At 44.7% G+C, this 144,179-nt stretch overlaps 3 protein-coding genes across 4 annotated transcripts; all 3 read left to right on the top strand.

The window, feature by feature from the left end:
* The first annotated feature begins 26,500 nt into the window (after positions 1 to 26,500).
* LOC121575976 (cysteinyl leukotriene receptor 2-like) lies at positions 26,501 to 33,905 on the top strand. Its single transcript, XM_041889277.1, has 3 exons — positions 26,501 to 26,510; positions 32,719 to 32,938; positions 33,101 to 33,905. The coding sequence occupies exons 1-3, from the start codon at positions 26,501 to 26,503 to the stop codon at positions 33,903 to 33,905; spliced, it is 1,035 nt and encodes a 344-aa protein (XP_041745211.1).
* A 21,997-nt stretch (positions 33,906 to 55,902) lies between these two features.
* Positions 55,903 to 127,441, top strand: cita (citron rho-interacting serine/threonine kinase a). 2 transcript variants are annotated; one of them, XM_041887928.2, is made up of 48 exons: positions 55,903 to 56,019; positions 56,201 to 56,313; positions 73,517 to 73,658; positions 75,343 to 75,518; positions 75,808 to 75,906; positions 77,650 to 77,792; positions 78,068 to 78,161; positions 78,450 to 78,656; positions 79,043 to 79,196; positions 80,901 to 81,084; positions 88,314 to 88,419; positions 88,990 to 89,133; positions 89,491 to 89,610; positions 91,858 to 92,028; positions 92,111 to 92,164; positions 92,405 to 92,458; positions 92,784 to 92,924; positions 93,211 to 93,336; positions 93,845 to 93,940; positions 94,192 to 94,308; positions 95,866 to 95,975; positions 98,765 to 98,939; positions 99,397 to 99,594; positions 99,699 to 99,752; positions 99,876 to 100,073; positions 103,681 to 103,874; positions 104,182 to 104,317; positions 107,631 to 107,735; positions 107,987 to 108,127; positions 108,396 to 108,503; positions 108,722 to 108,920; positions 109,381 to 109,545; positions 109,649 to 109,672; positions 113,643 to 113,780; positions 114,127 to 114,307; positions 114,517 to 114,608; positions 114,826 to 114,930; positions 117,041 to 117,210; positions 118,327 to 118,407; positions 118,564 to 118,699; positions 119,177 to 119,316; positions 119,490 to 119,691; positions 119,884 to 120,012; positions 121,797 to 121,877; positions 122,022 to 122,100; positions 122,196 to 122,366; positions 124,619 to 125,009; positions 125,848 to 127,441. In XM_041887928.2, the coding sequence occupies exons 2-48, from the start codon at positions 56,221 to 56,223 to the stop codon at positions 125,869 to 125,871; spliced, it is 6,348 nt and encodes a 2,115-aa protein (XP_041743862.1). In that variant the 5' UTR covers positions 55,903 to 56,019; positions 56,201 to 56,220; the 3' UTR covers positions 125,872 to 127,441. The 2 variants fall into 2 exon arrangements, with proteins under 2 accessions (XP_041743862.1, XP_041743863.1); XM_041887929.2 differs by lacking the exon at positions 109,649 to 109,672.
* Positions 127,442 to 132,743: 5,302 nt separating this feature from the next.
* On the top strand, positions 132,744 to 136,038 carry LOC121575888 (myosin regulatory light chain 2, ventricular/cardiac muscle isoform). The gene is made up of 7 exons (XM_041889175.2): positions 132,744 to 132,839; positions 133,357 to 133,446; positions 134,556 to 134,631; positions 134,757 to 134,861; positions 135,080 to 135,158; positions 135,255 to 135,303; positions 135,537 to 136,038. The coding sequence occupies exons 1-7, from the start codon at positions 132,837 to 132,839 to the stop codon at positions 135,639 to 135,641; spliced, it is 507 nt and encodes a 168-aa protein (XP_041745109.1). The 5' UTR covers positions 132,744 to 132,836; the 3' UTR covers positions 135,642 to 136,038.
* Positions 136,039 to 144,179: the final 8,141 nt, after the last annotated feature.

Here is a 144,179-nt window from a genome sequence, read left to right as displayed (position 1 = left end):
GACCAGGACGACTGATCCGTGTAAAGGAAAGAATGAATGGGGCCATGTATCGTGAGATTTTGAGTGAAACCCTCCTTCCATCAGCAAGGGCGTTGAAGATGAAACGTGGCTGGGTCTTTCAGCATGACAATGATCCCAAACACACCGCCCGGGCAACGAAGGAGTGGCTTCGTAAGAAGCATTTCAAGGTCCTGGAGTGGCCTAGCCAGTCTCCAGATCTCAACCCCATAGAAAATCTTTGGAGGGAGTTGAAAGTCTGTGTTGCCCAGCGACAGCCCCAAAACATCACTGCTCTAGAGGAGATCTGCATGGAGGAATGGGCCAAAATACCAGCAACAGTGTGTGAAAACCTTGTGAAGACTTACAGAAAACGTTTGACCTGTGTCATTGCCAACAAAGGGTATATAACAAAGTATTGAGAAACTTTTGTTATTGACCAAATACTTATTTTCCACCATCATATGCCAATAAATTCATTAAAAATCCTACAATGTGATTTTCTGGATTTTTTTTCCTCATTTTGTCTGTCATAGTTGACGTGTACCTATGATGAAAATTACAGGCCTCTCTCATCTTTTTAAGTGGGAGAACTTGCACAATTGGTGGCTGACTAAATACTTTTTTTCCCCACTGTATTTGATACACTGCCGATTTTGCAGGTTTTCTTACTTACAAAGCATGTAGAGGTCTGTAATTTTTATCATAGGTACACTTCAACTGTGAGAGACAGAATCTAAAACAAAGATAGATGGGTGGTGTTGAATGGAGTTGAAGGATGGGACTAATAACAACAATATAACTAATAATGTAAGCATACTGTGTCCATAATAAGTATATAGGTTATAGGTTGAGAGCTTTTGTGAAAGAGCACAGTTAGAAAGATATGGCATATAGAAGCAAACCGGATGGACATCATGAAAATGATCGGAGAGGTTGAGGGTAGAGGAAGTTCAGGAGTAAAAACAAACAAAATAGAATTATTGTAAAATTGACTGTGTCCATAAAATGTATATAGTATGTATAAGCTGGAAGTAGAGGCCTAAGCATTGTTGTTCACTAGTTTACTCCAATTAGGGAAGGGGTGGTGGGGTTGGAAAGTAATAAAGGGAAATATATTTTAAAAAAGGAAATGTATATGTATGTGTGTATATATATACACACACATACACAGTGGGGAGAACAAGTATTTGATACACTGCCGATTTTGCAGGTTTTCCTACTTACAAAGCATGTAGAGGTCTGTAATTTTTATCATAGGTACACTTCAACTGTGAGAGACAGAATCTAAAACAAAAATCCAGAAAATCACATTGTATGATTTTTAAGTAATTAATTTGCATTTTATTGCATGACATAAGTATTTGATACATCAGAAAAGCAGAACTTAATATTTGGTACAGAAACCTTTGTTTGCAATTACAGAGATCATGCGTTTCCTGTAGGTCTTGACCAGGTTTGCACACACTGCAGCAGGGATTTTGGCCCACTCCTCCATACAGATCTTCTCCAGATCCTTCAGGTTTCGGGGCTGTTGCTGGGCAATACGGACTTTCAGCTCCCTCCAAAGATTTTCTATTGGGTTCAAGTCTGGAGACTGGCTAGGCCACTCCAGGACCTTGAGATGCTTCTTTAGACGGAATCTAAAACAAAAATCCAGAAAATCACATTGTATGATTTTTAAGTAATTAATTTGTATTTTATTGCATGACATAAGTATTTGATCACCTACCAACCAGTAAGAATTCCGGCTCTCACAGACCTGTTAGTTTTTCTTTAAGAAGCCCTCCTGTTCTCCACTAATTACCTGTATTAACTGCACCTGTTTGAACTCGTTACCTGTATAAAAGACACCTGTCCACACACTCAATCAAACAGACTCCAACCTCTCCACAATGGCCAAGACCAGAGAGCTGTGTAAGGACATCAGGGATAAAATTGTAGACCTGCACAAGGCTGGGATGGGCTACAGGACAATAGGCAAGCAGCTTGGTGAGAAGGCAACAACTGTTGGCGCAATTATTAGAAAATGGAAGAAGTACAAGATGACGGTCAATCACCCGAACTACACGGCAGGACCTGGTCAATGACCTGAAGAGAGCTGGGACCACAGTCTCAAAGAAAACCATTAGTTTTTAAAATCCTGCAGCGCACGCAAGGTCACCCTGCTCAAGCCAGCGCATGTCCAGGCCCGTCTGAAGTTTGCCAATGACCATCTGGATGATCCAGAGGAGAAATGGGAGAAGGTCATGTGGTCTAATGAGACAAAAATAGAGCTTTTTGGTCTAAACTCCACTCGCCGTGTTTGGAGGAAGAAGAAGGATGAGTACAACCCCAAGAACACCATCCCAACCGTGAAGCATGGAGGTGGAAACATCATTCTTTGGGGATGCTTTTCTGCAAAGGGGACAGGACGACTGCACCGTATTGAGGGGAGGATGGATGGGGCCATGTATCACGAGATCTTGGCCAACAACCTCCTTCCCTCAGTAAGAGCATTGAAGATGGGTCGTTGCTGGGTCTTCCAGCATGACAACGACCTGAAACACACAGCCAGGGCAACTAAGGAGTGGCTCCGTAAGAAGCATCTCAAGGTCCTGGAGAGGCCTAGCCAGTCTCCAGACCTGAACCCAATAGAAAATCTTTGGAGGGAGCTGAAAGTCTGTATTGCCCAGCGACAGCCCCGAAACCTGAAGGATCTGGAGAAGGTCTGTATGGAGGAGTGGGCCAAAATCCCTGCTGCAGTGTGTGCAAACCTGGTCAAGACCTACAGGAAACGTATGATATCTGTAATTGCAAACAAAGGTTTCTGTACCAAATATTAAGTTCTGCTTTTCTGATGTATCAAATACTTATGTCATGCAATAAAATTCAAATTAATTACTTAAAATCATACAATGTGATTTTCTGGATTTCTGTTTTAGATTCTGTCTCTCACAGTTGAAGTGTACCTATGATAAAAATTACAGACCTCTACATGCTTTGTAAGTAGGAAAACCTGCAAAATCGGCAGTGTATCAAATACTTGTTCTCCCCACTGTACCCTGCGACTGCGCTATCGACCTTCTCCCGGGAACTACACCGCCTCAGGCTTTATTCCCTGTCGGTTTCGGAGACCAAGACCATGGAGAGGTACATTGAGGACTCTCTTGCTGCAGGGAGTATTTGTCCATCTGCCTCCCCCGCCGGCGCCAGGTTCTTATTTGTGGAGAAGAAGGACAAAACCCTACGCCTGTGTATGGACTTCCGAGGCCTTAATGACATCTCAGTTAAAAACCGTTACTCTCTACCACTCATCTCCTCGGCTTTCGAGCCTCTCCAGGGGGCGACGATCTTCTCAAAGTTGGACTTTCGGAACGCCTACCATCTGATTCGGATACGGGAAGGAGACGAACGGAAGACCGCTTTTAACACGGCTAGAGGGCACTACTAGTACCTTGTTATTTCATTTGGACTGACCAATGCTCCCGCAGTGTTCCAGGCCCTGGTCAACGATGTGCTCCGTGATATGTTGAACCGGTTCGTGTTTGTCTACCTTGACGACATCCTCATTTTTTCCTGGTCAGCTCACAAACACGTCCTCCACGTACGACAGGTCCTTCAGCGTCTCCTGGAGAACCAGCTTTTTGTTAAAGCAGAAAAATTTGAATTCCATCGCTCCACCATCTCCTTCCTAGGGTACGTCATTGCTGCTGGAAATATTCAGATGGACTCTGACAAGGTGAGCGCGGTGGTGGATTGGCCTCAACCCACATCCAGAGTGCAGCTGCAATGTTTCCTGGGGTTTGCTCATTTCTACCGCTGCTTTATCCGGGGTTACAGTACCCTGGCTTCCCCCCTCTCAGCACTCACCTCTCCCAAGGTTCTGTTCACATGGTCTCCAGCAGCTGACCGGGGCATTCTCGGACCTCAAGCATCGGATCACTACAGCTCGCATCTTAATCCTTCCGGACCCGTCCCGTCAGTTCGTGGTGGAGGTCGACGCCTCGGACGTCGGAGTGGGGGCCGTCCTGTCCCAGCGTTCTGCACGGGACCAAAAGTTGCATCCCTGCGCTTTCCTTTCCCATCATCTTAACCCCACTGAGAGGAACTACGACGTGGGAAATCGACAACTACTCGCGGTCAAGATGGCATTGGAGGAGTGAAGGCACTGGAACCATTCACTAGGATCCATTCCTAGTCTGGACTGATCACAAAAACTTGGAATATCTCCGCACAGCCAAGTGCCTCAACTCTAGGCAAGCTCGATGAGCCCTGCTTTTCACTCAGTTCAGCTTTACCATCTCCTACCACCCGGGCTCTCACGACTCTATTGCCTCGCTGCCACACCGTCGGACCCCGAGACCATCCTCCCTACCTCTTGTCTATCTGGGGTATAGAGAACCAGGTCCGTGAGGCGTAGCGTTCCCCTGGGGGGGCCCGGCAAATCGGATGTTTGTCCTGGACTCTGCCTGTTCCCCATTCCTGGAATGGGCTCATTCCTCCAGACTTGCCTGCCATCCTGGCTCCCGTTGGACCCTGGCATTTGTACGACAACGTTTTTGGTGGCATACCATTGTTCCTGACATCTCCGCGTTTGTCGTCGCCTGCACTGTGTGTGCTCAGAATAAGACTCTGCGGCAAGCTCCGGCTGGCCTCCTTCAACCACTCCCTGTTCATCACCGCCCCTGGTCTCTATATCCCTGGACTTCATCACTGGTCTCCCTCCATCAGATGGTAACACCACTATCCTTACGGTGGTGGATATGTTTTCCAAAGCCGCCCATTTCAGAGTCAATGAGCACCCGGAGAGATTTGGACTGGTCACCCCACAACAGGATAGCATGGAGAGGGGTACAAGTAATGGAAGATGGGAAACTCCCCGTACGGCTCACCAGCGTACTCATACCTACTTGATGAGCCTGGTCTTTTAATGGACAGGTAGATATGTAATGTCCTGTTGTTCCACAATACAGCTCTTGGTGCTCAGTCTGCGTAAGTGTCCAGCAGGAGACAATCTGGTCCTGCCCAGTTGCTTGGGCTCCGGAGGAAGCGAGTCGAACTTGGGTGACATCGGATTCTCCCGGGGACTTCCGGGATTCCTCGGAGGCGAGGTGGGCGCCGTGGACGAGTGAGTGTGACCGAGAGAAGACCTCCTCTCCCTCCTACGTTAATGTAGCCACCCATCGATCCATATGATCAAGGCTATGAGAGAGTCGAGATCCATGGGAAGCTCCCGGGCTGCGAGCTCGTCTTTGACCACCTCCGATAATCCATGCAGGAACGTGTTGAACAGAGCTTTCGGGTTCCAGGCACTCTCTGTGGCCAAAGTGCGAAAATCTACCGCGTAGTCTGCCACACTACGGGAGTCTTGACGCAGTTGCAGTAGATAACGAGCAGCCTCTCTCCCGGACAATGGAGAATCAAACACCTTTCTAACCTCCACCACAAACTCCTCCAGACTGAGGCAAAAGATGGATTGTTGCTCCCACACCGCCGTAGCCCAGGCGAGAGCCCTCCCAGACATCAGCATTATCAAGTATGCCATCCTTGAGCAATCCGAGGGAAACAAAGAGGGCTGCAGCTCAAAGATGAGAGAACACTGGGAGAGAAAAGCCGGCAGGATCCTGGATCGCCAGCATAGTACTCCGGAGGAGGTAAGCGGGTTCTCGGGAAGCCGGGGTAGATTGGGGAGCCGCTGGTAGCGGGGTAACTGACAGTCTGGGGGGTTACTGTTGTGGCTTGCTGCTTAGTAGATAACCCACGGAATTGCTCCAGCAACGCAGTGAAAGCGTGGTCATGGCATTCCGCCAAGGTCTGGAGTCTTTTCATAAGGTCTTGAAGTACTACCTTGTGTCTACCAATGGTGACTCCTTGGAAGGAGACAGTGTTGCGGAGCTGGTCCGAGTCTGCTGGGTCAGTCATGGCCAGTTCGTACTATCATGACTCAGGATATGACCCAGATGCAGACACAGGAGGCGGATGGTTCAGTTCTCAGTTAATTTATTAACACAGGGAGCAGGCAAAAGGCAGGTCGAGGACAGGCAGAGGTTTGTAACCAGTTCAGAGTCCGACAAGTATAGGACGGCAGACAGGCTAAGGGTCAGGGCAGGCAGAAAGGTCAGAACCGGAAAGTCTAGAAACAAAAAACTAGAGAGATGGGAAAAACAGGAAACACGCTGGGAGAACCTGACAATACAAGACAAACTGGCAACAGACAAACAGAAAACACAGATATAAATAGACAGGGGATAATGGGGACAACCTTGTAGGGGGTGGAGACAAGCAAAAGACGGGTGAAACAGATCAGGGTGTGACATCTACAAAGTATTAACACAGGGGTGTGAATACTAATATAAACAATATATTTCTGTATTTATGCAAACATTTCTAAAAACATGTTTTCACTTTGTCATTATGGGATATTGTGACGAGGTGTGAATGAAGGAGTCAGGCGCAGGAGGTAAAACACCGAAGTCCAGAGTTTATTCAGTTTACATAAATAAAACGCACCCAGCGTCAAAACAAAACCAACAAGGGAAAAATAATCCACCTTGGCAAATACACATAGAAGAGTAGCTCGACCGAGCTATTCACGCTCACAATAAACAATCACTCACAAAGACAAGGGGAACAGAGGGAACACTTATACACATACTAATTAGGGGAATGAGCACCAGGTGTGTGTGATTGTCAAGACAAGACATGACAAGTGGAGTGATGAGAATGGGATCGGCAGTAGCTAGTAAGCCGGTGACGACGAACGCCAAAACCTGCCCGAACAAGGAGGGGAGGCAGCCTCGGCAAAGGTTGTGACAGTACCCCCCCCCTTGACGCGCGGCTCCAGCAGTGCACCGACCCTGGCCTTGGGGAAGGCCAGGAGGATGCGTAGCAGGGCGAGTCGGATGGCGATGGTGGAAATCCTTCAACAGGGAGGGATCGAGGATACTTGGGACCCAGCACCGTTCCTCCGGACCGTACCCCTCCCACTCCACGAGATACTGAAGGCCCCCCACCCGATGCCTCGAATCCAGTATGGAACGGACCGAGTACGCCAGGGCACCCTCGATGTCCAGAGGAGGTAGACGAACCTCCCGCACCTCACTCCTGGAGTGGACCAGCTACCACCGGCCTGAGGAGAGACACATGAAACGAGGGGTTAATATGGTAATCAGGGGGGAGTAACAACCTGTCTGTAACCTCGTTTATCCTCCTCAGGACTTTAAACGGCCCCACAAACCGCGGGCTCAGCTTCCGGCAGGGCAGGTGGAGGGGTAGATTCCGGGTCGAGAGCAAGACCCAATCCCCCGGTACGAAAACTGGGGCCTCCCTGCGGTGGCGGTCAGCGTCCTAACTCTCCTCCGCGCTCCGGAACCAGTCATCCACCACAGGAGCCTCGGTCTGGCTCTGGTGCCATGGTGCCAGGACCGGTTGGTAACCCAAAACACATTGGAAGGGTGTTAGGTTAGTGGAGGAGTGGCGGAGAGAGTTCTGAGCGTATTCTGCCTATGGCAGGAACACCGACCACTCCCCCGGCTGGTCCTGACAGTAGGTCCGCAGGAACCTACCCACATCTTGATTCACCCTTTCCACCTGCCCATTACTCTCGGGGTGAAATCCAGAGGTCAGGCTGACCGAGACCCCCAGATGTTCCATGAACGCCTTCCAGACTCTAGACGTGAACTGGAGACCTCGGTCAGACACTATATCCTCTGGTACCCCGTAGTGCCATAAGACGTGAGTAAACAGAGCCTCCGCAGTTTGTAGGGCCGTGGGGAGACCGGGCATAGGAAGGAGGCAGCAGGACTTCGAAAAGCGATCCACAACGACCAGGATAGTGGTGTTACATTGGGAGAGGGGAAGATCAGTAAGAAAATCAATACTAAGGTGAGACCATGGTCGTTGTGGAACTGGTAAAGGTTGTAGCTTACCCACTGGGAGGTGCCTAGGTGCCTTACTCTGGGCGCACACTGAGCAGGAAGAAACATACACCCTCACGTCCTTAGCCAAGGTAGGCCACCAGTACTTCTCGGTCAGGCAGTGCATTGTACGACCGATACCTGGATGACCAGAGGAGGGTGACGTGTGTGCCCAGTAGATCAGACGATCACGGATAAGCGCAGGCACGTACCGCAGCCCAGCTGGACACTGCGGTGGAGATGGATCTGTGCGTAATGCCTGCTCTATATCCACGTCCATTGCCCATACTACCGGCGCCACAATGCATGAGGCCGGGAGTATGGGGGTGTTGTCTCTGGGCCTCTCCTCTGTGTCATACAGCCGAGACAGTGCGTCTGCCTTCAAGTTCTTCATACCCGGAATGTATGAGAGTGTGAAATCAAACCGGATGAAGAAGAGGGCCCACTTGGCCTGGCGAGGATTCAGCCTCCTCGCTGCCCGAATGTACTCCAGGTTACGGTGGTCCGTCCAGACGAGGAAAGGGTGTTTCGCCCCTTCGAGCCAATGCCTCCACACCGTCAAAGCTCAGACAACAGCCAGCAGCTCCCGATTACCAACGCCATAGTTCTGCTCCACTGAGCTGAGCTTCTTTGAAAATCAGGCACAGGGCCGGAGCTTGGGTGGCGTGCCCGAGCGTTGGGATATGACAGTGCCTATCCCTACCTCGGACGCATCCACCTCCACTAAGAACGGTAGTGATGGATCGGAGTGAGCCAGTACCGGGGCGGAGGTGAACAGACCCCGCAATCTACTGAAGGCCAAATCGGCCTCAGCAGACCAGCTGAGCCGGATGGCCCACCCTTCAACAAGGAGGTAATGGGAGCTGCGACCTTGCCAAAGCCCCAAATAAACCTCAGATAGTAGTTGGCAAAGCCAAGGAAGCGCTGCACCTACTTCATCGTGGTTGGAGTCGGCCAATTACGCACGGCTGAAATGCAATCTCCCTCCATCTCCACACCTGTGGTAGTAATGCGGCATCCGAGGAAGGAGATTGACTAATGGAAAAACTCACACTTCTCTGCCTTGGCATAATGACAATTTTCCAGCAGACGGACCAGTACTTTGCGAACCAGGGACACATGCTCGGTGCACGTAGAGGAATACACCAGGATGTCATCGATGTAGACCACCACACCGTGACCAAGCATGTCCCAAAACACCTCGTTCACAGAGGACTGGAAAACGGATGGAGCATTCATCAAACCGTAGGGCATCACCAGGTATTCATAATGCCCTGAGGTTGTGCTGAATGCTGTTTTCCACTCATCCCCTTCCCAAATACGCACCAGGTTGTAGGCACTCCTGAGGTCTAATTTGGTGAAAAAACGGGCCCCATGCATTGACTCAATCACTGAAGGAATGAGGGGAAGAAGATAACTAAATCGTACCGTCACCTTATTCAGTGGTTGATAATCAATGCATGGGTGTAAACCGCCATCTTTCTTCTTCACAAAGAAGAAACTTGAGGAAGCAGGTGAAGTGGAGGGACGTATATACCCCTGGCGCAGGGACTCGGTGATGTATGTTTCCATAGCCTCCGTTTCAGCCTGTGACAGGGGATACACATGACTCCTGGGAGGTACAGCGTCTACCCGAAGGTTTATCGTGCAATCCCCCTCCCGATGAGGTGGTAATTTAGTCTTGGAAAACGCGAGCGCCAGATCATGGTATTTGGGGGGAATGCCTACGGTGGGAGTACCGTCTGGACTATCCACTGTGGTCGCACCAGCGGAAACACCTAGACACCTACCCGGACACTCACGCGACCACCCCGTAAGAACCCTCTGCGGCCATGAAAAATTGGGGTTGTGAAGGGCTAACCACGGAATACCTAAGACTACAGGGTAAGTAGGAGACTCAATAATCAAAAAAGTGATCTGCTCAACATGCATCTCCTGTGTAATCATAGTGACTGGTACAGTAACCTCCTTAACCAACCCGGACCCTAATGGTCGACAATCAAGTGCTCTGATGGGGAGTGGAATGGATAGGGGAACCAATGAAATGCCTTGACGGCGTGCAAATGCCCTGTCCATAAAGTTCCTAGCTGCGCCTGAATCGACTAGCGCCTTACACTGGGAAACTACCAGGTGATCAGGAAAGGAGATAGATAGGGTACAGTGCGCCGCAAAGGGCTCTGAACAAGTTTGGGTGTTCGTTACCTGGGGTGATGCGTGAGTACCCTGCCTACCGCCTCCAGACCCAAAAGAACGTTGACCGCGACGTGAGGTGGATTATCCCTTCGTGCCACCAGTGGCACTGTCGCTGTCCTCCTGCGCTCTCTCGACCGGCGGCTCCCCCCAGCTCCATCTGCTCAGGGTCAGAGTCGTCCGGAGTGGGAACGGGCAGACCCCTACCAGGACGTCCTCTGGCTGCTAGCAGATTGTCCAGCCGGATGGCCATGTCCACCAGTTGGGAGAACGAAATCATGGCATCACGGCAGGCTAGCTCCCATCGGAAGTCCTCCCTTAGGTGGCACCGGAAATGGTCGATCAGGGCCCGCTCGTTCCACCCGGACCCCGCTGCCAGCGTCCGGAACTCCAGCGCGTAGTCCTGTGCGGTCCTCGTCCCCTGCCTCAGATGGACCAGTCGTTCGCCCGCCTCTCGACCCTCAGGCGGGTGATCGAAAACAGCCCGAAAGAGGCGAGCAAACTCCCCGTAGTCCTCCAATGCGGCACCTACCTCGTTCCAAACCGCGTTGGCCCACTCCAGGGCTCTCCCACAAAGGCAGGAAACGAGGACGGATACCTTCTCCCGCTCCAGTGGCGCCGGCCTGATGCTGGAGAAATACAGCTCGAGTTGGAGCAGAAATCCCTTACATCGCGCTGCCGTCCCATCAAACGCCGGTGGCCGGGATATCTGGATCCCTCCAGGGGCTGGGGTGTAGGTGGCTGGATCCGGTTGACCAGCTGGTCTCGATAGATCGGGTCCTCTCCTCTCCAGGCGTTCTACTACCTGAAGAACCCGATCCATCGCTTCCCCCAAGCTGGCCAGCATCGAGGAATGCTCCTGGACCCTTGCCACAACTCCTGGCATGCGGTCTTCTCCTGCTGACTCCATTCAGCGGGTGAGTGATTCTGTGACGAGGTGTGAATGAAGGAGTCAGGCGCAGGTTTATTCAGTTTACATAAATAAAACGCACCCAGCGTCAAAACGAAACTAACAAGGGAAAAATAATCCATCTTGGCTCTCACAATAAACAATCACTCACAAAGACAAGGGGAACAGAGGGAACACTTATACATATACTAATTAGGGGAATGAGCACCAGGTGTGTGTGATCGACAAGACAAGACATGACAAGTGTAGTGATGAGAATGGGATTGGCAGTAGCTAGTAAGCCGGTGACGACGAACGCCGAAACCTGCCCGAACAAGGAGGGGACAGGTATTGTGTGTAGATGGGTGAGAGAAAAACATTGATTTAATACATTTTGAATTCAGACTGTAACACAACAAAATGTGGAATAAGTCAAGGGGTATGAATACTTTCTGAAGGCACTGTACTGTACATATAGAGAGATAGTTACGCACCCGGGTTAATTAATCCTATCTTGTATGGATCATTTGTCCTTGCGTGCACAGTCCCTTTCACAAACTCTAGCACCCATCTCATGCTGGAGCCTACAAGTCTGGAGTCATAACCTATGATATCTTGATCATTATCTCAGCTAGACCTATTACCCCTAATTAGTTGCCAGCTGCCCAATAACAATGACACAGGGCATAGCTCAATAGTAAGGCCTTAAGCCAAGGTTTCACGTTAAATAAACACCAAAACACATCTTTCCTTTCCAAAGAACGCTGACACATTTCCCACAAACTGGCCAGAGGCAGGAATGACAGTCAATAATTGTCAAGTCAGTATCTCTCCCCCTCTCCCTCGCTCTTCCTCCCTCTGTATATTTTTGCATCTGACAAACAAAGCACAGATGTTTTCTAAAATCTTATCTGCAAACTTGCTTATGTTTTGACACACAGGGCAGACAGAACAGAGAGAGGCGGGTCGGTGAGTACTCAGCCCAGTAATTATGCAGGTTTGGTTTCATGGAACTCTAGCAAGAACAAAGAAACACTTGAAATGTGCATGAACAGTGCACAAACTATTTAGACTCAAACACCCATGTGTCTAGTGAGAGAGGAAGATTTCTACTACCAGGGTGTCTTGACTGGACTCAGGAAAGGGACTTCTATCAATAATCTACCAGAACTGTAGTATCTGATCACACAGCAAAGATCAACATAACTTTTTCTGATGTTCCGCGGAGGGTGTACAGCAGAATGCAGCAGCATACGATACTGACAGAATGACAGGTGAGTAAGTGAAGCTCCTTCACACAGATCTGTTTAAAAACAGTAGCTCCAGTGAATCAGGGGCTGGGGCAGACCTGACCTGACAAGCCCATACCTGCTTTTGCATCAATGGAGGCTGGGTGCTTTTTTATCCAGTTATGGATCAGTTAGGGAATTTTGACTGATTGTGAAATGTTCAATGTGCTTACCGGCAAGAGCTGTGTCAGTCAAACTAAACCCTATGCAACCTGGCCTCAGGGCAATTCGTACGTTTTGGGATGTAAATGTGGGTCCCTTCATTTAGTATGATATATTACGTTACCAGACGGAGGTACACGAATTTACACTCCAAAGTGTACATCTGTTTAATGTGGCCAGGTTGGCCTATGGCAGGGGTCCCCACCTACAGTACATTCAGCCACAGGACAATTTCTTCTTGAGCGGATGGTCAGGGGCTGGAACATAATTATAAATCATTTGTACACTGCAAATTGATTGCAAAAAGTCTAAACAGATAAGGTATTTGACAAAAACAGTGAAACATGATTTCAAACCTTGATTAAATTGGGATACAATTACATCTCTTTTTCGGCATGGGAATACTGGGATCACTTTGAGCTGATTTCCTGGAGATGTATTTATTTTTGCTCTAATTTGGGGGTACTACAATGAATTAGCCCTTGTGAAATTTAGGGGCAGTTTCCCTGACACAGATTAAAGTGGGGCTGTACTTCCTGATTTAGCCTCACTTTTAATTATCCTCATTAGGAAATGCAACTGATAACGACATTTTGGTTTTGGAGGCGTGCTTTGATGTGGGTATCTCTTGTTTGTGTGTTCAAACGTGGGAAGCATTTGTACTTTCACTCTGCAAAAACAGTACACAGTCACGGTCACTCACCCTTCTATACAACTTGAAACAGTCTAACCAGGTCTTGTGTCTTGAAGTAGCCTAAACTAGCTAGCAAGCTAGCCAACTTATTTAGCCAATTAGTTTCTGCCGGCCGCTGTACGACCGTGGCAAAGTTGGTTTGACTTTGGATAGCCTATCTGTGGGCATAGTTAGGGAACGTCAATAAATTACACAATGTAAATGATACAATAATTTCATGTTGCACACATGTTTGTTGTCTCATTAAATGCTTTCAATATTTGTAGATTAATTTCTACAATTTATAGTTGGTTTGAGGTTTTTAAATCATTGAAGTGTTACTTTTGACATTTTAAAATAATGTCCCATGTACAGTACATTGTGTAATTTACTGATGGTCCCAAACTAGCCCCATACGGATATTGATAGTGTCAAAACAAATTGACCATGGGCAGGGGCGGCCTGTTCAATAGGGCGATATGGGCGACGCACTGCCAAACGGGAAAAGGAAGGGATTTCTTTTCTAATCAATTATATCACGGCAACAGTAGTTATCAGTGTTGTAATCTATACGTCTGATCTGCCACAGTGCCACACTGCCACTAAATGTCGAATCAGGCTAAAGTCGTGCTTCAAATGGCTCCCCCCCCTTTTGGGGCGATTTCAGTCAGGTTGAAAATCGCCCAGAAGTCTGTCATAGACTCCCATGTAAAATCTATTTTTTTCAAATTTCAGAGCCTTCAATACAATCTCAATGGGTGTCTGTGGGCTTGCACTTACGCTTACGTCATACGTTACGTAACCATGAACGTAACTGAGAAAAGAGTGGATTGTTTGAAAGAAGTTCCTTTTGTCGGCGAACAAATGAAGATAAATTGGCAACGAAACAATTAGGACCTCCCAGACCAAATTTAATAATTAACAGGTTTCTACTAAAGGCGGAAAGTCCTACACCCGAGGATTTTCCAAAAATTGGTACGAACGAAAAAAGACATTGCCACTCACTCAACTGGATGACGAGGGATACAGGCTAGCTGTCCGCCGCCACAACGATGAGGTTAGTGTTGATAATCACAAGTTTACTGGAGAACCAACTGAGACCAAGTAGAGACTTTGGACAGGGTGGATATGGTGTAATAAAGGCAGTTTATTCAGAGGTAAATATATCTGGAATCGCGTTCACGGACCCGTTCGTCAAACTCTTAGGGAGCTATAAATTAAGCCCCATTACTTACCATATCAGATAAGAGAAATTGCTGCAGCTACATATATTTTACATCCTGGCCCTACATAGTTCACTATTTGCATCACTTACCAAAATATTACATGTGGTCATATATGCTTGGAAAGTGGAGATGCCATAGAACGTCAAAAAAGTAAACATTGCTGGAGACACATTGCCGTTTTGGAGAAGACATCGCGTTTGCTAGCGAAGAGATTTGTTGTGGCAAATGAACTTGGGCTGGGAATTGCCAGGAACCTCACGATAAGATATATGCATCAGCATTGCGAGTCTCATGATTCTATACGTATTGCGATTCGATACTGTGATTTTATTGCGCACCATATGTCTGTTGCAGAGGGATCAGAAAGCCATGAGAACGAGTTTTGATCAGTCATGGAAATAAAAGTGCTGAAAACTAATTGGCTCCCAATGTGAAAAGATTGAGAACAAGCTATGAAGGAACAATAATGGTGTTTTGGTGCAGGTACAGCCAACTAGCGCTAAAATATTGCGATATTGTCAATACAGTATATCGTAAAGTATCACTATGTAACTCGATTTCTTTCACCCCAATCCCTCAAATTAACGGTAAATAACTGAATTGTTTGCCCCACATTTAGCTAAGATGATTAGCTAGCCAGCTAAAATGTTTTATTTAGTTAGCAGTCGCATCTACAATAGTTTACTGTCAATAACATGTCTCCAAAAATGACGTGGTGTCTCCAATTGTGTTGACATTTTACAATTGCAATGCGCATCCATGAGTATCCACTTTCTGTAGCTCAGCTGGTAGAGCATGGTGCTTGTAACGCCAAGGTAGTGGGTTCGATCCCCGGGACCACCCATACACAAAAATGTATGCACGCATGACTGTAAGTCGCTTTGGATAAAAGCGTCTGCTAAATGGTATATATTATTATTATTATTATTATCTGAAGAGAGCCCCGAAACATTGTGTGCAGACATTTTATGCAATAAATGAAGTAGGTTCAATCTAGTAGTTCTGATCTTCTGATTGGTCCTGATGAGTTGGGCGAGGTCACCTCCAGGCTACTGTCACTGTTGCATTGGCTCTGAGTCGGGTTCTCTGTCTTCAAATGTTCAGCCTAAGAGAGGGGATTTTTGTGTGTGTGTGTGTGTGTGTGTTTAACAGTGATGATGTGTGTGTGTGTGTGTGTTTAACAGTGATGATGTGTGTGTGTGTGTGTTTGTGTGTGTGTGTGTCCTCAGAGCAAGAACTCGTGAGTTGGAAGAACTGAGAGGCCTATGGCGTGGGTGTTGTCCTTGGCCACCTGCTGACAAGGCTGACAAGATAGGACCCTTTTGTCCATTGTTATTGGATAGGAACAGAACTTATAACCAGCTCCTGACCTAAATAGATCTTAGCACAACATTTTACTCAACATATCATATTCCATATTCACTATAACAAATATATTTACTACGACATTAGCAAGAACCGCCACATCCTCAGCCGGCTAATCCAGTGTGTGAAGTTTTGCGGAGTGTTTGAGTTAGCTTTGCGAGGCAAAGATGAAACTGAGGGCTCCACCAACCCTGGTAAGCCAACACTTTTGAGATCAGTCAATAAATGCTTCTGGTATTGACTTATATGCTGCCCCTGTCTTCATGTTGTTGCTGGACATATCTTTTTTTAAATGTGTGTAGGTCACCTAAATCATCAGAAAAATTGCCCCTCCTGAGAATTTTTTCAGGAGCCGCCACTGACCATGGGCATTGCGATGGGGTGCAGCTGCGCTCCGAATTGATAATTACTTGGGTGCTGCCAGCTGTGGGCATGTGGGCAGGATCGAAATAAAGCCAACCCAAGGAAAACTGTTACGGAACCCTTCATTCCGTGACATACAATTTTTTCCTAATTATCTCACAAGTATCAATTTTGGACGAGACTGCCTTTATGACCAGAATTAGCCTATTTACACTTTGTAGTAAATTTTTACACTAGAATAAATGTTTTGGACTCATATCGATGCCACATAGGCTGTTTTCAAAAGGATAAGTTGCTTATTACGTTCAGTTGCTCTTTATTAAGCCTAAACCTGGACTAAAAAGCATTTTCAATATAGATTTTCTGTTGAGCTTCCTTTTTAGTCCAGGACCAGGCTTAATCTGTATCTGGGAAACTGTCCCTAAATTTTATAAGGGCTAATTAGTTGTAATCGGTCTCCTAGTCTTGTTCCCAGTGTTGAAGAGGAACTGCCAGAGTGGGGTTTGAACCAGTGACCCTTTACACACAAGGTGAGCACACTACCTCTTGTGTCATAAATTGGTTTTCAAACCTCTCCTTGGGGACCCCCAGACATTTCACAATGTTGCTGTAGCCCCAGTAGTTCACCTGATTCACCTAATCAAGGGCTTGATAATTTGTTGACAAATTGAATCAGGTGTGCGAGCTCCAGAATAGTTAAAATACATTAAACAGCTGGTGGTCCCCTAGGAGAGGTTTAAAAACCCCTGGCATAGAAATCCATTTACATTTTAGTCATTTAGCAGACGCTCTTATCCAGAGCGACTTACAGTTAGTGATTACATTTTTTTTTTTTATACTGGCCCCCCGTGGGAATCGAACCCACAACCCTGGCGTTGCAAATGCCATGCTCTATCAACTGAGCTACATCCCTGCCGGCCATTCCCTCCCCTACCCTGGGCCAATTGTGCGCCGCCCATGAGTCTCCCGGTCGCGGCCAGCAGAGCCTGGATTCGAACCAGGATCTCTAGTGGCACAGTAAGCACTGCGATGCAGTGCCTTAGACCACTGCGCCACTCAGGAGTACCAGACCTCTTGGCAGAGGCAAGGCAACATTCACATATAGGCTGTAGTATTTGTTTTCAGCAGATTGCTGTTTGACTGTTGTACTGTATATAGTGTGTTTTTGCTATTGTTAACATAGCCTTTGCCCCAGGCAGGCAGGTATAACCACTCATTTGCCGGTGGTTTGTAACATTTGCATGAGCGAACAGACCTGCGTGAGCAAAACAACATAACTCCTGTTCGCCTGAGGACGCACTTCCTTATTCCAAAGTAACTGCCTAGTGCAATTTTGGACTCTATAATGTGCTTTATTTATGTAGGTACACTATGGCCCTGTCATAAAAAAAACACACACCTTTACTGGGGCCTAGGCACGTGTGGAAATCTGCAATAATTGGAGAGATGTAAGCATCATGGTAATAACTCCATGTTTCTCTAACAGTGAAATAACGTCATAGAAATGATGATGATGATGATTTGAAATGGTGGTCAATGGTCATATGATGACCGCAATGATGAAGATTGTGATGATGGTGATAGCGATGATGATAATGGGGCGATGGTGGTGATGAAGATGGTGATAATAATGATGATGGCAGTTATGATGAAGATGATTATGGTAAAGATCAGGGCTCAATATGAGGGGGTATGTGGGGGTATGCCATAATAAAAAGGGAAAAAAACATACCTCTTGTTTAAAGGGGAAAAAATGTATCCTGATTATATACTGAACAAAAATATAAATGCAACATGCAACAATTTCAAAGATTTTACCAAGTTACAGTTCATAAAAGGAAATCAGTCAATTGAAATGAATTCATTAGGCCCTAATCTATGGATTTCACATGACTGGGCAGGGGCGCAGCCATGGGTGGGCCTGGGAGGGCATAGGCCCATCCACTTGTGAGCCAGATCCACCCACTGGGGAGCCAGGTCCAACCAATCAGAATGAGTCTTTCCCCACAAAAGGGCTTTATTACACCCCCCCACCCCACCACCCCCCCATTTTAGAGTGGCCTTTTATTGTCCCCAGCACAAGGTGCACCTGTGTAATGACATGCTGTATACCACACCTGTCAGGTGGATAGATTATCTTGGCAAATGATAAATGCTCACTAACAGGGATGTAAAAAGAAATTGGCACAAAACTTTTGAGAAATAAGCTTTTTGTGTGTATGGAACATTTCTGGGATCTTTTATTTCAGCTAATGAAACATGGGACCACCGAAGAGTATTAGGGCCAAGTGAAGAGAATAGAAAATGGTGATGGTGCATGGATGTTATTTTTTTTGCACTATAGTACTATATATTTTTTGAATTTTTCATACTGGCCCCCCGTGGGAATCAAACCCACAACCCTGGCGTTGCAAACGCCATGTTCTACCAACCGAGCTACATCCTAAATTACATTTCGAAAATAAAGTGGCAATATTTTGAGAATAAAGTGCCAATATTTCGAGAATAAAGTGCCAATATTTCGAGAATAAAGTCAACATTAAACTTCAAAAATAAAATGGCAATATTTCGAAAAATAAAGTGGCAATATTTCAAAAATAAAGTGGCAATATTTGAAGAATAAAGTGGAAACATTGAGAATAAAGTAGAAATTTTATTTAGAGAATAAAGTCAACATTTTGAGAATAAAGTCGCAGTTATATTTCAAGATTAAAGTAGGGGGTTTGGTTAAGTGCATGTCTCCCTGGCTCACTGTTGCTGTGCGCGCCACCATTGAAATGCCTGCAGTTAGATCCTGTTGAAAAACAAATTATAGTCCCAATGAGCTCAAACCAGATAGGATGGCATATCGCTGCAGAATGCTGTGGTAGCCACGCTGGTTAAGTGTGCCTTGAATTCTAAATAAATCACAGTGTCACCAGCAAAGCACCCCCACACCATCACACCTCCACCTCCATGCTTCACGGTGGGAACCAAACATGCGGAGATCATCCGTTCACCTACTCTGCGTCTCACAAAGACACGGCGGTTGGCCCCCAAAATCTCAAATTTTGTCACAACTTCTGCCGAGGCTGCCTTCCCTGCTTGTTCGGGCATGTTTCGGCGTTCGTCGTCACCATATATCATCATTCCATTTGTCTTGTCAATTACACACACCTGGTTCATATCCCCTCATTAGTCCATGTATAAGTGTTCCCTCTGCCCCCTTGTCCTTGTGGCTGATTGTTTTATGTGAAGATGAGTGTAGCTCGGTTGAGCTACCCGTACTTTGTATTGCCGGGGTTATTTCTCCCTGTGTGCCTGTATTGTGTTCCAGTGCACCTGTATCACGCCCTGTGCTGTTGACGCTATCCAGCGTACAGTTGAAGTCAGAAGTTTACATACACCTTAGCCAAATACATTTATACTCAGTTTTTCACAATTCCTGACATTTAATCCTAGTAAAAATTCCCTGTCTTAGATCATTTAGGATCACCACTTTATTTTAAGAATGTGAAATGTCAGAATAATACTAGAGAGAATGATTTATTTAAGCTTTTATTTCTTTCATCACATTCCCAGTGGGCCAGAAGTTTACATAAACTCAATTAGTATTTGGTAGCATTGCCTTTAAATTGTTTAACTTGGGTCAAACATTTCGGGTAGCCTTCCACAAGATTCCCACAATAAGTTGGGTGAATTTTGGTCCATTCCTCCTGACAGAGCTGGTGTAACTGGGTCGGGTTTGTAGACCTCCTTGCTCGTACACGCTTTTTCAGTTCTACCCACAAATGTTCTATAGGGTTGAGGTCAGGGTTTTGTGATGGCCACTCCAATACCTTGACTTTGTTGTCCTTAAGCCATTTTGCCACAACTTTGGAAGTATGCTTGGGGTCAATGTCCATTTAGAAGACCCATTTGCGACCAAGCTTTAACTTCCTGACTGATGTCTTGAGATGTTGCTTCAATATATCCACCTAATTTTCCTTCCTCATGATGCCATCTATTTTGTGAAGTGCATCAGTCCCTCCTGCAGCAAAGAACCCCCACAGCATGATGCTGCCACCCCCGTGCTTCACGGTTGGGATGGTGTTCTTCGGCTTGCAAGGACCCCCTTTTTCCTCCAAACATAACGATGGTCATTATGGCCAAACAGTTCTATTTTTGTTTAATCAGACCAAAGGACATTTCTCCAAAAAGTACGATCTTTGTCCCCATGTGCAGTTGCAAACCGTAGTTTTTTATGGCGGTTTTGGAGCAGTGGCTTCTTCCTTGCAGAGCGGCCTTTCAGGTTATGTCAATATAGGACTCATTTTACTGTGGATAGAAAAAAAACGACAACAGGGGTAAAAGAAAAAGACAAAAAAAAATAGCCACGTAAAAGAGGAAGGGAGAAGAGAAAAAAAAACAGGTTTGGAGGAAAAGAAAAATATTCGCAAAGGGAGAAAAAAAATGTAGAAGAACTTTTAAATAAAAAACCCAAGAGAAGTTCGGGATAGATACTTTTGTACCTGTTTCCTCCAGCATCTTCACAAGGTCCTTTGCTGTTGTTATGGGATTGATTTGCACTTTTCGCACTAAAGTACGTTCATCTCTACGAGACAGAACACGTCTCCTTCCTGAGCGGTATGACGGCTGCGTGGTCCCATGGTGTTTATACTTGCGCACTATTGTTTGTACAGATGAACGTGGTACCTTCAGCGTTTGGAAATTGCTCCCAAGGATGAACCAGACTTGTGGAGGTCTACAATTTTTCTTCTGAGGTCTTGGCTGATTTCTTTTGATTTTCCCATGATGTCAAGCAAAGAGGCACTGAGTTTGAAGGTAGGCCTTGAAATACATCCACAGGTACGCCTCCAATTGACTCAAATGATGTCAATTAGCCTATCAGAAGCTTCTAAAGTCATGACATAATTTTTTTGAATTTTCCAAGCTGTTTAAAGGCACAGTCAACTTAGTGTATGTAAACTTCTGACCCACTGGAATTGTGATACATTGAATTATAAGTGAAATAATCTGTCTGTCAATAATTGTTGGAAGAATTACTTGTGTCATGCACAAAGTACATGTCCTAATCGACATGGCAAAACTATAGTTTGTTAATAAGAAATATGTGGAGTGATTGAAAAACGAGTTTTAATGACTCCAACCTACAGTAAGTGTATGTAAACTTACGACTTCAACTATAACTGTGTCCTACGGAATAAACTCTGTATTCGGTGATTTACCCTCCAGCGCCTGACTCCTTCAAATCACACTCTCACAGAATCATCCATCGCATGCCTGGAGTCGTGGCACGGGTCCAGGAGCATTCCACGATGCTGGCCAGCTTGGGGGAAGCGATGGATCGGGTTCTTCAGGTCGTCCAACGCCTGGAGAGGAGAGGACCCGATCTGTCGAGACCAGCTGGCCAACCGGATCCAGCCACCAACACCCCAGCACCCGGAGGGATCCAGATATCCCGACCACGGGAGTTCGACGGGACGGCATCTCTCTGCCAACGATTCCACCTCCAACTAGAGCTCTATTTCTCCAGCATCAGGCCGGCCCCATTGGAACGGGAGAAGGTGTCCGCCCTCGTCTCCTGCCTCTCGGGGAAAGCCCTAGAGTGGGCCAACACGGTGTGGAACGTAGGAGGAGCCGCATTGGAGAACTACGGGGAGTTCGCTCGCCTCTTTAGGGCGGTCTTCGATCACCCGCCTGAAGGTCGAGAGGGTGCGTCCGAGGTAGGGATAGGATAGTGCCTATCTCAACGCCACCCAAGCTCCGCCCCTGTGCCTTCTTCTCTAAGAAGCTCAGCCCGGCGGAGCAGAACTACGACGTTGGTGATTGGGAGCTGTTGGCTGTTGTCCGAGCCTTGACCGTGTGGAGGCATTGGCTCAAAGGGGCGAAACACCCTTTCCTCGTCTGGACGGACCACCGTAACCTGGAGTACATCCGGGTAGCGAGGAGGCTGAATCCTCGCCAGACCAGGTGGGCCCTATTCTTCACCCGGTTCGATTTATCACTGTCATACATCCCGGGTACGAAGAACGTGAAGGCAGACGCATTGTTACGGCTATATGACACAGAGGAGAGGCCCAGAGACAACACCCCCATACTCCCGGATTCCTGCATTGTGGCGCCGGTAGTATGGGCGATGGACGCGGATATAGAGCAGGCATTACGCACAGATCCATCTCCACCTCAGTGTCCAGCTGGGCTGCGGTACGTTACTGCTCTTATCCGTGATCGTCTGATCTACTGGGCACACACATCACCCTCCTCTGGTCACCCAGATATCGGTCGTACAGTGCGCTGCCTGACCGGAAAGTACTGGTGGTCTACCTTGGCTAAGGACGTGAGGGTGTATGTCTCCTCCTGCTCGGTGTGCGCCCAGAGTAAGGCACCTAGGCACCTCCCAGCGGGTAAGTTACAACCTTTACCAATTCCACAACGACCATGGTCTCACCTAAGTGTTGATTTCCTGACTGATCTTCCCCTCTCCCAAGGTAACACCACCATCCTGGTCGTTGTGGACCGCTTTTCAAAGGCCTGCTGCCTCCTTCCTCTGCCCGGCCTCCCCACGGCCCTGCAAACTGAGGAGGCCCTGTTTACACACGTATTCCGGCACTACGGAGGATATAGTGTCTGACCGAGGGCCCCAGTTCACATCCAAAGTCTGGAAGGCGTTCATGGAACATCTGGGGGTCTCGGTCAGCCTGACCTCTGGGTTCCACCCTGAGTCTAATGGGCAGGTGGAACGGGTAAATCAGGATGTGGGTAGGTTCCTGCGGTCCTACCAACAGGACTGGCCGGGGGAGTGGCCGGTGTTCTTGCCATGGGCAGAATATGCCCAGAACTCTCTCCGCCACTCCTCTACTAACCTAATGCCATTCCAATGTGTTTTAGGTTACCAACTGGTTCTGGCACCGTGGCACCAGAGCCAGACTGAGGCTCCTGTGGTGGATGACTGGTTTCGGCGCTCGGAGGAGACGTGGGACGCTATCCATGTTCACCTCCAACGCACGTGCGTCGTCAGAAGGCCAACGCTGACCGCCACCACAGTGAGGCCCCGGTCTTTGTACCGGGGGATCGGGTCTGGCTCTCGACCCGGAATCTGCCCCTCAGCATGCCCTGCCGGAAGCTGAGCCCGTGGTTTGTGGGGCCGTTCAAAGTCCTGAGGAGAATCAACAAGGTCACCTATAGGTTATTACTTCCCCTGATTACCGTATTAACCCCTCGTTTCATGTGTCTCTCCTCAGGCCGGCGGTGGCTGGTCCACTCCAGGAGTCTGAGGTGTGGGAGGTCCCTCCACCTCCTCTGGACATCGAGGGGGCCCCGGCGTACTCTGTCTGTTCCATCCTGGATTTGAGGCGTCGGGTGGGGGGCCTTCAGTACCTCGTGGAGTGGGAGGGGTACGGTCCGGAGGAACGGTGCAGGGTCCCGGTGAGGGATATCCTCGATTCCTTCCTGTTGCGGGATTTCCACCGTCGCCATCCGGCTCGCCCTGCTCCGCGTCCTCCTGGCCGTCCCGAGGCCGGGGTCGGCGCGCTGCTGGAGCTGCGCGTCAAGGGGGGGTACTGTCACCACTTCCGCCGAGGCTGCCTCCCCTCCTTGTTCGGGCAGGTTTCGGCGTTCGTAGTCACCAGGTTACTAGCCACTGCCGCTCCATATATCATCATTGCATTTGTCTTGTCTTGCCAATTACACACACCTGGTTCATATCCCCTCATTAGTCCATGTAGAAGTGTTCCCTCTGCCCCCTTGTCCTTGTGGGTGATTTTTTTATGTGAAGATGAGTGTAGCTCGGTTGAGCTACCCATACTTTGTATTGCCAGGGTTATTTCTCCCCGTGTGCCTGTGTTATGTTCCAGTGCGCCTGTATTACGCCCTGTGCTGTTGACGCTATCCAGCGTAACTGTTTCCTACGGAATAAACTCTGTATTCGGTGATTTACCCTCCTGCGCCTGACTCCTTCAAATCACACTCTCACAAATCAGGCCTCATTAGACCAAAGGACAGATTTCCACAGGTCTAATGTCCATTGCTCATGTTTCTTGGCCCAAGCAAGTCTCTTCTTATTATTGGTGTCCTTTTGTAGTGGTTTCTTTGCAGCAATTCGACCATGAAGGCCTGATTCACGCAGTCTCCCCTGACCAGTTGATGTTGAGATGTGTCTGTTACTTGAACTCTGTGAAGCATTTATTTGGGCTGCAATCTGAGGTGCAGTTAACTTAATGAACTTATCCTCTGCAGCAGAGGTAACTCTGGGTCTTCCTTTCCTGTGGCGGTCCTCATGAGAGCCAGTTTCATCATAGCGCTTGATGGTTTTTGCGACTGCACTTGAAGAAACTTTCAAAGTTCTTGAAATGTTCTGTATTGACTGACCTTCGTGTCTTAAAGTAATGATGGACTGTCGTTTCTCTATGCTTATTTAAGCTGTTCTTGCCATAATATGGACTTGGTCTTTTACCAAATAGGGCTATCTTCTGTATACCACCCCTACCTTGTCACAACACAACTGATTGGCTCAAACGCATTAAGAAGGAAAAAAATGCCACAAATGATGTGCTGCAATCCTCACTGTTCTCATGATCATTGCAACTCCACGAGGTGAGATCTTGCATGGAGCCCCAGGCCGAGGGAGATTGACAGTTATTTTGTGTTTCTTCCATTTGCGAATAGTCGCACCTACTGTTGTCACCTTCTCACCAAGCTGCTTGGCAATGGTCTTGTAGCCCATTCCAGCCTTGTGTAGGTCTACAATTGTGTCCCTGACATCCTTGGAGAGCTCTTTGGTCTTGGCCATGGTGGAGAGTTTGGAATCTGATTGATTGATTGCTTCTGTGGACAGGTGTCTTTTATACAGGTAACAAACTGAGATTAGGAGCACTCCCTTTAAGAGTGTGCTCCTAATCTCAGCTCGTTACCTGTATAAAAGACACCAGGGAGCCAGAAATATTTCTGATTGAGAGGGGGTCAAACACTTATTTCCCTCATTAAAATGCAAATCAATTTATAACATTTTTGACATGCATTTTTCTGGATTTTTTTGTTGTTATTCTGTCTCTCACTGTTCAAATAAACCTACCATTAAAATTCTAGACTGATCATTTCTTTGTCAGTGGGCAAACGTACAAAATCAGCAGGGGATCAAATACCTTTTTCCCTCACTGTATGTATGTAACCACGGTTCCTCTTGAAAATAATCTGTGGCACCCTTTCCAGGTCCTAATACGAGCAAGGATTGCACCAGGTCATCTAACTCAGGCATTTCAACAGTGGCGTGCACAGCACCAGGGAGCCTGGGAGACATGCACTTAACCAAATCCCCTACGTTAATCTTGAAATATACAGTGCATTCGGAAAGTATTCTGACGCCGTGACTTTTTCCACATTTTGTTCAGTTACAACCTTATTCTAAAATGTATTACATAATTTTTTCCCCTCATCAATCTACAAAAAATACCCCATTATGACAAAGCGAAAACAGGTTTTTAGAAATGGTTGCAAATGTATTACAAATAAAAAACATGAATCCCTTATTTACATAAGTTGTAAGGACAGACGCTGGGAGACGAGAAACAAGTACAGGGAGTGAACATTTACTAGATACAGACATGAAACAAAACATGGACAGCGTCTGGACAGGGGAAAGATAACAACATTAATGCTGACACAGGGATCAAACAGAGGAACAGACAGATATAGGGGAGTTAATTAACAAAGGGAAGGAGTCCAGGTGTGTCCAATGAGCGCTGATGCGCGTAACGATGGTGACAGGTGTGTGACAATGAATCAAAACATGGACAGCGTCTGGACAGGGGAAAGATAACAACATTAATGCTGACACAGGGATCAAACAGAGGAATAGACAGGTGATGGGCAGGGAGGGGGAGCGGGCGAAGGCGTGACAGTACCCCCCAGGGACGCCACCTGGCCGAGGCGCGGGAACCTGTCGAGCCTGACGGGCCGGCCGAGACATGGGAGCCTGATGAGCCGACTGATGCGTGGGAGCCTGACAAGCCGGCTGAGGCGTGGACGACTGACGAGCTGGCTGAAGCATGGAAGCCTGACGAGCCAGCTGAGGCGTGGAACCCTGACGAGCCAGCTGAGGCGTGGAAGCTTGCCTAGCCGGCAGAGGCATGGAAGCCTGACGAGCCAGCTGAGGCACCCCCGGTTCCTTCGGCCGCGGCACCCGGACCCGACGTCACCAACCCCCTAAAAAATAATAAAAATAAAAAAACGTCCTGATGCTTCCAATTTTGGTGTCAGCATTCTGTGAGGACAGACGTTGGGAGACAGGAAACAAGTACAGGGAGTGAACATTTAATGGAATAAACAGACAGGAACAAAACACAGACAGCGTCTGAACAGGGCAAACGAAACAACATCAATGCTGACACCAGGATCAAACCGATACAGGGGAGGTAATTAACAAAGGGAAGGAGTCCAGGTGTGTCCAATGAGCACTGATGTGCATAACGATGGTGACTGGTGTGCGTAATGATGGGCAGCCTGGCGCCCTCAAGCGCCAGGGAGGGGGAGCGGGAGCAGGCGTGACATAAATATTCAGACCCTTTGATATGAGACTCGAAATTGAGCTCAGGTGCATTCTCTTTCCATTGATCATCCTTGAGATGTTTCCAGAACTTGATTGGAATCCACCTGTGGTCAATTCAATTGATTGGACATGATTTGGAAAGGCACACACATGTATATATAAGGCCCCACAGTTGACAGTGGATGTCAGAGCAAAAACCAAGCAATGATGTCGAAGGAATTGTCCGTAGAGCTCCGAGACAGGATTGTGTCAAGGCACAGATCTGGGGAAGGGTACCAAAAAATATCTGCAGCATTGAAGGTCCCCAAAAACACAGTGGCCATCATTCTTAAATGGAAGAAGTTTGGAACCACCAAGACTCTTCATAGAGCTGGCCGCCCAGCCAAACTGAGCAATCGGAGGAGAAGGGCCTTGGTTATGGAGATGACCAAGAACCCAATGGTCACTCTGACAGAGCTCCAGAGTTCCTCTGTGGAGATGGGAGAACCTTCCAGAAGGACAACCATCTCTGCAGCACGCCACCAATCAGGCTTTTATGGTAGAGTGGCCAGACGGAAGCCACTCCTCAGTAAAAGGCACATGACAGCCCGCTTGGAGTTTGCCAAAAGACACCTAAAGGACTCTCAGACCATGAGAAACAAGATTCTCTGGTCTGATGAAACCAAGATTGAACTCTTTGGCGTGAATGCTAAGCGCCACATCTGGAGGAAACCTGGCACCATCCCTACGGTGAAGCATGGTGGTGCAGCATCTTGCTGTGGGGATGTTTTTCAGCGGCAGAGACTGGGTGACTAGTCAGGATCGAGGCAAAGTACGGAGAGATCCTTGATGAAAACCTGCTCCAGAGCGCTCAGGACCTCAGACTGGGCCGAAGGTTTACCTTACAACAGGACAACAACCCTAAGCACACAGCCAAGACAGCGCAGGAGTGGCTTCGGGACAAGTCTCTGAATGTCCTTGAGTGGCCCATCCAGAGCCCGGACTTGAACCCGATCTAACATCTCTGGAGAGACCTGAAAATGGCTGTGCAGCGACGCTCCCCAGCCAACCTGACAGAGCTTTAGAGGATCTGCAGAGAAGAATGGGAGAAACTCCTTAAATACAGGTATGCCAAGCTTGTAGCATCATACCCAAGAAGACTCGATGCTGTAATCACTGCCAAAGGTGCTTCAACAAAGTACTGAGTAAAGGGTCTGAATACTTATGTAAATGTGATATTTCATTTTTATAAATTTTGTACCTTTGCAAAAATTTCTAAAAACCTGTTTTTGCTTTGTCATTATGGGGTATTGTGTGTAGATTTATGATGGGGGAAAAAAACAATTTAATCAATTTTAGAATAAGGCTGTAACATAACTAAATGTGGAAAAAGTCAAGGGGTCTGAATACTTTCCAAATGCTCTGTAAATGTGACTTTATTCTCGAAATTAGATTTAGACTTTATTCTCGAAATATTGCCACTTTATTCTCAAAATATTGCCCCTTTATTCACAATATTTTATTTTGACCTTATTCTCAAAACATTGCCACTTTTTTAAAGTACTAGCATGCAAAAAAGTATAATCCAAGTGCCACCACCCCTTGCTGTTTTTTTTTCACTTGGCCCTAATACTCTTCTGTAGACACTTTACATGTTGCGTTAATATTTTTGTTCAGTATACAAAGCGATCTATAATGACGCGTAACTCGGTAATACTTTAGGCTAGAAACAAGCTGTACATTTCACAAGAAAGACAGGATTCTGATGCAGATGTGGATTTATTTGGTTCAATGACATTCAGAGGCTGAGCTACAACCTCCTAAAGTCGAGGAGACAAAACAATTCAGCCATCAATTGAGCTAATCACTTTTTGAAAAAGATGTTTAACTAAATTAATACTTGATGGTTAAAATAAATGAGGCTACAATATTATCATATATTTGTTAGTGGAATAACATTTGTAAAAAATATTATTTACTTTTTTTCCCCCATACTTATTCTCATGAAAGTGCCTACCCAGAAGTTGTAATTAATGAGTCATGTTACACTACGTAGAATTGCAGGAAATTATCTTCAAAACAACAAACAATTTCTACATATTTCTACAATAATTAAAGTAGGCCTAAATACAGGCTCCGGTCAGCATTCTTGCCTCCAACCTTGACCATGCAACAGCATTCTTGTCTCCAACCTTGACTTCACACACATCTTTAACTTATTTGGTCTTTCACAATAGCTAGTGTAAGTCAGTGGAATAATTCTCATTCCGCACAATGGGCTAAAATATAGAAGACTGGCGCCGAAGAAGATGGCAGCCGTTTTATAGCCCTCTAACCAATTGTACTATTATGTGTGTTTTTTCGCGTTATTTGTAATTTATTCTGTACATAATGTTTCTGCCACCGTCTCGTATGACCAAAAAGAGCTTCTGGATATCAGGACAGCGATTACTCACCTCGTATTGGACGAAGATTTTTTCTTCAACGAATCGGACGCGAAGGATATCCTACACACAACCGACAAGGCCCAAATCCCCGTCATTCGCATGAGAAAGAGACAGAGATATTGTGGACGTAGGTCGGGGTGCCTTGTAAGGATCCGACGGCGAGCGAGTAAACTGCCTCTTCCATCAATCCATTTAGCCAATGTTCAATCATTTAAAAATAAATTAGACGACCTAAGATTACTGTTATCCTACCAACGGGACATTAAAAACGGTAATGTCTTATGTTTCACAGAGTCGTGGCTGAACGACGACATGGATATCATACAGCTGCCGGGATATACGCTACATCGGCAGGATAGAACGGCTGACTCCGGAAAGACAAAGGGTGGCGGTCTGTGTATATTTGTAAACAACAGCTGGTGCATAAAATCTAATACTAAGGAAGTCTCTAGGTTTTGCTTGCCTGAGGTAGAGTATCTCATGATAAGCTGTAAACCACACTATTTACCAAGAGAGTTTTCATCTATATTTACCACCACAAACCGATGCAGGCACTAAGATTGCACTCAATGAGCTGCATAAGGCCAAAAGTAAACAGGAAAATGCTCATCCAGAGGCAGCGCTCCTAGTGGCCGGGGACTTTAATGCAGGGAACCTTAAATCCGTTCTACCTCATTTCTACCAGCATGTTAAATGTGCAACCAGAGGGAGAAAAAAAAACTCTAGACCACCTTTACTCCACACACAGAGACCCGTACAAAGCTCTCCCTCGCCCTCCATTTGTCAAATCTGACCATAACTCTATCCTCCTGATTCCTGCTTATAAGCAAAAACTAAAGCAGGAAGCACCAGTGACTCGGTTAATAAGGAAGTGGTCAGATGACGCAGATGCTAAGCTACAGGACTGTTTTGCTAGCACAGACTGGAATATGTTCCGGGATTCTTCCGATAGCATTGAGGAGTACACCACATCAGTCACTGGCTTCATCAATAAGTGCATCGATGACGTCATCCCCACTGTGACCGTACGTACATACCCCAACCAGAAGCCATGGATTACAGGCAACATACGCACTGAGCTAAAGGGTAGAGCTGCTGCCTTCAAGGAGCGGGACTCTAACCCGGACGCTTATAAGAAATCCCTCTATGCCCTCCGACGAACCATCAAACAGGCAAAGAGTCAATAGAGGACTAAGATTGAATCGTACTACACCGGCTCTGACGCTCGTCGGATGTGGCAGGGCTTGAAAACTATTACAGACTACAAAGGGAAGCACAGCCGCGAGCTGCCCAGTGACACAAGCCTACCAGATGAGCTAAATCACTTCTATGCTTGCTTTGCGGCAAGCAAAACTGAAGCATGCATGAGAGCATCAGCTGTTCCGGATGAGTATGTGATCAAGCTCTCTGTAGCCTACGTGAGTAAGACCTTTAAACAGGTCAACATTCACAAGGCCGCAGGGCCAGACGGATTACCAGGACGTGTACTCCGAGCATGTGCTGACCAACTGGCAAGTGTCTTCACTGACATTTTCAACATGTCCCTGACTGAGTCTGAAATACCAACATGTTTCAAGCAGACCACCATAGTCCCTGTGCCCAAGAACACTAAGATAACCTGCCTAAATGACTACCGACCCGTAGTACTCACGTCTGTAGCCATGAAGTGCTTTGAAAGGCTGGTCATGGCTCACATCAACACCATTATCCCAGAAACCCTAGACCCACTCCAATTTGCGTACTGCCCCAACAGATCCACAGATGATGCAATCTCTATTGCACTCCACACTGCCCTTTCCCACCTGGACAAGAGGAACACCTATGTGAGAATGCTATTAATTGACTACAGCTCAGCGTTCAACACCATAGTGCCCTCAAAGCTCATCACTAAGCTAAGGACCCTAGGACTAAACACCTCCCTCTGCAACTGGATCCTGGACTTCCTGACGGGCCGCCCCCAGGTGGTAAGGGTAGGTAACAGCACATCTGCCACACTGATCCTCAACACGGGGGCCCCTCATTGGTGCGTGCTTAGTCTCTCCTGTACTGCCTGTTCACCCATGACTGCATGGCCAGGCACGACTCCAACACCATCATTAAGTTTGCCGACAACACAACAGTGGTAGGCCTGATCACCGACAATGATGAGACAGCCTATAGGGAGGAGGTCAGAGACCTGGCCGTGTGGTGCCAGGATAACAACCTCTCCCTCAACGTGATCAAGACAAAGGAGATGATTGTGGACTACAGGAAAAAAAAGAGGACTGAGCACGCCCCCATTCTCATCGGCGGGGCTGTGGTGGAATAGGTTGAGAGCTTAAAGTTCCTTGGTGTCCACATCACCAACAAACTATCATAGTCCAAACACACCAAGACAGTCGTGAAGAGGGCACGACAAAGCCTATTCCCCCTCAGGAGACTGAAAAGATTTGGCTTGGGTCCTCAGATCCTCAAAGGGTTCTACAGCTGCACCATCGAGAGCATCATGACTGGTTCATCACCGCCTGGTATGGCAACTGCTCGGCCTCCGACCGCAAGGCACTACAGAGGGTAGTGCGTACGGCCCAGTACCTCACTGGGGCCAAGCTTCCTGCCATCCAGGACCTCTATACCAGGTGGTGCCAGAGGAAGGCCCTAAAAATTATCAAAGACTCCAGCCACCCTAGTCATAGACTGTTCTCTCTGCTACCGCACGGGAAGCGGTACCGGAGCACCAAGTCTAGGTCCAAAAGGTTTCTTAACAGCTTCTACCCCCAAGCCATAAGACTCCTGAACAGCTAATCATGGCTACCCGGACTATTTGCATTGCCACCCCACCCCACCCCACCCCAACCCAACCCCCTCTTTTACGCTGCTGCTACTCTGTTTATTGTTCATGCATAGTCACTTTAACTCTACCCACATGTACATATTACCTCAATTACCTCGACTAACCGGTGCCCCTGCAAATTGACTCTGTACCGGTACCCCCTGTATATAACCTCCCTACTGTTATTTTATTTTACTGCTGCTCTTTAATTATTTGCTTTTTTTTTTTACATCTTAAACTGCATTGTTGGTTAAGGGCTTGTAAGGAAGCATTTCACTGTAATGTCTACACCTGTTGTATTCGGCGCATGAGGCAAATAACATTTGATTTGATTTGATGTGCCTATAGTTGTGTCTTTGAAAATAAATGTAATGACGCAATGCATTTTTGTAGGCATTTTGTTGATTGTAAGTCACATTTTTTTTGAAAAGGATATATTGAAATGCACCTTGCCTCAAGTATCTTGTTTTGTCCTTTTAGTACTTCAAACCAAGTCATCAAGTTTTAAATGTTCATTCTAAGTTCAAAGCATCATGAATACACCTGACTTGTGATTTTATTTTCATTCTATTCCGGTCTTAGGCCTGGGTGGAATTAAACACTGAACATAGTATGTCTTTGCTTTGCTATGTTCAAACACTGAACATAGCATATCCCTTCTTAACTTTTAACAATTTGACCCCTGTTTATGATAGTGATAATAATGCTGATGATGACGCATCTGTCTCTCCCCAGCTCCGTGGCTTGAAACTTCCCACTGGCTTGACTCCACCCTTCCACCAGTGACACTTCCCCTTAGCAACCACACGGCAACGGCATTGACTAGCAACCAATCCTGTAGCGGTGATGATGAGGTCTTTAAGTACAGTGCCTACACCGTCACCTATCTACTTGTGTTCCCTATAGCATTGCTTAGCAACAGCGGAGCGCTGTTCGTGTTCCTGCGACTGACGCCCAAACGCTCTGCCTCCTCCATTCTCATGACCAACCTCGCCCTATCAGACGCATGCTTCTCCCTTACCCTGCCGTTTCGATTGGCCTACTACTTCAGAGGCGCTCACTGGGACCTCCCTGATTGGCTGTGCCGACTCTGTGTGTTCTGCTTCTACCTCAACCTCTACACCAGGTACGCATGTGCACACACACTGCAAAACAGCTGTACACTAAATAATACAAACACACAAACACACGTATGAACACACACACAGTTATTATAATGTGAGGTGACCCTGCTTGCCCAAAAAGGCACCTAACTAATAAACTATAGTATTATTCTCTTTCCCTATAGCGTTCTCTTCCTGACTGGACTGAGCGTGCTTCGTTGGCTGGCCGTGATGAAGCCTCTTCATCATCGAGCCTTGGCCACGCCCCACCGAGCCTCATTGGTCTGCTTGGGCATCTGGCTGTTTGTGGGTGGAACTTCGGTCCCCTTCCTGTTTTCGGGGACCAGGGTGAGAGCGGGACTAACACGCTGCTTCGAGCCCCATAACTCTGCCTCTTGGAAGAGGATCTTCATTCTCAACTACGTGGGCGTGGCATTTGGCTTCTTGATCCCATTCGTCATCATCCTTGGTTGCTACAGCAGCATCATCCGCCGACTGACAGCTACAGCCAGAAGCCAAAAGCTACAGACAGGGAGCCTGAAGCATAACCAGGGGAGACATCGTCGCCGGCGCCAGTCTCTGCGTCTAGTCGCCATGGTGATCTGCACATTCCTGCTGTGCTTCCTGCCCTATCACGTGGCTCGCTCACTGCACCTGCACGCAGTGGTGGGCGGGTGGGGCTGCGTCGTTACTGCGACACAGCAGCGGGTGTTGGTGGTGACGCTGTGTCTGGCGGCGACCAACAGTGTGTTGAACCCTCTGTTGTATTACTGTGCCGGGGAGTCCTTCAGAACGGCCATACGCAACGCCTTGTCACGACGACGGTCCCTCTCCTCCCCCACTCAGGGCAGCTTGCTGTACTCTCATAGGAAGAGGAGTATTCCCACAATACCTTCAACACCAACAATGCCAGAAACACCCCTCGCTCTACCCCTAACCCTTCCTGGGTCCATACCAGAAACACTCAGCCCTGTGAATGACAGTCCATAAAGGGTTCAAAACCTCTCCAGAATCAGAGACACTTTGCTGCATGTGTAAAATGGAGCCCTGAGGCCTGAACCAGAAACACACACACACTGAAGACTGAACCCTAACATCCTCCAGGACCATAAGACACTAAAGGTTACTACTGTACAAGCTCCACTCCGTTGATCTACGTGTGTGCGTGCACGTGGGTGGAGTGGGATCTTTGGAGTAGCAGAAACCTTTTGGTAACATGATATCCTCGCCGGTCCCAATTCCATTCACAAGGGGACGATAGCAAAGTTTTTTTATTTTTGTCTTTTCATTTTGTTAACAACAAGGAAGAGTCACCTTCCCTTGCTAGTAGTATCCAGCCAGTACCTAGCTGGCAGCCTGGTTAGCTGGCTTTAGCCTGGCTAAAAACATAGCAAGCTAGCCTTTTTAGCTTTCTCATCTTTATGTGAAATAATCAGAAAAAGTCACATGGCTAGCTATTTGGCTACAGCAGGTTCTAACATTTCACAATAACCTGTAATCACTAGTTATTACTTCTAAACAAAATACATTTTGGGGTGGATTCTTGGGTTTTCTTGTTATCTGCTCATTTGTGGTGAAAGCAAAATAAGGGTCTCTTGTCTTCCCTTGCTAGCTAGTTGGCTAAACACTGCAAGCTAGCTAACCTTTTAGCTTCCCATATCTCCATGTGAAATAACCAGATTTATGATTAAATAATATGCCCTGCCAAATATTCTTATACACTGAGTGTACAAAATACCTGCTCTTTCCATGACATAGACTGACCAGGTGAATCCAGGTGAAAGCTATTATCCCTTATTGATGTTACTTGTTAAATCCACTTCAATCAATGTAGATGAAGGGGAGGAGACAGGATAATGAAGTATTTTTAAGCCTTGAGACAATTGAGACATGGATTGTGTATGTGTGCCATTCTGGGGGTGAATGGGCAAGACAAAATATTTAAGTGCCTTTGAATGGGGTATGGTAGTAGGTGCCAGGCGCACCGGTTTGTGTCAAGAACTGCAACGCAGGGGCCTCCCGAGTGGCGCAGCGGTCTAAGGCACTGCATCGCAGAGGCGTCACTACAGACCCGGCTTCGATCCCAGGCTGTGTCACAATCAGCCGTGATCGGGAGTCCCATAGGACGGCGCACAATTGGCCCAGCGTCGTCCAGGTTCGGGGAGAGTTTGGCCGGGGGGGGCTTTACTTGGCTCATCGCGCTCTAGCGACTCCTTGTGGCAGGCCGGGCGCCTGTAGGCTGACTTCAGTCGTCAGTTGAACAGTGTTTCCACCAACACATTGGTGCGGCTGGCTTCCGGGTTAAGCGGGCGTTAAGAAGCGCGGTTTGGCGGGTCATGTTTCAGAGGACGAATGACTCGACCTTCGCCTCCCGAGCCCATTGGGGATTTGCAGCGATGAGACAAGATCAAAATTGTGGTGCAAATCGCCTCAAGATAAAACATAATATTCAATATCAATAAGTTAGACTAAATATTAGCACTTCATATACTTGTGGGTAATAACATTAAATCTGGATAATAACACAAAACAAATCGTAAGGCTAGAGAAATGTATTGACAAATATGATGAAAACAAGCAACACTCAAACATGACGGAGGGTGAACGAGGAGAATCAATCTCCAAAAGAAAACGTGACTCCTCGACGGATACAAATGATTTATGCTTTTCACCACTGGGACTGGTAAGTGTGGAAAGCGATCTGTTAAAGTCGATAAACGACAAACTGGGCATACTTAAATTAGTGAGTAAGAATATAAAGGAGTTGAAGGCGAGTCTTGGTATGACTGACGAAAAAGCAGCGATAATGGAGAAAGAAACAAAAAAGTTTAAAGGGACAGACATTAAGATAGAAACGGATGTTAATGAACTTAAAAAGGAGAACATCTTTCTGAGAGAAGCCTTACTAGACATACAGACTAGATCTATGAGAGAAAATCTAGTACTTATGGGTATCCAAGAAAGAGAAGGAGAAGTTCCCGAAAAGGTAGTGAAGGAATTCTTTCTTACAGCGCTTCAAATCCCACTCAATGCTGTCGATAAAATCCAACTCAAACATGTACACCGTTTCGGACAAAGAGGACAGAGATATGAGCGTCTAATTCAGGGGTGTCAAACGTCCGGCCCGCGGGCCGGATCAGGCCCGCAAACGGGTTTAATCCGGCCCGCGAGATGATTTTGTAAAGTATAAAAATGCGCTGCAATTTTTCAATAAAATAAACTGCTGTTCCAATTGCGTCCACTGGATGGCGCAATAGCAATTGTGTTAAGCAAGCAAACTGTTTGTACCGGGGCAGAGCAAGTACGTCAAGCACGTGCAGCCAGTCCGGATGAGCTACTTTGTTTTGCCCGCGATATTTATTACGGCTTCTACTTTTAACATTATGTGCTTTGGCACCCTCATTGCCCCAATATGTCTCTGTCAAAAAAGAGAAAAGTGGACGCAGAGTGCAGAGTGTTCCAAGAAAAATGGTCATCCTCCTATTTATTCACGGAATTCAATGGGAAAGCTGTATGTTTGGTGTGTTCACAGCATGTTGCAGTGCTGAAAGAATATAACCTTCGTCGCCACTATGTGAGTCTTCATGCCGACAAATATGACAACTTTCAAGGACAGCGGAGAAGAGAGAAGGTGAATGAACTGTTGGCGGGTCTGAAGAAACAGCAGTCTGTGTTTACTCACAGCCGAGACATCAGTGACGCTGCAGTGAAAGCTAGCTAACTCATTGCTAATGAAATCGCAGTGGCTTCAAAACCATTTAGTGAGGGTGAATTTGTAAAAACATGCATGATGAAGGCAGCGGAGTTTGTGTGCCCTGAAAAGCGTCAGGCTTTTGTAAATATCAGCCTGACAAGAAACATAGTTGCAGACAGGATTTCCGATCTTTCAGTGGATTTGGACAGCCAGTTGAAGCAAAAAGTAAAGTCATTTATTGCGTTTTCGGTTGCAATTGATGAAAGCACGGACATTACAGATGTTGCACAACTGGCCATTTTCATCCACGGAGTTGATGACACATTGACCGTCACCGAGGAGTTCGTGGAGTTGGTGCCGATGACAGATACAACGACAGCAGCTGATATTTTCACCGCACTCGTCGACGCGCTGGACAGGGTCGGAGTGGACTGGTCCCGCGCTGTCAGCCTGGCTACAGATGGTGCGCCCTCAATGATCGGGAAAAAGCAGGCGTTGTGACAAAGTTCAGAGAGAAAGTGCAATCTGCAAATGGAGGACGTGATTTTTTGACTTTTCACTATTTTGCACCAGGAGGCTTTGTGTTGCAAGTCATTAAAGATGGATAACGTCATGAAGGTGGTCATCCAAACTGTTAATTTCATCTGATCCAGAAGCCTGAATCACCGTCAGTTTGACAGCCTTCTCAGAGACCACATCTATGGCCTGCCATACCACACTGAGGTAAGATGGTTAAGCCGAGGTGCTGTGCTGAGGCGTTTCTTTGATTTACGAGAAGAAATTGAACAGTTCATGGAAGAAAAGGAGTGTTAGAATTTCATTCCGCAGAATGGATGCAGGACCTTGCATTTATGGTGGATGTTACAGAGCACCTGAATAACTTGAACAAACAGCTGCAAGGGCGCAACAAAGTTGTCACGCAGTATTATGACAGCATACGTTCTTTCAAGTTGAAGCTGTCATTGTGGGAGACGCAACTCGCCGGTGGTGATGCAGCTCACTTCCCCTGTCTGAAAAATGTGTGCGCGACCCAACATGTGGCAGACATGAAGCGGTTCAAAGATAAAATAACGGGACTGTTACGGGAGTTTGAGCAACGCTTTCAGATTTATGTTTATATGTTTTTATGTTGATGTGCTATTGTTTTTAATTGATTTTATTTTATTTGTATATTTAACCTATTCTTGACTCTGTGGTTCTTGCACTTGTTTGGGGAACAGGATTTCATTATTTTTATCTACATTTCTGCCTGAGAAATGACACCCTGATATAGTTCTGTGATCTGTGATATACTTCTGTGAATCACTGAGGCATTGTGTGTTTGTGTGTTCTTTGTCCTCAGAACTTTCAAATAACTTGAGGTGTTTTATGATTAATAGTGATGTTGTGCTTTTGGACACTGTCCTCAGGCTCCAGCTTTATGTTGTATGTTGATCGTATTAAAACAAAGAAAACAATCTGAAGTTGTTGTTTTTAAGTTATATATACCATGATTTTTCCGGTCCGGCCCACTTGGGAATAGATTTTCCTCCATGTGGCCCCTGAGCTAAAATGAGTTTGACACCCCTGAGTTAGAGTAAAAATGTGCTTAATAAGTCATATAATAAGTTGATTGGACTCAATTCTGTTCAAAGATAAAATAACGGGACTGTTACGGGAGTTTGAGCAACGCTTTCAGATTTTTGTTGAACTGGAGAAAGACTTCAACGTTTTTTGCTCGCCATTCACCGTGAATCCCTCTGATCTGCCCGTCAGCATCCAACTTGAAATAATAGACTTGCAGTGTGACTCGGATTTGAAGGGCAAATTTGCCGCAGCTGGCTTGGACACATTTTATCAGAATCTCTTGCCAGGTTACCCCAACTTGACAGCCCTCGCTGCAAAACTGTTGTGCATGTTTGGAACCACATATCTTTGTGAGCAAGTTCTCTGTAATGAGCATAAATAAAACAAAGCTGCGCTCAAGGCTCACGGACAAGCACTTGAATCACATCCTGAAGTTGGCTGCCACTCAGGATGTGACGCCTGATATTGATGTGCTGGTGAAAGCTAAAAGATGCCAGGTATCAGGAGTCAAATAAACTATGCAACCCCACTTAAAGTGCTGCATGAGACACCCTGATATAGTTCTGTGATCTGTGATATACTTCTGTGAACCACTGAGGCATTGTGTGTTTGTGTATTCTTTGTCCTCAGAACTTTCAAATAACTTGGTGTTTTATGATTAATAGTGATGTTTTGCTTTTGGACACACTGTCCTCAGGCTCCAGCTTTATATGTATATGTTTTTATGTTGATGTGCTATTGTTTTTAATTGATTTTATTTGTATATTTAACCTATTCTTGACTCTGTGGTTCTTGCACTTGTTTGGGGAACAGGATTTCATTATTTTTATCTACATTTCTGCCTGAGAAATGACACCCTGATATAGTTCTGTGATCTGTGAAACAGTTCTGTTAATCACTGAGGCATTGTGTGTTCTTTTTCTTTAGAATTTTCAAATAAACTTGAGGTGTTTTATGATTAATAGTGATGTTGTGCTTGTACTATTTTGGACACACTGAGTGGCACTAGAGATCCTGGTTCGAATCCAGGCTCTGTCGCAGCCGGCCGCGACCGGGAGACTCATGGGCAGCGCACAATTGGCCTAGCGTTGTCCAGGGTAGGGGAGGGAATGGCCGGCAGGGATGTAGCTCAGTTGATAGAGCATGGCGTTTGCAACGTCAGGGTTGTGGGTTCGATTCCCACGGGGGACCAGTATGAAAAAAAAAAATGGTATTCACTAACTGTAAGTCGCTCTGGAAAAGAGCAACTGCTAAATGACTAAAATGTAAATGTAAATGTTAAAACAAAGAAAACAATCTGAAGTTGTTGTTTTTAAGTTATATATACCATGATTTTACCGGTCCGGCCCACTTGGGAATAGATTTTCCTCCATGTGGCCCCTGAGCAAAATGAGTTTGACACCCCTGGTCTAATTGTTGCCAAATTTGCTTTCTTCAAGGATTAAAGTAATGGTTGCCTGGGTAAAAGACTCGCTGGCACGAAAATAGGCATGAATTATCAGTTCTGTACCCAATCTTCAAAGAGAATAGATTAAAAGGGAAGTGTGTAGCTCTCGTAGTCGATAAACTGTGTATTGATAAACAAATGTTCCGAGACACAAAGAATACTCCATGGCTATTCTAAAAATTACAAAGTTCTCAAAGAGGAGTCGAATAATGGAACACCCAATCCTAGGCATGGTAGGGATTGTAATAATAAACAAATATATAGATAGAAAAGCAATAAATAAAACAATTGTTAAATAAATATAGTACAACTACACCGTACCTTTCAAGATAGGGAATGATGTAAAATAATTTGTATTCAATTTTCCATTTATAGTATTTTATAAATGGATAAAATGGCATTAGAAGAAAGGATAAATAGCAAAATAATACATCTTCAAATATAACTAATTGGAACACAAAAGTACTCAATCAACATGGTGGAGATAAAAACACAGCAAACAGAAGACATAGAAGGCACTGTATGTGGGTATGTGTGGATGTATTGTGATGGAAGGTGTGGTGTGTGTTTTTGTGTTTGGAAAAGTGTGGCGTTAAGTTTACATTTACATTTACGTCATTTAGCAGACACTCTTATCCAGAGCGACTTACAAATTGGTGCATTCACCTTATAGCCAGTGGGATAACCACTTTACAATATGTTAAATTTTTTTATATATTTTTTGGGTGGGGTAAGGGGGGGGGTAGAAGGATTACATTATCCTATCCCAGGTATTCCTTAAAGAGGTGGGGTTTCAAGTGTCTCCGGAAGGTGGTGAGTGACTCCGCTGTCTAGGCATCGTGAGGGAGCTTGTTCCACCATTGGGGTGCCAGAGCAGCGAACAGTTTTGACTGGGCTGAGCAGGAACTGTGCTTCCGCAGAGGTAGGGGGGCCAGCAGGCCAGAGGTGGATGAACGCAATGCCCTCGTTTGGGTGTAGGAACTGATCAGAGCCTGAAGGTACGGAGGTGCCGTTCCCCTCACAGCTCCGTAGGCAAGCACCATGGTCTTGTAGCAGATGCGAGCTTCAACTGGAAGCCAGTGGAGTGTGCGGAGGAGCGGGGTGACATGAGAGAACTTGGGAAGGTTGAACACCAGACGGGCTGCGGCATTCTGGATGAGTTGTAGGGGTTTACTGGCACAGGCAGGGAGCCCAGCCAACAGAGAGTTGTAGTAATCCAGACAGGAGATGACAAGTGCCTGGATTAGGACCTGTGCCGCTTCCTGTGTAAGGCAGGGTCGTACTCTCCGAATGTTGTAGAGCATGAACCTACAGGATCGGGTCACCACCTTGATGTTAGCTGAGAACGACAGGGTGTTGTCCAGGGTCACGCCAAGGCTCTTTGCGCTCTGGGAGGAGGACACAACGGAGTTGTCAACCGTGATGGCGAGATCATGGAACGGGCAGTCCTTCCCCGGGAGGAAGAGCAGCTCCGTCTTGCCGAGGTTCAGCTTGAGGTGGTGATCCGTCATCCACGCTGATATGTCTGCCAGACATGCAGAGATGCGATTCGCCACCTGGTTATCAGAAGGGGGAAAGGAGAAGATTAGTTGTGTGTCGTCTGCGTAGCAATGATAGGAGAGGCCATGTGAGGATATGACAGAGCCAAGTGACTTGGTGTATAGCGAGAATAGAGAGAGGGCCTAGAACTGAGCCCTGGGGGACACCAGTGGTGAGAGCACGTGGTGCGGAGACAGATTCTCGCCACGCCACTTGGTAGGAGCGACCGGTCAGGTAGGACGCAATCCAAGAGTGAGCCGCGCCGGAGATGCCCAACTTGGAGAGGGTGGAGAGGAGGATCTGATGGTTCACAGTATCAAAGGCAGCAGACATGTCTAGAAGGACAAGAGCAGAGGAGAGAGAGTTAGCTTTAGCAGTGTGGATAGCCTCTGTGACACAGAGAAGAGCAGTCTCAGTTGAATGACCAGTCTTGAAACCTGACTGGTTTGGATCAAGAAGGTCATTCTGAGAGAGATAGCAAGAGAGTTGGCTAAAGACGGCACGCTCAAGAGTTTTGGAGAGAAAAGAAAGAAGGGATACTGGTCTGTAGTTGTTGACATCGGAGGGATCGAGTGTAGGTTTTTTGAGAAGGGGCATAGCCAGCGGTCAAGGATGAGTTGATGAGCGAGGTGAGGTAAGGGAGAAGGTCTCCGGAAATGGTCTGGAGAAGAGAGGAGGGGATAGGGTCAAGCGGACAGGTTGTTGGGCGACCGGCCGTCACAAGTCGCAAGATTTCATCTGGAGAGAGAGGGGAGAAAGAAGTCAAAGCATAGGGTAGGGCAGTGTGAGCAGGACCAGCAGTGTCATTTGACTTAACAAACGAGGATCGGATGTCGTCAACCTTCTTTTCAAAATGGTTGACGAAGTCATCCACAGAGAGGGAGGAGGGGGAGGGGGGGGAGGGGGATTCAGCAGGGAGGAGAAGGTGGCAAAGAGCTTCCTAGGGTTAGAGGCAGATGCTTGGAATTTAGAGTGGTAGAAAGTGGCTTTAGCAGCAGAAACAGAGGAAGAAAATGTAGAGAGGAGGGAGTGAAAAGATGCCAGGTCCACAGGGAGTCTAGTTTTCCTCCATTTCCGCTCGGCTGCCCGGAGCCCTGTTCTGTGAGCTCGCAATGAGTCGTCAAGCCACGGAGCAGGAGGGGAGGACCGAGCCGGCCGGGAGGATAGGGGACATAGAGAGTCAAAGGATGCAGAAAGGGAGGAGAGGAGGGTTAAGGAGGCAGAATCAGGAGATTGGAGGGAGAAGGATTGAGCAGAGGGAAGAGATGATAGGATGGAAGAGGAGAGAGTAGCGGGAGAGAGAGAGCGAAGGTTGCGACGGCGCATTACCATCTGAGTAGGGGCAGAGTGAGTAGTGTTGGAGGAGAGCGAGAGAGAAAAGGATACAAAGTAGTGGTCGGAGACATGGAGGAGAGTTGCAGTGAAATTAGTAGAAGAACAGCATCTAGTAAAGATGAGGTCAAGCGTATTGCCTGCATTGTGAGTAGGGGGGGACGGTGAGAGGGTGAGGTCAAAAGAGGAGAGGAGTGGATAGAAGGAGGCAGAGAGAAATGAGTCAAAGGCAGACGTAGGGAGGTTAAAGTCACCGAGAACTGTGAGGGGTGAGCCATCCTCAGGAAAGGAACTTATCAAGGCGTCAAGCTCATTGATGAACTCTCCAAGGGAACCTGGAGGGTGATAAATGATAAGGATGTTAAGCTTGAACGGGCTAGTGACTGTGACAGCATGGAATTCAAATGAGGAGATAGACAGATGGGTCAGGGGAAAAAGAGAGAATGTCCACTTGGGAGAGATGAGGATTCCTGTGCCACCACCCCGCTGACCAGATGGTCAGACGAGGAGAGAGCAGTAGGAGTAGCAGTGTTTTCTGTGGTAATCCATGTTTCCGTCAGCGCCAAGAAGTCGAGGGACTGGAGGGTAGCATAGGCTGAGATGAACTCTGCCTTGTTGGCCGCAGAACGGCAGTTCCAGAGGCTGCCGGAGACCTGGAACTCCACGTGGGTCATGCGCGCAGGGACCACCAGGTTAGAGTGGCAGCAGCCACGCGGTGTGAGGCGTTTGTATAGCCTGTGCGGAGAGGAGAGAACAGGGATAGACAGACGCATAGTTGACAGGGTACAGAAAATGGCTACAATAATGCAAAGGAGATCGGAATGAAATTAACTAAACATCTGGGAAAGCGAGAGAGCGGGGCCTCCCTCACTTACGTTTCACTGAAACACCCAAATATAACTCTCCCAACGTCCACCTCAGAAACTATAATTGTTGTAAACTACAGCGGTTCAATGTTTTATAGGAATAGACTACAGTACAGTATTCTTCCGTGAAAACCGTCCAGGGCACCGAATCCTATGACGAAGTGAATGAGAAAGGAAATGGTTGCATATCCCAGAACCAATGTGGGTCTGTGAGCAGGGGTTGTGAGAGAGAGCTTTCAATTTTGGGCAGAAGAAGGATATACATTTTAAAATAAAATATACATCTATTTTATTTATTTATTGTCCTATCATGATGGAACGGTCCCGAACCCTATACCCTAGACACCCACCTTGTCACGCCCTGGCTCTGGGGACACTTGTATGTTGAGCCAGGGTGTGCATTTCATTTGTTTATCTAGTATGTGTATTTGTATGTTGGCCTGAGTGGCTCCCAATCAGAGGCAACGAGTGTCAGCTGTCGTTGGTTGTCTCTGATTGGGAGCCATATTTAAACTGTCTGTTTCCCATTTGTGTTTGTGGGATCTTGTTTCAAGTCTGTTTATGTTTGACCGTGAACTGTCACGTATCGTTTGTTGTTTTGATCGTGTCTCTAATTAAAGAGTATGTTTGCCTGCAACGCTGCGCCTTGGTCCTCTGTTCCCGACGATCGTGACAGAAGATCCCACCTCGACTGGATCAAGCAGCGTGACGAGGAGAGAGGATGGACCTGGGAGGAGATGAGTGAGAGTCTGGCAAGAGGGATGGAGGCCATGAGCACGGGGGAGAGACAAGCCCATACATTTTTTAGGGGGGGGCTAACGCCGTGGACGACGGGGCAGCAGGAGGCCGCCAGGTTACGGGAGTCACTGGTCACCAGGGGGAAGGAGGATGTAGAGGCACGGCGAGAGGTACTGGCGTGTGTTGCCAGTCCGGTCCGGCCTGTTCCTGATCCCCACGTAGGGCCAGTGGTGTGTGTTCCCAGTACGGTCCGGCCTGTTCCTGCCACTCGCACCAAGTCAGTGGTGCGCCGTCAGCCCGGCACGGTCCGTTCCTGCTCCCCGCACCAAGTCAGTGGTGCGCCCGTCAGCCCGGTCCGGCCCGCTCCTGCTCCCGCACCAAGTCAGTGGTGCGTTTGCGTCAGCCCGGCGCGGCCCGTTCCTGCTCCCCGCACCAAGTCAGTGGTGCGCGTCGTCAGCCCGGTCCGGCCCATTCCTGCTCCCCGCACCAAGTCAGTGGTGCGTTTCATCAGCCCAGCTCGGCCCGTTCCTGCTCCCCGCACCAAGTCAGTGGTGCGTTTCGTCAGCCCGGCGCGGCCCGTTCCTGCTCTCCGCACCAAGTCAGTGGTGCGCGTCGTCAGCCCGGTCCGGCCCATTCCTGCTCCCCGCACCAAGTCAGTGGTGCGTTTCGTCAGCCCAGCTCGGCCCGTTCCTGCTCCCCGCACCAAGTCAGTGGTGCGCTTCGTCAGCCCGGTCCGGCCCGCTCCTGCTCCTCGCACCAAGTCAGTGGTGCGTTTCGTCAGCCCGGCGCGGCCCGCTCCTGCTCCCCACACCAAGCCAGTGGTGTGCGTCGTCAGTCCGGCATGGCCCGTGCCTGTTCCACCGGTGGCTGGTCCGGCACCGGTCAGATGCTTCACGCCGGAGCTAGAGCAATCCGCTCCACCAGTGTGCAGTCCAGCTCCGGCCAGCGGGGCCAGACCGGACCAGGGGTACTTTGGGGGATTGGAGAGGGAGCGGGGATCAGGCCCGGAGCCGGATCCGCCGCCTAAGCCGGAGTGCCCACCCGGTCCCTCCCTGTGGTGTTTGGTGGGCGCGGTCGGAGTCCGCGCCTTTAGGGGGGGGTACTGTCACGCCCTGGCTCTGGGGACACTTGTATGTTGAGCCAGGGTGTGCATTTCATTTGTTTATCTAGTATGTGTATTTCTATGTTGGCCTGAGTGGCTCCCAATCAGAGGCAACGAGTGTCAGCTGTCGTTGGTTGTCTCTGATTGGGAGCCATATTTAAACTGTCTGTTTCCCATTTGTGTTTGTGGGATCTTGTTTCAAGTCTGTTTATGTTTGACCGTGAACTGTCACGTATCGTTTGTTGTTTTGACCGTGTCTCTAATTAAAGAGTATGTTTGCCTGCAACGCTGCGCCTTGGTCCTCTGTTCCCGACGATCGTGACACACCTGAGCGACCCATACACAAAAGAGAAGTCCCTATCTGTTTTATGGGCCTGCTGTAAGTTGCCTGTATGCAGCCAAAACAAAAAGATAGGGACTACTAGAGCAGCACCGCCCTCTCAAGATTCTGAGCCTGCCTGGCAGGGTTGGTCCTACAAAGCCAGAGCCCCCTGATGGGAGAGCATAATATACAAGGAAATTCTCAAAGCTGCTAATGAGAACCTTGACTACCTTGTACCCAGCCGGTGGGGATTCCGGTGGGGTACCCCCACCCAGGTAGTGGCAGTGCTGGCAACACTGGCTGCAGTAACCCATGGGGAGGTGGTCACACTCAGACAATCAGAGAGGGGGCATATTATTGTGGCCATGGTGGCACAAAATAATCAAAGGTCTGACTGCACAGAGATGCTTGGGAAAATGGTCAACACGGGGGACCAGCGTGTGTGTGTTTCAGGGGAAGGGGGTGGATCTGAACTCCATCACCTAGGACTTGACATTGGTTAATCAAATCTCACATTTTAGCAAATTTTTGCTCAATCTTGCATGCTTTCTCAAACAGCTGTAACTGTGTATGCATTCGTAAATCAGGTCCTTTCTTGAGTTGGACTCTGGGATGTAACAACCGTTGAGCATCTGAGCTTATGGTTGATTGTGGGGGAAAGGGGTTGAGTGTGTAAGAGTATGTGTGTGTGTATGTATCCCACAGCTCTTGCAAGGGGGTAAGAATGTTAGGGACAATATAGGATGAATCACAATAATTGTTTGCTAAAATAATAATTGCTTGACAAAAATGTAATGTCATGTAATGGTAATCCTGGTTATAGGTAACAATCCTTCGCATGAACTGCCAACATTATTACACATATTAATTGTTAATGATGGAAATTAAGATACGCAAGATATTTGAATAGATATACAGTACCAGTCAAAGTTTGGACACACCTACTCATTCCAGGGTTTTTGTATATTTGTACTATTATCTACATTGTGGAATAATAGTGAAGACATCAAAACTATGAAATAACACATATGGAATCATGTAGTATCCAAAAAAAGGTTAAACAAATCAAAATATATTTAATATTTGAGTTTCTTCGAAGTAGCCACCCTTTGCCTTAATGACAGCTTTGCACACTCTTGGCATTCTCTCAACCAGCTTCATGAGGTAGTCACCTGGAATGCATTTCAATTAACAGGTGTGCCTTCTTAAAAGTTAATCTGTGGAATTTCTTTCCTTCTTAATGCATTTGAGCCAATCAGTTGTGTTGTGACAAGGTAGGGGGGGTATACAGAAGATAGCCCTATTTGGTAAAAGACCAAGCCAATATTATGGCAAGAACAGCTCAAATAAGCAAAGAGAAACGACAGTCCATCATTACTTTAAGACATGAAGGTCAGTCAATACGGAACATTTCAAGAACTTTGAAAGTTTCTTCAAGTGCAGTCGCAAAAACCATCAAGCGCTATGATGAAACTGGCTCTCATGAGGACTGGCACAGGAAAGGAATCTATCAAGCCCTCTACGTACTTCGTAACCCCCTTCACGGTTATCAATACTAAGAAGAGACTTGCTTGGGCCAAGAAAAACAAGCAATGGACATTAGACCAGTGAAAATGTGTCCTTTGGTCTGGAGTCCAAATTTGAGATTTTTGGTTCCAACCGCCGTGTCTTTGTGAGACGCGGTGTGGGTGAACGGATTATCTCCACATGTGTATTTCCCACCGTAAAGCATGGAGGAGGAGGTGTTATGGTGTGGGGGTGCTTTGCTGGTGACACTATCTGTAATGTATTTAGAATTCAAGGCACACTTAACCAGAATGGCTACCACAGCATTCTGCAGCAATACTCCATCCCATCTGGTTTGGGCTTAGTGGGACTATAATTTGTTTTTCAACAGGAAAATGACCCAACACACCTCCAGGCTGTGTAAGGGCTATTTTACCAAGAAGGAGAGTGATGGAGTGCTGCATCAGATGACCTGGCCTCCACAATCACCCGACCTCTAACCGATTGAGATGGTTTGGGATGAGTTGGACCTACCTACAGCCAACAAGTGCTCAGCATATATGCAGACTCCTTCAAGACTGTTGGAAAAGCATTCCAGGTGAAGCTGGTTGAGAGAATGCCAAGAGTGTGCAAAGCTGTCTTCAAGGTGGCTACTTTGAAGAATCACAAATATAAAATATATTTGTATTTTTTTAACACTTTTTTTGGTTACTACATGATTCCATATGTGTTATTTCATAGTTTTGATGTCTTCACTATTATTCTACAAGGTAGAAAATAGTAAAAATTAAGAAAAACCCTTGAATGAGTAGATGTGTCCAAACTTTTGACTGGTACTGTATATTTTAATAGCTATATATATAAGCAAATTGAGGTGAGAGCATTTGAAATACTTTTAGCGGTTCTGTCGCGCTAATATAGACAAATGTGCTTTAGGCTACATTCAGAGATGGCGTATCAATTTTTTTACATTTTGTTAGGCTATTTGTTAGTCAGCTTGTCTATCATTAGATACATGCAGCTTCTCTTCTGTCATTATATAGTGCATTTGGAAAGTATTCAGACCCCTTGACTTTTTCCACATTTTGTTACGTTACAGCTTTATTTTAAAATTGATTAAATAGTTTTTTCCCCTCATCAATCTACACACAATATCCCATAATGACAAAGCAAAAACGGGTTTTTAGAAATGTTATCAAAGAAAAACAAAAAAACTACTGAAATATCACATTTACATAAGTATTCAGACCCTTTACTCAGTACTTTGTTGAAGCACATTTGGCAGTGATTACAGCCTTGAGTCTTCTTGGGTATTGTAATGAATACTGTAGTGTCTGAGGGTCTATGATTTTGCTGACATTTGCAAATGGTGTAATGGATGAACTCTACTCTGCTTTGCTGAAACATCTGGAAAGCATTACTACATAGGTTTCTTGGAATAGAGGACATTTGGAGATATGTGGAACCCGGGGATTGGTCTATTAAAATCACGCCACATTATGTTACATAGGATATAAATACCATGTTTTGAACAAAGGACGGGGAGGAATAACATATTACAGATTGGAGCCGGTTATTCTCCAGATATCTGCAGATGTCTGTAAATTGACGCTGGAATACTTTGAAATAATATATCTTTATAATCAAAGTACAGCGTCAGCGGAATTCTTATCATCACAGCATAGACCAGCATCTTTGTCTCTGACACCACAATACTCAGGGAGAAAAAGGTGTAGATTCATGCGCAGAGCACGGCAGGTGTTTATTACGCCTTCGCAGAAGGCAGGAATCGTGGTCACAGGCAGGCAATGGTCATACACAGGTAGGCAAACAGGCAGGTGAAACAAAACTAGGACTGAAGGCTAAAACTGGTTCTCACAAACGAGCTAGGAAAAGGCTTAGTAGAGTCAAAACTAACAATATCTCACAAGGAACAAACAGAAAGAACTGAACTAAAAAAGGAGCTGATGAGACCAGGTGAGTAACTAACACAGGTGAAATCAATGAACAAAAAGGAAAGACAGGGCTACGTTCAAGAATACAAATAAACAGGGCTACGTTCAAGAACACAAGGTGAACTAAGAAAATAAATACAGAACCTTACAGTAACCCCCCCCACCCAAGGGAGGCTCCTGAAGACCCAACGGCACCGGAGGGTGGACTGGGCGGGCGGGGGAGCAGAGGCGGATGCCCACCTCGGGAGTGAGGTCCGGCAGGCTGGTTCGACATGGTCGTGGACTGACCCGACGTTCTGCGTCGAGGCTGATGTCCAGTGGTTCTGTTCGGGGGTTGACCCCGAGATCGGCGAGCAGGACGAGCCGGACGGTTACGGTGGAATGCCTGAATCATCTCTGGGTCGAGGATGTCCTGGTCGGGGACCCAGGACCGGTCTTCATGCCCATAACCTTCCCAGTCCACTAGATAGTCGATGCGACCTCTCAGGCGTTTGGAATCAAGGATGGCCTGAATGGCGTAGGCAGGTTCCCCTCCGACGTCCAACGGTGGGGGCGCACTGCGGGTTGAGACTGGAGGATAAAGAGGACTGTAGGTGACCGGTTTTAACAGAGACACATGGAAGGACGAGGAGATTTTATACTGACGGGGTAACTGGAGGCGGTACATGACAGGGTTGATGCGATGGGTTATCTTGAAGGGACCAATGAAGCGAGGACATAACTTTTTGCAGGGGAGGCAGATGTCTCTGGTAGAGAGCCACACGCTGTCCGGGGTGAAATAGTGGCGTAGGTCGGCGGCGTCTTTCGGGCAAAGCGTTTCTGGGTATTAGAGGCTTCCTACAGATGCCGGTGAGCGGTCTCCCATACCCGCTCACTATGCCAAAACCAGTCGTCGACAGCTGGGACAGTACCAGGCTCCGCCTCCCAGGGAAACATGGGGGGTTGGTAACCAAGGACACACTGAAACGGAGTAAGGCGGAGGGATGAATGCATGACTAAAATGGAAATGAAATGAGTATATTCGGCCCAGGCCATATACAGTGGGGAAAAAAAGTATTTTATTCTGCCACCAATTGTGCAAGTTCTCCCACTTACAAAGATGAGAGAGGCCTGTAATTTTCATCATAGGTACACGTCAACTATGACAGACAAAATGAGAAAAAACTATCCAGAAAATGACATTGTAGGATTTGTTATGAATTTATTTGCAAAATAAGTATTTGGTCAATAACAAAAGTTTCTCAATACTTTGTTATATACACTTTGTTGGCAATGACACAGGTCAAATGTTTTCTGTAAGTCTTCACAAGGTTTTCACACACTGTTGCTGGTATTTTGGCCCATTCCTCCATGCAGATCTCCTCTAGAGCAGTGATGTTTTGGGGCTGTCGCTGGGCAACACAGACTTTCAACTCCCTCCAAATATTTTCTATGGGGTTGAGATCTGGAGACTGGCTAGGCCACTCCAGGACCTTGAAATGCTTCTTACGAAGCCACTCCTTCGTTGCCCGGGCGGTGTGTTTGGGATCATTGTCATGCTGAAAGACCCAGCCACGTTTCATCTTCAATGCCCTTGCTGATGGAAGGAGGTTTTCACTCAAAATCTCACGATACATGGCCCCATTCATTCTTTCCTTTACACGGATCAGTCGTCCTGGTCCCTTTGCAGAAAAACAGCCCCAAAGCATGATGTTTCCACCCCCATGCTTCACAGTGGTATGGTGTTCTTTGGATGCAACTCAGCATTCTTTGTCCTCCAAACACGACGAGTTGAGTTTTTACCAAAAATTTCTATTTTGGTTTCATCTGACCATATGACATTCTCCCAATCCTCTTCTGGATCATCCAAATGCACTCTAGCAAACTTCAGACGGGCCTGGACATGTACTGGCTTAAGCAGGGGGACACGTCTGGCACTGCAGGATTTGAGTCCCTGGCGGCGTAGTGTGTTACTGATGGTAGGCTTTGTTACTTTGGTCCCAGCTCTCTGCAGGTCATTCACTAGGTCCCCCCGTGTGGTTCTGGGATTTTTGCTCACCGTTCTTGTGATCATTTTGACCCCACGGGGTGAGATCTTGCGTGGAGCCCCAGATCGAGGGAGATTATCAGTGGTCTTGTATGTCTTCCATTTCCTAATAATTGCTCCCACAGTTGATTTCTTCAAACCAAGCTGCTTACCTATTGCAGATTCAGTCTTCCCAGCCTGGTGCAGGTCTACAATTTTGTTTCTGGTGTCCTTTGACAGCTCTTTGGTCTTGGCCATAGTGGAGTTTGGCGTGTGACTGTTTGAGGTTGTGGACAGGTGTCTTTTATACTGATAACAAGTTCAAACAGGTGCCATTAATACAGGTAACGAGTGGAGGACAGAGGAGCCTCTTAAAGAAGAAGTTACAGGTCTGTGAGAGCCAGAAATCTTGCTTGTTTGTAGGTGACCAAATACTTATTTTCCACCATAATTTGCAAATAAATTCATCAAAAATCCTACAATGTGTTTTTCTGGAGAAAAAAAAACTCAATTTGTCTGTCATAGGTGACGTGTACCTATGATGAAAATTACAGGCCTCTCTCATCTTTTTAAGTGGGAGAACTTGCACATTTGGTGGCTGACTAAATACTTTTTTTCCCCACTGTACTGACTCCAGTCGTGTGAAGAGGCAAAACATTTTTGGCGGAGGTACTTCCCTATTTCTTGGTTCAGGCGTTCCGTCTGCCCGTTGGTCTGGGGATGGTACCCGGAGGAGAGGCTGAGGGCGACCCCCAGTCGGTCACAGAAGGCTCGCCACACCCGGGAGACAAACTGGGGCCCGCGGTCAGAGACGATGTCCTCCGGAATCCCATACAGACGGAACACCTGTTGGAACATACACTCAGCCAATTCCATGGCGTTACGTAAATGAGGAACCAGATGACACATTTTTGAAAAACGGTCTACTATGACAAGGATGGTGGTGTTACTAGAGGATTCAGGTAGGTCTGTGATGAAGTCAACAGCTATGTGGGACCAGGGTCTGTGAGGGATTGGCAAAGGTTGAAGCTTACCGGAAGGGAGATGACGAGGGCTTTTGGTTTGGGCGCAGACTGGACAGGAGAGTATGTAATCCCTGATGTTGGATGCCAGTGAGGACCACCAGAACATACGGGCTAGAAGTTCGGTGGTTCGTGTAATGCCCGGATGTCTTGACCCCAAGGACGTGTGACACCATTGCATCAGTTGGGGTCTAACAGCTGCTGGTACGTAACTCTTCCCAGCTGTTGTCTCAGGAGGAGCCGGGTCTGAGGTTAGGGCTTCTTGTATGGCAGAGTGAACCTCCCACTGTACCGGTCCCATAATGCAAGAGGAAGTAAGAATGGGTGTAGGGTCTGAGTTACTGGTCGGAAGGTCAAACTGGCGGGAGAGAGCATCAGCTTTTACGTTTTTCTTTCCAGGGATGTAATTAACATGAAAATGGAAGCGTGTTAAGAAGAGAGCCCAGCGGGCTTGTCTGGAGTTTAACCTCTTGGCGCCTTTGATATATTCCAGATTATGATGATCTGTTAGGACGAGAAAGGGATGTTGTGCGCCCTCCAACCAGTGGCGCCACTCCTCGAGGGCCAGCTTGATGGCGAGGAGTTCTCTGTTCCCCACATCGTAATTCCTCTCAGCGGGGGATAACTTCCTGGAGAAGAAGGCACAAGATCTCGCGATACATGGCCCCATCCATCCTCCCCTCAATACGGTGCAGTCGTCCTGTCCCCTTTGCAGAAAAGCATCCCCAAAGAATGATGTTTCCACCTCCATGCTTCACGGTTGGGATGGTGTTCTTGGGGTTGTACTCATCCTTCTTCTTCCTCCAAACACGGCGAGTGGAGTTTAGACCAAAAAGCTATATTTTTGTCTCATTAGACCACATGACCTTCTCCCATTCCTCCTCTGGATCATCCAGATGGTAATTGGCAAACTTCAGACGGGCCTGGACATGCGCTGGCTTGAGCAGGGGGACCTTGCGTGCGCTGCAGGATTTTAATCCATGACGGCGTAATGTGTTACTAATGGTTTTCTTTGAGACTGTGGTCCCAGCTCTCTTCAGGTCATTGACCAGGTCCTGCCGTGTAGTTCTGGGCTGATCCCTCACCTTCCTCATGATCATTGATGCCCCACGAGGTGAGATCTTGCATGGAGCCCCAGACCGAGGGTGATTGACCGTCATCTTGAACTTCTTCCATTTTCTAATAATTGCGCCAACAGTTGTTGCCTTCTCACCAAGCTGCTTGCCTATTGTCCTGTAGCCCATCCCAGCCTTGTGCAGGTCTACCATTGTATCCCTGATGTCCTTACACAGCTCTCTGGTCTTGGCCATTGTGGAGAGGTTGGAGTCTGTTTGATTGAGTGTGTGGACAGGTGTCTTTTATATAGGTAACGAGTTCAAACAGGTGTAGTTAATACAGGTAATGAGTGGAGAACAGGAGGGCTTCTTAAAGAAAAACGAACAGGTCTGTGAGAGCCGGAATTCTTACTGGTTGGTAGGTGATAAAATTCTTATGTCATGCAATAAAATGCAAATTAATTACTTAAAAATCATACAATGTCATTTTCTGGATTTTCTCTCACAGTTGAAGTGTACCTATGATAAAAATTACAGACCTCTACATGCTTTGTAAGTAGGAAAACCTGCAAAATCGGCAGTGTATCAAATACTTGTTCTCCCCACTGTATATATATATATATATATATATATATATATATATATATATATATGTGTGTGTATGTATATGTGTGTATACACTGCTCAAAAAAATAAAGGGAACACTTAAACAACACAATGTAACTCCAAGTCAATCACACTTCTGTGAAATCAAACTGTCCACTTAGGAAGCAACACTGATTTACAATAAATTTCACATGCTGTTGTGCAAATGAAATAGACAACAGGTGGAAATTATAGGCAATTAGCAAGACACCCCCAATAAAGGACTGGTTTTGCAGGTGGTGACCACAGACCACTTCTCAGTTCCTATGCTTCCTGGCTGATGTTTTGGTCACTTTTGAATGCTGGCGGTGCTTTCACTCTAGTTGTAGCATGAGATGGAGTCTACAACCCACACAAGTGGCTCAGGTAGTGCAGCTCATCCAGGATGGCACATCAATGCGAGCTGTGGCAAGAAGGTTTGCTGTGTCTGTCAGCGTAGTGTCCAGAGCATGGAGGCGCTACCAGGAGACAGGCCAGTACATCAGGAGACGTGGAGGAGGCTGTAGGAGGGCAACAACCCAGCAGCAGGACTGCTACCTCCGCCTTTGTGCAAGGAGGGTCAGGAGGAGCACTGCCAGAGCCCTGCAAAATGACCTCCAGCAGGCCACAAATGTGCATGTGTCTGCTCATGCTTACAGCCCAACACCATGCAGGACGTTTGGCATTTGCCACAGAACACCAAGATTGGCAAATTCGCCATTGGCGCCCTGTGCTCTTCACAGATGAAAGCAGATTCACACTGAGCACATGTGACAGACGTGACAGAGTCTGGAGACGCCGTGGAGAACGTTCTGCTGCCTGCAACATCCTCCAGCATGACCGGTTTGGCGGAGGCTCAGTCATGGTGTGGGGTGGCATTTCTTTGGGGGGCCGCACAGCCCTCCAAGTGCTCGCCAGAGGTAGCCTGACTGCCATTAGGTACCGAGATGAGATCCTCAGACCCCTTGTGAGACCATATGCTGGTGCGGTTGGCCCTGGGTTCCTCCTAATGCAAGACAATGCTAGACCTCATGTGGCTGGAGTGTGTCAGCAGTTCCTGCAAGAGGAAGGCATTGATGCTATGGACTGGCCCGCCCATTCACCAGACCTGAATCCAATTGAGCACATCTGGGACATCATGTCTCGCTCCATCCACCAACGCCACGTTGCACCACAGACTGTCCAGGAGTTGGCGGATGCTTTAGTCCATGTCTGGGAGGAGATCCCTCAGGAGACCATCCGCCACCTCATCAGGAGCATGCCCAGGCGTTGTAGGGAGGTCATACAGGCACGTGGAGGCCACACACACTACTGAGCCTCATTTTGACTTGTTTTAAGGACATTACATCAAAGTTGGATCAGCCTGTAGTGTGGTTTTCCATTTTAATTTTGAGGGTGACTCCAAATCCAGACCTCCATACGTTGATAAATTTGATTTCCATTGATAATTTTTGTGTGATTTTGTTGTCAGCACATTCAACTATGTAAAGAAAAAAGTATTTAATAAGATTATTTCATTCATTCAGATCTAGGATGTGTTATTTGAGTGTTCCCTTAATTTTTTTGAGCAGTGTGTATATATATATATATATATATATTTGCGAGGAAAAAAAACATATGGGGGATTGGAAGTGATGCATCCAGGCTCTGCTGTAGCCGGCCGTAACCGGGAGAACAATGGGGCGGCGCACAATTGGCCCAGCGTCGTCCAGGGTAGGGGAGGGAATGGCCGGCAGGGAGGTAGCTAGTTGGTAGAGCATGGCGTTTGCAACGCCAGGGTTGTGGGTTCGATTCCCACGGGGGGCCAGTGTGAAAAAGAATAATGTATGCACTAACTGTAAGTTGCTCTGGATAAGAGCGTCTGCTAAATGACGTAAATGTAAATGTAATGCAGACAATTACATTGATGGAAGTTACAATCTATCTGCAATATTAAAGCTGATCTACTCCCCCCCCCCCAAAAAAAAAAAACGTTATGCTATACATCAAATTCCTTATAAAGCAATCCAGACGGAGTGATTTTCTTTACAGACAGAGAGGGGAACACTCGTCTTTCGAACACCAGCCTTTCTACGTCCCTGTGTTGTCACGTGGGTCGCGCGTCAGCCAAGTAAGGAGGGTGGGACTAGATACCCTTGATCCAATGAACGAGCACTGTGAGAGCACGATGCGTTGACGTATTGAGGCGAACAGAGAACGCGCAAAATTCGAAAGTGGACCGGAAGTGAAACCAACTGCAGGACCGCAGAAGGATCCCTAATGTTTTGTTTTTGTAAAGTACATTGTCCGTTAGCTAACTTCTAGTTAGGCTACCTTACGTTTTTATTACAGGTACGTACTGTTTTGGAAAGTTCATTCGTATTCTATCTCTGTTGGTTTGCTGGAAGTGAATGTGTTGAATTATCCAGGGCTAGCTAACTAGCTGACTCTGGCTGTTACGCTCATAGCTAACATACCAGCTGGTTTTGTGATTCTAAAACTGCTCCTGTTGTGTCACTCTCTGTTGGATTAGGAAAGAGTCAAGGTGTCAGTATGTTTAAATTCAAATATCAAGGGAGCGTGAAAGATCTGGCGTCTCTCGATCCCATGACCAGTCGCTGCTCCCGCCTCAACCACCTGCTGCAGGTGAATATTGCTGCCTGGTGTAGCTACTTGATGTACTGCCTTTATATATGGGCTAGTAAGAGAGAATAATGAAAACAACAGTAGAAATACCGTTCAAAAGTTTGGGGTCACTTAGAAATGTCCTTGTTTTACATGAAAACATACATGAAATGGGTTTGAATAGGAAATATAGCAAAATGAATAGGAAATGTAGTCATTGACAAGGTTAGAAATAATGATTTTAATATAAATAATAATTGTGTCCTTCAAACTTTGCTTTCGTCAAATAATCCTCCATTTGCAGGAATTACAGCCTTGCAGACCTTTGGCATTCTAGTTGTCAATTTGTTGAGGTAATCTGAAGAGATTTCACCCCATGCTTCCTGAAGCACCTCCCACAAGTTGGAGTGGCTTGATGGGCACTTCTTATGTACCATACAGTCAAGCTACTCCCACAACAGCTCAATAAGGTTGAGATCCGGTGACTGTGCTGGCCACTCCATTATAGACAGAATACCAGCTGACTGCTTCTTCCCTAAATAGTTATTGCATAGTTTGGAGCTGTGCTTTGGGCCATTGTCCTGTTGTAGGAGGAAATTGGCTCCAATCAAGCGCAGTCCACAGGGTATGGCATGGCGTTGCAAAATGGAGTGATAGCGTTCCTTTTTTTTAGGGGGTAGGTCAGTTTTAATATTGCAGATAGATTGTAACTTCCATCAATGTAATTGTCTGCATCACTTCCAATCCCCCATGTTTTTTTAAATTTCTCGCAATATATATATATATATATATATATATATATATATATATATATATATACATACAGTGGGGAAAAAAAGTATTTAGTCAGCCACCAATTGTGCAAGTTCTCCCACTTAAAAAGATGAGAGAGGCCTGTAATTTTCATCATAGGTACACGTCAACTATGACAGACAAAATGAGGAAAAAAAATCCAGAAAATCACATTGTAGGATTTTTTAATGAATTGATTTGCAAATTATGGTGGAAAATAAGTATTTGGTCAATAACAAAAGTTTCTCAATACTTTGTTATATACCCTTTGTTGGCAATGACACAGGTAAAACGTTTTCTGTAAGTCTTCACAAGGTTTTCACACACTGTTGCTGGTATTTTGGCCCATTCCTCCATGCAGATCTCCTCTAGAGCAGTGATGTTTTGGGGCTGTCGCTGGGCAACACGGACTTTCAACTCCCTCCAAAGATTTTCTATGGGGTTGAGATCTGGAGACTGGCTAGGCCACTCCAGGACCTTGAAATGCTTCTTACGAAGCCACTCCTTCGTTGCCCGGGCGGTGTGTTTGGGATCATTGTCATGCTGAAAGACCCAGCCACGTTTCATCTTCAATGCCCTTGCTGATGGAAGGAGGTTTTCACTCAAAATCTCACGATACATGGCCCCATTCATTCTTTCCTTTACATGGATCAGTCGTCCTGGTCCCTTTGCAGAAAAACAGCCCCAAAGCATGATGTTTCCACCCCCATGCTTCACAGTAGATATGGTGTTCTTTGGATGCAACTCAACATTCTTTGTCCTCCAAACAAGACGAGTTGAGTTTTTACCAAAAAGTTATATTTTGGTTTCATCTGACCATATGACATTCTCCCAATCCTCTTCTGGATCATCCAAATGCACTCTAGCAAACTTCAGACGGGCCTGGACATGTACTGGCTTAAGCAGGGGGACACGTCTGGCACTGCAGGATTTGAGTCCCTGGCGGCGTAGTGTGTTACTGATGGTAGGCTTTGTTACTTTGGTCCCAGCTCTCTGCAGGTCATTGACTAGGTCCCCCCGTGTGGTTCTGGGATTTTTGGTCACCGTTCTGTGATCATTTTGACCCCACGGGGTGAGATCTTGCGTGGAGCCCCAGATCGAGGGAGATTATCAGTGGTCTTGTATGTCTTCCATGTCCTAATAATTGCTCCCACAGTTGGTTTCTTCAAACCAAGCTGCTTACCTATTGCAGATTCAGTCTTCCCAGCCTGGTGCAGGTCTACAATTTTGTTTCTGGTGTCCTTTGACAGCTCTTTGTTCTTGGCCATAGTGGAGTTTGGAGTGTGACTGTTTGAGGTTGTGGACAGGTGTCTTTTATACTGATAACAAGTTCAAACAGGTGCCATTAATACAGGTAACGAGTGGAGGACAGAGGAGCCTCTTAAAGAAGAAGGTACAGGTCTGTGAGAGCCAGAAATCTTGCTTGTTTGTAGGTGACCAAATACTTATTTTCCACCATAATTTGCAAATAAATTCATTAAAAATCCTACAATGTGATTTTCTGGATATTTTTTTCTCAGTTTGTCTGTCATAGGTGACGTGTACCTATGATGAAAATTACAGGCCTCTCTCATCTTTTTAAATGGGAGAACTTGCACAATTGGTGGCTGACTAAATACTTTTTTTCCCCACTGTATATATACACACACAGTGGGGAGAACAAGTATTTGATACACTGCCGATTTTGCAGGTTTTCCTACTTACAAAGCATGTAGAGGTCTGTAATTTTATCATAGTTACACTTCAACTGTGAGAGACGGAATCTAAAACAAAAATCCAGAAAATCACATTGTATGATTTTTAAGTAATTAATTTGCATTTTATTGCATGACATAAGTATTTGATCACCTACCAACCAGTAAGAATTCCGTCTCTCACAGACCTGTTAGTTTTTCTTTAAGAAGCCCTCCTGTTCTCCACTCATTACCTGTATTAACTGCACCTGTTTGAACTCGTTACCTGTATAAAAGACACCTGTCCACACACTCAATCAAACAGACTCCAACCTCTCCACAATGGCCAAGACCAGAGAGCTGTGTAAGGACATCAGGGATAAAATTGTAGACCTGCACAAGGCTGGGATGGGCTACAGGACAATAGGCAAGCAGCTTGGTGAGAAGGCAACAACTGTTGGCGCAATTATTAGAAAATGGAAGAAGTTCAAGATGACGGTCAATCACCCTCGGTCTGGGGCTCCATGCAAGATCTCACCTCGTGGGGCATCAATGATCATGAGGAAGGTGAGGGATCAGCCCAGAACTACACGGCAGGACCTGGTCAATGACCTGAAGAGAGCTGGGACCACAGTCTCATAGAAAACCATTAGTAACACACTACGCCGTCATGGATTAAAATCCTGCAGCGCACGCAAGGTCCCCCTGCTCAAGCCAGCGCATGTCCAGGCCCGTCTGAAGTTTACCAATGACCATCTGGAAGATCCAGAGGAGGAATGGGAGAAGATCATGTGGTCTGATGAGAAAAAAATAGAGCTTTTTGGTCTAAACTCCACTCGCCGTGTTTGGAGGAAGAAGAAGGATGAGTACAACCCCAAGAACACCATCCCAACCGTGAAGCATGGAGGTGGAAACATCATTCTTTGGGGATGCTTTTCTGCAAAGGGGACAGGACGACTGCACCATATTGAGGGGAGGATGGATGGGGCCATGTATCGCGAGATCTTGGCCAACAACCTCCTTCCCTCAGTAAGAGCATTAAAGATGGGTCGTGGCTGGGTCTTCCAGCATGACAACGACCCGAAACACACAGCCAGGGCAACTAAGGAGGGGCTCCGTAAGAAGCATCTCAAGGTCCTGGAGTGGCCTAGCCAGTCTCCAGACCTGAACCCAATAGAAAATCTTTGGAAGGAGCTGAAAGTCCGTATTGCCCAGCGACAGCCCCGAAACCTGAAGGATCTGGAGAAGGTCTGTATGGAGGAGTGGGCCAAAATCCCTGCTGCAGTGTGTGCAAACCTGGTCAAGACCTACAGGAAACGTATGATCTCTGTAATTGCAAACAAAGGTTTCTGTACCAAATATTAAGTTCTGCTTTTCTGATGGATCAAATACTTATGTCATGCAATAAAATGCAAATTAATTACTTAAAAATCATACAATGTGATTTTCTGGATTTTTGTTTTAGATTCCGTCTCTCACAGTTGAAGTGTACCTATGATAAAAATTACAGACCTCTACATGCTTTGTAAGTAGGAAAACCTGCAAAATCGGCAGTGTATCAAATACTTGTTCTCCCCACTGTGTATGTGTGTATATATATATACACACATACATATACATTTCCTTTTTAAAAATATATTTCCCTTTATTACTTTCCAACCCCACCACCCCTTCCCTAATTGGAGTAAACTAGTGAACAACAATGCTTAGGCCTCTACTTCCAGCTTATACATACTATATACATTTTATGGACACAGTCAATTTTACAATAATTCTATTTTGTTTGTTTTTACTCCTGAACTTCCTCTACCCTCAACCTCTCCGATCATTTTCATGATGTCCATCCGGTTTGCTTCTATATGCCATATCTTTCTAACTGTGCTCTTTCACAAAAGCTCTCAACCTATAACCTATATACAGTGGGGAAAAAAAGTATTTAGTCAGCCACCAATTGTGCAAGTTCTCCCACTTAAAAAGATGAGAGAGGCCTGTAATTTTCATCATAGGTACACGTCAAATATGACAGACAAAATGAGAATTTTTTTTCCAGAAAATCACATTGTAGGATTTTTAATGAATTTATTTGCAAATTATGGTGGAAAATAAGTATTTGGTCAATAACAAAAGTTTCTCAATACTTTATTATATACCCTTTGTTGGCAATGACACAGGTCAAACGTTTTCTGTAAGTCTTCACAAGGTTTTCACACACTGTTGCTGGTATTTTGGCCCATTCCTCCATGCAGATCTCCTCTAGAGCAGTGATGTTTTGGTACTGTCGCTGGGCAACACGGACTTTCAACTCCCTCCAAAGATTTTCTATGGGGTTGAGAGCTGGAGACTGGCTAGGCCACTCCAGGACCTTGAAATGCTTCTTACGACGCCACTCCTTCGTTGCCCGGGCGGTGTGTTTGGGATCATTGTCATGCTGAAAGACCCAGCCACGTTTCATCTTCAATGCCCTTGCTGATGGAAGGAGGTTTTCACGCAAAATCTCACGATACATGGCCCCATTCATTCTTTCCTTTACACGGATCAGTCGTCCTGGTCCCTTTGCAGAAAAACAGCCCCAAAGCATGATGTTTCCACCCCCATGCTTCACAGTAGGTATGGTGTTCTTTGGATGCAACTCAGCATTCTTTGTCCTCCAAACATGACGAGTTGAGTTTTTACCAAAAAGTTATATTTTGGTTTCATCTGACCATATGACATTCTCCCAATCCTCTTCTGGATCATCCAAATGCACACTAGCAAACTTCAGACGGGCCTGGACATGTACTGGCTTAAGCAGGGGGACACGTCTTGCACTGCAGGATTTGAGTCCCTGGCGGCGTAGTGTGTTACTGATGGTAGGCTTTGTTACTTTGGTCCCAGCTCTCTGCAGGTCATTCACTAGGTCCCCCCGTGTTTTTCTGGGATTTTTGCTCACCGTTCTTGTGATCATTTTGACCCCACGGGGTGAGATCTTGCGTGGAGCCCCAGATCGAGGGAGATTATCAGTGGTCTTGTATGTCTTCCATTTCCTAATAATTGCTCCCACAGTTGATTTCTTCAAACCAAGCTGCTTACCTATTGCAGATTCAGTCTTCCCAGCCTGGTGCAGGTCTACAATTTTGTTTCTGGTGTCCTTTGACAGCTCTTTGGTCTTGGCCATAGTGGAGTTTGGAGTGTGACTGTTTGAGGTTGTGGACAGGTGTATTTTATACTGCTAACAAGTTCAAACAGGTGCCTTTAATACAGGTAACTAGTGGAGGACAGAGGAGCCTCTTAAAGAAGAAGTTACAGGTCTGTGAGAGCCAGAAATCTTGCTTGTTTGTAGGTGACCAAATACTTATTTTCCACCATAATTTGCAAATAAATTCATTAAAAATCCTACAATGTGATTTTCTGGATTTTGTTTTCTCAATTTGGCTGTCATATTTGACGTGTACCTATGATGAAAATTACAGGCCTCTCATCTTTTTAAGTGGGAGAACTTGCACAATTGGTGGCTGAGTAAATACTTTTTTTCCCCACTGTACTTATTATGGACACAGTATGCTTACATTATTAGTTATATTGTTGTTATTAGTCCCATCCTTCAACTCCATTCAACACCACCCATCTATCTCTTAACACCGTCCAAATTGGATTTCTATTTGCCATATATTTTTCAACTGTACTGTGATGTTTTACAAAAGTTCTGAACCTTTCTATTCTCATTGTTTCTACAGATTGTAAATTGAAAATAAACATTTTGCTAAGTATTATAATATTATTGATCGATTGACTATGACTTTTCAGATCACCCAGTAATGCTATCTGCAGGGTTAATATTGCAATCCTTTAGCCATTCCTGGACCTGTGTCCAAAAACAAGCTACAAATGGACAGTACCAAAACAAATGATCTAATTATTCTGTCTCTTCACAGCAAAATCTGCAGAGCTGGGAAGATTGTATCCCCCATATAAATAACATTCTATTGGTTGCAAGAATTTTGTTTTGAATCCGGCGTCGTTTTGTGTATCAGTTCATAAACACTATGCCATGGGATCGGTACATCAAAAATCTCTTCCCAACTATTTTGCAATCTATATGGGATGGCTGTCAATCCTTTGGTCCTTAAATGAAACTGGTATACTTGGTTATTTATCACAGTTTTCTTTAACCAATTATGTTCTTTAATGCAAGGCCGACAAATAAGTTCCTTACATTTTCCCCCTTCCACTTTCCTCTTCCATTTTTGCGGTAATGCTGCAATTATTTGGTTGTAATTTTGGGTAGAGCAGACATTTCCATATGTTAGCTGCATGTGCGACATAACTCCACCAGTCCTACCGATGATATCATTTACGAAGATTATAGCTTTTTTAAAACATTTAGTCAATTTTGTTTTGTTTTTTATCAATTAGTATATTTGAGTTTAACCATTATTTGTTCTGTCGTTTCTGGAGGATTAAATTGAAATTGCAACCAACTTTCTATGGCTTGTTTTAGAAATAGTGATATTTGGGAGATTATTTCCTTTTCAAATAACTGAAAGTGTGAGGTTGTAATCTGAATAAAGGGGAAAAGGCCATTCTTGAACATGGGGACAATCTTACTAATTTGCTGGAGAACCAGTTCGGATTTAAGTATAACGTTTGTATGACTGAAGCTTTTAGTGATAGGTCTAATGCTTTAATATTTAATAATTTCTGTCCTCCGAATTCATATTAATTATAAAAATAGGCCCGTTTAATTTTGTCTGGCTTGCCGTTCCAAATAAAATGGAATACTTTTTTCTCATATAATTTAAAAAACTGTTCGCTAGGCGTAGGCAAGACCATGAGCAAATAGGTAAACTGGGATAATACTAAAGAGTTATTCAGGGTGATTTTCCGACAAATAGACAGGTATTTACCTTTCCATGGTAGCAAGATCTTATCTATTTTTGTTACCTTTCTATTAAAATTTATTGGAGTGAGATCATTTATTTCATTTGGGATATTTATTCTTAGTATATCCACATAACCATCAGACCATTTTATTGGTAAACTACATGGTAATGTACATTTTTTATTTTTTAGGGATACAATACGTAATATAGTACATTTATCATTACATTTACGTCATTTAGCAGACGCTCTTATCCAGAGCGACAAATTGGTGCATTCACCTTATAGCCGGTGGGATAACCACTTTACAATGTTTTATTTAAATGTTTTTATTTTATTTATTTTTTTTGGGGGGGGTGGGTTGGGGTAAGGGGGGGTAGAATGATTACTTTATCCTATCCCAGGTATTCCTTAAAGAGGTGGGGTTTCAAGTGTCTCCGGAAGGTGGTGAGTGACTCCGCTGTCGTGATGGAGCTTGTTCCACCATTGGGGTGCCAGAGCAGCGAACAGTTTGGACTGGGCTGAGCGGGAACTATGCTTCCGCAGAGGTAGGGGAGCCAGCAGGCCAGAGGTGGATGAACGCAATGCCCTCGTTTGGGTGTAGGGACTGATCAGAGCCTGAAGGTACGGAGGTGCCGTTCCCCTCACAGCTCCGTAGGCAAGCACCATGGTCTTGTAGCAGATGCGAGCTTCAACTGGAAGCCAGTGGAGTGTGCGGAGGAGCGGGGTGACGTGAGAGAACTTGGGAAGGTTGAACACCAGACGGGCTGCGGCATTCTGGATGAGTTGTAGGAGTTTAATGGCACAAGCAGGGAGCCCAGCCAACAGCGAGTTGCAGTAATCCAGACGGGGAGATGACAAGTGCCTGGATTAGGACCTGTGCCGCTTCCTGTGTAAGGCAGGGTCGTACTCTCCGAATGTTGTAGAGCATGAACCTACAGGATCGGGTCACCGCCTTGATGTTAGCGGAGAACGACAGGGTGTTGTCCAGGGTCACGCCAAGGCTCTTTGCACTCTGGGAGGAGGACACAACGGAGTTGTCAACCGTGATGGCGAGATCATGGAACAGGCAGTCCTTCCCCGGGAGGAAGAGCAGCTCCGTCTTGCCAAGGTTCAGCTTGAGGTGGTGATCCGTCATCCATACTGATATGTCTGCCAGACATGCAGAGATGCGATTCGCCACCTGGTTATCAGAAGGGGGAAAGGAGAAGATTAGTTGTGTGTCGTCTGCGTAGCAATGATAGGAGAGGCCATGTGAGGATATGACAGAGCCAAGTGACTTGGTGTATAGCGAGAATAGGAGAGGGCCTAGAACTGAGCCTTGGGGGACACCAGTGGTGAGAGCACGTGGTGCGGAGACAGCTTCTCGCCACGCCACTTGGTAGGAGCGACCGGTCAGGTAGGACGCAATCCAAGAGTGAGCCGCGCCGGAGATGCCCAGCTCAGAGAGGGTGGAGAGGAGGATCTGATGGTTCACAGTATCAAAGGCAGCAGACAGGTCTAGAAGGACAAGAGCAGAGGAGAGAGAGTTAGCTTTAGCAGTGCGGAGAGCCTCCGTGACACAGAGAAGAGCAGTCTCAGTTGAATGACCAGTCTTGAAACCTGACTGGTTTGGATCAAGAAGGTAATTCTGAGAGAGATAGCAAGAGAGTTGGCCAAAGACGGCACGCTCAATAGTTTTGGAGAGAAAAGAAAGAAGGGATACTGGTCTGTAGTTGTTGACATCAGTGTTGGTTTTTTGAGAAGGGGTGCAACTCTCGCTCTCTTGAAGACGGAAGGGACATAGCCAGCGGTCAAGGATGAGTTGATCAGCGAGGTGAGGTAAGGGAGAAGGTCACCGGAGATGGTCTGGAGAAGAGAGGAGGGGATAGGGTCAAGCGGGCAGGTTGTTGGGCGGCCTGCCGTTGCAAGATTTTATCTGGAGAGAGAGGGGAGAAAGAAGTCAAAGCATAGGGTAGGGCAGTGTGAGCAGGACCAGCAGTGTCATTTGACTTAACAAACGAGGATCGGATGTCGTCAACCTTCTTTTCAAAATGGTTGACGAAGTCATCCACAGAGAGGGAGGAGGGGGGGGGAGGAGGAGGATTCAGCAGGGAGGAGAATGTGGCAAAGAGCTTCCTAGGGTTAGAGGCAGATGCTTGGAATTTAGAGTGGTAGAAAGTGGCCTTAGCAGCAGAAACAGATGAAGAAAATGTAGAGAGGAGGGAGTGAAAAGATGCCAGGTCCGCAGGGAGTCTAGTTTTCTTCCATTTCCGCTCAGCTGCCCGGAGCTCTGTTCTGTGAGCTTGCAATGAGTCATCAAGCCACGGAGCTGGAGGGGAGGACCGAGCCGGCCGGGAGGATAGGGGACATGGAGAGTCAAAGGATGCAGAAAGGGAGGAGAGGAGGGTTGAGGAGGCAGAATCAGGAGTTTGGAGGGAGAAGGATTGAGCAGAGGGAAGAGATGATAGGATAGAAGAGGAGAGAGTAGCGGGAGAGGGAGAGCGAAGGTTGCGACGGCGCATTACCATCTGTGTAGGGGCAGAGTGAGTAGTGTTGGAGGAGAGCGAGAGAGAAAATAATTTGGTTATAATCCAGAGAGGTTAGAAAATGAATCTAGATCTTCTATGAGGCTGTGGAGGGATTCAAGTTGGGGATTTAAAAGAAAACATGAATCATCAGGATACAATGACACCTTTGTTTTTAAGCCCTGGGTTTCTAACCCTTTGATATTATTGTTGGATCTGATTTTAATAGCTAACATCTTGATGGCCAAAATAAATAGAAATGCCGATAGTAGACAACCTTGTTTCACTCCTCTTGACGGTTTAAAACTTTCTGAGAAATAGCCATTATTTACTATTTTACACCTAGGGTTACTATACATGATTTTAACCCATTTTATAAGAGATTCTCCAAAATTGAAATGCTCCAGGCATTTATATATAAATCCCAGTCATACTTTATCAAATGCCTTTTCGAAGTATGCTATGAATAGCAGGCCTGGTTTCCCAGATTTTTCATAGTGTTCTATTGTTTCCAGTACTTGTTTTATATTATCTCCAATATATCTTCCATGTAAAAAACCTGTCTGATTAGAATGAATAATGTCCGACAATACCTTTTTAATTCTGTGAGCTATACATTTTGCTAGAATTTTTGCATCACAACAGTGAAGTGTAAGGGGCCTCCAATTTTTTTAAACGACTGGATCTTTATATTTTCCACTTGTATCCTGTTTCAGTAATAATGAAATCAGACCTTCTTCTTGAGTGTCTGATAATCTACTATTTACATAGGAGTGGTTAAAACATGATAATAACGGTCCTCTGAGTATATCAAAAAAGGTTTGGTATACCTCGACTGGTATGCCATCCAACCCTGGAGTATTCCTGGATTTAGTCTTTAATTGCATCCAGAAGTTCCTCCTCTGTAATTTCACCTTCACATGAGTCTTTCTGTATGGCTGTTAATTTTACATTATCAATAGAAAAAACATCTCTACAATTTAGCTTCAGTTAGAGGAGATGGAGGCGACTGAAACGAAAACATATGCTTAAAGTACTTTGTTTCCTCCTTCAAAATATAATTTGGTGAATCATGGTTGACTCTGTCATTTGTAACCAGTTTCAGTAAATTATTTTTGGTAGCATTCCTATGTTGAAGATTAAAAAAGATTTTGCTGCATTTTTCCCCATATTCCATCAAGTTTGCTTTATTTTTATAATATATTACACTTGATCTTTCTTGAATAAGTTTCTCCATTTCTTTTGGCTTTTCCTCTAATTTATTCTGAGCCTCTGTTACAGTTTTTATTGCTGTCTGTTCTGTTAGACCTTCTATTTCCTTTGTTAGTATGGACTCTTTTGACCTAAATTGCTTTTGTTTTCGAGATGAGTACTGAATTGCATGGCCTTTAAAAGCACATTTAAAGGTGTCCCATACAATAAGGGGATTTGCTGGACCTATGTTGTGTTGGAAAAAATCAGTTATGAATTCCTCTGTCCTAGTTAAAAACAAGTTATCATCCAATAGGCTTTGATTACATTTCCAATATCCTCGCCCACGTGGAAATTCAGTAAGAGTAATGTATATGCTATTTATGATTGTCCGACCGCATTCTTTCCCCTATCAATACTTTTTAAACTTTTGGTGCCAACGAGAATGACATAAGAAAGAAGTCAAGACGACTAGCTTGATTGTCTCCGCCATGTATTTCTCACTAGATCAGGATATTTAAGCCTCCATATACAGTGGGGAGAACAAGTATTTGCCGATTTTACAGGTTTTGCTACTTACAAAGCATGTAGAGGTCTGTCATTTTTATCATATGTACACTTCAACTGTGAGAGACGGAATCTAAAACGAAAATCCAGAAAATCACATTGTATGATTTTTAAGTAATTAATTTGCATTTTATTGCATGACATAAGTATTTGATACATCAGAAAAGCAGAACTTAATATTTGGTACAGAAACTTTGTTTGCAATTACAGAGATCATACGTTTCCTGTAGGTCTTGACCAGGTTTGCACACACTGCAGCAGGGATTTTGGCCCACTCCTCCATACAGACCTTCTCCAGATCCTTCAGGTTTCGGGGCTGTCGCTGGGCAATACGGACTTTCAGCTCCCTCCAAAGATGTTCTATTGGGTTCAGGTCTGGAGACTTGCTAGGCCACTCCAGGACCTTGAGATGCTTCTTACGGAGCCCCTCCTTAGTTGCCCTGGCTGTGTGTTTCGGGTCGTTGTCATGCTGGAAGACCCAGCCACGACCCATCTGCAATGCTCTTACTGAGGGAAGGAGGTTGTTGGCCAAGATCTCGCGATACATGGCCCCATCCATCCTCCCCTCAATACGGTGCAGTTGTCCTGTCCCCTTTGCAGAAAAGCATCCCCAAAGAATGATGTTTCCACCTTCATGTTTCACGGTTGGGATGGTGTTCTTGGGGTTGTACTCATCCTTCTTCTTCCTCCAAACATGGCGAGTGGAGTTTAGACCAAAAAAACTATATTTTTGTCTCATTAGACCACATGACCTTCTCCCATTCCTCCTCTGGATCGTCCAGATGGTCATTGGCAAACTTCAGACGGGCCTGGACATGCGCTGGCTTGAGCAGGGGGACCTTGCGTGCGCTGCAGGATTTTAATCCATGACGGCGTAATGTGTTACTAATGGTTTTCTTTGAGACTGTGGTCCCAGCTCTCTTCAGGTCATTGACCAGGTCTTGCCGTGTAGTTCTGGGCTGATCCCTCACCTTCCTCATGATCATTGATGCCCCACGAGGTGAGATCTTGCAAAGAGCCCCAGACCGAGGGTGATTGACCGTCATCTTGAACTTCTTCCATTTTCTAATAATTGCGCCAACAGTTGTTGCCTTCTCACCAAGCTGCTTGCCTATTGTCCTGTAGCCCATCCCAGCCTTGTGCAGGTCTACAATTTTATCCCTGATGTCCTTACACAGCTCTCTGGTCTTGGCCATTGTGGAGAGGTTGGAGTCTGTTTGATTTGAGTGTGTGGACAGGTGTCTTTTATACAGGTAACGAGTTCAAACAGGTGCAGTTAATACAGGTAATGAGTGGAGAACAGGAGGGCTTCTTAAAGAAAAACTAACAGGTCTGTGAGAGCCGGAATTCTTCCTGGTTGGTAGGTGATCAAATACTTATGTCATGCAATAAAATGCAAATTAATTTCTTAAAAATCATACAATGTGATTTTCTGGATTTTTGTTTTAGATTCCGTCTCTCACAGTTGAAGTGTACCTATGATAAAAATTACAGACCTCTACATGCTTTGTAAGTAGGAAAACCTGCAAAATCGGCAGTGTATCAAATACTTGTTCTCCCCACTGTATCTACTAGTTCTAATGCATCCATGACATTCATGATTTCCATAAGAGCGTGAGGGTGATTGTTTGTAGTGTGATTTCCTTTATGGTCCATTGAGCTATTTAAAACAGTATTATAATCCCCCACCATAATAATAGAGTCTTGAATTGCTTGCAGGGTTGATAATTTATTATATATATTGTCAAAGAAGTGTGGATCATCATTATTTGGTCCGTAAAGGTTGATGAGCCATATCTGTTTATGGTCCAATAACATATTTAAAATAATCTACCTTGCGTATCTGTTTGGACAATTTGCACATTCATCTAGAATTGTTGAATGAGTTTCCTGTAAACAATAGATATTATATTCCTTCTCTTTGAGCCATGTAAATATTGTTCTTCTTTTGTTATCATCTGCTAAGCCATTACAATTATAAATGGCTATACTTATTTCACCATATACCTTAATGAGATACAAGTTCCCGAGAGGCCAGGACCCTTCCATCGAAAACAGCACACAGTGCCACCCACAAAACAGAAGCAGGTCAACCGCCAAAAGCATTTCCAATGCTCTCACCTCAAAAATATATATATATTCAAATATCTTGCATATCTTATTTTCCAGCATTATCAATTAATATGCGTAATAATGTTGGCAGTTCATGCATAGGATTTTTTTTTTGTTGCAAACAGTTATTGTGGTTCATCCTATATTCTCCCTAACATCCTTACCCCCCTTGCAACAGATGTGGAATAAACACACATGCACATACTCTAACACACTCAACCCCTTTCCTCCACAATCAACCATAAAATCAGATGCTCAACGGTTGTTACATCCCAGAGCCCAACTCAAGAAAGGACCTGATTTACGAATGCATATACGAATGCATATACAGTTACAGCTGTTTGGGAAAGCATGCAAGATTGAGCAAAAAATTGACATTAATGTGAGATTTGATTAATCTATTTAATATATGTCAAGTCCTAGGTGATGGAGATCAGATCCACCCTCTTCACCTGAGACACAAACACTCTGGTCCCCCGTTGTAACCATTTTCCCCAAGCATCTCCGTGCAGTCAGACCTTTGATTATTTTGTGGCACTTGAGCCCCCTCTCTTATTGTCCGAGTGTGACCCCCTCCCCATGGGTTACTGCAGCCAGTGTTGCCAGCACTGCCTCTACCTGGTTAAAGGTACCCCACCGGCTAGGTACAAGGTCGTCAAGGTTGTCATTAGCAGCTTTTGAGAATTTCCTTGTATATTATGCTCTCCCATCAGGGGGCTCTGGCTTTGTAGGACCAACCCTGCCAGGCAGGCTCAGAATCTTGAGGGGCGGCGCTGCTCAAGTAGGTCTCTGACCGCATTTATTTTTTTGTTTTGGCTGCATATAGTCAACTCACAGCAGGTCCATAAAATAGATGGGGACTTCTCTTTGGTGTATGGGTTGCTCAGGTGGGTGTCTAGGATTTAGGGTTGGGGATCGTTCCATCATGATAGGACAATAAAAAATAAATAATTAGATGTATACTATGTTTTAAAATGTATATCCCTCATCTGCACAACATTGAAAGCTCTCTCTCTCACAACCCCTGCTCACAGACACACGTTGGTTCTGGGATATGCAACCATTTCCTTTCTCTATCACTTAAAGCCACACTTATTCAAAAACGCACACCACCTTCCATCACAATTCATCCACACATACCCACATACTGTGCCTTCTATGTCTTCTGTTTGCTATGTTTTAATCTCCACTATGTTGATTGAGTACTTATGTTCTAATTTAGTTGTATTTGAAGATGTATTATTTTGCTTGTTATCTTTACTTGTAATACCGTCTTTTCCCCTTTTATAGAATACTATACCTACTATAAATGTGCTTTATTATTACAATCCGTACCATGGCTAGTATTGGGTGTTCCATTATTCGACTCCTCTATTAGAACTTTCAGAATAGCCATGGAGTAGTCTTTGTGTCGCGGAACATTTGGTTGTCAATATACAGTTTATCGACAACAAGAGCAACACGCTTCCCTTTTGGTCTATTTTCCTTGAAGATTTGGTACAGAACTTTGCGCCGTTCTGCAATCTCTCTCGGGAACTGATAATTCATGCCTATTTTCGTGCCAGCAAGTCTTTTACCTAGGCTTTTAACCATTACTTTATCCTTAAAAAAAGCAAATTTGGCAACGATTGGAGGCTCATCTCTGTCTTCTTTGTCTGAAACGGTGTACACGTTCAAGTTGGATTTTGTCGACAGCCTCGAGTGGAATTTGAAGCGCTGTAAGAAAGAAGTCCTTCACTATTCTTTCTGTAATCTCTCCCTCTTTTTCCTGGATACCCGTAAGTACTAGATTTTCTCTCATCGATCTAGTTTGTATGTCTAGTAAGGCTTCTCTCAGAAAGTTGTTCTCCTTTTTAAGTTCCTTAACGTCCGTTTCCATCCTAGTGACTGTCCCTTTTAGTTTTTTTGTATCGCTCTCCATTATCACAGCTTTTCCGTCACTCATTTCAAGACTCACCTTCAACTCTTTTACATCATTACTGACCAACTGTAGTATGCCCAGTTTGTCATTTATTGACTTCAACAAGTCGCTTTCCACACTTACCAGTCCCAATGGTGAAAAGCATAAATCTTCTGTATCAGTCGAGGAGTCGCGTTTTCTCTTGGAGATTGATTCTCCTCGTTTATCTCCCGTCATGTTTGGGTGTTGCGTGTTGTTGTAATATTTGTTGATACATTTCTCTAGTCTTATAATTTGTTTTGTGTTATTATCCAGATTGAATGTTATTACCCTCGAATATATGAAATGTTAATATTTAGTATAACTTACTGATATTAAATATCTTGAGTGATAGCCTTCCCTCTTCAAGATCCCTTTTACCCTGTACAAATCTCCTACTTTACCACCACCAAAGCACCCACAGACCATCACATTGCCTCCACCATGTTTGACAGATGGCATCAAGCACTCCTCCAGCATCTTTTCATTTGGTTTGCGTCTCACAAATGTTCTTCTTTGTGATCCGAACACCTCAAACTTCGATTCGTCTGTCCATAACACTTTTTTTCTCCAATCTTCCTCTGTCCAGTGTCTGTGTTCTTTTGCCCATCTTAATATTTTCTTTTTATTGGCCAGTCTGAGATATGGCTTTTTCTTTGCAACTCTGCCTAGAAGGTCAGCATCCCGGAGTCGCCTCTTCACTGTTGACTTTGAGACTTTTTTTTTGTGGGTACTATTTAATGAAGCTGCCAGTTGAGGACCTGTGAGGTGTCTGTTTCTCAAACTAGACACTAATGTATTTGTCCTCATGCTCAGTTGTGCACCGTGGCCTCCCACTCCTCTTTCTATTCTGGTTAGAGCTGTTCTGTGAAGGGAGTAGTACACAGCGTTGTACGAGATCTTCAGTTTCTTGGCAATTTCTCACATGGAATAGCCTTCATTTCTCAGAACAAGAATAGACTGACAAGTTTCAGAAGAAAGTTATTTGTTTCTGGCCATTTTGAGCCTGTAATCAAACCCACAATTGCTGATGCTCCAGATACTCAACTAGTCTCAAGAAGGCCAGTTTTATTGCTTCTTTAATCAGCACAACAGGTTTCAGCTGTGCTAACATCATTGCAAAAGGGTTTTCTAATGATCAATTAGCCTTTTTAAAATGATAAACTTGGATTAGCAAACGCAACGTGCCATTGGAACACAGGAGTGATGGTTGCTGATAATGGGCGTCTGTACGCTTATGTAGATATTCCATTAGAAATCAGCCGTTTACAGCTACAATAGCCATTTACAACATTAACAATGTCTACACTGTATTTCTGATCAATTTGATGTTATTTTAATGGATAAAAAAATTGCTTTTCTTTCAAAAACAAGGACATTTCTAAGTGACCCCAAACTTTTGAACGGTAGTGTACATACTCCTAATCATTTGGTTATAAACTAGCTAGCTACTAATATAGCTACTTAGCTAATTAACAACAGTTAAATTCAGATAAAGGTTCAGCAAGGTCTGAGATGGTGGTTGGCAGGCCTCGTTGAATTGATGAGAATGATTCATGTATGCCCCTGTTGCTTTAAAACTCCAGGGAAAGATCACCAACCATGGCCTACAGGGAGGGGTGAGTGTGACGCGGGAGGAGCTGTTGGATGCTCTGCTCCTTCTCTACCAGGAGTGCTCTTCCCCAGACCTGATGAAGATAGAAAATGTGGCCAACTTTGTCAACAAGTGTAAGCATTTGATTTGCATCTATCCTTTACTACTAAAATGTTTTAATAGTAAAGGATATCATTTTATTCCACTCCTATGTTTAATAGGGATGGGCATTTACATTTTTATGACTGTTAGAGTACTTGTATGATTTTTTTTCAAGTGTGTATATATATATTTTTTAGAACACAAAGCCAGCACTGTAAAATAATATGTGCGCTTTTATCTATAGGCCTATGACAATAGTGCGCAACAATGCCTAATTTATCATAACCATTACATTTACATTTTAGTCATTTAGCAGACGCTCTTATCCAGAGCGACTTACAGGAGCAATTAGGGTTAAGTGCCTTGCTCAAGGGCACATCGGCAGATTTTTCACCTAGTTGGCTCGGGGATTAGAACCAGAGACCTTTCGGTTACTGGCACAATGCTCTTAACCACTAAGCTACCTGCCGCCCCATTACAGATAACATGGCCCATATATATTCAGTCAATAACAAAGAAAGTGCCATTTAAGATTAATTTATTGAAACCGTAATATCAACTGGTTATATCATATTGTGGAAAACAATCTTCAAAACCTCAGCAGTGGCGCTTGCTTGTATAAGCCTATTGCTGTGCAATAGCATAGCCTTGATTTGTTAATTTAGCAGTCAAGACACTCTTATTTCCTGAGCCCTTATCACAGTCAAGACACCTATTTTATAGTAAAAAAAACATGATGTAATATAACAGAATAAAATAGAACCTAATATTTTTCCAAGTGAAACAATTAGACTGTGCGAAGTGATGCACATCTCACATCTGGAACAGTTATTCTCAGAGTGATAATTTCAAACAGGGCTCAATTTGGCGAGTTGAAAGATCGGTCTTTTCGATATACAGGCGTTCGATTTAGTTCATCCTCCATGTTCTTTGGAATTTTCAAAATGGATTAACAATTCCACATTGAACACTGCATGGTGATGATTTACGGCCACAACATATTTTTGGTGAGTAGGCCTATGCTTAATGAGTCTGATGACAATATAGTTTTTGTCTTTATCATGCTAATGTTTTTGCGTATTTTCCGTGTCGAACCTGTCTATGTTTAGGGGGGTTATAGGCTAACCCATTCTAAATGGCACTAGCAGTTTGCAAAGTAGCCTAAGCGGAAAATAGACAGGACGCAATTAGTCCAAAACTGCAGCTCGTTGTTGGAACACATATCTTCCTACTTCAATCAACAAGTCCATTTTGAATTTGTGAACTGTCATCATTTGGCAAGGAATGTAGCTTGTGTATCCCATCAGTTAGATAACGTTTTTAACGGCATTTCTTTCTGTAGGCCTAACAGGAGCTTGTGTACGCACTCAGCACGTATGTATGTGTCTAGGGAGCGGTCAGAATGCAGTTCAGTGAATGAGACAAGGAGAGGAAAGGGAATTTAGGGAGAAGAACTTGCGATGCTTGTCTTGGTTTCTTTTTTGTTGTGCCCCGCAAATGCACATGTACAAATGGAACACTAGAGTCAAATTAAGTTAACGTTGTCTTCTAGACAAAATTACACTTGCATGTTCGGGCAGCCTCAAAGCACATTGCACAAAATAGTTTGACAGTATTTTTGGGGGAAAACTGATCTCTGGTTAAAGATCGAGCTTTGACGTCTGTTCGAATACTCAATTACTAAAGTTTAACTGTGTATGTGTGTGTGACCCTCAGTCTCTGAGGTGGTGTCAGAGTTACATGAGTTGCAGCCTGGGTTGCGGGACTTTGAGAAGCGCGGGGTTGTTGGACGTGGCCGCTTCGCTGAAGTACAGGTGGTCAGAGAAAGATCCACGGGAGATGTGTGTGCCTTGAAGGTCATGGAGAAGGCAGGCCTGCGCTCCAAAGAAAATGTAAGCTACACTATTTTTCATTCTGCCCCAAAAATAGCTATTAATTGTGGGGGCGAATCCTAACTTCCATGTAAGTCATAACATTTTCACTTTGTCATGCATCGATGTCGAAGAGAGACTGTGAAAATTCAACTTAAATGGAAGTAAGTATTCACCTTTGACTGAGGAGTCAATCTGTGGAAACTGTACCATGTTTGGAAAATATCTGTCGTTTGTGTTTTCCTGAATTGTAGTTTGACAGGCAGGTGCATTCCATTCCTCTGTAACTGACGTTCCATTCCTCCCTCAGGTGTTCTATGAGGAGGAGAGGAGGATACTGGCACTGAGCTGCAGCCCCTGGATCCCACAGCTCCTGTACGCCTTCCAGGACCAGGACAATGTCTACCTGGTAACAATATTGATATATATAGGTTATGGGTTATTTGTTGCTTTATTGACACCACAATGCAATATCAACATTTAACACAATTTGTCAAAATCTATAGATTTTACTAGCGAGAATGCCCCTATACAACGCTGAAAATGATGGCCATGGCCACTCGTCTCTCGTTCGAAAACATTCCATCGCCCTTGCTTTCACAGAAATGTCTTATTAAGAACACGGCAATTTGGCTGGGAACAAATCAGATTTCAGATTGTTTAGGGGTCAGTACAGCAGGTGGGCAATCTATGGCCCTAGGGCTGAAAGCGGCCAGTTTTATACTTCAATCTGGCCTGGGACCACATTTATATCCATACTTAATTTAATTGATCATGGTTATTGCGCTCTGTCAATCTAAATAGAGCCCGGGTTGCTATAACATATTCCTACTTACAGTGTTATACTGCTCCACTGCTATACTTCAGATGTCCAGTAGATGACGTCATGTACCATATTCTGTATTAGGCTGATAAACCTTAGTAAAATTGAATTTGTTCAAGGACCGTTCATTGGTTTAATTTTTGTTCCTTTGCAGACTTTTTTGAGCCAAAGGGTCTGACCATTGTGAAAAAGCAATCTTTATTGGGGGCAATTCTCCCTACTATGGCACAGTAATAGAAGCCATGCATATTAAGTAACAACGTGAATAAAAATGCCTTTAACGCTACTCTTACAATTTTGTGGCATGTAATTCAATTTCTAAATCCCAAATGTGTCCCTTTTGCCAAAAAGTTGGCCTTTTAGATGCTTTTTCCCCACTTTATCTAATGAAGTAATATTGTGTGTTTCCCTCACTGTACTCTATCTGAGGCTGGAACGCTCTGTCCAATTCTTCCTGGGAATTTAGTGGGAGTAGAAAATCCAATACAAATGCCAAGTGAGCAATGCATTGCTGCTCGGAAAGCGAACTGAGTGGCTTAAATTAGAAATAAATAATTTTCCATGTCTGCTTCAGCTCAGTCAGCCCCCACCCCCAGCTCTGATCTCTGCCTACACTTCCATACTGAGCCCTGTGAAAATACAAAGAATCCATCTCTACCCAAGTGTCAGACTGCTCCAAAGTGTCTCTCAGTACCCTGTTGCTAGGTAACCTCTTTAGAATGCTGCTGTTCATTCAGAATCCCCGACCATTCATGCGCTGCGGTATGCTCCTCATCACTGAACTTTTAACACCCCTACTGGTAGCTGCTGCCTTTATTGCTTCCTGTTTATATTTAGAATGTATGGAACAACGGCAGCACTGGTAGAATTAATTAGACACTGTTTCTTTGTTATTTTCTACTCCCTATATATAGCCATGTTATTTTTACTCATTATTTTTATTTGTTATTCACTGTGTATTTTTTATTAAATTTTTATCTTATCTTTAACTCTGCATTGTTGGAAATGGAACCGTAAGTAATAATTTCACTGTTAGTCTACGCCTGTTGTCTATGAAGCATGTGACAAATATTTAAAATGTACAGACACATTTTGGAGCTCTTGGTGGTTTAATATGTGACCAATGACCATAGAAACTGTGTTGTCTGCAATGTGGCGTGGTGATACTTTTGTATTTTTGCTTGGTTTAAAAAAAAAACACAAAATACATGAAGCTGTTTGGCCAGGCTGTTGCAAGACAGGTTCCTGTCTGTCTAATAACATGATTGTCATGGTACTATGCACATGGCTGTGTGTCTTTGTGTTTGATTTCCATGTGTGTGTTGTAAGGCGATGGATTACCTCCCGGGTGGGGACCTGATGGCCCTGATGAACAGATATGAGGAGCAGTTTGATGAGGCCATGGCCCAGTTTTACCTGGCTGAACTGGTGGAGGCCATCCATGCTGTGCATCAGATGGGCTTTGTCCACAGGTGACTTCCAAATTCCACACTTCTAATACACTCAAATGTGCTGCACACCTCTGTACCGCTAATGTGAATCCCAGAATAACAGCGTGACTGGTAGTGTCAAGGTTCAAATACAGTTAGTACACTACAGGTAGACGAGCAAAATCATACTTGCTCTTTGTAAGATCTCTCACCTGGGTTTAGGTCAAATAGTTTTGTCTCGCTCCTCCTTGTCCTTCCGTTCCCATTGGCTTTCTCCTGCATTCTCTCACATCCTCCTGACGTGTTTCCTGTTGCAGAGATGTCAAACCAGAGAATGTGCTCATTGACCGCACTGGGCACATCAAGCTGGTAGACTTTGGTTCAGCTGCCAAGCTCACTGCTAATAAAAAGGTAAAAGCTCACACAACAGACAGTGACACAATTGTGAATACCAAAGGTAATGAATATACTAAAGAGGATTCCTTATTTTTCACATTGAGGTTGCTGAAAAAACTAACATTTAACTACTAAATTGCAGGCTCCAAGGAAACAACATGTGAAACCTGTGCAAGGGATTGATTACTACTCAAATTTTGGGTTATAACATAATGCAATAGCAGTTAAAACTTCCACATAATAACTTTGATTATTGTAAAGATTATTAAAGAGGTGAGTATAACTGAGATGGCCGTTTTGCAGGTGTTTACCCCCAGGGCACCTGTTGGGACACAGGACTACCTGTCTCCTGAGGTGTTGGGGGCTGTGAACGGGGGGTCCCAGTGTAGCTATGGCCTGGAGTGTGACTGGTGGTCACTGGGAGTCATCGCCTACGAGATGATCTACATGAAGTCTCCCTTCACCGATGGCACCGCCACCAAGACCACCCACAATATCATGAACTTCCAGGTAGGTCCCATTATTATATCTAACAGTATGTCTGATACTTCTTGCACTGGTCTGGAAATCTGGAAAAATATTTGGAATCATAAAGAACTGATATCCTGAAAAAGTTTGTCATTTTTATTGGAATCTGGAAAATGGATGGATATAAAACGCTTTGAAATAAGTAATAGTGCTGTTTAGTTTTTTTACCTGACAAATTATGTACGAGGCTGTCCGCTATCTCTTCAGGCAGTCTAAAAGGAACATAGGCGTAGCAATTTTACAGCAACTACAGTAGTCATTTCAAAACATTTAGTGATTCTTGACAACTTTAGCTGCCACAGAGTTATTTAAATTCTATGTTTAAGACCGTTGTGACAATGCATTCTGTCCCTATCGTTTCCTCCCAGCGTTTTCTGAGGTTCCCCCAGGAGCCAAAGGGCAGTAAGCACTTTGTAGACCTGGTTCAGAGTCTACTCTGTGGAGCACAGGAGCGGCTAGGCTTTGAGGAGCTCCGTTGTCACCCCTTCTTCTCCACTGTGGACTGGAACAACCTGAGACAAGGTGAGCCCTGGCCCCCTCCTAACTGACCAGGGTCGTATTCATTAGGCACCAAATGGGGAAACAAATGAACTTGTCCAATAAGAAACGTTTATTTTCGGTTTCCGTTGTGAAACGTTTTCAAACTTTTCCATTGAGTGCCCTGATGAATACGACCCTGCTTACAAGCTGATCATGGTCCTTCTCACCTCTCCCCTTGTTTATGAATGTGTGTCTTATCTATCCAGCGCTGCAAGGTGGAGAAGCACCATTGAAGAAAAACTAGGGTTTGATTTGGTTTAATCAGATAGTTCACTCAAACTAAAAGCTGACAATTTTCCACTTACCTTGGTGGTTGATTCACTAAGACAGTTTTTGGATATACAGTATATTTAGGTTACTTCAGTACTTAGCTTGAAGAGCCCTTTCTTATTGATCAATTGATTGATGGAATGCACACACTTGAAATACAGCACTCAAGTGCTTTCCGTTCTTCCAGAACTACGAAAGTAAACAAATATTGTACACCGTACACTACACACAGAGTAGTAGTGGCGTCAGTAGTTGTGAGAAAATAAGATTGGCTACGGTCTGGCAGGAGGCCAGCTCACTCCAGAGGGGGGATGTTGAGGAGAGTTTAGCAGCTGTGTGTGTGTGTGTGTGATCCTCAGGAGAGCATGGGAAAAGCTGGATATAGGGAATATATCGATGAGAGAAACGCTTGTGTGTTAGAGCTCAGAATCACTCAATAGCATTGAAACATTATGAGAATGTCATGAGAAGAATGCAAGAGCCTTTGATTGACCAGATATGGCAAATTGCCTCATTTGATGCTCACAATTTCCGATTGTTGTCAGGGTAAATAGATGAACGGCTGGAATTAGAATTACTATGGACAATTCTATATCTGGAAGAGGATCTACTGGAATATCTTTCCTTTCATGAAAGAGCTGTGATGTGTGGACCCTGATAGAAAGAAAATTGTTGCTAAATTCAGTAAGAAATTGAGTCACGTGTCCAAGCACTTGATCATAGAGCTCCTTTGTTTCATTGACATTAAAACACAGCATCAGGATGTTTTGTTAATTGTCTATCAGATCAGATGTGACCTGGGTGGCTGTTCACCCGTCAGCTTAATGGGCTATTTGTCAAATATGCTAATCAAAGGAACGTTAGTGAATCTAAATACTGCCTCTGCTTTCAAATGCTGTTAAAGACTACTGTAAGATGGTGTGATTGGTGTGTGTCTTAAATGCAGGAGTGTGTGTGTCTTGTGCAAATGTATGGGGCTGGGCTTGTCAATGGTTGAGTGTGTGCAGAACAGAGCAGCTAGAGCGCTAGGCTATAGGGCTGTGCTTTGGCGGCTGTGGCTCCAGCTGATTAGCCCGAGCTGCTGCAGTGAGAGAGAGGGAGACACTACAGCGTATGTATGAACGGGAGGGAGGGAGGGATCGAGGGAGGGAGGCAGGAGAGAGCAATGCATGAGTGTGTGTGAGAGAGGGAGGGAGCGACAGATTGATTGTGTGTGTGTGTGTGTGTGTGTGTGTGTGTGTGTGTGTGTGTGTGTGTGTGTGTGTGTGTGTGTGTGTGTGAGAGCGCGCGCGCGCGCGAGTTGCTGCGCTACAGCCACGTCTCATCCCCTCACTTCCCCCATTTTTTAAATCTGTTGCCTCTTTCCCGGCGTATCTCGCTCTCTCACTCACTCACTCACTCTCTCCCCTCCCGCAGCCCTCCCTCCCTTTGTGCCGACGCTCCGCGCCGAAGATGATACCTCCAATTTCGAGGAGCCTCCGGAGAAGCCCCGGCGAGCGGATGCCCATCGAGACCCCCCGCGGCCGGGCTTCCAGGGCCAGGACCTGCCCTTTCTAGGCTGGTTCTTCAGCAGGGCGTTGACAGTGCTGGCCAAGTCTGAGTAAGTACTGTAGCTTGACCTGCGTCTGTCAGCCGAACTCCTCTCTGCTTGATAGGCGTCAGTCACAGGTGGTGGCAGGTCTGATCTGCCTTGAGTAACGCCACGGCAACGCTCTCCAGGTATTATCCAACCATATCTTTCTATATGCTGCCTGATTCTATAGGCTGCTTTTCTCCTCCTGCAGTGGCAGTGCTTGGCTGGTGGCTCTATCATGGGATTGCTGTGTCAGACGGAATAAGGGGATCACCTCTCTCTCTCCTGTCTCCTTGGAGACAAGCCCCTCTTTCATGCGTTCATCCAGTCATAAACACAGACCGGATTCTAACTGACTGTTTTCACCATTGAAAACAAAGCTCTCTGATTGAGAAAGGTTGGGATTGAGAATGAGACTAGTAGTTTGTCTACCTCTCAGACTGCTGTGGAGATCAGTCAGACCAGAGCTGAATCGCTGAATGGTAGGAGAACGTAGATTGCTGATATTATTGGACTATCAGAGCTGGTTGGTATTCCGGTGAGTGTGTCGATGGCGTGTGCTGCTGTGAGGTGGAGGAGACCCTCCTCAGTTGTGTGCATGTTATGGGGCTCTGTCTTTGTTATTGCCGCGCAGCGTATAATGGCTTTGCCAAATTAACAGCGGTTTGGTTGGTAATTGACTCAACTAGTCAGTGGCTTGCTGATTCCCTAATAATGCTGCCCCTGGTTAATTTCTAGCACTGACTGTTCCCTGTGGCAGGTTAATTGCAGAATCTGCCAGTGATGATGCAGAAAAGGAACAGAAAGAAGAAAAGGCACACACAAATATTAAGCTAGATTAGTCAGAGAAAGGAGGGATGCAGATTGGTGGAGAGAATGTATTTCTATGGAAACCAGCATGTTTTTTTGACCCCATCTCTCTCTCTCTTTTTCTCTTGCTCACTCTCTCTCTCCCTCCCTCCCCCTGTTTTACATTCACATATTTTATTTTGTCTCCCACAATGCTTTATCTCCCTATCAAACGGTGATCTGTTTTTTATTTTATTTTTTGCACTGCTTTTAACGGTAACAAGCAAGCAGCTCAAACAACACACAGAAGCTGCTTGTGTTACCTACGAAAAATGTGTATGAGGGTTTGTTGTATATTCAACTGCTCATTAAGCCCAATTAGGGAAGAATACAGCGCAATCCAGGCAAATGGTCATTTGTTTAGCATAGTGGAAGCAGATGGGAGCTCCTGTAGCTGACCAGTGCTAACATGTAACCACACAGAGCCTGCCCAGCCATCAGTCCTGGCTATCTATGATAATGCAGCCAGCGCTGGCCATTGATATATTATCTCTGCACAGTGTGATGCAGGTAGTGATGCCCATCCTGTGTGTTTTGCTGTTCGCCAGCCTCAGTCTCTCCCAGGGGCATTGTGATGATGAGGGAAGCATCTTGCTCAGCACGCCTTCAAGGAAAACTGGTGCTGATTTTTGTGGGTGTGTGTTATGTCATGTACCTGTTTTTTGGGCATTTCAATGTATCGGTCCGTTTCAATCTGTACTCATGTAATGGTGGTCCTGAGCACTCTAGGAAATGGGCTGGAGTGTTTACACTGCAGATTTCTATAGTTTGGCATTTAGCAAAGCTTTCTCATGGTTTGTTTGTCGGACCATATGTCCTTATGTTAACAAGATTCTCTGTGATAGCTAGACATTGACTTGTTGCAGATAAAAGGCTGTGTGTGATGACGTAGTGCACATAAAAATTACTTTTGCGGTTAAATTCCCATGTACTGAATAAATACATATAGTAATAGTACCGAATACAAGTTAAATGGGTTTCCATTGCATTTTCAATTCTGATGGTTTTGTCACACGTATTCAGACCCCTTGACTTTTTCCACATTTTGTTACGTTACAGCCTTATTTTCCCTCATCAATCTACACAAAATACCCCATAATGACAAAGCAAAAACAGGTATTTTTTTAAATTTGGAAATATTACATTTACATAAGTATTCAAACCCTTTACTCAGTACTTTGTTGAAGCACCTTTGGCAGCGATTACAGCCTCAAGTCTTGGATATGATGCTACAAGCTTGGCACACCTGTATTCTCTGCAGATCCTCTCAAGCTCTGTCAGGTTGTATGGGGAGCATCGCTGCATAGCTATTTTCAGGTCTCTCCAGAGATGTTAGATCGGATTCAAGTCCGGGCTCTGGCTGGGCCACTCAACGACATTCAGAGACTTGTCCCGAAGCCACTCCTGCGTTGTCTTGGCTGTGTGCTTAGGGTCGTTGTCCTGTTGTAAGGTCAACCTTTGCCCCAGTCTGAGGCCCTGAGTGCTCTGGAGCAGGTTTTCATCAACGATCTCTCTGTACTTTGCGCCGTTCATCTTTCCCTCGCACCTGACTAGTCTCCCAATCTCTGCCGCTGAGAAACATCCCCACAGCACAATGCTGCCACCACCATGCTTCACCGTAGGGATGGTGCCAGGTTTCCTCCAGACATGACGCTTGGCGTTCAGGCCAAAGAGTTCAATCTTGGTTTCATCAGAACGGAGAATCTTGTTTCTCGTGGTCTAAGAGTCCTTTAGGTTCCTTTTGGCAAACTTCAAGCGGGCTGTCATGTGCCTTTTACAGAGGAGTGGCTTCCGTCTGGCCGTAAAGGCCTTATTGGTGGAGTGCTGCAGAGATGGTTGTCCTTCTGGAAGGTTCTCCCATCTCCACAGAGGAACTCTGGAGCTCTGTCACCTCCCTGACCAAGGCCCTTCTCCCCCCCGATTGCTCAGTTTGGTCAGGCGGCCAGCTCTAGGAAGAGTCTTGGTGGTTCCAAACTACTTCCATTTAAGAATGTTAGAGGCCACTGTGTTCTTGGGGACCTTCAATGCTGCAGATATTTGTTGGTACCCTTCCCCAGATCTGTGCCTCGACACAATCCTGTCTCGGGGCTCTACGGACAATTCCTTCTACTTGGTCTTGGCACATGCGCTCTAGCCAACAGCTTGCAGATACAGTGCGGGTAGCCTATAGCCTAAATTATGATATTATTATGAACAAAAAAGCTAGATTATTTTTATTTGTCAAACTGCAGCCAAGCATCTATCATCCTGTCATTAGAATAAGACCATCAATATTTATTGGAAAGGAGCATCAAGCTCATTACTTTGCACTTTCACCACCCTGTGAGAAGTGTAGCCTAATAAACTGCATAGACCACACAACATATAGTGCTTTCAGAAAGTACAGTGCCTTGCAAAATAATTCATCCCCCTTGGCGTTTTTCCTATTTTGTTGCATTACAACCTGTAATTTAAATTTGATTTTTATTTGGATTTCATGTAATGGACATGCACAAAATAGTCCAAATTGGTGAAGTGAAATTAAAAAAATAACTTGTTTCAAAGAATTCTAAAAAATTTAATAACAGAAAAGTGGTGTGTGCATATGTATTCACCCCCTTTGCTTTGAAGCCCCTAAATAAGATCTGGTGCAACCAATTACCTTCAGAAGTCACATAATTAGTTAAATAAAGTCCACCTGTGTGCAATCTAAGTGTCACTATATATATATATATATATATATATATATATATATATATATATATATATATATATATATACAATATATATATATATATATAACACCTGTTCTGAAAGGCCCCAGAGTCTGCAACACCACTAAGCAAGGGGCACCACCAAGCAAGCGGCACCATGAAGACCAAGGGGCTCTCCAAACAGGTCAGGGACAAAGTTGTGGAGAAGTACATATTTGACACTTAACATCCCACGGAGCACCATTAAATCCATTATTAAAAAATGGAAAGAATATGGCACCACAACAAACCTGCCAAGAGAGGGCCGCCCACCAAAACTCACGGACCAGGCAAGGAGGGCATTAATCAGAGAGGCAACGGAGACCAAAGATTGCCCTGAAGGAGCTGCAAAGCTCCACAGCGGAGATTGGGGTATCTGTCCATAATCTGACCACTTTAAGCCAAAAACTCCACATAGCTGGGCTTTACGGAAGAGTGGCCAGAAATAAATAAGCAAACACGTTTGGTGTTCGCCAAAAGGCATGTGGGAGACTCCCCAAACATATGAAAGAAGGTACTCTGGAGAGATGAGACTAAAATTGAGCTTTTTGGCCATCAAGGAAAATATCTGGCACAAACCCAACACCTCTCATCACCCCGAGAACACCATCCCCACAGTGAAGCATGGTGGTGGCAGCATCATGCTGTGGGGATGTTTTTAATTGGCAGGGACTGGGAAACTGGTCAGAATTGAAGAAATGATGGATGGCGCTAAATACAGGGAAATTCTTATGGGAAACCCTTTTCAGTCTTCCAGAGATTTGAGACTGGGCTGGAGGTTCACCTTCCAGCAGGACTGCTAAATCAACACTTGAGTGGTGTAAGGGGACACATTTAAATGTCTTGGAATGGCCTAGTCAAAGCCCAGACCTCATTCCAATTGAGAGTCTGTGGTATGACTTAAAGATTGCTGTACACCAGCGGAACCCATCCAACTTGAAGGAGCTGGAGCAGTTTTGCCTAGGAGAATGGGCAAAAATCCCAGTGGCTAGATGTGCCAAGCTTATAGACATACCCCAAGAGACTTGCAGCTGTAATTGCTGCAAAAGATGGCTCTACATAGTATTGACTTTGGGGGGGGGGTGAATAGTTATGCACGCTCAAGTTTTTTTCTTTTTTTCCCCATAAATAAAAATATTTTGCATCTTCAAAGTGGTAGGCATGTTGTGTAAATTAATACAAACCCCCCAAAAATCAATTTTAATTCCAGGTTGTAAGGCAACAAAATAGGAAAAATGCCAAGGGGGGTGAATACTTTCGCAAGCCACTGTATTCACACCCCTAGACTTTTTCCACATTTTGTTCTTACAAAGTGGGATTCAAATGGATGTAATTGTCCTTTTTTTGGTCAAGGATCTACACAAAATACTCTGTGGAATAAAAATCCCAACATTTGTAAACAATGAATGAAAAATAAAACACTATCTTGATTAGATAAGTATTCAAACCCCTGAGTCAATACATGTTAGAATCACCTTTGGCAGCGAGTACAGCTGTGAGTCTTTCTGGGTAAGTCTCTTATTTGTTTATTTTTTTTGCACATTCTTTAAAAAATTCTTCAAGCTCTGTCATGTTGGTTGTTGATCATTGCTTGACAGCCATTTTCAAGTCTTGCCATAGATCTTCAAGACGATTTAAGTCAAATCTGTAACCAGGCCACTCAGGAACATTCAATGTCGTCTTGGTAAGCAACTCCAGTGTTTATTTGGCCTTGTGTTTTAGGTTATTGTCCTGCTGAAAGGTGAAATTGTCTCCCAGTTTCTGTTGAAAGCAGACGGAACCAGGGTTTCTTCTAGGATTCTGCCTGTGCTTAGCTCTATTCCGTTTCTTTTTATCCCCCAAAAAACTCCCTAGTCGTTGCAGATTACAAACATACCCATAACATGATGCAGCCACCACTGTGCTTGAAAATATGAAGAGTGGTACTAAGTATTGTGTTATGTTGTATTCAGGACAAAAAGTTAATTTCTTTGCCACATTTATTGCAGTTTTACTTTAGCGCCTTATTGCAAACAGGATGCATGTTTTGGAATATTTGTATTCTGTACAGGCTTCCTTTTTTTCACTCTGTCATTTAGGTTAGTATTGTGGAGTAACTACAATGTTGTTGATCTATCCTCAGTTTTAAAGTCACCATTGGACTCATGGTAAAAATCCATGAGCGGTTTCCTTCCTCTACGGCAACTAAGTTAGGAAGGATGTATTTGTAGTGACTTGGTGAATTGATACATCATCCAAAGTGTAATTAATAACTTCACCATGCTGAAAGGGATATTCAACGTCTGTTTTTGTTTTTGTATCTACCAATAGGTGCCCTTCTTTATGAGGCATCGGAAAACCTCTCTGGTCTTTGTGGTTGAATCTGTGTTTGAAATTCACTGCTCGACTGAGAGACCTTACAGATAATTGTATGTGTGAGGTACAGAGATGAGGTAGTCATTCAAAAATCATGTTAAACACTTATTGCACACTGAGTGAGTCCATGCAACTTGTCATGTGACTTGTTAAGCAAGTTTTTACTCCTGAACTTATTTAGGCTTGACTGACAACATTTTAGCTTTTCATTTTTTATTAATTTAAACAAATTTAAAAACATAGTTCCACTTTGACATTATGGGGTATTGTGTGTAGGCCAGTGACACAACATCTGAATTTAATCTATTTTTAGTTCAGGCTGTAACCCAACAAATTGTGGAAAAAGTCACATAGATCTCAACTTGTCTACATTTGGAACGTTTTCTGACAAATTTGCGCTTTCCATCAGGCCTGTCGTGACATGTACTTTACTTGCATAAAAAGGTTGGATGGAAACCTGTTTACTCACAGCTTTATATAGTAGTCAGGGAAATACATTCTGTGAGAGGAAATACAAATGGTTCTAACATAATAATTTTTGATGAAAGCTATAAAAACACGTTTTCCATCAGAGCTGGCCAGAAAAGTAACATGTTAACAATGGATCAATATCCCTGTGCATTACATTAGATTTACGCTTACACATAGCACTTCATTTCTTTGATATAGCCTACTGTATCTGTAGTGGTGAAGGAATGACACTGAGCAAGATTAGCCTTCCTTTTTTAAACATAAATTGAAGAGTTAGGCCTATACATCATGAGTTTACTCCTATGACATCAAAAGCATAGGCTTCATTGTTATGATGATAATGTCAGACTTTCTTCACTTGTTTTTTTAAGTCGATAGTTCCGTCCTACAACATCAAGCGGTTGATTTATAGTAACTTCCCTTTAATATCTTAATTAATATCTTGATTACTATGTTAATCATCCCTTATCTAATTACCACAAATTAAGCTTATAAGCATGAGGATTGACTTCAAAGTCATTATCTGCCAAATCCAATTTTAACTTTTCAGTTTGACTCAACATAGTCTAGATGGACAGTCATTGTACGAAATTATATTGAGAAGAGAAATGGGCCTAGTTGCTTTCAATTAAATGGTATTATAAATGCATTATTGTTGAGTTTAAATGGCTGTCATGAAATAGGCTAGGCTAGTCGATGGCCTATAATCTGGATTTAAGAAACTATTGAGTGCCAGTTAGAATTAGACACATATTTGTCAAACTCAAGGAGCACAACCCTTTGCATTCAATTCAAAATGAGATACGAGTTTTTGTCAAAGAATGTGTTCTTCCTTATGCCTTGTCCCAGGTCAGTGACTTCAGGCCTCAACTCTCCTGCCAAAACCAGCTCCATGGAGAAAAAGCTTCATATTAAAAGCAAAGAACTTCAAGAAACTCAAGACAAATGTCACAAGGTAATGTGCTGCTTCATTTTTGTGTGTTTTCTTTCCTGGAAATGGGCCACATATAGTCTCCAGGCACTATTTAACCTGAATGTAAACACATCTCGACTCTCCAACTGTATTCTCCCTCTCAGATGATTTGTTTACACACATTGATTTTTAATTGATGAACTCATTGAAATATCTCATTGAAATCTGAGATAATTAGGAGGTTGTAGTGGAGTTATGATGTGCATACTGCTGCGTGCGCAGTGTAGCATACACATGGCATACTCTCTTGATGGATATTGATTTGAGTGCAAATATAACCAATATAGTCTAAAATCAGCTTTTTAACCCAATTAATTACTGTTAATTAATTATGTATTTATTACCCGATGGGGCAGGAGATCTCGCATGACAGTTACAGTGATATGGGGCAAACTTTAACATTATACACCTTTTTGAGTGAATATCTCATCTCATTTGACAAAATGTATACAACTCTGAGAAAGAAACATTTCTGTTTACAACTCTGGAAAATAAAGCTTTGAGTCACTGTACAATATTTAGCTTTGGTGTCCCTTGTGGCTTATTTCCTAGATGGAGCAGGAAATCTCTAGGTTTCAGCGCAAGATGACCGACCTGGAGTCAGTTCTGCACCAAAAGGATGTGGAGCTCAAAGCCTCTGAGACCCAGAGGACTATCCTGGAGCAGGACCTGGCCACCTACATCACTGAGTGCAGCGTGAGTACCTAATTATATGTGTCCATCCAAAACTATACTTACGGTTACAGCCATTTTGCTATAAAATAAATGTGTTAACTCCATGTCTTAGAATATCTAGTTGCATATCTACACATATAGTGGAGTGAATATTGGACAATGGCGTGTCTCCATGCATCTGTTACTACATTACAACCTTTTTAATGCGTCCCATATAGTTTAGTATATGCATGACTTCTGAGAATAATGCGGTGTTGTCATACATTTCTCCACTTGAGTAGAGTAGACCTACTGCATTATAGGATGATATATTTGAATGCATTGGGATTTATTTACGGTGTGTGTGTGTGTGTGTTATTTGTGCGTGTGTTTCCACAGAGCTTAAAGCGCAGCCTGGAGGCAGCCCGTGTGGAGGTGTCTCAGGAGGATGACAAGGCTCTGCAGCTGCTGCATGACATCAGAGAGCAGAGCAGCAAGCTGCAGGAGATCAAGGAGCAGGTAGAATCACACTTAAACTTTGACTTCACTTCATCAACCCCGTCCTTACCATTGAACCGCATGCTTACTGAATTTTTACCCCAAGAGTCGTATGTATCAAGCATGTCAGAGCAGGGCTCTGCAGTGCGACCATTTTACTTGCGTATACGCCTAAATATCTTGCTGTGCGACCTGGAATTTTAATTTAGGAGCACCAGTGTGCCTAGAAAAATGAAGGATTCTAGCTTTACTATCGCAAATATTTTTCATTGTGCTCCTACATTTGTGTGCACCTACATCTTTCAACTTAGGCGCACACGTGCTCCTTGTGAAAAGAAGACAGCATAGAGCCCTGCAGAGTATGAGTTGGATCAGGTTATGATGTAAAAGGCCAAACTGGTCCTAAATTAGCATTCCTACTCTGAGATGCTTGATACATACGGCACCAAACCTACTAACTAACCCTCTGCCTTTCTGAGTTGAATGCATCACACAACTAAAGTTGTGTCCCAAACTCAAGACATGTCCCCTAGAGGTTCTAGTAAGGGAAACACCATTTTGTAAACTTTCCCAAAATCTAGAACACATAAAATGCACTCTAGTAAGAAACAATGATGTATGTCTATGATCAGGGCTCTTGCATCCTGAAAGCACTCAATGGTCAGTGAGCACCTTAGTTCATTGTGTAGCCAGGCCAGTGTTACTTTTCCGCTCTTCCGTCTCTGTCTCATATCTACATTGTAAGGTCATCATTAGAACATCCATCATACAGAAGCCCTTTTCATATTTGCAATACATAATGCATATGCTCTTTAATGCAGTATATTATTGCACTCATCACTAACTGTACAGTATCGTTCTCTTTAGTATTACCTTCTTCTGTGACCCTTCACACAAATATTGGTAGACACAATGACATGCACGCACACACACTTCGTCATGGAGAGTATGGCTTTATAATGCGGTCCTTTGTAGTAGGGCTGGGAGTTGCCAGGGACCTCACGATATTATCACGATTCTTAGGTGCAGATACGATATGTATTGCGATTCTCACGATTTTATATGTATTGGGATTCAATACTGTGATTGTATTGCGATCCGATGTTCCAAACATATTGCTAACCGTATGTCTGCTGCAGAGGGACAAGACAGAGCCATGATAAAACATGTTTTGATCAGTCATGGAAATAAAAGTGCTGAAAACAAATTGACTCTGTATTTAAAAAGAAGAACAAGGGAAAATACTGGAGTTTTGGTGAAAGTACAGCCAACTAGCAAATTAATTTTGCGATATTGTCAAAACGATACGATATATCGTAAAAAATAATATCCCAATATGCAACTATCTTAAAAAAAAAAAAAAACACTACTTTGTAGCTCAATTGGTAGAGCATGGCGCTTGTAACACCAGGGTAGTGGGTTCGATTCCCGGGACCACCCATACGTAAAATGTATGCACGCATGACTAAGTCGCTTTGGATAGAAGCGTCTGCTAAATGGCATTTATTATTATTATTATTATGATTATATTTGTAACTCTTATGTGTCCTTTTAAACATAAACACAAGGAGACACACACACACAAAATCCTGTGGTCTAGGTCTAGTCTGTGGTCTAGGAGCCAGTGATTGGTCTAGGAGCCAGTGAATGGTCTAGGAGCCAGTGAATGGTCTAGGAGCCAGTGATTGATGTTCTCTGTGGCAGGCAGCAGTGTGAGAGAGTTCCACACCCACAGTAGGGATCAGCAGGCTTAGCAAGCCTCTCTTTGTCTGTGATTCATCCACTCCACATGCTCATATACTATACAGCGGCAGGTAAGAGGCTTTTACCCCACCGTCTCAATGAGAGGCTCATTCTACTGCTGTTAGTACAACAAGCCAGCTCTAGTCGGATATGATCAATTTGAAACCTGTATGTGTGAATCATTAAGGGAAAAGACTCAAGAGGACTTTTGTTTTGACGATGTGATGATTATAAGGATGATGTTTTCCGTCCTGAAGAGTGGATGTCATTATAGTAATTATGAAACCTTTTAAAATCCTCCACGACAACTCCGCAGAAATGATGAGCCAGTCACACACACACACACACACACATTCATGAGGCTTTAATTCCCAGGGGCCCAGAATATGTTCATCCTGGCCTGCATATAATTCTCTTGAACTACGCGTGTAATTTTCTTTGCCCTGTGTCCCAGGAGTATCATGCCCAGCTGGAGGAGGCAGACCCACACTGAACCCTTGTCTCTCTCTTTGCCCCCTGCGGTAGGAGTACCATGCCCAGCTGGAGGAGATGCAGGTCACCATCCGGCAGCTGGAGGAGGACCTGTCTGCCGCCAGGCGCCGTAGTGACCTGTACGAGTCAGAGCTCCGAGACTCCCGGAACACCAGCGAGGAGCTCAAGAGGAAGGCTGTGGACTACCAGCAGAGGATCCAGAAGGTGTGTGAATACTGAGTAGGAACTCATGGAGGTGAATAAAGGTGCAATCTGAATGCTAACATGTGGGATTTCTGTCCCCAAGGCAAAGGAGCAGGGTAAAGCTGAGGTGGAGGAGCTCCTTTCCAAACTGGAGAAGGTATGCCCTGCTGTCCATGGGTGAACTGTATTGTGGATTACTCTTCAAAAATCTTTGGGTATTGAATCGTCGTTTTGTGAAGTCCCATAGAGAATGAAATGGATAATATCAATAATTTATGTATTGCCTTGCACTGATGCGTTTTGGGCTCAGCCTTCTGCAGAGATTAGGTCCCATTATTAATAGATCGATTTCACACATTGGCATTACAGTCAGCTAATATTTCATACTGTTTTTCAGACCAATGCTGAACAGCAAGTGAAAATCCTGGAACTCCAAGACAAACTCTCCAAGGTATATTTTCTAAAGTACAGAGCACACACACACACAGGTGTCCTGCACGTCACCATAGAATAGCTTAGTGAACCAAAATGAATGATTTAGTTATCAGCGGTCATCACTGTGGTCCAATAGGTACATAGCTATGAATAGCTTCTGATGTAAGGAGTCATTGACATTCACAGTTCACTGAAGTTGTGGGTACAAACGTTTCTTGGCTAAATGGCAGTGCCATTTAATGATGTTGTATCATACCCTTGTTGCCTGTGTTGGGATCTTGGGAATAAAAAGGCATGAAGCCTAATGGCCTTTGTTGTCTCATTTGACCCTTGACCCCCAGGCGGTGAAAGCCAGTACAGAAGCCACGGAGCTGCTGCAGAACATCCGGCAGGCTAAAGAACGTCTGGAGCAGGAGCTTGAGCGGCTGCGCGGCAAGGCCGACCCCAGCGACACCCTCCGACGACGTCTCAGAGAGACCGAGGTACGGTTGTTCATGTTTAGTTGTTTTGAATTGTAATGATTTATTGTGTTACATCCATGTACTGTATTTCAGTCACGGGAGGTTGGTGGCACCTTAATTGGGGAGGACGGGCTCGTGGTAATGGCTGGAGCGGAATTAGTGGAATGGTATCAAACACATGGTTTCTATGTGTTTGATGCCATTCCAGCCATTATTATGAGCCGTCCTCCCCTCAGCAGCCTCCACTGATTTCAGTGTTGTTGACTGTCATGTGGGTATTATTAAGAACTTGTTGTGTGTCCTGCAGGAGGGCAGGAAGACCCTGGAGAACCAGGTGAAACGTCTGGAGATGGTGGAGCGACGAGAGAACAAGCTGAAGGATGACATCCAGACCAAATCCCAGCAGATCCAGCAGATGGCTGATAAGATCCTGGTGAGAGCCGAGGGCTAAGTCCCCTCTTAATACCCTGACCCCCCTCCACTCCTCTATTCCTCTCTATACTACCTTTATCCTAGAGCATAGATTCAAGCATGCACATTCACACGAATAGTCGCACAACACACACACATACACACACACACACACACACACACACACACACACACACACACAGGGAATGTCCTGCTTGCTGTCCCATGGCATGCACACACCCATTTCTCTCACTTTGGATGTCCCTCCTGCTGTCACGAGCCACAAAGAAACCACCACTCACACAGGCGACCTCTTTCCTTACGCGCACCGGTCGGGCTGCATGCCAACATGAACGGCCACCGCTACCACCGTGTCATGGATAAACAGCTCTTCCAAGCAAGTGTCTCTGTCATGGACTGAGTGACAGTGTGGATAGTGCTTTCATCCATATTGTGTTGTTTCCTTTCATGTTCATTTAGTAGTTTCTTGTCATTACCTTGTGTGATAAATGGTGTGTTTGCTTGTACAGGAGCTGGAAGAGAACCTGAGGGAGACCCAGTCCACAGCCCAGCGGATGGAGGCTCACCTGGTGCAGAAGGAGAGGCTCTATGAGGACAAAATTAAGGTAGAGAGGACTTTAAGTCATCCTTGAGACCATGATGTGCAGGCTGTCTTTCTGTATTGAAAAGTGTGGCCAAGTGAGTGTACTAGTGACCTGGCTTTCTTGGTCCCCCAGATCTAGGGGTACTGTTCGATTGGGCACACCATAGCAAAACAGTTTGCAACAGAATTAAATAAATCGGTGTTCTTATTGGACAAGGTCAGGTAGTACCTCCGCATTGCACTCAGTTTCAAAACATTTTGAATACTGCCCAGGTTCTGGAGGCCCAGATGAAGGTGGACCTGGCAGACAAGGAGAGCCTGGAGTCCAAACGGGCTCAGCATGAGGAAGAGGCCCGGGAGAAGTGTAAGCTCCTCAGTGAACAGAAAGCGGTAAGACCATATTTCAATGTAAATAATACAATGTGTTCCGACTTATTTTTCTCTGCCAATCTCATCAATTCTGCTCAAGCAGGAAAAACTGGGCTAAAAGACTAAAATGAAACAAGGTGCAGCTGAAAAAGTTTTAACTAGCATACTCGCTTTGTACTTTTTAATTGACTGCACTCTTTGATTGTAGCCAGTTCTTTACTATATTGCTGTACAAAGCTGTGTAGATTGGCCATACAGTATGTGCAGGGATGTACAGTCCAACACGGTTTGCTTTTGTGAGGGTGAAAACTCTCTGCGAATATCAATGTGATGACTGTAGCTAATAGAGGAGAGGAATTGTTTTTATGACTCACATAGGCTACATGTTATAGAACAGGAGTGAGCCAATTAGACTCCCAATTATGGGGCCGCGTGGGCGAGAGTCTCCGAGACTTCTGCTACAGCTTGTGTTTGTTTGAGGACAGATCCTCTGACATGTTTATGGGCTAAGTTTCTTGTTTGTTTTGTTTGGCGCTCCACTCAATTTGTCGAAGGGAATGCTGTCAAGGCTGCGATTAATTCAGAGTATTCCATTACAGGGGGTCACTCTGCAAAGTCCAAGTTTAAGTCTGTAATCTGGTTAATGTGATAGACTTGAGTTAGCTACCACTAATAGGCTTTAGGATCAGAACCAGACGACATTTGACATTGACAGAAAGGGATTCTGGTCTGCACATGAATGTAGCATTAGCCTATGTATTAGTTTAGCATTTCAGTCCAGGGCATGTCCACGGTAACAGAGTGACACTGACACTCCGATTTTTCACTTTAAAATGCATGTCAAACAAAAACCAATGATTGCAAAGTTAAACAAACCATACAACTCTATGCACAATGACTACAGCATCACCCCGTTACCTTGGAATTGCTCTACAGTAGCTACAGTCAGAGCCATATATTTTATGATAATGCTTTTATATTTAGTCCCAGTCTGAATATATGGCTCTGGCTAAAATCTTCTACCATTTTTCCCCCGACAGTTTCAGGTGTCTGTTTTCATGGAAGTGATAAACAATCAACACATTTTTGTTGTGTGCGATGTACAAATGCGGTAAAATATATTGGCACCCTTGCATTTTACAATGGAGTGCAATGGAGCAGAATGTTCAGAATTTTTATTTTCAAAAACTGGTTGAATGCCTATTTTTACCTATAGGCACCTGCAACTTACCACAGGTGAGATAAATTACACAGTAAACGAGAATCATTGCCTACAATCATTTGCCTGTGCAGTTGTAAATCAGACAAACACAAGTAAACACCCACAGTATTCAATTTCAACTTATTTTAGAAGAAAGACTGCAAGGGTGCTGATACATTTGACCACATTTGTAAGCTGTAAGCGTGCTTCTTCATAAATAGATAGGATCCCATTACATCCATGTTTCAATTATTCACACCCTTCACAGTTTTCACATTATGTTCCCTTAAATTGAAATGGAAAAAAAGGCCTTAAAATGGGTTGTTATTTCATGTCTCTAAGTCTGCCTGTTTGTGTTGCACTTCCTTTTTTTCCAGACCATCAACGCCATGGACTCCAAGATGAAGAATCTGGAGCAGCGGATCAGCGAGCTCTCTGAGGCCAACAAGTTAGCTGCTAACAGTAGCATCTACACCCAGAAAAACATGTAAGTACAAACAGTAGCATCTACACCCAGAAAAACATGTGAGTACTAACAGTAGCATCTATATACCCAGAAAAACATCTGAGTACTAACAGTAGCATCTACATCCAGAAAAACATCTGAGTACTAACAGTAGCATCTACACCCAGAAAAACATCTGAGTACTAACAGTAGCATCTACACCCAGAAAAACATCTGAGTACTAACAGTAGCATCTACACCCAGAAAAACATCTGAGTACTAACAGTAGCATCTACACCCAGAAAAACATCTGAGTACTAACAGTAGCATCTACACCCAGAAAAACATCTGAGTACTAACAGTAGCATCTACACCCAGAAAAACATCTGAGTACTAACGGTAGCATCTATATACCCAGAAAAACATCTGAGTACTAACAGTAGCAGCTACACTACCGGTCAAAAGTTTCAGAACACCTACTCATTCAAGGGTTTTTCTTTATTTTTACTGTTTTCTACATTGTAGAATAATAGTGAAGATATCACAACTATGAAATAACACATATGGAATCATGTAGTAACCAAAAAATATATATTTGAGATTCTTCAAATAGCCACCCTTTGCCTTGATGACAGCTTAGCACACTCTTGGCATTCTCTCAACCAGCTTCACCTGGAATGCTTTTCCAACCGTCTTGAAGGAGTTCCCACTTATGCTGAGCACTTGTTGGCTGCTTTTCCTTCACTCTGCAGTCCAAATCATCCCAAACCATCTCAGTTTGGTTGAGGTCGGGGGATTGTGGAGGCCAGGTCATATGATGCAGCACTCCATCACTCTCTTCTTGGTAAAATAGCCCTTACACAGCCTGGAGGTGTGTTGGGTCATTGTCCTGTTGAAAAACAAATGATAGTCCCACTAAGCCCAAACCAGATGGGATGGCGTATCGCTGCAGAATGCTGTGGTAGCCATGCTGGTTAAGTGTGCCTTGAATTCTAAATAAATCACAGACAGTGTCACCAGCAAAGCACCCCCACACCATAACACCTTCTCCTCCATGCTTTACGGTGGGGACTACACATGCAGAGATCATCTGTTCACCCACACCGCGTCTCACAAAGACATGGCGGTTGGAACCAAAAATCTCAAATTTGGACTCCAGATCAAATGTCCATTGCTCGTGTTTCTTGGCACACGCAGGTCTCTTCTTCTTATTGGTGTCCTTTAGTAGTGGTTTATTTGCAGCAATTCGACCATGAAGGCCTGATTCACACAGTCCCCTCTGAACAGTTGATGTTGAGATGTGTCTGTGACTTGAACTCTGTGAAGCATTTATTTGGGCTGCAATTTCTGAGGCTGGTAACTCTAATGAATTTATCCTCTGCTGCAGAGGTAACTCTGGGTCTTCCATTCCTGTGGTTGTGCTCATGAGAGCCAGTTTCATCATAGCGCTTGATGGTTTTTGCAACTGCACTTGAATAAACTTTCAAACTTCTTGAAATGTTCCGTTTTGACTGACCTTCATGTCTTGAAGTAATGATGGACTGTCGTTTCTCTTCACTTATTGAGCTGTTCTTGCCATAATATGGACTTAGCCCTATTTGGTAAAATACCATCTTCTGTATACCCCCCCACCTTGTCACAACACAACTGATTGGCTCAAACGCATTAAGGAGGAAAGAATACCTGCCTGAGGACAAAGTTACACAAATAATAAACAACTATGACAGGACTGATAAGAAGCCCAATATAAAGCAAACATATTTATCATACAAAAGAGCCCAAACTCCGAGTGATGTTTCACATTTTTACTCAGCGAAGCTGTACCAGCTGAATACAGATTCAATACAGTGCAGTGTCCATTTATACCCTGAGCTCTCACCCCTCCCTTCCACAAAGATGTACTTAAGTACTTTTCCATCACCCAGGATTTCTCTGTGCTCCTCTGTGCATATCACAGGCTTATCTGTCAGGAGAGGCCTTGAGTTATTGGGAGTACACATTCCTGCAGTCCACTAAATAATTACACTTATCATACACAGAGATTTAACCAAACACTAATTTCAATCTCTAAGGATATATAAAAACGATATATTCATACTAAGAGAATATAATTATATAAAACAGTCATATAAAACAGTAATTTACAATCTATCAGGACAATACAAAAATGTTAAACGTTCATGTGCAATAGTGTAAGACTTCAGTTGGTTAGCGATCTCAGGCTACCAAAACCAAAGAGTTGGAGATCTTGTAGCAGTCCTGCATTGCATCATGTTCACAGCAACATTTATGGAGATGAGCAGTGGCATGGCCAGTCCTTGCCCCTCAATACACTACTGTCTCCTCCCCCGCTGACTTGTTGTCCCAGCTAGCCCCTCTCGACAGAATAGCTAGCTAGGCTCTCTCGGCTAGTGGAAATTGCATCCTGCATCTCCATGGATACCAGGGGTTCAGACAAAAGGCTAAAATGTCCTTTGGTTGGCACCTTTTTATGTTGTTCATTAGTTAATACTACCACTCCTATGCACTGCACATGCATTTTTACACATTATATGCATAAAATAAACAAAACAGACAGGAGACGGAACCGACACCACCCGTCGCCATTACAGCGCCAAAAAATTATAATAAATAAAACACCTGATACTCCACACCCAACTAAACTCCATCTCCCTCAGTTCTCTTTCAATCATATCATTCTCTCCCCATCCCTTCAGAGAACCAAAGTTGTATACGTAACCAAATAAGTTTACAATTGTTACCCAAACAATGCATTTTTTGGTTGAAACATCAATGGTCTCTCTCACTGTGTCTGGCTATGGTTGTGGCAGGAAAGCCCAGGAGGAGATGATCTCGGAGCTGAGGCAGCAGAAGTTCTACCTAGAGTCCCAGGCGGGGAAGCTGGAGGCCCAGAATGCCAAGCTGGAGGAGCACCTTGAGAAGATGAGTCAGCAGGAGCAAAGCAAGAGGAGCCGTCTGCTGGAGCTGGAGACCAGACTCCGAGAGGTCAGAGTCGAACTGAATTGAATAAAATGTATTGATCCCCAGAGGGGAATTTGGATAAATAGGAGAGAAGCCAGGGAAGAGGAGAAGGGCTACCTGTATGGTGCAACAATTAGACTTTATGGGCTGGCTTCCCAGACACTGATTAAGCCAAGTCCTGGACTAAAAAGCATATTTGTGCTTTTGAAATTGCTTTTTTAGTCTAGGGCTAGGCTTAATCAGTGTCTGAGAAACCAGCCCAAAAAGTGTTGACTTTGGCTGGCATTTACACAAAGCTACTTGCATGCAACTTCAGTTGCAGTTTCAAGTAATATATCACCTCAAGCAACTTTACTGTTCTAAAGAAACAATTCATGAAACAAGGTGCAGTTGATTTACCCACACCCGTGTATTATCCAATCAAATCCAAAGCAAAGCCAAGGCCCTTTAACCTCTGACCCTTCAACCTTTGGTGTTCTAGATGGGCCTGGAGCACGAGGAGCAGAAGCTGGAGATCAAGCGTCAGGTGACGGAGTTGACGTTGTCGCTGCAGGAGCGGGAGTCCCAGATTAGCGGGCTGCAGGCGGCACGCCACGCCCTGGAGAGCCAGCTGCAGCAGGCCAAGACAGAGCTGGAGGACACCACCGCCGAGGCCGAGGAGGAGATCACTGCCCTCAGGGTGAGAGGAGAGGACGTTGGCAGGTCAACGAGACAAGTCAAACCTGCACAGCTATACACATGTAAATCACACCAGAGGTCAAGACTTTTGTTTTATTTTTTCAGGCTCACAGAGATGAAATCCAACGCAAGTTTGACGCCCTGAGAGACAGTTGCTCAGTAAGTAAAATGTGTCGGAATTCCAAACGCAGTAAATGTCAGTATAGATTAGAATGTCAGTTCAAGCAAAGCAATGAAAGATATAATGGTTGAATTCAGTTTGTGTGTGTGTCCCACCACCAGGTGATCACAGATCTGGAGGAGCAGCTGACCCAGCTGAGCCAGGAGAACGCCGAGCTGAACAGACAGAACTTCTACCTGTCCAAGCAGCTGGACGAGACCACGGACGAGACGGACGACCGCCTGCAGCTGGGACAGGACGTGGACCGCCTCCGCCGCGAGGTGGCCGACCGAGAGATGCACCTCAACAACCAGAAGCAGGTGACGGACGTCTGCTCATCATTTGTTTCCTGCACCTTCCTGAATGTTTGTTAAATGTTTGTGATACGTTCCATGACATAGGGACACTGAAGAAAGGCTGAATATATATATATATATATATATAACAGTGAGAGAAAAAAGTATTTGATCCCCTGCTGATTTTGTAAGTTTGCCCACTGACAAAGAAATGATCAGTCTATAATTTTTATGGTAGGTTTATTTGAACAGAAAAACGCATGTCAAAAATGTTATAAATTGATTTGCATTTTAATGAGGGAAATAAGTATTTGACCCCCTCTCAATCAGAAAAATGTCTGGCTCCCAGGTGTCTTTTATACAGGTAACGAGCTGAGATTAGGAGCACACTCTTAAATATGTAAAAACACCTGTCCACAGAAGCAATCAATCAATCAGATTCCAAACTCTCCACCATGGCCAAGACCAAAGAGCTCTCCAAGGATGTCAGGGACAAGATTGTAGACCTACACAAGGCTGGAATGGGCTACAAGACCATCGCCAAGCAGCTTGGTAAGAAGGTTGGTGCGATTATTCGCAAATGGAAGAAACACAAAATAACTGTCAATCTCCCTCGGCCTGGGGCTCCATGCAAGATCTCACCTCGTGGAGTTGCAATGATCATGAGAACGGTGAGGAATCAGCCCAGAACTACACGGGAGGATCTTGTCAATGATCTCAAGGCAGCTGGGACCATAGTCACCAAGAAAACAATTGGTAACACACTACGCCGTGAAGGACTGAAATCCTGCAGTGCCCGCAAGGTCCCCCTGCTCAAGAAAGCACATACAGTGGGGCAAAAAGTATTTAGTCAGCCACCAATTGTGCAAGTTCTCCCACTTAAAAAAGATGAGAGAGGCCTGTAATTTTTCATCATAGGTACACGTCAACTATGACAGACAAATTGAGAAAAAAAAATCCAGAAAATCCCATTGTAGGATTTTTAATGAATTTATTTGCAAATTATGGTGGAAAATAAGTATTTGGTCACCTACAAACAAGCAAGATTTCTGGCTCTCACAGACCTGTAACTTCTTCTTTAAGAGCTCCTCTGTCCTCCACTAGTTACCTGTATTAATGGCACCTGTTTGAACTTGTTATCAGTATAAAGACACCTGTCCACAACCTCAAATAGTCACATTCCAAACTTCACAATGGCCAAGACCAAAGAGCTGTCAAAGGACACCAAAAAACAAAATTGTAGACCTGCACCAGGCTGGGAAGACTGAATCTGCAACAGGTAAGCAGCTTGGTTTGAAGAAATCAACTGTGGGAGCAATTATTAGGAAATGGAAGACATACAAGACCACTGATAATCTCCCTCGATCTGGGGCTCCATGCAAGATCTCACCCCGTGGGGTCAAAATGATCACAAGAACGGTGAGCAAAATCCCAGAACCACACGCGGGGGGACCTAGTGAATGACCTGCTGAGAGCTGGGACCAAAGTAACAAAGGCAACCATCAGTAACACACTACGCCGCCAGGGACTCAAATCCTGCAGTGCGAGACGTGTCCCCCTACTTAAGCCAGTACATGTCCAGGCCCGTCTGAAGTGCATTTGGATGATCCAGAAGAGGATTGGGAGAATGTCATATGGTCAGATGAAACCAAAATATAACTTTTTGGTAAAAACTCAACTCGTCATGTTTGGAGGACAAAGAATGCTGAGTTGCATCCAAAGAACACCATACCTACTGTGAAGCATGGGGTTGGAAACATCATGCTTTGGGGCTGTTTTTCTGCAAAAGGGACCAAGACGACTGATCCGTGTAAAGGAAAGAATGAATGGGGCCATGTATCGTGAGATTTTAGGTGAAACCCTCCTTCCATCAGCAAGGGCATTGAAGATGAAACGTGGCTGGGTCTTTCAGCATGACAATGATCCCAAACACACCGCCCGGGCAACGAAGGAGTGGCTTCGTAAGAAGCATTTCAAGGTCCTGGAGTGGCCTGGCCAGTCTCCAGATCTCAACCCCATAGAAAATATTTGGAGGGAGTTGAAAGTCTGTGTTGCTAGCGACAGCCCCAAAACATCACTGCTCTAGAGGAGATCTGCATGGAGGAATGGGCCAAAATACCAGCAACAGTGTGTGAAAACCTTGTGAAGACTTACAGAAAACGTTTGACCTGTGTCATTGCCAACAAAGGGTATATAACAAAGTATTGAGAAACTTTTGTTATTGACCAAATACTTATTTTCCACCATCATATGCCAATAAATTCATTAAAAATCCTACAATGTGATTTTCTGGATGTTTTTTTCTAATTTTGTCTGTCATAGTTGACGTGTACCTATGATGAAAATTACAGGCCTCTCTCATCTTTTTAAGTGGGAGAACATGCACAATTGGTGGCTGACTAAATACTTTTTTTCCCCACTGTATACAGGGCCGTCTGAAGTTTGCCAATGAACATCTGAATGATTCAGGGGAGAACTGGGTGAAAGTGTTGTGGTCAGATGAGACCAAAATCGAGCTCTTTGGCATCAACTCAACTCGCCGTGTTTGGAGGAGGAGGAATGCTGCCTATGACCCCAAGAACACCATCCCCACCGTCAAACATGGAGGTGGAAACATTATGCTTTGGGGGTGTTTTTCTGCTAAGGGGACAGGACAACTTCACCGCATCAAAGGGACGATGGACGGGGCCATGTACCGTCAAATCTTGGGTGAGAACCTCCTTCCTTCTGCCAGGGCATTGAAAATGGGTCGTGGATGGATATTCCAGCATGACAATGACCCAAAACAAACGGCCAAGGCAACAAAGGAGTGGCTCAAGAAGAAGCACATTAAGGTCCTGGAGTGCCCTAGCCAGTCTCCAGACCTTAATCCCATAGAAAATCTGTGGAGGGAGCTGAAGGTTCGAGTTGCCAAACGTCAGCCTCGAAACCTTAATGACTTGGAGAAGATCTGCAAAGAGGAGTGGAACAAAATCCCTCCTGAGATGTGTGCAAACCTGGTGGCCAACTACAAGAAATGTCTGACCTCTGTGATTGCCAAGAAGGATTTTGCCACCAAGTACTAAGTCATGTTTTGCAGAGGGGTCAAATACTTATTTCCCTCATTAAAATGCAAATCAATTTATAACATTTTTGACATGCGATTTTCTAGATTTTTTTGTTGTTATTCTGTCTCTCACTGTTCAAATAAACCTACCATTAAAATTATAGACTGATCATGTCTTTGTCAGTGGGTAAACGTACAAAATCAGCAGGGGATCAAATACTTTTTTCCCTCACTGTGTGTGTATGTATGTATGTATGTATGTATGTATGTATAAGTCGCTTTGGATAAAAGCGTCTGCTAAATGGCTTATTTTTTTTTTATATATATATATATATATATATATATATATATATATATATATATATATATATATATATATATATATATATATATATATATATATATATATATATATATATATATACACACACACATACATATATATACACATACAGATACAGACTTGGCATAGGAGGTGACTAGTGTGTCAGGTCGTTATTGCAAACTAGAATGAGTTCTCAACTTCTCAATGACTTACCTGGTTACATAAAGACAAAATTAAACAAGTGACTGGTGTGCCTGTAGAACATTGAGACTCTGAAGACGACGTGCAGCATGCTGGAGGAGCAGGTTGTGGAGCTGGAGAGTCTGAATGATGAGCTGCTGGAGAAGGAGAGACAGTGGGAGGCCTGGAGGGGAGCCCTGGAGGACGAGAAGAACCAGGCTGAGAGGAGGACCCGAGACATGCAGCGCCTGATGGACAACGAGAAGCAGAATAGGTACACACACACACACACACACGCCAGGTATCATACACACATCAGCAAGCGTCATACACGCATGCGCACAAGCCTCATATATGCACACACGTACACGTGTCCTACCCACCCACACGCATCATACATAAACACATGCACACGTGCATCACACACAAACCCACACACTATACAGTACATACAAAGGTGCCACATTTATATATGCAAATGCCTGCACACACAAAACCATACACTGGCATCACACACACTAATCATACAAACATACCTACTACCCACACACAGTGAGTGTTAAGTTTCCGTGTGTGTGTAGGCTGCGTGCGGACCAGCGCAGTACCGAGTCCCGCCAGGCGGTGGAGCTAGCGGTCAGGGAGCACACAGCGGAGATCGTGGCTCTGCAGCAAGCCCTGAAAGAACAGAGACTGAAGGCAGAGAGTCTCTCTGATACGGTGAGTCTTGTCTATAGCGTGACACTAGCGACGGCAGGTTCATGGGTTTGATTCTTGCAGGGGTCACATACAGTACCAGTCAAAAGTTTGGACACACCTACTAATTCCAGGGTTTTCTTTATTTTTACTATTTTCTTATTGTAGAATAATAGTAAAGACATCAAACTATGAAATAACACATATGGAATCATGTAGTAACCAAAAAAGTGTTACCCAAATCAAAATATATTTGAGATTCTTCAAATAGCCACCCTTTGCCTTGATGACAGCTTTGCACACTCTTGGCATTCTCTCAACCAGTTTCACCTGAAATGCTTTTCCAACAGTCTTGAAGGAGTTCCCACACATGCTGTGCACTTGTTGGTTGCTTTTCCTTCACTCTGCGGTCCGACTCATCCCAAACCATCTCAATTTGGTTGAGTTCGGGGATTGTGGAGGCCAGGTCATCTGATGCAGCACTCCATCACTCTTCTTCTTGGTAAAATAGCCCTTACACAGCCTGGAGGTGTGTTGGGTCATTGTCCTGTTGAAAAACAAATGATAATCCCACTAAACCCAAACCAGATGGGATGGCGTATCGCTGCAGAATGCTGTGGTAGCCATGCTGGTTAAGTGTGCCTTGAATTCTAAATAAATCACAGACTGTGTCACCAGCAAAGCACCCCCACACCATAACACCTCCTCCATGCTTTACAATGAGAAATACACATGCAGAGATCATCCGTTCACCCACACCGCGTCTCACAAAGACATGGCGGTTGGAACCAAAAATATCAAATTTGGACTCCAGACCAAAGGACACATTTCCGTCGGTCTAATGTCCATTGTTCGTGTTTCTTGGCCCAAGCAAGTCTCTTCTTCATATTGGTGTCCTTTAGTAGTGGTTTCTTTGCAGAAATTCGACCATGAAGGCCTGATTCACACAGTCTCCTCTGAAAAGTTGATGTTGAGATGTGTCTGTTACTTGAACTCTGTGAAGCATTTATTTGGGCTGCAATTTCTGAGGCTGGTAACTCTAATGAACTTATCCTCTGCAGCAGAGGTAACTCTTGGTCTTCCATTCCTGTGGCAGTCCTCATGAGAGCCAGTTTCATCATACAGTGAGGGAAAAAAGTATTTGATCCCCTGCTGATTTTGTACGTTTGCCCACTGACAAAGAAATGATCAGTCTATAATTTTTATGTTATGTTTATTTGAACAGTGAGAGACAGAATAACAACAAAAAAAACCAGGAAAACGCATGTCAAAAATTTTATAAATTGATTAGCATTTTAATGAGGGAAATAAGTATTTGACCCCCCTCTCAATCAGAAAGATTTCTGGCTCCCAGGTGTCTTTTATACAGGTAACGAGCTGAGATTAGGAGCACACTCTTAAAGGGAGTGCTCCTAATCTCAGTTTGTTACCTGTATAAAAGACACCTGTCCACAGAAGCAATCAATCAATCAGATTCCAAACTCTCCACCATGGCCAAGACTAAAGAGCTCTCCAAGGATGTCAGGGACATGATTGTAGACCTACACAAGGCTGGAATGGGCTACAAGACCATCGCCAAGCAGCTTGGTGAGAAGGTGACAACAGTTTGTGCGATTATTCGCAAATGGAAGAAACACAAAATAACTGTCAATCTCCCTCGGCCTGGGGCTCCATGCAAGATCTCACCTCGTGGAGTTGCAATGACCATGAGAACGGCGAGGAATCAGCCCAGAACTACACGGGAGGATCTTGTCAATTATCTCAAGGCAGCTGGGACCATAGTCACCAAGAAAACAATTGGTAACACACTACGCCGTGAAGGACTGAGGTCCTGCAGCGCCCGCAAGGTCCCCCTGCTCAAGAAAGCACATATACAGGCCCGTCTGAAGTTTGCCAATGAACATCTGAATGATTCAGAGGAGAACTGGCGGAAAGTGTTGTGGTCAGATGAGACCAAAATTGGGCTCTTTGGCATCAACTCAACTCGCTGTGTTTGGAGGAGGAGGAATGCTGCCTATGACCCCAAGAACACCATCCCCACTGTCAAACATGGAGGTGGAAACATTATGCTTTGGGGGTGTTTTTTCTGCTAAGGGGACAGGACAACTTCACCGCATCAAAGGGACGATGGGACGGGGCCATGTACCGTCAAATCTTGGGGATCTTCCTCAGCCAGGGCATTGAAAATGGGTCGTGGATGGGTATTCCAGCATGACAATTACCCAAAACACACGGCCAAGGCAACAAAGGAGTGGCTCAAGAAGAAGCACATTAAGGTCCTGGAGTGCCCTAGCCAGTCTCCAGACCTTAATCCCATAGAAAATCTGTGGAGGGAGCTGAAGGTTCGAGTTGCCAAACGTCAGCCTCGAAACCTTAATGACTTGGAGAAGATCTGCAAAGAGGAGTGGGACAAAATCCCTCCTGAGATGTGTGCAAACCTGGTGGCCAACTACAAGAAACGTCTGACCTCTGTGATTGCCAACAAGGGTTTTGCCACCAAGTACTAAGTCATATTTTGCAGAGGGGTCAAATACTTATTTCCCTCATTAAAATGCAAATCAATTTATAACATTTTTGACATGCGTTTTTCTGGATTTTTTTGTTGTTATTCTGTCTCTCACTGTTCAAATAAACCTACCATTAAAATTATAGACTGATCATGTCTTTGTCAGTGGGCAAACGTACAAAATCAGCAGGGGATCAAATACTTTTTTCCCTCACTGTAGCACTTGATGGTTTTTGCGACTGCACTTGAAGAAACTTTCAAAGTTCTTGAAATGTTCTGTATTGACTGACCTTCGTGTCTTAAAGTAATGATGGACTTGGTCTTTTACCAAATAGGGCTATCTTCTGTATACCACCCCTACCTTGTCACAACACAACTGATTGGCTCAAATGCGTTAAGAAGGAAAGAAATGCCACAACTTTTAAGAAGGCACACCTGTTAATTGAAATGCATTCCAGGTGACTACCTCATGAAGCTGGTTGAGAGAATGCCAAGAGTGTGCAAAGCTGTCAAGGCAAAGGGTGGCTATTTGAAGAATCTCAAATATAAAATATATTTTGATTTGTTTTACACTTTTTTGGTTACTACATGATTCCATATGTGTTAATTCATAGTTTTGATATCTTCACTATTATTCTACAATGTAAAAAATTGTCAAACAAATAAAGAAGAACCCTTGAACGAGTAGGTGTGTCCAAACTTTTGACCGGTAGTGTATGTAAAAATAAATAAATATGCACTCACTGTACTGAAGTCGCTTTGGATAAAAGTGTCTGCTAAATGGCATATATTATACACACCCTTTGAACTTGTGGTTGTGTGTGTTATCAGCTGAATGACCTGGAGAAGAAGCATGCCATGCTGGAGATGAACGCCCGCACCCTGCAGCAGAAACTGGAGACAGAGAGGGAGCTGAAGCAGAGGCTGATGGACGAGGTAGAGAGCACTCTGCAAACATAAATAAATACACAATATTGTATTTCATTTACACAAAGTAAATAAGCCTTGTCCGGGCCAGAACGGCTCATAGGGCAGGAGCCTATCTTCTGTTTGTAGTGTGAGGTAGCTTGATATACAAGTACACAGCTGGTCAGGACGTTAGTCCAATTTACACAAAAAGTTACACAAAATAGCTTTTAGCTTGTCTTGGAATGATGCGTGTTTGTGTGGTGACCTCCCCACCACAGCAAGGCAAGTTACAGCAGCAGATGGACCTACAGAAGAGCCACATCTTCCGTCTGACACAGGGCCTGCAGGAGGCTCTGGACCAGACTGACCTGCTGAAGACTGAGAGGACCGACCTGGAGTACCAGCTGGAGAACATCCAGGTAACAATACACTCACTCCCACTTAGACCATTTTTAACACACCTGAGCCCAGTTGTTCTCTGCTGGCCTGGGTCGTATTCATTAGGCAACAAACAGACTGAAACGGGGAGGGACAACGTGGTGTTGTCCAATAAGAAATGCTTATTTTCGTTTTGAAACATCCACAATAGTTGCTGGAATGGCTCAGCTCCTACAGCTAATTCCATTTGAGACGTTAGCTGGTAGCCTGGTACATTTATATTGACGTTGATTCTTTCTCCCACCACAGGCTGTATATTCTCATGAGAAAGTCAAGATGGAGGGCACCATTTCTCAGCAGACCAAGCTGATTGACTTCCTCCAGGCCAAAATGGATCAGCCCACCAAGAAAAAGAAGGTGAGAGAACTCAGTGATGGAAATGTGATGGCAGTTAATGGCGCAGTCTGCATAAGAGCAGATGTTTGTTGTTCTTCGACAGGACACACACAGACTCAAACACACACAATACATCTTAATATCACTGCATGTTTAATTAATGCCACACAAGTCCATGGCTCCTTCTGAAGCTCCAAGTCCCTCTAACTCTAACCCTTGCTCCCTCTCTCTCCTGCCAGGGTATCTTTGGGCGGCGGCGTGATGAGCTGGGGCCCAATGGGAATGGTGCTGGGGGGTCCGGGGCCCAGGCCCAGCCAGCATTGCCCATGCAGTACAGCGACATGAAGGTGGCCCTGGAGAAGGAAAGGACTCGCTGCTCAGACCTGGAGGAGGCCCTGCAGAAGATGAGGATAGAGCTGAGATCACTAAGAGAAGAGGGTGGGTGGTGTTGCCAACAACCTATTACAGGACCTACGCCCATATTCATAAAGCCTCTGAAAGCAGGAGTGCTTATCTAGGATCAGGTCCTCCCTGTTCATGCAATATTATTAATTATTATCGAAAAGGCCAAACTGATCCTAGGTCAGCACTCCTGTGAGTTGTTTGTGAATCCATGCCCTGATGATTGTCATAGTTTCTGGTTCAAATCCTTGTATCCCTTCCTTGAACTTCTCACTGATCTGCCATGATATTAGGGAGAGCAGTCCAGTGGAATGCTGACTTTATTCACCCTGTCTTCTTCAGGAAAGTGAGGACACATTTTTTGAAGTATTTCAACAGGGTCATAGTATATTGATGATGGAGATGATGCACACGAAGCCATGTTTCTGGTTTGTCTAAGTGTGCCAGGTGTAGCCAAATGGCTAACATTTCCCCCGTCTTCCTCCCTCCCTCCCAGCGGCCCATTTTAAAGTCTCAGAGCACGCCCCGGCCACACCAGCCTCGGCCCGCCAGCAGATCCTCATGTCGGCCATCGTCAAGTCCCCCGAGCGCCAGCCCAACCCCAGCAGCCTCCTGGCACCCTCCAGCTCTGCACGATGCAAGGAGAGCTCCACGCCCGAAGGTAAGTCCCACAGTCCCCGCTCTCTGTCTGTCTATCTGTTTCTCTCTCTCTCTTAGCCACTTTTAGAACTCTTAATTTTCTTTCTCTCTCATTCTGCTCACAGAGAAGAGAAGGGTGACTTTTGAAAGTAAGTGTTTTCCCAGTTTGAAACCATCTTCCATCTCATTGTGCTTGTTTTGATGATAAAAATTTTGTCACATGCGCCGAATACAACAAGTATTTACACTGAAATGATTCTTTACGAGCCCTTTCCCAACATGCAGTTAAAAAGTAAGCCAATTTACAAATAGATAAAAATAAAATAGTAACACAATAAAATAACAATAACGAGGCTATATATAGGCTATATACAAGGAGTACCGGTACAGAGTCAGTGTAATGGTGTACGAGGTAGTTGTGGTGATTGATTGAGGTAATACTGTATGTACAGTGGGGAGAACAAGTATTTGATACACTGCCAATTTAGCAGATTTTCCTACTTACAAAGCATGTAGAGGTCTGTAATTTTTTATCATAGGTACACTTCAACTGTGAGAGACGGAATCTAAAACAAAAATCCAGAAAATCACATTGTATGATTTTTAAGTAATTAATTTGCATTTTATTGCATGACATAAGTATTTGATACATCAGAAAAGCAGAACTTAATATTTTGGTACAGAAACCTTTGTTTGCAATTACAGAGATCATACGTTTCCTGTAGGTCTTGACCAGGTTTGCACACACTGCAGCAGGGATTTTGGCCCACTCCTCCATACAGACCTTCTCCTGATCCTTCAGGTTTCGGGGCTGTCGCTGGGCAATACGGACTTTCAGCTCCCTCCAAAGATTTTCTATTGGGTTCAGGTCTGGAGACTGGCTAGGCCACTCCAGGACCTTGAGATGCTTCTTACGGAGCCACTCCTTAGTTGTCCTGGCTGTGTGTTTCGGGTCGTTGCCATGCTGGAAGAGCCAGCCACGACCCATCTTCAATGCTCTTACTGAGGGAAGGAGGTTGTTGGCCAAGATCTCGCGATACATGGCCCCATCCATCCTCCCCTCAATACGGTGCAGTCGTCCTGTCCCCTTTGCAGAAAAGCATCCCCAAAGAATGATGTTTCCACCTCCATGCTTCACGGTTGGGATGGTGTTCTTGGGGTTGTACTCATCCTTCTTCTTCCTCCAAACACGGCGAGTGGAGTTTAGACCAAAAAGCTATATTTTTGTCTCATCAGACCACATGACCTTCTCCCATTCCTCCTCTGGATCATCCAGATGGTCATTGGCAAACTTCAGACGGGCCTGGACATGCGCTGGCTTGAGCAGGGGGACCTTGCGTGCGCTGCAGGATTTTAATCCATGATGGCGTAGTGTGTTACTAATGGTTTTCTTTGAGACTGTGGTCCCAGCTCTCTTCAGGTCATTGACCAGGTCCTGCCGTGTAGTTCTGGGCTGATCCCTCACCTTCCTAATGATCATTGATGCCCCACGAGGTGAGATCTTGCAAGGAGCCCCAGACCGAGGGTGATGGACCGTTATCTTGAACTTCTTCCATTTTCTAATAATTGCGCCAACAGTTGTTGCCTTCTCACCAAGCTGCTTGCCTATTGTCCTGTAGCCCATCCCAGCCTTGTGCAGGTCTACCATTTTATCCCTGATGTCCTTACACAAATCTCTGGTCTTGGCCATTGTGGAGAGGTTGGAGTCTGTTTGATTGAGTGTGTGGACAGGTGTCTTTTATACAGGTAACGAGTTCAAACAGGTGCAGTTAATACAGGTAATGAGTGGAGAACAGGAGGGCTTCTTAAAGAAAAACTAACAGGTCTGTGAGAGCCGGAATTCTTCCTGGTTGGTAGGTGATCAAATACTTGTGTCATGCAATAAAATGCAAATTAATTACTTAAAAATCATACAATGTGATTTTCTGGATTCCGTCTCTCACAGTTGAAGTGTACCTATGATAAAAATGTCAGACCTCTACATGCTTTGTAAGTAGGAAAACCTGCAAAATCGGCAGTGTATCAAATACTTGTTCTCCCCACTGTACATGTAGGTTTGGTTATGTGATTGATTGAAGTACTATGTACATGTAGGTAGGGGGTGAAAAGCAGAAAGTTTGGGCAGCCGTTTAATTAACTGTTCGACAGTCTTATGGCTTTGGGGTAGAAGGTGTTCAGGAGCCTTTTGGTCCGGTACCGCTTGCTGTGAGGTAGCAGAGAGAACAGACTTCAACTTGGGTGGCTGGAGTCTTACAATTTTTAGGGCCTTCCTCTGACACCGCCTGGTATAGAGGTCATGGATGACAGTGATGTACTGGGCCATGCGCACTACCCTCTGTTGTCGAGCAGTTGCCATACCAAGTGGTGATGCAGCCAGTCAAGATGCTCAATGGTGCAGCTGTATAACTTTTTGAGGATCTAAGGGCCCATGCCAAATCTTTTTTGCCTCCTGAGGGGGAAGAGGCTTTGTCGTGCCCTCTTCTCGACTGTGTTGGTGTGTTTGACCATTATAGGTCCTTAGTGATATGGACACCGAGGAACTTGAAGCTCTCGACCTTCTCCACTACAGCCCCGTCGATGTGAATGGGGGCGTGCTCGGCCCTCCATTTCCTGCAGTCCACGTTCCGCTCCTTTTGTCTTGCTGATGTTGAGGGAGAGGTTGTTGTCCTTGCACCACATTGCCAGGTCTCTGACCTCCTCCCTGTAGGCTGTCTCATCGTCGTCGGTGATCAGGCCTACCACCATCGTGTCGTCATTAGGCACCAGTCTGCGGCCATGCAGTCGTGGGTGAACAGGGAGTACAGAAGGGGGCTAAGCACGCACCCCTTAGGGGTCCCCGTGTTGAGGGTCAGCGTGGCGGATGTGTTGTTGCCTACCCTCACCAGCTGGGGGCAGCCTGTCAAAGTCCAGTATCCAATTGCAGAGGGAGGCGTTTAATCCCAGGGTCCTTAGCTTAGTGATGCGCTTGGAGGGCACTATGGTGTTGAACGCTGACCTGTAGTCAATGAACAGCCTTCTCACATACAGTAGGTGTTCCTTTTGTCCAGGTGGGAAAGGGCAGTGTGGAGTGCAATAGAGATTGCGTCATCTGTGGATCTGTTGGGGCAGTTTGCGAATTGGAGTGGGTCCAGGGAGTCTGGGATGATGGTGTTGATGGGAGCCATGACCAGCCTTTCAAAGCATTTTATGGCAACAGATGTGAGTGCTACTGGACATTTTACCTTGGCCTTCTTGGGCATTAGGACTATGGTGGTCTGCTTGAAACGTGGGTATTACAGACTGGGTCAGGGAGATGTTGAAAATATCAGTGAAGACACTTGCCAGCTGGTCAGAGCATGCTCTGAGTACGCGTCTTGGTAATCCGTCTGGCCCTGTGGCCTTGTGAATGTTAACCTGTTTAAAAGTCTTACTCACATCAGCTACGGAGAGCGTTATCTCCTCACTTCAACTGGTTCATGGGGCACATTTACAGTGCTATTCTGCATCTGAGGTGCATGTGATGCTGGGAGGGTTATTGACTGAAGGAACAAGTGTCTAAAGTATTAGTAGGCAACAATATGGAGGCAAAAATAGAGAATGATTCAGAAGGCACTCAGGAAAGGCTCCATGCCAGTTGGTAATCAATGTGGGGGTGGCTCTTGGCAAATGTAACCGCCATTGAGTTATATTTAATTTTGTGCCAAACGCCCTCAAAAGCAAAGACGGGGGTGCGGTTCAGGACTTCTGGTTTACAGTTGTCAAGACCCACCCCCTCCTGAATTAGAGCCCCAGCAGCACTTTTGACTGGAAAATACAATTTTTCCTTTAACCAGCCTTTATTTCTGCAAAGCTAAGTAGATCTGAAACCATATCTTCTACAAATACTATAGTTAAAAGTACATACACACATTGTCATTTGCATGATCCAACTCATAACCATGGTTATGTCGTTAGAACCAAAAATATGCAAGTGCAGAAAATGAATTGCTATGCCTCATACAGCACTCTTTGTCTTGCTGTCAAAACACTGTTGCTTTCCCTTGTCAGGAACTTTTAAGTGACACGAACAATACGCAAAGTATGACCGCTGCAAACTCACTCATTCTAGTTTTCACTCATTTTCACTCTCTCTTGTTGTAGAGTATGGGCGTCGTGTGAAAGAGAGGATGCACCACAACATCCCCCATCGCTTCACCGTGGGACTCAACATGAGGGCCACCAAGTGTGCTGTCTGCCTGGACACCGTGCACTTTGGACGCCAGGCCGCCACCTGCCTAGGTTAGTAGTCCTAATGGACTTACTGCCTTTCTTTCTCATTACTGCTACAATAGCATTGCTGTTGCGCTCATGAGCAATGTCCCAGACCACTGCATTATGTTCATTACTATATTTAAACTATTTCTTTAAATCAAACTTCCCTTGCTTGTGGTCATTATTTTGAATAAAAATGGTTTACAATTATACCTGACACTCGTATATAGGTATGAAGATAACATGTATTGACAACACAACTTATAAGGAGCCTGAAAAGTACAGAGTACTTGTTTTCAGCCAACATAACTCAAGATCAATCACTCCTCCACAATACATGTATTTCCTTCTCTCTCTTCCTGGTCTACTGTAGAGTGCCACACCCTGTGCCACCCCAAGTGCTCGCCCTGCCTCCCTGCTACGTGCGGCCTGCCGGCGGAGTATGCTACCCACTTCTCAGAGGCGTTGTGTCGGGAGAAGGCCAACTCACCTGCCCTGCAGCTCAAAGAGGCCGCTGGCCACGTACGCCTGGAGGGCTGGATGAAACAACCCAGGTCTGTGTTCTCATAGTAACCCCTTTATTATGGACATTCTTCTGTTTACCTGCCTTACCTTGCTTTATGTTGGAAAGCGGTTTGAAATTGAACCGTCTTCTCCTCCTTTTCCTCTTTCTTGGGCATGAGCTCTGGGTAGGGCCCTTGACAGGGAAAATGTAACACCTCTGAATGTTCTGTTTCATAATGTAAGGTGTGTGTCTCTGCAGGAACTCCAAGCGAGGCCAGCAGGGCTGGGAGAGGAAGTACGTGGTGCTGGACGGGACCAAAGTGTCCATCTACGACACTGAACCCAGAGAAGGTACTGCTCCTTGACTTGACTCTCCTTTAGCTTTTTATTTTTCTTTCACCAGACTGTTTTGGCAGTGTTTTCATGACCCTTGGCCTCCTGGATCATATTCATTAGGCAACAGTCTGAAACAGGGAGAGTTCTACCTGGACTTGTAGCTGGCCTGGTAGCATTGCAAAACGTTTTGCTACCGTGTGCCCTAATAAATATATACCTGGTGTCTTTCCAGACTCTCTGAAGCCAGAGGAGGAGTTTGAGCTGTGTCTTCCTGATGGAGAGGTGACCATCCACGGAGCAGTGGGAGCCTCGGAGCTCATCAACACGGCCAAGTCAGGTACAACACACCTGTCCAATGCCCTTATAGATACTACACAGGTAGATTAGAGTCCACCAGTGCTTGACTTGGACTGAAATAAGTGCCGGTCCTCATTTTTGAGTGCTGGTACTGTTTATACACTGCTAAAAAAAATTAAGGGAACACTAAAATAACACATCCTAGATCTGAATGAATGAAATAATCTTATTAAATACTTTTTTCTTTACATAGTTGAATGTGCTGACAACAAAATCACACAAAAATTATCAATGGAAATCAAATGTATCAACCCATGGAGGTCTGGATTTGGAGTCACCCTCAAAATTAAAGTGGAAAACCACACTACAGGCTGATCCAACTTTGATGTAATGTCCTTAAAACAAGTCAAAATGAGGCTCAGTAGTGTGTGTGGCCTCCATGTGCCTGTATGACCTCCCTACAACGCCTGGGCATGCTCCTGATGAGGTGGCGGATGGTCTCCTGAGGGATATCCTCCCATACCTGGACTAAAGCATCCGCCAACTCCTGGACAGTCTGTGGTGCAACGTGGCGTTGGTGGATGGAGCGAGACATGATGTCCCAGATGTGCTCAATTGGATTCAGGTCTGGGGAACGGGCGGGCCAGTCCATAGCCTTCCTCTTGCAGGAACTGCTGACACACTCCAGCCACATGAGGTCTAGCATTGTCTTGCATTAGAAGGAACCCAGGGCCAACCGCACCAGCATATGGTCTCACAAGGGGTCTGAGGATCTCATCTCGGTACCTAATGGCAGTCAGGCTACCTCTGGCGAGCACATGGAGGGCTGTGCGGCCCCCCAAAGAAATGCCACCCCACACCATGACTGACCCACCGCCAAACCGGTCATGCTGGAGGATGGTGCAGGCAGCAGAACGTTCTCCACGGCGTCTCCAGACTCTGTCACGTCTGTCACATGTGCTCAGTGTGAACCTGCTTTCATCTGTGAAGAGCACAGGGCGCCAGTGGCGAATTTGCCAATCTTGGTGTTCTCTGGCAAATGCCAAACGTCCTGCACGGTGTTGGGCTGTAAGCACAACCCCCACCTGTGGACGTCGGGCCCTCATACCACCCTCATGGAGTCTGTTTCTGACCGTTTGAGCAGACACATGCACATTTGTGGCCTGCTGGAGGTCATTTTGCAGGGCTCTGGCAGTGCTCCTCCTGCTCCTCCTTGCACAAAGGCGGAGGTAGCAGTCCTGCTGCTGGGTTGTTGCCCTCCTACGGCCTCATCCACGTCTCCTGATGTACTGGCCTGTCTTCTGGTAGCGCCTCCATGCTCTGGACGCTACGCTGACAGACACAGCAAACCTTCTTGCCACAGCTCGCATTGATGTGCCATCCTGGATGAGCTGCACTACCTGAGCCACTTGTGTGGGTTGTAGACTCCGTCTCATGCTACCACTAGAGTGAAAGCACCGCCAGCATTCAAAAGTGACCAACACATCAGCCAGGAAGCATAGGAACTGAGAAGTGGTCTGTGGTCACCACCTGCAAAACCAGTCCTTTATTGGGGGTGTCTTGCTAATTGCCTATAATTTCCACCTGTTGTCTATTCCATTTGCACAACAGCATGTGAAATTTATTGTAAATCAGTGTTGCTTCCTAAGTGGACAGTTTGATTTCACAGAAGTGTGATTGACTTGGAGTTACATTGTGTTGTTTAAGTGTTCCCTTTATTTTTTTGAGCAGTGTATTTAGGTGCAGGAGGCCACAATACTTTTGAGCTAATATTCTATAAGAGGAACAGGAGCTCAAGCAGTAGAACATTTTAGGTGCCTGTACTCCGCTCTGGTGAGCTCCTGCCCAAGTCAAGCACTGGGGCCCACCTGTCTAATGCACTTATTCACTTGGAGATTAGAGTAGACCTTCTATTTCCCAGAAAACTCTCCCATTTGGAACACACCAAGATAATGAACACCTGACCTCTCCCTACATCCTAACTTGTGTAAAACTACCTAAACTGATCCTATTTGATGCCTCTTTACTGGAGTAATTGCACAGTCGTCAAGTAGCTAAACTGCTGAGCATGCCACTGTTGTGTTTGTATTTGAATGTGCTCTATAGTCTCTGTCCCTCCACTCTCTTATCTTGCTTGTGTCTGTGTGCAGACATCCCGTACATCCTGAAGCTGGAGTCTCACCCCCACACCACCTGTTGGCCCGGCCAGTCCCTGTATTTCATGGCTCCCAGCTTCCCAGACAAGCAGCGCTGGGTGGCTGTCCTGGAGTCAGTCGTAGCCGGCAGCAGGGGCTCCAAGGACAAGGTGGAGGCTGACGCGGTGAGTGGACGCGCTTGTGTGCATATGTCGAAAGCCATCTTCAATCTCTAGTCGGTTGATATTTGAAGTGTTGTTACTTTCAAGGTCGGCACCGGAGTTCTCCTACTAGTTCATTACAGTTTATAGCTGAAACACACACTCAAACATGAGAGAGCAAGACTTGCTTGGTGTTTGCTGAGGGAGTAGGGTGTATTCCCACTCAATAGTCTCTCTTTCTGTCTTCCCCCCCCGTTCCCTCTCTCTTTGTCTGCATGTTGTCCCTCTACCGTCTGTGTTTGTGGATGTTGTCAATGATTTTATGTGTGAATACATATTTTACACATATTTTACACTGTATGTGTAAAATTCACTGGGGTGTTGTTGACCACACTGTAGACAGCTGTTCCTAAAAGACAGAAGAACCTCTCCCCACTGGTCCAGGTAAAGAGCTGCACGAGCCTGCCTTATGCTTGGGCCCAAGCGTATATGCTTTGATTGACAGAGCATGCAGTACACACACTTACTGTATACATACCCACGCACACAAACAAATCAACATCTTAATCACACATACAGTGCAAGCACACACTCTCTCGCCCTGAAAAGCAGCCACATACCCACACATGCAGCACCCATGAAGCTCATGTATGTGAGATAACCCTGCTGTGCAGCTTTGTCCCCTGGCGTCATGCATGCACTTCCAGAGTCATATACGTCACACCCGCCCATGCACCCCTGCAATACAATTGATAGATTGATTGATCGATCAATTGGTTTGTCTGGTGTACCATTTTGATTTTGTTATTTTGATATCTTCCTCTTTTTCTTTTCTTGTGTGTAAAGCACTTTGAAATGTTGTATGGAAATTGGAAAGTACTACATAAGTAAAATCATTATTATTATTATTATTGCAAACCCACCCCCAATTGCCCATAGCCATGCCCATTTTGTCACCTGCTTCACCCCTGGCAACTACTTGCCTCTGTCACATCCACTGTGTACTGTAGGCTATATGACCCTCACAACTTCCTGCATTGACATGAGCAGATACTGGGGGCTTTGTCTTAGTAAAATGCTAGGTTAGGTTTACACGTTACGATTCCTAACCTGGCCTGTGTTCCTCTCCCTCTCTGACAGAAACTGTTGGGTAACTCTCTGCTGAAGCTGGAAGGAGACGACCGACTGGACATTAACTGTACCCTGCCCCTCACCGACCAAGTACGTGTGCGAGTGTTAGTGCACGTTTAATGCAGGATTATGCTTCACTATACATACAGAACCAGGAAACTTACCCAGGGAACTGGGTAAGCAATTTTTAATGATTTTAAATGTTACCTAAAGTTTCACATTGGCTTTCTCTCTCCCCCTCCATAGATAGTGTTGGTTGGCTCTGAGGAGGGCCTGTATGCCCTGAACGTCATTAAGAACAGCCTGACTCACATCCCCGGCCTGGCCTCTGTCTTCCAGATCCAGATTCTCAAGGAGCATGACAAGCTGCTCATAATTACCGGTCAGTATTGGGGACAAACTCTGCCTACTATTATAGGCTTTAGCTTAGTGAGCCACCGGCAACATGGTCTTGAGGCTCGCAGGTGACCCATTTCCAATACCCGGTATATCCGAGTATCAAACCTGGCTTGCCTGCGGGCCTACAGACTTGTGTTAGCTCCCCGAGCTAAAGCCTGATAGAAGGCATGGGCTCTGGGAGCTAAAATGTGTCTTCAGGTCTAAGAATTTGTTCTTAGCTGGCTCGCCTGCTTAAATAAAGCTTAAATAAACAGGCAAGTTACTCAGCACTTGAGTGTAGTTCACTGAACCATCTCTGCTACACTACAGCCATCTTGCAATTTAGCAGTACTGAGATTTTGAATCGTGTTAATATAGTGCAATAACTGTTGAAACTGATCACAAATGTGTTATATGGGATGGAGGATGCAGTTGGTACTGTATGTGTTTGTTGCTGATGTCTGTACCATGTCTGGTCCAGGAGAGGAGCGGGCCCTGTGTCTGGTGGAGATCAAGAAGGTGAAGCAGTCTCTGTCTCAGTCCCATCTCCCGGCCCAGCCAGATCTCAGCCCATACATCTTTGAGACCGTCAAGGGATGCCACCTCTTCTCCTCTGGCAAGGTGAGCCACAATGTTTTCTGGTATAAAACTTTGTTTCAATCATAGCAAATGATTCACGCACCTTTTGATGATACATTATGTTGTCTGTTACATTCCTTGAAACTGTGGACTGATTACGCCATATTTCTGGAGTGATTGTTGTCCTGACTCTTTTGTTTTTGTCCCTTGTGCAGATTGAGAATGCCACGTGTATCTGTGCCGCCATGCCCAACAAGATCACCATCCTGCGCTACAACGACAGCCTCAAGAAATTCTGCATCAAGAAAGAGATTGAGACGTCAGAGCCCTGCAGCTGTATCCACTTCACAGGCTACAGCATCATCATCGGCACCAACAAGTTCTACGAGATTGAGATGAAGCAGTATGTGCTGGAAGGTAGGTCAGCAACTCATCACACAGGATACAACATGATCAAGGTACACTGTTATCTCGGGATAACTAGGGTCATCATTAGGCACCAAACGGACTGAAACAGGGAGGGATTACCTGGACTTGTCTAGTAAGAAAAGGTTATTTAATTTTTGTATAGTTGGTTGATTGATTGGTGTGAGGACCTCTCTCTTGCAGAGTTCCTGGATAAGAACGATGTGACGTTGGCCTCGGCCATCTTTGCGGCCTCCTCCCACAGTTTCCCCATCTCCATCATCCAGGTCACCCAGGCACCGCAGAAAGACGAGTACCTGCTCTGCTTCCACGGTCAGACATGTTTCATACACACTTCTATAGGCCGTGTGTGTGTCTGCCTTTCCGTTACGAAAATGTGGCGCCGGATATTTGACGGGCAGCATATTAATTCATTTGAGAAATGTACCGGACCCATATGCATTGGGTGCGTAACCTGCTTAAGGCATCCACCCACGGTAATCAGAATGACAGAAATCACGTTTAGATTATGGTAATTCATTTTAACAGAACACAACTCGAGGATGCAACGGTGTGTCCTTCTTACCTAATTCTGATGTGCACTTTGAAGATGTTCGAATAACTGTCCACATTTCCTCAGCCAACAAGACGAGTAACGAACAGCAAAAGCACTAGCCTATGTCAATCTACTATCCCCCATAGTAGAAAAGTTGACCTATTCTATTGGTCGGCTTGACGTTCTGTGTGAGAAATCTAGCTATAGCCTATTCCAAACAGACTCTGGGACAGTTGTGGGACGATAGATCCCAAAATTCATCCAACCAGTAGGCCTAGACTATATAAAACAACTACTGAAAAACCAAAGAGGCTGATCCAACTGATCAGAATGTTTAGTGTAAAATGTTGATGAACTATTATTACTTCACATTATAAAAGTACCAATGTGCACAAGGCAGTAGACTATGTGCAAATGTTTGTTCTATAATGAAATTAGCGGGAAAACACTGTCAAAAGTGCACTGCACATGCCAGCGGTTTCATGTGATAGATATTAAAATATCCGTTAGCAATTTAGAAAGAGTGGAGATCTAAAAATGCAAAAACTAGTATGGGTTGCTAAAATGACTAGGATTGTGCCTTTGGCTACTAGACAATGAAAGAAAGTTGATTTGAAAACCAATACAACATGAGAGAAATAGGCTACTGGTTTCAATGGAATATGGAAGTCTTTATAAAATAATTGCCTCCACGTTTTATGGTGGGATTTTGGCTAGGCTACTTTGAAGCAAGGTAAGACATGCCTCATAATATGAAGTAAAACGTTCAGGTTTCAAAAAATTAAGTATGTTTTCAAATGCATACTGCCTCCAGCTCATTGCAAAGTGGTGTGTGATGTGCGGAAGCCTCCTATGCACTTGAATGGCGAATGGGAAGCGCGCTTCAATTACCGGTTGAGAAAAAAAAAAAATTGTAGCTGTTTTTAATCGTGGCCATCAAAACTGTTTTTAACACGCGATTGCATTCAGAATTGTTGTGCAATGATTGGGTTTACACTATAAAAGCAGCATAATTACATAATTCACTCCAGAGGCAAATGAACTAGCTGTTTGAGGAGCTGTAGCAGCAGCTCTCCTGCTGTCTGACAGATCTTCCGCTCAAGCTAGGCTCTGTATCTGTATGCTATGCGTGTGTGATAATATACATAAAGACTAACGAAAACACACGCTAATTTAATTCCACTAAATTATGCAAATTAACCGATAAGCATGTCCGGTCAAATGTATTTCGATCGACTGGTATTTCCATCAATGAATAGGCGAAAAAGCATTATTTTGCAATGAGATTGTTTTTGTTCTTGGACAATTTGCCAGCGTCCCCAAAAAATTAGCGGCCAAAATCCGGTTATTACCGGCTAACGGAAACCCTGGTGCGTGTGCATGAGAGATGGTGTGTGTGAGAGAGGGAGAGTGCCTATGCTGTCTTTATGATTATGTAATGACTGAGTAGTGTAGCCATGCTGTGATGATTGTTAGAAATGTCCATGATATTAATTTCCACCTAGTTTGCAATGCATACCAGCATTATCACTTATTTCTATTGTGATGATTCCCTCTCCAGAGTTTGGGGTGTTTGTGGACGCATACGGCCGCAGGAGTCGAAGTGAGGACATCAAATGGAGCCGTCTGCCTCTCTCATTTTGTAAGTCAAAATCATTTTACATCTGAAACTATCATCTCAGAGTGATCCTAACAAAAGGATTGAAGAATTGCCATCTAGAAAAGTGTCATAATAAGACATAAGGGCTCAAAGGGGTTTATAATATAGTGCTCCTCTCCATTTCAGCCTACAGAGAACCCTACCTGTTTGTGACCTATTTCAACTCGTTGGATGTGATCGAGGTCCAGGGCCACTCTGCTCTAGGGTAAGACCACCTCAATGATCTTTTACTTAACTGCAACCCTGAGCTAGGTAGCATAACATTGTAAGAAATCAATGGGGGTATTGTGTCTTGGTCAGGGCCCACTCGTACGCTCACCTGGACATCCCCAACCCGCGCTACCTGGGCCCAGCCATCTCCTCCGGAGCCATTTACCTGGCATCGTCCTACCAGAACAAGCTCCGTGTCATCTGCTGTAAGGGCAACCTGGGACAGGAGGGGGAGCTGCAGAGGAATGGCTCTGGACGCAGGTACGTTAATATGGATCTTTCTTTTTCTCTCTCTTTCTTTCGTTCAGTGTCTCACTTATTCTCTCTCTTTCTCATTCATTCAACTTGGGTATGCATGGATAGAGGTACATGATGTATCTCTGTGTATGCATGTCCATCAAGTTGTTTTTTTTGTGGTGGTACAATGGAATTCTGGGATTTGGAGCAACAATGGGGATTCTTCATTCTGTCACTGCACCTTCTGTTGGCTGAGCTGGTTAGTAGAGGCAGGATTGGGCCGGTCATGGTTACAGTATGACTTCAGAATTACTTCCCTTCTCTCTGATTTCGCCCATTGTTTAAATTCCACCAGGAATCACTGAAGTGCACGGTGATGGTGTGGAGCTTTTCACAGGTGGCACACTTGCAGCATGAGTTGACATACAGGTGACATAGAGTGGCAGGTAGGCATACAGGTGGCATAGGTTGGCATACCGTTGACATAGGTTGGCATACAGTTGACATAGGTTGGCATACCGTTGACATAGGTTGGCATACCGTTGACATAGGTTGGCATACAGTTGACATAGGTTGGCATACAGTTGATATAGGTTAGCATACATAACTGGTGATCTATCTGGTGATGGTGTTCTTCCATCTGATACACCATGCATCTCTGAGACCTGGATTAATGCTAGCGTCTATTCTTTGCAGGAGGAAGATTTCATTTTTTATTTGTAACAAAGCCTAAGTAAGGCAATTTTTATTCAAAATGGCTCCTGTGTGGTGTTATAATACAATATATGAAATAAAGTATGGTTACTTCTTGTATTTTCTGGGACTTCCTATATCAACCAATCAAGCACCTGCATTAATGTACATAATATTGCAGTGACTGTGTGTTTAGAGTTAGCTGATTTGACCATCCTGCCATATAGTGCTTTTGATCTTAGCTATGGGTTTCATGATGTTTAAAGAACAGTAGAGAGGGTTCATTGCTATTTTTCCTCATCTTCATCAAAAATACTGTACAAAGACAGAATTTGAAAAAGCCATCCAAAATGTCATTTGTCAACCCTCATTCAGCCGTTATCCATACATCGAAAAGTGTTGTACTCTCTCTGTGTAATTTAGGGCTGAGAAATGGGTGTTGATTATAACGCAAAATAAAGTGTAGGTGTGCCACCTCTGTGCACATCATGGATGTTTGTTTGTTCAAGTGCTAGGAAAAAGACCAGCTACAATTCTCATATAATTGATTCCATAATCCTCTGTACTATAGAATTGGAAATTTGACTTCTGGAGGTAACATGGTGACGATATGACGAAATGTCTTTAGCTCTCCTATCCATCGGTGGAAACAAATGTGCAGTCAACCATATCTCATTTTTCTCCGTTGTCTCCTGTGACAGAATGTGGCTAACACATTACCAGTCTGCATTATCTATAGGGATTTTAATGAGAATTGCTTTCTCCATATCCAAAGCCATTGCTTGCTGCAGTCATGATTTTATTTTACATAGCTATTGAGAGGATTACACTAGCCATAGTTATGATTGACATTAGCTTAATATGCATTTACACTGACATTAAGAACACCTGCTCTTTCCATGACATAGACTGACTAGGTGAATCCAGGTGAAAGCTATGATCCCTTATTGATGTCTGTGTAGATGAAGGGGAGGAGACAAGTTAAAGAAGGATTTTAAGCCTTGAGACAATTGAGACATGGAATGTGTATGTGTGCCATTCAGAGGGTGAATGGGCAAGACAAAATACTGAAGTGCCTTTGAATGGGGTATGGTAGTAGGTGCCAGGCGCAACAGTTTCCCATGTGTATCAAGAATGGTCCACCACCCAAAGGACATCCAGCCAACTTGACACAACTGTGGGAAGCATTGGAGTCAACATGGGCCAGCATCCCTGTGGAATGCTTTCGACACCTTGTAGAGTCCATGCCCCGACGAATTGAGGCTGTTCTGAGGGCAAAAGAGGGGGGGTGGTGCAACTCAATATTAGGAAGGTCTTCCTTATGTTTGGTATATTCAGTGTATATTTAATTGACCACTTTTTTACCAAGATCACTTCTTCAAGCTGGATGCATAAGTTGCTTTTCCATGGTTCTTGTTCATACATATACTTCCCCTCCCATGACCCCAGCAGTACACTATGCAATGCTTTCTTGACACCATCTCTGATGGTCTAACAAAATGTTGACCCTGTGATCTTTGTCATGTGGTCCCCTGCCCTCTCCATCTCAACAATGGGCCTCTCCACCCCCTCTCCGTCCGCAGCCCCAACAAGCGTGGGCCGCCCTCCTACAACGAGCACATCACCAAGCGCCTGGCGGCCAGCCCCGCGTTGCACAGTGACCCGGGCACACCGCGCCACTACCGCGAGGCCCGCACCGAGTTCCGCCGCGATAAGTCGCCCGGCCGTCCGCCACACTCGGTGGAGAGGGAGAAGTCTCCCAGTGGCAGGATGATGATGGACCCCCGTCTGGCCAGGTCTCCAGGAAGGGCCATGGGGGGGGACTCACGCCTCGACCGATCCCCAGGGAAGCTGATGGACCGGGACGTGAGGAGGGAGAGGTCGCCCAGCCGGGGGTTCGAGGAGCAGCAACCTGGAGTTCGTCAGAGACTCCATACCAGCTCCGGTCGCACGCCCCTCACCACGGTCAACAAGGTGAGGAAGTAGACTATGTACAGAATGCTTCCCAAATGGCCCCAGAGCCCTATGTACTTCCCTTGCCCGCATTACAGGACATAACATGAGTGGTATTGGGTGACTTGTGAACACTTCCCTATTTAGTGCAGTACTTTTGATCAAAGCCCTATGGTCCCATGCTCTGTCTTTTTTAATATGGCATCATTTTGATAGTTTCTATGGATATGCTGATTTACTTTAAATGTATTTTTTAATAAGACGTTCCTATTCCAGTGATAAATCTACTCTGCTGATGGAGCCTTAATGATATTGTTACAAAACCAATAACTAGTCAACGGATATTGTTACACTCGTTATGTCTAGGGGTCTTAGGCCTATTTAACTGGTCTGGAACCTGAATGTAATCAGCGTATGCGCCTAGTTGTTGAATGTACAGCTCTGTCTCTCTCGACCTCTTAGTCGGCCAGGCCAAGCGGATTATTATTTGTTCCGATGGTGACGAAACATAAATATGCAAACAGGCATGCCCAAACAAGATTCAAAACCAAACGAATGGCCTCATTGCCACCAAACCAACCAGCAGCCTCACGGCTCTCCAAGCTGGCACTCTGTCTGATCACCTTAATTGGCAGCACCTGATGTGCTTATCAGCCAAGCTCAGCACCTGGACAAGATTGCTGCTGCCCCCTGAGGGAATGGAGTGTGGAAGTGTATCCTGGATAGTGTGTTTTCCTATGTCCTAACACTAACCTTCACATTATATCATAACAATATCAAGTAATTTAAGTTCCTCTGCCTAACTTCTGTGTTGGTGCCCTATCACTTGACCCTATTTGTCTCTGATCTTTCTGTACAGGTGTGGGATCAGTCATCTGTTTGAGTGACAGCAGTGCTACATCAATCAGAAGAGTGACATCCCCAGCACAGCACATCACATGACTCAATTCTTAGCAGGGTTAGGGAAGAGGAGCGGGGTCATAATACTGCATCACCCAGAGAGCCCAATAGGAAAAGCAGCTAAAGCGTTAAAGACTCACTGTCAGTGCTGAATGTCATGTCTATGGGTTTTTACTATAATAAATAATGGTTAATACAATGTTGATATACAGTAACAAATAAAAAATGTGATCTAACATTTGAAGTCGGCAAGGACCAAAACACAACATTTATGTCACAGACACTGACAAAAACACTTGGAATATCTGCTAAATTAAATCCTGGAAACAGCACTTACAGATGAGGCTCAGAGTTTAGAAACACAACTAAACGTTCTCCTGGATTTTCTCTCACCCTGTGCATATCAGCTAGATCAGTGGTGGGCATCTCCTAGGGACGCAGTGTGTGCAGGCTTTTGTTACAGCCCAGCACATACACACCTCATTCAAATAATCAACTAATCCTAGTCTTTGATTTAGATCAAGTGTATTTAGGTGTGTTTGTTAGAGATGATATGGAATAAAGTCTACACACACAGCGGCCCTCTAGTATTGGTCCATCCCTGAGCTAGATGACTACAGCTGACACACTAAAACTGCGCTACCCACAATCCCCAGCACCAGCTGTCTCTCGAAACAGGACCTTTATAAATCATCATAATGCTATTTGACACTGTAAATAGGCAGACTTAGGTTTCGTCCGAAATGGCACCCTACTCCATATATAGTGCAATACTTTTGGCCAGAGCCCATAGGGCTCTGGTCAAAAGTAGTACACTTTATAAAGATTAGGGCGCCATTTCAGACCAAGCCTCACTTTTTATAGATATTGAAAGGGAACCTCAAGGCTGGAAAAGCCACGTCTATTTTTGTTAAAGAGAAAAGTGATTGTTATGTGTCCTCTTGAATGTCAAATGAATATTATTCTTTTAAAAACATCCTTTATCAAGTGAGCCTTTTGCCTTGGTCCCATCTTGTGTAATGCACTTCCACACGCAAAAACAAACTTACATGCGGCTTGAGAAATCATTAAGCTTACAGCACACTACTTGAATATTCCTTTTTACCACAATCTCACCTTACCTTGTATATACCCTCCAAATTGTTGTTTATGATCAATTGAAGAAGAAAATAATGTACTTTGATTAACTGATTCTTAAGGCATGGATGTACTAAAATGAGAATGGAAAATAAATATCCTATGATCTTCAACATCACTTTCATTTCAGTGAACTACATGCGATTCGACACTGGAGCATGAGCGATAAAGAAAAAAGTAATTTATAGCTACATGTTTTAGTTTGCCTTCAATTTCCATTTTCTTTCAAATCCTCCTGAACTATTATGGGCGACATTTTCCTACTGCTAAACACCTCTCGCAGCAAGAACAAATATGGTATTTTCAGTCACATAAGCTTACTCTTTATACTTTAATATAGCTACTTACAGTTGAAGTCGGAAGTTTACATACACTTAGGTTGGAGTCATTAAAACTTGTTTTTCAACCACTCCACACATTTCTTGTTAACAGTTTTGGCAAGTCGGTTAGGACATCTACTTTGTGCATGACACAAGTACTTTTTCCAACAATTGTTTACAGACAGACTATTTAACTTTATAATTCACTGTATCACAATTCCAGTGGGTCAGAAGTTTACATACACTAAGTTGACAGTGCCTTTAAACAGCTTGGAAAATTCCAGAAAATGATGTCATGGCTTTAGAAGCTTCTGATAGGCTAATTGACATAATTTGAGTCAATTGGAGGTGTACCTGTGGATGTATTTCAAGGCCTACCTTCAGACTCAGTGCCTCTTTGCTTGACATCATGGGAAAATCAAAAGAAATCAGCCAAGACCTCAGAAGAAAAATTGTCTGGTTCATCCTTGGGAGCAATTTCCAAACGCCTGAAGGTACCACGTTCATCTGTACAAACAATAGTACGCAAGTATAAACACCATGGGACCACACAGCCGTCATACCGCTCAGGAAGGAGACGCGTTCTGTCTCCTAGAGATGAACGTACTTCGTTGCGAAAAGTGCAAATCAATCCCAGAACAACAGCAAAGGATCTTGTGAAGATGCTGGAGGAAACAGGTACAAAAGTATCTATATCCACAGTAAAACGCGTCCTATATCGACATAACCTGAAAGGCCGCTCAGCAAGGAAGAAGCCACTGCTCCAAAACCGCCATAAAAAAAAAGCCAGACTACGGTTTGCAACTGCACATTGGGACAAAGATCGTACTTTTTGGAGAAATGTCCTCTGGTCCGATGAAACAAAAATAGAACTCTTTGGCCATAATGACCATTGTTATGTTTGGAGGAAAAAGGGGGTATCTTGCAAGCCGAAGAACACCATCCCAACCGGGAAGCACGGGGGTGGCAGCACATGCTGTGGGGGTGCTTTGCTGCAGGAGTGACTGGTGCACTTCACAAAATAGATGGCATCATGAGGAAGGAAAATTATGTGGATATATTGAAGCAACATCTCAAGACATCAGTCAGGAAGTTAAAGCTTGGTCGCAAATGGGTCTTCCAAATGGACAATGACCCCAAGCATACTTCCAAAGTTGTGCCAAAATGGCTTAAGGACAACAAAGTCAAGGTATTGGAGTGGCCATCACAAAGCCCTGACCTCAATCCTATTGAACATTTGTGGGCAGAACTGAAAAAGCGTGTGCGAGCAAGGAGGCCTACAAACCTGACTCAGTTACACCAGCTCTGTCAGGAGGAATGGGCCAAAATTCACCCAACTTATTGTGGGAAGCTTGTGGAAGGCTACCCGAAACATTTGACCCAAGAAACAATTTAAAGGCAATGCTACCAAATACTAATTGAGTGTATGTAAACTTCTGACCCACTGGGAATGTGATGAAAGAAATAAAAGCTTAAATAAATCTCTCTACTATTATTCTGACATTTCACATTCTTAAAATAAAGTGGTGATCCTAACTGACCTAAGACAGGGAATTTTTACTAGGATTAAATGTCAGGAATTGTGAAAAAACTGTTTAAATGTATTTGGCTAAGGTGTATGTAAACTTCCGACTTCAACTGTTCTTTTGATTTACTTTTTCTTTATATTTATATTCAACCAAATTCAGTGTAGCACTGAAAGGTCACGTAGCAAATGCTTCTGGAACAGGTTGGCCTACATGCGCAGTAAGAAACCTTTTGCTCACTTCCTCTATATACAGAAGCACACATTTTTCGTTTTACTCAGCACCTGGGTGGGAGTGTACAGGGTTGTAAATCATATTTAATTTCATACTTGCCTATCAATTTACCATCTGCTATTAAAGACGAGGAACATGTCGCCCTGTGCTCGATATGAAGATATTGATGTCTTACAAATGCTAACAAAAGATGTACTAGCTTTCCCTGTAGAGTTTTGTCACACAATATTAAACATAACCACTGTCTTTAATTGCTGGCGTATATCCTGTGTGGCCTATGTGGAATCGTGCGAGAGAGAGATTGTGTGAGAGAGGGAGAAAGAGAGATTTTGTGTGTGTGTGGGTTGTTCATGTCCAGTGTGTTAGGGTAACAATGCACGTTTGGTATTTATAGCAGTCTGATGAATACACTAGCCTGCTTATTCACTAGCTGCCCCAGCCCCACGGTGACAATGCCATCCCATTCTAGAGCCACTGGCATGCAGAGCAGCAGCGGCTATTTGTGTCTTAAACTGGGAATAACTGAGGAGAAAGACAGCTGCCTGCCTGCCTGGCCAGGAACAATTGTTCATCTGAGAGGCGTGGGTGAGTGGCAAACAAACTTGAAATGTAATCGTCATACATGTTGCTTTAAAGTTTAGATGTAGACAGCTGTAATGTGTTTTTTTGCATATCCCACTCCCCCTGAGACACCCTCAGAGAATGGGGTCACAGCCAGGTGATCAGCCATTATCAACGGCGACCCTGGAGAAATTAGGGGTAAGTGCCTTGTCGGCTCGGGCATTTGACCCACCAACCTTTCGCTTACTGGCCCAATGCTTCTAACCGCCAGGCTACCTATGTGACTTTTAGACCTCAAATAAATAAGTTACTAGAGACTCCTTCCATGCTTTGAAGGGACAGAGATTATAGCAGAAGTGACATATGCCACTAAGACATTGACTAGTTGTTAAACTCCTGGCTGAAAGTGAGAAGGATGACAATGAGGTGAAGAAGGCTTTCAGCACGTCAGGACCATTATATAGATAAGCCCCACACCCAGAAATTGTTGGGAGATTCTCCCCCTGCCCTGGCCATAACGCCATATTCACTGATTGGCACTTTAGCACTTTCCCTTTCCAGCATGACAGGACCTGACAGGAGTGGTATTGGGTGACTTGTGAACTCTAATTTACACATTGTAAGGCGCTGTTCTCTGTCTCAACAGGGTCACACTTAAGTATGTGGAACCTAGCTAATGTTGCGCTGCTGAGTTTGGAACGTGGAACTCTGGGTGCAAATTATTTTGAATAGCTTCCTTTCCTGGTCTCCTCTCGTTAAAGGGTTTGTTCACAGAAAATGCTAATTGATATGATTTTCCAACTACCTTAGCTGCTGTTTTTTTAATGTGTAAAATACACACATCTATGATACAAAGTTGCATGCTCTAAAACAGAAAGACTACAGAGCTGCACAGGTGGTGTTCTGGTGTGCAGGTAGAGATTTATGTGAGGAGAGAGTTAACTAGCGATGACCGCTTGAGTAAAGTGTGGGCCCTGTAAATGGGTGATATGTATAGAAGCATGTGAGAGATGTGACTGGGCTTGCTCCACCATTAACCCAGCGTGCCAGACACACTCCTCTGACAGCAGCAAGGCAATAAATAATGGCTTAATAAGCTAATATATGTCCACGTTCCCTTTCATCTTTAAAATTATTGTTTTATTGGCCTTAAACAAACACATATTAACATGTAATGACGGCATAAGCACACATCTAACAAATTGAAGAGCATAGAGGTAGTGGTAGTAGCCTACTAGAGGTAGATAGCCTAGTAGCTGCCAAAAACCTTTTTCACAGAGCCGAATCCAGCCGAGCTGTACTGCACTGGCCTGGTTACTCATCTACCATGTTGCTGGAACGGTGATGGAAAGGACAATGTGGGAAAAATATCAGAACCATTACAGTACAGTTTGGGTCAGCATGATGGTGTGAAAAGGGTGTAGCCTGCTAGGTAATCGGGGCTATGCTTCCGCTAAAACCACAACCACTCAACAGCTAGCTCTTAGTCCCTCTAGTTTTGTCTAGAGTGCAAAGAACCTTGGCGTGACTCTGGACAACACCCTGTTGTTCTCTGCGAATATCAAAGCAGTGACTCGCTCCTGCATGTTCATGCTCTACAACATCCATAGATTACGACCCTACCTCACAGATGAAGCGGCGCAGGTCCTAATCCAGGCACCTGTCATCTCCCGTCTGGACTACTTCAACTGTCTGTTGGCTGGGCTCCCTGCTTGTGCCATCGAACCCCTGCAACTTATCCAGAACGCTGCAGCCGGCCTGGTGTTCAACCTTCCCAAGTTCTCCCATGTCACCCCGCTCGTCTGCACACTCCACTGGCTTCCAGTTCAAGCTCGCATCCACTACAGGACCATGGTACTTGCCTATGGAGCAGCAAGAGGAACTGCCCCTCCCTACCTTCAGGCTATGGTCAAATCCTACACCTCAACCCGAGTACTCCGTTCTGCCACCTCTGGTCTCTTGGCCCTCCCACCCCTATGGGAAGGCAGCTCCCACTCAGCCCAGTCAAAGCTCTTCTCTGTTTTAGCACCTCAATGGTGGAACCAGCTTCCACCTGAAGCTAGGACAGCAGAGTCCCTGCCCATTTTCCCAAAACATCTGAAACCCTACCTTCAAATAGTATCTTAAATAATCCCACAGCACACCCTCCTCACCCCACCTCCCACCACCCAAAAAACCCTTTTGTGAACTAACACTCACACTTGACTTTTTTTCCCCCCTTACTAGCTCTGACTTTGCTGATAGCTACTTTATTGAAGAAAAATGTACTTACTATGACTGAGATATGTGGTTGTACCACCTAGTTATCTTAAGATGAATGCACTAACTGTAAGTCGCTCTGAATAAGAGCGTCTGTTAAATTACTAAAATGTCTACACACACACACAATTTGGGCTGTGGATTGAACGGGCATCACCTCTGCTTTGAGGTTGTGAGGCATCATCACTCACTCATATAGTCAGCAGATCTTTTAAAGCAGGGTAGGAGAGAGAGGGGAATATTCCATCCTCTCTCGGGCTAGGAAAGATAGATTGAGTGATGGGTTCCTTTAAAACCCCCTAGAGTCCATCAGTTTAAGCTAGAGATATCTGGTTATGTTTTGCATTGGATGCGTCTCAATCCACCGCATCCACCAATATCACACTTCTGTCAAACCATGAGACGGTGTTTGTCAGACCATGAGACGGTGTTTGTCAGACCATGAGACATCTTGAAAATCGGTCTTCTCATGAAACCATCTGTAGCGTCTGAACGGTTTGACCTAAAGGACAAATTCAATATTTTATCAAATTATTTTATTTTTATACCTAAAGGGGTCCTATTCCAATTCCACATGTCAGCTTAGACCTTTAAGAATTAACCTTCAGCATGCAAGGTCCAGTTATTCTAAACCACTGTTATTCCACTCTGAGAGCTGACAATGAACTTTGGGGTAGAGGGCAATCAAGATTATTCTCTGTGTGTGTGTGTGTGTGTGTGTGTGTGCGCCCCCCTGTGTGTGGGTTGTCATTTACCTGTCACTTCCTAAAGAAGGCATGGTTTATTTATATCGTCCAGTAGAATGGAGTGCATGTAGGCTACATAAGGCCAGACAAAGCACTCTCCATTGTTCAGTGGCATTTTGGGAGTCCCATTGTTCTGTTCATCACCCATCTCTTCCAGCTCCAGCTATGGTAAGTGCTTGTCCTGTTCTATGCCACTGTTTGATTTCACACTGTCAGCTATGTCAAGGGGGTGGTTGTAGAGGAAAGGGAATTATTAGTGTGACTCTCCGCTAAGTCCTTGGAGGAAGCAGATATACAGGTAGATAGATGTGTATTTAGATCGATTGATGATGGTAGCTTGGATGATGGTGATGACAGCTGTTAGAATCAATAAAGGAATTTGTTAGATTTTATATCTATGATTTTATATCTGTTCAGTATTTCCCGTATGTTTCCTTCATACATGTAAAGTATTTTAAGTTGGGCAGGATAACGCCTTAAATCATAGTATCTAGTTTAGTTAGTTCAAGGCATGGTCCTGGCAAAGACAGTTCTATCCCAAACGTAACATTTGTATTGTGTGGATACACTGGCGCTAGTATAAATCTGGCTAGATCTGCTCCTGGAAGACCACAGTATGTGGATGCTTTTGCTCCAGCCCACCATGTTTTATGGATATACCTCTCCTTTCCACCTCTCTCCAAAGGCACCCAAGAAGGCAAAGAAGAAGTCAGCAGACTCCAACTCCAATGTGTTTTCTATTTTTGAGCAGTCTCAGATCCAGGAGTTCAAGGAGGTAAGGATCTGTCTCTCCCCTTATTACCATGACGACAGTCCATCGATCCCACTGCACCTTTGTCTGTCTGGTTTGTTTGTCATCGTCCTAGTGCCCAACCCATTCTGCCTCTTCTGTTCAGCCTGAATCACACTATAGGACCCGAACTGTACTATGCTAGCTCAGACATTTTCTTTTCACATTGTCCTTTCAAGCACAGTTCCAGCAACTATGGTGAATGTTTAACCAGGCCGCCTAGTACAGCTCGGCTTGGCTCGGTTTGGCCCTATAGTGTGAATCAGGCATCTCTGTAAGCCTGTAGGTTTACCTGTCCCTCTGTCCATCATCTTTCATGAGTTGGGGCGGCAGGTAGCTTAGTGGTTAAGAGCGTTGTGCCAGTAACCGAAAGGTCGCTGGTTCTAATCCCCGAGCCGACTAGGTGAAAAATCTGTCGATGTGCCCTTGAGCAAGGCACTTAACCCTAATTGCTCCTGTAAGTCGCTCTGGATAAGAGCGTCTGCTAAATGACAAAAATGTAAATGTAAATGTTGTCCATTGTCCACCTGTCTCTCTACCCTTGCCATGAATTCCAGGCGTGTGGTATGAGCGGTGTTGCTCTTTAAATCACGGCCAGGCATTCAGGCCATGTCATCGGTGATTAGGCAGGGCTGGCGATAGAATGGGAAACATGCCCTGGCCTGGATGTCACTCTTAAACCCCAGGGAGTAACATAGTATAAATACAGTAACTAAGAATAAAGGCTTAGAAAAATGGAATGTCCAGAGATCCATGTTCCAAAGAGCATCGATGGGATCATTTTGACAAAGATTTATAGATGAATCCCTCGTCTTCTCTTTCCCATATTTCATATTTATTTAGATAGTTGGAAGGAAAGAGGGAGAAATGTGAGGGAGGAGAACCCCATATTCTGGCATGGGAATAACGTGTGGTCCGAAGTTGGCGGTGATACCAGTTGACCAAACACCGGCACATAGACTGATTTGATATGCAGAGTGGCTCCAACTGTAGCCCATGGGATTTACTGTCACTTTCCTCCCAGCACATACACACACACAGACAAACTCTAGTTACTGGAGTCTCCCATTAAGTGTTAACCTCCATATTGACAGGCCTTCACCATCATGGACCAGAACAGAGATGGATTCATTGACAAAAACGACCTGAGGGACACCTTTGCTGCACTGGGTGGGTTGAAGATATATTCTATTATTTATCTATTTGATCAGTTAGGTCAGTGAGAACGTATTCCCGTTTTAAATAACGACCTGGCCTAACTAAAGCAATGGTACTGACCCATGTCTCTGTAACAGGGCGGCTCAACGTGAAGCAGGAGGAGATAGATGAGATGCTGAAAGAGGCGTCTGGCCCCGTCAACTTCACCATCTTCCTCACCATGTTCGGGGAGAAGCTGAAAGGTGAAGTGTGCAAACAAGGGATGCGTTCAGTTGGTTAAACGTCCTGCTACATTTGGCAACAGTACTGAATGTCACTTTCTCCCAAAAGTTTACCAGATGTGTTGCCTGAATCCTAATTTGAATGGCATTTTCCCTCTGAATTTTGTATGTTGTACTCCTATATTGTCCACGTCTGCCTCCCATCAACTTAGTTCTAATATGACGTTTTCTCTGTGTAGGCGCTGATCCAGAGGAGACTATCCTCAACGCTTTTAAAGTATTTGACCCCGAAGGAAAAGGGGTCCTGAGGAAGGACTTGTGAGTACTCGTGTGTGTGTAAACGGGTCTATAGGGTAAAGGCTTTGTGGAGATGGTTAATGTAATCCTAAACGCCTTGTACTTGCTCCACTTCAGTGTGACAGAGATGCTGACGACACAAGCGGACAGATTTACTCCTGAAGAGGTTAGAGCCCAACCAATTTACACTAAACGCACTTTAAGCCATATACCCTACACACACAACTATCGAAATACAGCAGACAAGCCATTTTCATTAAATAACTCATAGCCACTCATAATCAGTAACACAACATAGTTCATGCATAAACATGTTGCGTGTTGCTTTGAATATGTTGTGAAGAGCATGATGTGTGCGTCAGTGATTGAGTCACAAAATCTTCTCGCTGGTTTTCTCAGATGGAACAGATGTTTGTAGCCTTCCCACCAGATGTGGCAGGAAATCTAGACTACAAAAACCTTGTGCACATCATCACACACGGAGAAGAGAAGGACCAGGAGTAACTAACTTACTCCCTGCTCCTTTAGCGTGTCTGTCAAAGAGATAGAAATAGAAGCTCTAGACTAGAGAGAATCTAGAGCTTCTATTTCTATGGTCAAAACACAGATCGGCTGACATCTATCATCTCCAGGCTCCATCCACGGTCCTGTGTGCTTGCCCCACCCACTTACCTAATCAGATCAGGTGCAGCCCCACAGTGGAAGAGGAGGAAAATGAACAGGGGGAAACTCACTGACCTCTACCTCCTACAAAAGGCTTGACACTTTTCAACTGGCCTCCTTTTGTGATGCAATATGTTTGCCCCTCATCAGCAGTGGTTAAGGCCAGCTTTTCCCAAACTCGGTCCTCTGGACCCCAAGGGATGCACGTTTTGGTTTTTGCCCCTAACACTACACAGCTGATTCAAATTATCAAAGCTTGATGAGTTGATTATTTGAATCAACTGTGTAGTACTAGGGCAAAAACAAAAACGTGCACCCCTTGGGGTCCCCAGGACCGAGTTTGGGAAACTCTGGGTTAAGCCAACTGTCAAGCCAAATGTGTGTAAATGGTCTCCTCAGACAATGGTTGAATTCAGGCTACAGCTATTATACAATCTGATCACTGTTCAATAAATCAATTTAACTCGTGTCTTTTGTCGAAAGATCCTCCATTTGTTATTTCTTGCACCTTATGATAATACATTTAGATTTTGAAGCAGGTTCTTTGAGAGCATAACAGCTATTAGATGCTCTTTGTTTACTTGATTGACTGATGACATATTAGAACAAATGTCATCTGTTAAAAGTGACATTCTGTATCAACTCAATAAATCTAGTATATATATCTTTGGCTGTATGCTTCCCTCAATTATTCAATTAACCTCTAACAATTTGTCCAAGTTCATCACATAGCTGCTGCCGCCACCCTGTGTTGTAAATAGGCAAAACAAAAAATATATACCTTTACGCTGTAAGGTTTCATCACTAGCATCAGAGGTTAATCACAATCAGTGTGGGTTGTAAATAGTGTGTAACAGACTTTTCCTAATACTAGCAGCTCACTATGCGAGTTTGTGTGGTTCAATTGATCTCTTCAGTGAGGAAGAGCTTTTCAAACAGTTTATAAACTGATTCAGGGTTTTTAGTTTGGTTTTGGCAACAGTCCTGCCCAGCAGCTGAGGGTATGATGGATCCCCTAAGACTAAGAGCATGGAGCCTTCTTTATTTAGAGAGGAGCCAGTGAGGTAGCAGAGATGGCGGTCTTCTGACAACATACTGGGCTTCAAGGTACAGAGGGGCCTGACACTCTGTCCAAAAATGGGGTTTGGTTTGGAAAGACAAAGCCCCGGTTTATTTTAGTGCATGTGATGACGTGACAGGGTAACGTTACACCGCATGATGCATCAAACAGGCAGACAATAAGCTGCCAGCCAATGATCCCCCTAAAGCCTGTTGTTGCTCCAATGAGCTGATGCCTGGCCATGCTGGGAGTCCTTGACACAGAGGTGCAAAGCCCTGAGTCACCCACTGTTTGTTATTTCATTGCCCAAAATGAAGCATCGTTCCTGGGGTGGTGGACTAGGGATAAGGGCCTAGATGAGCTGTGGTATTTCCACCGATAATGGGAACAAACCTGTTCAAAAGTGTGTGTGTAGGGCTGTTGTGGTGACCATTTAACCACCACACCGGCAGTCATGAGTCATGACCACAGTAAAATTCCACGTGACCATTGATTAACGGTAATCTTCTTTTATGCATTCTGCACATGCTTTGGTAGTAGCCAACTTGCTAATGACCATCAGGTCCTAATGACTTGGTATTCAGCGCTCTATTGTTCCTCTAACCACTCTGACATCAATGCAAATGCAATCGAAAATCACATCAAACCCATTTCATCAATATAGTAGGCCTATAGTACTTTTAAAACTCACCTCACTTTGATGATCAATTTGAAGAAAGAAGTTCAACAGCAGTTTGAAACAATGTAAAACATGGTTGTTGTGGATGTTGTTTCAAAGCCTAACACAACGAAATGGACAGCGCTTTGTAAGGTGATGATTGATTTAAAACACCTGTGTGCATATGAGATCTTATGCATAGATTCATGAGCCAAAGCCCAGAAGAAAAACCTGAATTAAAATTATGATTGTGCCGTTATACAATAAATAGCCTACTGCATATTAGGCATGACAGAAAAACATACAACAAAACTGATTTAAGATGTCTTTGGTACATAATTGATCTAGCCTATACTCCAAAATTAAACAAATTCTAGTAATCGCCTTTGAAGGTGGACTGTATTATTATGCATACTGGATGGACTGGTTGGTTACCTTACAGTACACTCCAAAGTTTCTATCCATGAGTCTGGGAGAAAACGTATAGCCAAGGTGATGCTGTTGGTTCATTGATTGTGCAAGGCAGGTTACATAGTGTATTTGATTTTGAATAGCCTAGTAATAGGGAATTTTTTACATTATCATAATTAATTGGGTGACATTACCTTTAGCTACAGTACATTCGGAAAGTATTCAGACCCCTTGACTTTTTCCACATTTTGTTACGTTACAGCCTTATACTAAAATGGATTAAATAGTTTTTTCCCCTCATCAATCTACACACAATACCTCATAAATACAAAGCAAAAACAGGTTATTCTAATAATAAAAAACTGAAATATAACATTTACATAAGTATTCAGACCCTTTACTCAGTACTTTGTTGAAGCAGCGATTACAGCCTCGAGTCTTCTTGGGTATGACGCTACAAGCTTGGCACACCTGTATTTGGGGAGTTTCTCCCATTCTTCTCTGCAGATCCTCTCAAGCTCTGTCAGGTTCGATGGGGAGCGTCGCTGCACAGCTATTTTCAGGTCTCACCAGAGAAGTTAGATCGGGTTCAAGTCCGGGCTCTGGCTGGGCCACTCAAGGACATTCAGAAACTTGTCCCGAAGCCACTCCTACGTTGTCTTGGCTGTGTGCTTAGGGTCATTGTCCTGTTGGAAGGTGAACCTTCGCCCCAGTCTGAGGTCCTGAGCGCTCTTGAGCAGGTTTTCATCAAGGATCTCTCTGTACTTTGCTCCGTTCATCTTTCCCTCGATCCTGACTAGCCTCCCAGTCCCTGCCGCTGAAAAACATCCCCACAGCATGATGCTGCCATCACCATGCTTCACCGTAAGGATGGTGCCAGGTTTCCTCCAGACGTGACGCTTGGTATTCAGGCCAAATCTTGGTTTCATCAGACCAGAGAATCTTGTTTCTCATGGTCTGAGAGTCATTAGGTGCCCTTTGGCAAACTCCAAGCGTGCTGTCATGTGCCTTTTACTCAATGCTGCGGAAATGTTTTGGTATCCTTCCCCAGATCTGTGCCTAAACACAATCCTGTCTCGGAGCTCCACGGACAATTCCTTCGACCTCATGGCTTGGTTTTTGCTCAGACATGCACTGCCAACTGTGGGACCTTATATAGATAGGTCTGTGCCTTTCCAAATCATGTCCACTCAATTGAATTTACCACAGGTGGACTCCAATCAAGTTTTAGAAACATCTCAAGGATGATCAATGGAAACAGGATGCACCTGAGCTCAATTTCGAGTCTCATAGCAAAGGGTCTGAATACTTATGTAAATAACCTGTTTCTGCTTTGTCATTCTGGGGTATTGTGTGTAGATTGCTGAGGATTTGTAAAAATGTAATCCATTTTAGAATAAGGCTGTAACGTAACAAAATATGGAAAAAGTCAAGGGTCTGAATACTTTCCGAAGGCATTGTATACAGTGCTGTGAAAAAGTATTGGTCCCCTTTCTAATTTTCTCTACTTTTGCATATTTTTGATACTGAATGTTATCAGATCTTCAACCAAAACCTAATATTAGATAAAGGGAACCTGAGTGAACAAATAACACAACAATTACATACTTATTTCATTTATTTCATAAACCAAGTTATGCAACACCCAATGTCCCTGTGTGAAAAAGTAATTGCCCCCTTTCACTCAATAACTGGTTGTGCCACCTTTAGCTGCAATGACCCCAACCAAATGCTTCCTGTAGTTGTTGATCAGTCTCTCACGTCGCTGTGGAGGAATTTTGGCCCACTCTTCCATGCAGAACTGCTTTAACCTCTACGGGATCGGAGTCCCGTATACGGGACGGTTGAGCTAACGTACGCTAATGTGATTAGCATGACTGTTGTAAGTAACAGCAAACTTTCCAGGACATAGACATGTCTTATATGGGCAGAAAGCTTAAATTATTGTTAATTTAACTGCACTGTCCAATTTACAGTAGCTATTACAGTGAAAAAAGACCATGCTATTGTTTGAGAAGAGTGCACAACAACAAAAAACTTATCACGGCCACTGGTTTGATACATTAATCTCTGAAGGTAAATAATGTACTTACATTCTGTAATCTTGCTCTGATTTGTCATCCTAAGGGTCCCAGAGATAAGATGTAGCATAGTTTTGTTTGATAAAATCAATTTTTATATTCAAATGTAGGAACTGGGTTCTACAGTTTGAACCCCTGCTGTCTCTGGCTCCACACCCACCCCGCCCGGCCATCTAGATGTGTGAAAGTTAGTGTATAAGATAATGATCCATCATGTATGACATTCCTGGGAGTGCGTAAACTTACATTTTGTATTACCATATCATTTTTGTATGTTCTCTATAGTTATGTACTTGAAAATGTATCAATTGACCAATTCGGCACATTTGGGCAGACTTGATACAAAATAGTCCAGTATTGCAATGCTTCACTGGATCAATCTGAAACTTTGCACACACACTGCTGCCATTAGGTGTCCAGAATCTAAATTGCGCCTAAACTGCAATATTATATTGTGGTCTTTCTATGGGTCCCATTATGTCTGGCGAATACCAAACACTGCATTCCACAGTAAGAACCTCATACCAAATCAAATCAAATTTTATTGGCCACATGCGCCGAATACAACAGGTGCAGACATTACAGTGAAATGCTTACTTACAGCCCTTAACCAACAGTGCATTTATTTTTAATAAAAAAGTAGAATAAAACAACAAAAGTGTTGAGGGAAAAAAAGAGCAGAAGTAAAATAAATTAAAGTAAAATAAAATAACAGTAGGAAGAGCAGAAGTAAAATAAAATAACAGTAGGATGGTCAAGCATGGTGGTGGTAGTGTGATGGTTTGGGGATGCTTTCAGATGTTGTGGCAGGACTTGAAACGAGCAGTTCATGCTTGAAAACCCACAAATGTCACTGAGTTAAAGCAGTTCTGCATGCAAGACTGGGCCAAAATTCCTCCACAGCGATGTGAGAGACTGATCAACAACTTCAGCAAGCATTTGGTTGCAGTCATTGCAGCTAAAGGTGGCACAACCAGTTATTGAGTGTAAGGGGCAATCACTTTTTCACACAGGGGAACTGGGTGTAGCATAACTTTATTACTTAAATAAATAAAATAAGTATCTTTTTTTTCTTATTATTTGTCAAATCGGGTTCCCTTTATCTAATATTAGGTTTTGGTTTAAGATCTGATAACGTCCAGTATCAAAAATATGCAAAAATAGAGAAAATCATAAAGGGGGCAAATATTTTTTCACGGCACTGTATGTGTCCCTCATTCTAGAAGTCTGGTTAGTTCCACATGTTCCACCTTTGCTTTGCCTATGTGAGCTATTGTGTGAGTGTTACATATACTGCCAATTTGGTTGCACTTTATTTGACGGTACAGAAATGACCAGGTATTTACTTAGAAATGACATAGTAAAATGGTAATTACACAGTAATAGCTTATAAATATCTTGTTAGGGAATCTTTCTTTGGGATTCATTAAAATCTTTGTTCTTAGAGCTTTAGCATTGCCAGCCGGCTGAGAGAGAGAGGGGTTGTCCAACAATGTCCACCTACCGATAAACTGGGTGACGTTGTCATCAGTGACCTGAGAGCTGCAGCCCAGCTTGCCAGTGATAGGAGCAGGGTTACATTTCATATTTTCAAACAGGTGGGCGATGGCCGTCTTCTGCTGGTCCAAGAACTTCAGAACCACAGTCTACTGGCTCTCCAGATTATTGGCCAGGCCACGACGCTGTTCCAGTTCTCCCTGAGAGGGACCAAAGACAAAAAGGAAACGAGATGTAGGGGAGAGAAACTGATTGGCATGGTCGGGGAAAACAGACAGATAAATGCACAAGGAAGCATCAGCAGACCCATTAGAGCTGTGTTAAGTTGTGCACAGTCAAACTTCCAAAAACCTTACCTCCAGCTCCTTGAGCTGGCCCTCCCACTGTTGATCATACTGCTTGTTCTCCATCTCAAAGCGCAGGATCTCAGTCTGTGGTGGAGAGAGCAGGAGAACACAGTCATACTGTATAGCCACAGCTAGAGCCATTACAATACTAACAGTATAGAGGGGTGGGGGAAAAAATATTATATCATTTAGATGTTTTCTTTGAACTTGTCTAGTTTAACAAGTTTACAACACATGAACTCCCATCCTGTGTGTGTGTGTGTTAGACCCTGAGCTTGTTGATGCGGTCCTTCAGCATGGTGCTATTGTTGTTCAGCTCGTTGATGTAGTTGAAGTAAACAAAGCTCTTCTCCTCGTTCTCCACAAAATTCCTGCCAATCTGACGCAGGTCGCTGTCGCCACCCACCTTCACGAGCAGCCGGTGCACCGTCTGGTACGTCTCAAGACTCTCTCCTCCCATTCGCTCACGCTGAGCCTGCTTGGTCTCTGCACCAATGACAAAACACTGCCATGAAGCATTGATCAATAAGGCTGATGTAGCTCAAGAAGGGGCGGCTCTAGCCTCTATGCTAAACAATCAAACATTTAATGAACAACTGTAGGATTTATAATGCTAAGCATGATATTCTAGAACGTACTTCTCTTTTTGGCCTCTTCGTCCTCACCCATGGGGGCGCTCTCCTAGAACTTCTTTACCATGAAGCTGCGGAGTTTGATCTCGTGGTCGATGACCCTCTTCAGCTCAGTCATCTCAGTGTGGCAGAGGGATGTGTCCTTCTTGCTACGCTCCCTCACAGATAGCATGTGAGCCAGGGCCTCGGACCTAGAACACACACACAGCCCATATTTCTTAGCTGGGCAGGCGCAAGAAAAGGCTTCTCCACACCACAAACACACCACAAACACACCACAAACACACCACAAACACACCACAAACACACAACAAACAGACACTTAATCAAAACATAAGACGCACACACAGACACAGTGTTTGTGGCTCTGACCTCTGGTCGTAGGCGAGGACAGACTTCTCCACGAGGTCTTCCATGAAGTTGTGCTGGGACAGCAGCTCTCTGCTCAGACGCTGGTATATATGGGCTAAGGTGCATCTCTGGCGCTGCAAGTGGTCAATCTCATCACGCAACGAGTGGTTCCTGGTGAGCAGCTTGTCAAAGCTTCTAATAGCCTGCAAGACCACGGGATAAGAACAATATAGAAAGGATGCTCAAATCCCATCACACATTGCAAACCAGTTGGGCCGATGAGGAACATAACACACTTGAGGAATTTAACATACTACACAGAACATTACAAACTGGCTCTTTTTAGAACAACTTCGAACGCGGAACGCCTCTCGGCCAATCAGATTTGACCATTTAATAATCAACATTACATACTGGCTAGGCTACATCTTGCATAGAATCCTTTTGATGTTCAGTATTGATTCATAGCAGAGAGCGAAGAGGAAGTGAGACATCCACTCTCTAATTTTTTCTGTTTCAATGGAAGTCAATGACCGAAGTAGACCAGACCCAGCTGCTATCTCATTGGTGTCTATGGGAGAGCCGCCCCCTTAATTAGACAGGAATTTACAATTTGTTTCAATGGTAAACGGTCTGAGTGAACGACCTTAATTTATCTTTCTTCATAGCCAACACAACAAATAAATGGTTAGTGTGATTGTGTGAGTGCGTAATGGATGTAGGTTTATGTGATTGTGTGTGTGTGAGTGCGTAATGGATGTAGGTTTATGTGTTTGTGTGTGTGTGAGTGTGTAATGGATGTAGGTTTATGTGATTGTGTGAGTGTGTAATGGATGTAGGTTTATGTGATTGTGTGAGTGTGTAATGGATGTAGGTTTATGTGATTGTGTGAGTGTGTAATGGATGTAGGTTTATGTGATTGTGTGAGTGCGTAATGGATGTAGGTTTATGTGATTGTGTGGTGATGATGACTGCAGCACCTGTTTGACGTGGTCCTCCATGATGCGGATGTGTTTCCTCTGTGAAGGGGTCTCCTCAGGGTGTGGATCCTACCCCCCCCCATCTCCTTCTTCCTCTGCATCTCCTTCATCTGAGGAAGAGGAATATTAGCATGTAAAAAAGTATTTATCCTAGCCTGGCACCCAGATCGGTTTGTGCTGCCTTCCCTACTCCTATATAACCATAGGTCATTTTCATGCCAAGCAGATCTGGGACCAGGCTATCATTGTCCATCCCACTGACTGATCTGAGAGAGCTTTAGCAAGTAATTTAGCAACAGTCATTCTGATTGGTCTTACCTTGGTGTCCAGACAGCCAAGGTGTTCCTTCTGTTTCCGGATGG

Source organism: Coregonus clupeaformis, chromosome 10, assembly GCF_020615455.1.
Source record: "Coregonus clupeaformis isolate EN_2021a chromosome 10, ASM2061545v1, whole genome shotgun sequence".
Taxonomy (NCBI): Eukaryota; Metazoa; Chordata; class Actinopteri; order Salmoniformes; family Salmonidae; genus Coregonus; species Coregonus clupeaformis.
This window is presented reverse-complemented; position numbering and strand designations above follow the sequence as displayed.

Coding starts and splice junctions, on each gene's coding strand:
- LOC121575976 (XM_041889277.1), top strand. Junction 32,939..33,100: donor TACCTCAACCTCTACACCAG/GTACGCATGTGC, acceptor CTTTCCCTATAG/CGTTCTCTTCCTGACTGGAC.
- cita (XM_041887928.2), top strand. CDS start 56,221: ATGTTTAAATTCAAATATCAAGGGAGCGTGAAAGATCTGGCGTCTCTC. Junction 92,459..92,783: donor TCCAAGACAAACTCTCCAAG/GTATATTTTCTA, acceptor CTTGACCCCCAG/GCGGTGAAAGCCAGTACAGA. Junction 93,941..94,191: donor TCTATGAGGACAAAATTAAG/GTAGAGAGGACT, acceptor AATACTGCCCAG/GTTCTGGAGGCCCAGATGAA.
- LOC121575888 (XM_041889175.2), top strand. Junction 134,862..135,079: donor GTTCGGGGAGAAGCTGAAAG/GTGAAGTGTGCA, acceptor TTCTCTGTGTAG/GCGCTGATCCAGAGGAGACT. Junction 135,304..135,536: donor ACAGATTTACTCCTGAAGAG/GTTAGAGCCCAA, acceptor TGGTTTTCTCAG/ATGGAACAGATGTTTGTAGC.